Genomic DNA, 144,179 nt, shown 5'->3' with positions numbered 1-144,179 from the left:
TGACAGCTCTGATGGCTACTCCAGAAAAAGAATTCCAAAACTGCTTTGAAGGGTAGACGAGGTGCTTCCCAAGGGGAGTACTTCAAAGGTGACCATAGTGATATTCAGCAATGAGGTATGTAGCACTTTTTCTAGGATGATTCGTGAACTTAATTGTCATAAACACTACTTGTATTTCTTCATAATAATGATGGTTTTGTCAATATCCAGTCTACGAGTATGTATAGTTAACATGTCCAGGAGTTGTTTTGTCAAATAGAGAGCTGCTGTTGTGCTCTGTCCCATTCCCCCTTTCTCTCTCCCCCTCATCCATTCAACAAGTTCTTACCGAGCACCAAACATGTGCCAATCATAGTTCTAGGCACAATTCTAACCAAAAATACCTGCCTTCATAAAACATTCTAATGGGAGAGATAGACAAAGAGACACAGGTAAATACACACACACACACACATCACACACACAATTTATAGTGAAAAGTGGTAAGGAGCAAAAATGTGTGCTGAGGTGAAACATAGGAAGTGTCAAAGTGGGAGTGACACCTTACGATTTTTGATAGTGTATTAGTAATCTATTGCTGAATGTCAAATTACCTCAAACATTAGTGGCTGAAAACAACAAACATTTATTATCTCATTTACCGTGGCTCAGGAATCCAGGCATAACTTAGCTGCATCCTCTGGCTCAGGGTCTTAAGGCTGCAATCAAGGTGTTGGCAGGGGCTGCAATCATCTCAGGGCTCAAATCAGATAGGATACACTTCCAAGATCACTCACATGGTTGTCGGCAAAGTTGTTTTCTCGCAGGTTGTCGAACTAAAGGACTTAGCTTCTTATTGTTTCATGGCCAGAGGCCTCCCTCAGATCTTTGTCACATCAACCTCTCCATGGGGCTGCTTACTACGTGGCAGCTGGTTTCCCTCAGAGTGAGTAAATGAGAGAGCGAGAAAGGGTAAGCAAGGAAGCCACAGACAATTTGTGACCTTATCTCAGAAGTGACATCCCATCCTTTTTCTATTCTGTTTCTCAGAAGTTCACTAGGTCTAGCCTACACTGAAGGGGAGGGGATTATGCCAGCGCATAAAGACCAGGGGATGAACATCATGGGGGACCATCTGGGAAGCTGCCTACCACAGATGGGGTCGGCAGTGGAGGCCTCATTGAGAAAAGTTGACATCTGAATAAAGACATGTAGCAAGTGAGGGAAGAAGCCATATCTGGAGGAAGCTCATTCCAGGCAGAGGGAACAAAACATGCAAAGATCTTTAGTTAGGAGAAAAGCTGGTATATTCTCCATGTAAAAATCATCAATTAGATGATCTCTAAGATTCTTCCATATTTTAATTCCAGATGCACTAATCAATAAGTTCTCCTTATCCAATGAATATACACTGTTTCCCAGATGTCAGGCTCTGTGCAAGACCAAGAGTGTCAGCAACCCTGAGCTCAACAAATCAAAGGAAAGTTTATCATGCCCATACATAGACCCTAAAGCTTTGTTTTTAAGAGGGTGGTCTGTGATTCTGACTATCTCATAGCACTTTCCTTTAAACTCAGAAATTGTGTGAAAATAAAGATGCTTTCAATCTATCAAGGGTTGTTAACCTAGAGTCTGTGCATAGAATTCAGGGTCCAAGAACTTGGATGAGAAATTTTTGTTTCTAGTTTTACTAAGCTTTGACTGAAATTTAACACGTCCTTCACTTATGAGTGTTGTCTGGTAGCCAGCTTCCCAGATGGCCCCAGTGACCCCATTCCAATGTTCATACCCCTGTTCAGCCCCCACCCCCTACATTGTACCAGAGTAGGTCTGTGTGACCAATAGGATGCAGATGTGGTGCTATACCACCTCTGAGATTAGGTTATAAAAGACTATGGTTTCTGTCTCAGGCTTTGCTCTCTTTCTCTATCATTCACTCTGAGGGCCACATCTTGAGGACACCTCACAAGGAATGATGGTATCCAGCCAAGAGCCATCAAAGACCTGTCGCCAGCCAACAGCCACATGAGTGAGCTTGCAAGTGGATTCTCCAGCCTTCCGAGGATACAGCTCCAGCCCACAGCTTGACCTCAGCCTCCTGGGAGACTCTGAGTAGAAACACCCTGCAGGATTCCCGACCCTCAGAAACTGAATACAATGATGTTTGTTACTTTTAAGTTGCTAAATTGTGTTATGCAGCAATAGATAACTAATACAGTAGGTGGCAAACTCAGTACTATTAACAGCACCTAGTAGTTTGTCATCAGAGATCACAGTTACTTTTGTATCATATCATAGTTATTGCAGAGAGAATCAATATATGAGGTGTGATAAAAAAAAAAAGTACGGTGAATATTGCTGCCGAGTGTCATCCAATGGATAGGCAGGGATCTTTAATATGGGAAGCAGAAGTCAAACCTTAGTAACAGTGTGTGACAAGTTTCAACTTGTTCGGTGCAGTCAGTTGGGTGTGAGCTACGGTTGAGAGAAGGTGTGTTTTAAAGTGTGTCGTAAATCATGGATCACGAACAACACATTAACATGAAATGGGTAAACGGATTCATCCTCTGTCATGACAACGCTCCGTGTCACACATTGCTTCTGGTACGGCAGTTTCTGTCAAACAAAAACATTAGGGTGTGTTCTCATCCACCTTATTCACCGGATCTGGCACCATGTGACTTCTGGCTCTTCCCCAAAGTCAAAATGACCATGAAAGATAAACATTTTGAACCGATTCAGGACATCGAGGCAGCCACAACAGTGCAACTAAAGACACTCATGAAAGAGGACTTCCAGAACTGCTTCAGAAAGTGGCAAGAACAATGGGATAAGTGTGTTCCAATCAAGGGGGATTATTTTGATGGGGATTAATGGCCTTGTGTCCTTTACTGTAATAATTTTTATTATTTAAACATTCACTGTATTTGTTGATCACACCTTATATCATCACTGCCCTAAAATTAGAGGAACATGTTTTTATATATTAATAATTATATTAGTAATTAATATTACTTTATCAGAACTTAAAATTTCTGATAATTGAATTTCAATATAATCAGTGTCCTTTATAATCCTATGTAGGTATTTTAATTTTTTGCATTTGAAAACATTCTTCTGAAAAGGGGTCCAATAGGCTTCACCAGACAGCCGAAGGGCACCAGACACCTTGAGGGTCCTAGATTTGGGAGTCCTGCCTACTCCTTGCTGATGCATATGGGGACTAAACACACTTCCCACAGGCACAGCTAAGTTCTGCATGGCCAAGATGGCAGAATCTCCCAGGCCCGGGCCAGCCGTCTGCCAGAAGGACACAGGATGAGCATGGTTGGCCAGGCAGGCCTGCTGAAGCTGGCAGGAAGAAGGAGCAGCTTCTGCAGTAAGCCTGGAGTCCTCCAGCACCAGGAGCTCCCCCTGCCTGTTTTTTGCATCAAACACTGCCTTTCTCTTTTCATCCAGTCTCAGAACTGCTCTTTTAATTGGTTGCCAATGTCGAACTATGCAGAACATTGCAAAATGCAGTCACTGTGCTGACAGTCATGTGAGAGTCAGCACAAAGCACCCATGCGCTGAGAGGCAAGAGGCCCGGACTCATCAGAGGCAGCCCAGAGGAGTGAACTGAACTGGAACCCCTGCCCAAAGACCATTGCCTCTCCCTTTGATCCGCAGGAGTTGTGTCTGGAGGAAACTGGCCCCAGGGACCGTCTCCCACCCCTTTGTGAATGCGTAGTCAGTGCCAGGACCTCCACTTCCATAAGAGTATTATCCCTGCTCTTAGAAATCCTAAGTGATAGAGCCAGAGGAAAGCTAGAGAACACTGGCCACCCTTTCTTTGGTCTCAGTCCCATTTTAGAGATGTTGACATTGAGACCAAGAAGGGTGAAATGTCTTCTCAGGACCACGAGATTAATTTGCCAACAAGCGGGTCAAAATGTTGGTGTCCTAACAAAGGACTGGCTTGGGGCTGGACATATAAAAATATGTTGAAGGAATGCATAAGCGCAATCCAGTCTGAGTGTTCTTTCTATCCATCAAGACTTTATACACTTTCACTCAAGGAAATGGAAAAAACAATGGGCCTGAGTAAACTTTATTTTAATTTTCTCTTTGTCAAAACAAACGCTAAACCATCTCCCATCTCTCCTTCCTCCTTTCTTCACTCCAAAATCTAAAAATCACCCACATTTTGGCAAGCTCCTAGGTCACAAGACTACATTTTGTTGCGAATTTCATAATTCTAGGTCATTATTACTTTAAAATGAAACTGTACTCCAGGTTGATACAATACCACCTGGCCTGGGGTGAGGAGGGAAAGAGGAAGTGAAAGTGCTAAGTACTCTCTGAGACCTGGGATAAGTTGGGAGGGAAGAGAGAGGGGTCACCCCTGCTTGGAGGCCAGGGGTGAGTGTAGAGGTGTCTGAGGAAACCTGGGCTGTCGGGCTGACCCCTGTATCTCCACTGCTATAGCAGCGCCACAAGGCACCACATACAGTGGGTGCTCAATACAGATGTGTTGGTTTGCTGACTGACTGACAGATGAGTAAAAACACCCTACAAGCTGACCGATGGTGGCCTCTACAGCCATCTCTATCTTTTCCCTGCAGATGAGATGGGCCACTGAGAACTAAGGTCCTAACTGATCCAAGCCAGAGGTAGATCTTGAACACAGCTTTTTGGGCTCCAGTAAGAGGAAACACAGAGCCCAGGTAGGGTTCTGGATTGCACATGTGTGCGAGTGTGTCCCTTGCCAAGTGCACCACTCTAGTCAACTAATAGGAGTTGGTGAACATCCATCAAAGGCAGGCAGCCAGACCCAGAGCTGGGCATCATATCCCAAAACTGAAGTTTATCTTCTCCATGTTCATTACAGACAGCAGGAGCTGGGTCTTGGTCTTGAGTCACACTGTGGCTTTCAACAGCTGTCCCCAGCCTAAGGTTTTTCAATGAGGTATACTTCATTAACAACAACAAAAATTTTAATATATAAAGTTCAGATGGTGCCAAAAAAATGTATACACATTTTAAGAAAGGAAAAAACTATATTAAAATTGTAATACTCAATATCTACCAATAACAAAAAATATAAGTCATGTATATACATGTTTTTGGCACCCCCGGTATATATAACACTACATATTATATGTATATATAAAAGGTATACCCTTTTTATCTTGACATATTCTCATGAAAATCAAGTAAGGAAAAAAAAAAATCAAACAGGAAAAGAAAAATTATCCTTTTTCCTTTTTCCAGTCTTCTCCAAATACTTGGATGCATGCTAAGTTGATGAGTTCATGAATTGGACACTGTATGTGTTTTGAATTTCTATAAAATCCTTAGACGATTACACTAGATGAAGGAATTTTTTTCTTTTTTATATATTTGAGAGGGAAGGAAAAAACAGGAGGCAAATGCCTCCACTAGTTAAAGGTAATGTGATTTTAGCAATTCAGATCAACAAATATTTATTGACATCCTACTATACACAAAGTACTGAGCAGTGCCTTGGAGAGTCATAAATGAACACATTAGATCCCCGTAGATAAGGATCTGTGCCTTGGGATATCTACAATCTATTATATACACAATAGGTAAAGTATATGTACAAATAATGATAAAGCATGCAGAAAGTGCAAAGTGTAGTAAAAGACTCCAAGCAAAATGTTTTGGAGTGACAAAGATCAATGTTAGTGGAATGAGGGGGTTCAAGAGTGAATGAGAAGTGAGACAGAGGAGATAGTGAGGGTAGAAATAGAGAGTTAAGAAGGTGAGGCAAGTCAGGAAATGAATGGCAGGGGTAAAGAAAAAGTTAATTTTCTCCAAATGGGGAATATGGAACTCAGATCTACCATTCAATTATTCAATCTCTCTCTCTCTCTCTCTCTCTCTCTCTCCCTTCCTCTCCTGCCCCCCTGCCCCGCCCCATGCTCCAGAGATATAAGAGGTTGTAGAAATTAAGTGCACAAGGTTGAGTAGGGAGTGAGGAGAGGGTTACCATTGCCAAAGATCCCCTTTTCCTCAGAGACCTGAGAAAGGAAGGCTGAGGTATCTTGTGACCTCATTCCTTTCCACCTTAGAATCTCTATCTTTACTCTCCCTGAGTGGTTTTCTTGTTTATACTTCTTAATGATAATGATAGATGTCAAGATGAAATAAAGCCAGAGAGTATATCTGAGTCCTGCGCTCTTGTCTTTCAACCAGGCACTAAGTACATCCACAAGTCAAACTCAGAAAAATGGTGATGTGGAAGGTGTTGTCATTGTCCTTGATCCCTTAACCCTCCTTCTGTAAAGTGACTCTCTGACCTTCTGTGTTTGCACTTTTTCTTGGCAGTTTTTCTTCAATATTATCTTTCCTGTTTTCTTTCTAACCATTATGTTATCTTTTTACTGCTGAATATTATTTCCTCTCTATCCACTCATTAGCTTATTTTAGCTATTTACTCTTTCCTGACTATCGCGTTTTGTACAAACTTCCCACATATGCCCCTTTGGCACTTTTCCAGCCATTTTCCTTCTTATCTCCTGTTTTGTGCAGAGTTAATAAAAATGTATGTTTTATGTATAGAAAACCTATTCCCAAGGGCAAATTTCACTGGAAGCATCTCACAGCCCCATTCATGAAATCCCACACTGTAACCTGGCCCCAAAAGCTTGTTGAAGCATTGCCCTTCTGATAGCACATTCTATCTGAGGCCATTGGAGCAGCATCCTGCAAATGGAACCTAACTCCGAAGGATCCCAAGAGCAAGTCGCACACAACACCCAACAAACTCCCTGCCCCTTTTCCTTCCTCTGTTATGAACTAAAACACAAAACCTCATCCTAAATGCTTTCTAGGACAGAGAGATTGACTGCCTCTGCTAGGGCAAAATCCAAAAAAAGGCCTGTTTACAGATTGTTGCTGGGGGTATAGTGAATCCCAGTACAAACCTGGAAGCTTCTCTTTCTGGATTCCTAAATTCTAAACGGTTATTCTTACATTCTTTTTGGACAATAGAATACAATTACCTTCAGGTGAGCTCTTGCCTACAAATACAATAAATCTGTTTACAACCCCATCTTTGTGGCTATTGATAGAAGAAATACTTGGATCACTCTCTAAGTGCTGCCTGAAGATCCTCTGAGACTCACTTCCTATAGTTCCAAGAAACCCTGTAAGTTTAATGTTCAACAAGGCATCCTGCTATATTATCGATTAAGCTTACACCTGTGGAAAAGGCCTCCAGTTGTCCTCCAAAATCCAGTCTCCCCTCTACCTGGACAAATGACCAAACTAAATTCCCAGCCTTCCTTGTCATCAGGGTGGCCCCTAGGACTACGTTCTCTCCAATGCATGTGAGTCACAGTGATTTGCTTGGCTTCCAAGCCAACTCCATAAAGCCCTCCCACTGTTGGCTGACAATGCAGTTGTTGTTCAAGGTGACCTTGGAATGCACATGATGAAGATGGCAGAGAAGCCATCAGCCTGGATCCCTGAATGATTGTACAGGATAATGGCTCCCCCTATCAGAACGTCCACCATGACTGTTACATGAGAAAGAAATAGGCTTCTTTTTCTTAAACCACTAAACTTCTGCAGTATAACAAGTAAACAGACCATTTTAATAACCTGAGAAAGCTCATCCACTAAACCATGAGCTTCTTAAAGGCAAGGACTATACTGCACCTCATTCCGCATCAAATCTACAGTCCCTAACAGGGTGCTTGGCATACAAGAAGCTTTCAATAGATGTATCTCTATTGAGTGGTATTGCTTAGGAAACATTATGGGATGGGCTTGCACATTTACTCACATAACCACTGAGATGAGCTTCTGAACCTGGTGTTTCTCATCATGCTTTCCTTGTGTGGTGGTCAAGATATATGGAAGGACAGAACGACGTGTCCAATCTAATTAAAGCTTTGTCTACTGCCATATTTAAATAGTCTCACTGGGTAATGTTTAGTCTTTTGGGATAATTGCTCTTAATTATACTCACTTGACTTTTTCCAAGACTGTATCTAGGGTAAGAGCAAAACACGTGAGTAAATGGGTCTCAGACCTACCTGATGTCCTCCCCAAATCCTAGGTGCCTTGACTGTGGAGAATCTGATCTGTGGCAGGCTGCTGCTGAATTCTTTCCCAGCTTAGCCAAGGTCTTGTGGCCACTTCTTTTTGATACAACCCCCTCAGTTGAATCAGTCTGCAGGGTAGACTTCTCTGAGTCTCTGTCATGTCCTTCCAGAGCCCCAGCCCTGATTGTCCTTCTCCAGCCTTTACTATGAGATTTCCTCACCTTGGCCATGGTGGCCCAAGGATCACACTCTGGCTCTCTCTTTGGTATTCATATTGTACAAGAATCAGGGGAGACCAATGAGGCCATCTAAATCCTATCTGAATACTGTTCTCTTAACTCAGCTGCACTGCCCTTTGTTGGCACATGGTCTATTGCACAGAAGCCTCTTACAGATTCATAACAGGAAGGGAAATGAAAGCCCAGAAAGGGAAATTGAGGACTTACATGTCTGACAGTTTTTCTCTCCTCCTTTGTCTCCCTTCTTCCTATAGTCACCGGGGGGCCAAAAAGAATAGACTTTCTTCCTTCCTGTACATCAAATCCTCCTTCCACCCAGCAAACAAGACTCATGGGATGGCTGTCAAGGCAGAAAACTTGTCTGATTCCAGAGTTTATTCCTTAGTGTAGAGAAGTGTGCACAAAGTGTGGTACTTGGTAGGTTAAATGGGAGATGAAGGATTTGAGAAAGGCTTTCTCTGTCATGAATCTGACTTTCAAGTCTTTTTAGAAACCTCTTATTTTCAATATCAGATGCTAACAAATCTGAAAATGTTGATGAAACTCAAGGAAGTAAGTCTTTTAAAAGATGTGATTGCAAGTAATGACCATGCTTCCCACATTCTTTTTATTAACTGGTCCCCCCCAAATAAGCAAATTGATCTCTGGAACCCAGATAACTTAGTTTCCCCCAAGAGTCACACACTAGGAAACACAAAAGAAGGAAACCTCTGTTAGAGTTATATCTTATTCCAACTCTGCTTGAGGCTTAGAACATCCTGAGATGTTGACTTAATAGGATGAGTAGAGGGTGAGAGGTCCATGATAGCCCTCATTTACCATCAAGGTCTTTATCAGCTATGATGTTGACATAAGTGTCTGTTGCTTAATAACTTGCTGTCTCTCTTAAACTATAGGGAATATGATTCTCTTTGCAAAAAAAAATCCCATTGGCTTTGACTTCTCCCCAAGTTTGGGCAGTGGGTGCCCGGGAAATGAATGCAGAGCATAGACAATAAGCTGCTAATTAGTTCCAGTCTTCTCCCACATCAGCTAGGAGCTCATTAAACTAAAGACAACCTGAATAATTGCGTGACTTGTTTACCTTTTCTCCTTTCAAAAAGGAGATTAAGTTAAACATAATTACTCAGGTCAGACAATCTAAAGCAGACATCTTAAAGAGAGACAGGGAAACTAAAGCCTTATAAAAATATTAGTGTCTATTATTCATTCTGACATTACAACAACAAAAGAGCTCCATTTTTCTTTAAAAAAACATTAAAGTTCATAATGTGAAATTTTCCAATAATTCAATGAGGTAGTCTCCATTATTATTTACCTTTTGTAGGTGAAGAAACAGGCTTGGAGAAGTGGCTTAGTGAAGGTTCCCAGGGAGGAAAGCAAGAAGTAAATGGAGCCAGGATTTGAGCCCAACTTCTCTGCCTCTTGTGTCTATTTTCATTTTGTTATACACACCATCTGTCCATGTGTCTAAGAGCCGTAGCTCCTGATTGCCAACATCTGGTGTGGGTTGTTGTTTTTTTTAAGACAATTGTAGCAGGCTTATAGCCCAGAGCCCAGATGAATGGATGGTGATGCTCTGCAGCCTTCCACAACATAGCAATTGACTTATTAGTAATTCAAATCATGCTATAAAATAGCTCCACTCTGACTCTATTACTTTAAGCCACCTTCTTTGCAATGATCAGCGTTTCAGCCTAATGACAGAAAAAATTGAATTAGAGGTCTGTTTGTTTTGTTTTTGATGATAACTTACTACCAGGGGCATTGCTGGGAGGCATTTGCCATAAACTTCTACTGGGTCACCTGCCTCATTTGTGTGCAGAGCAAACACCGGCCAAGGCTCCTCTTTCCAAGATCTTTGTCTATGAGAGAAGAAGGGAATGGGAAAGTGAAGAACTTTTCTTCCCACTGAGCCCATAGGTCTGAGAAGCCAGGAACAATACAGGAGCAGGCAAATAGAGCAGTAATTTATACATTAACCAATCTGTCTGTGTTCTGTTTTTTTGGTTTTTTTCCTGCGTAGCAGTCTGTAACAGTTGTTATAAATGTAAGTTGTCCCAAACTTCATAGTTCTCTAATTCTACCAGAACTCTGAGGTTTTCCACTAGAACTATTGGGGACACTTTTCTCAGGCCTGGGTGAAGTCTAAAGTCTATTCCCTCTACGCCTCTCTGGTGGTTCTTTCCCTGATCTTGGGTAGTTTCCTCACATGCGTGAACTGATTGATACTTAACTGAATACTCATGGGGACACTCTTCAGCAATCTGGAGTTACGTCTCTGTGCAGCTCCCTTCTTTCTGGTACGTGCCGTGTAAACTCCAGTTTTCTTGGTTTCCCTGGATTCTGAGCTCTCTCTCCTCAACTCAGCAAGACAGTTGGACTCTGCCTGGGTTTTCCCTCTCTGTGCTGCAGTCTGAAAACTCTTCCATGCAGTAAAAAAAGTTTCTAGGCAATCATAAAATTCATCTTATATGCTTTCCCTCTCAGTGTTCACTGACCTTCGCTGCCTGATGCCCAATGTCTTAAGCACTATTATTTCACATATTTTGTTCAGATTTTTTTCACCTGTCTCGGGTAGGAGGGTAAATCTAGTTGGTGTTACTCAGTATTGATTAGAAATGTAAGTGCTTGTAGAATGTATTATAATCACTTCAATACAAATAGTCACAGTGCCAAGCCTTGCCATGGAATTAGAAGACAGAAAACACCTGAGGGTAAGGGGGGAGGGGAGATGGTAGAAGAAGGTGAAGGGGGTCAAATATATGGTGATGGAAGGAGAACTGATTCTGAGTGGTAAACATACAACATGATATATAGATGGTGTATTATAGAAATGCACACTTGAAACCTATGTAATTTTACTAACAATTGTCACCCCAATAAATTTAATTACAAGAAAAAGACAGAAAACTTGACTTCATTAAACAGACCAAAGAAAGGACAGTGCCAAAGACAAAGCGAGTTGACCCTGCTTCTCATCCTCTAAGCTTGACATACTGAGCAGCTGAGGGCCATCAAAAAGTCTAAATGTATGGCTAGTATTATAATTTCCTAAGAGCTCCAAATTAAAGTGTTGTGTAATGTTGTTAAGGATTGTCATCCTAGTTCTGAGAGGATACCCAGGGACAATTGGTGTCCCTTTGTGCCCCAAGAGAGACATGTGGAAGAGTCCTAGATGGGAATAGCCTCCGAAGATACTGTCCTCAACAGTACATGGGCAGGCATGAAACCTCACTGGCCAGCTGAATTAGACTAAGCACCTTTTAAAACTCCATCCTGTTTTAATTTTCCTATTTTGAATGCAGGGACAATGTCTACTAACTTTCTTAACTACAAAGACATTTCAGTTTCTAGTTCTTGTTCAGTGAGCACTTTGCAAATTAGAGCTTCATCATGGCAAGTATTTTAAGCATACTAGGTGGAACGAAATCGTTTCAGAATGTTATTAATCATTTAGGAGTGGACTGGGTAGAGCATTAAAATCTCAGCAGTTTGCTTCTAGGAATAGTCCGCAATCACAGTCATCTCCCAGGAGCCTGGTATCTTCCTCCTTTTGTATGTGTTGACACTTGAGATAACCTCTAAAGCCCCTTTAAGCCCCAACATTCTATTTTTCTGACATTTGCTAGTCTAATCAATTTATTAGCAACTGAAATGTAAAGAGAATAAATGTAAGAGAATCTGAGTAGTAGAAAGAACACTGGATTTAAGAATCAGAAAGTCTATTTGAGTCAAGAATCTATACATCTAACTGTGGAACCTTGGAGGGAAAATCACTTAACCTGTCTAGGTTTCATTACTATCTTCATTTTCTGGGAGAGTGAATTACCAATCCAGACTTACATATGATGCGAGAATAAATTAAATTAACATGAAAGCACTTTAAAAAAATATTTTTTTATTGGGGAATGTTAGGGAACAGTGTGTTTCTCCAGGGCCCATCAGCTCCAAGTCGTTGTCCTTCAATGTAGTTGTGGAGGGCGCAGCTCAGCTCCAAGTCCAGTTGCCACTTTCAATCTTTAGTTGCAGGGGGCACAGCCCACCATGCCATGCGGGAATTGAACCAGCAACCTTGTTGTTGAGAGCTCACGCTCTAATCAACTGAGCCATCCAGTCGCCCCTCTGGAAGCCCAGGGGCAGCTCATTGTCTTCAATCTAGTCATAGAGGGCACAGCTCACCGGCCCATGTGGGAATTGAACCAGCAGCCCTGTTGTTCAGAGGTTGTGCTCTAACCATCTGAGCCATCCGGCTGCCCATTGAAAGCACTTTTGAAGCATACATTGTAACTGCCCAAGGCCACAATAGAAATTATAAAAAGAACTCAAGAAATATCGTATTTCAAGGATTCCAAACATCAGAACTATCCAAACAAAATAAACACTCTAACTCAATTGTTTCCATTTTTGCCCATGTAAAAAAATCACAGAAGGTAATAAATTGAGGGATGATGTGCCATATTGTGTATGGTCTGTGATATGATGTTCAGTGATGTCACTGTGGTCAAATATGTACCAAAGAGCAGATAGTCACAGTGACATTATGGCAGTGATATCATGATATGATCATGTTCACAACATGAAAATTCTTCATCATCATTTATATGTTGGGCTGGTTGTAAAGTACTGAATTGCTACTATGCAACTCTGTGTCATGTGATGAAACCTTTTTTTTTGTGTGATCATTATTTAGTTTCTGAACATTCCTGGTGAATTTTCTTCGGGGAATCCTGTCTTCTAAGTGAGGATTTTCTTAAAGCCATCCTCTACCATCACTTTCCCTATGACTAGTAGTGAGTTGAAAGAAGAAACCTCTTAATTTTCCACTGGAAATAGATCATGAAACACATTTTGCTTGTATTTCTTTCCACTCACATCCTCCTGACCAGCGTTAATTGGTTAGAAATAAAGGATGTGCGGAAAAATCTCATGGAGTTGTAATGATTGCTCTAACGAGGAGAAAAGTGAAAACTATCAATGTTTTGATTGCCTGCTCTTCACCTCATTAGTGAGGGAGGGACACTACCCTAGGGTCATGGGGACAGCCAAACATGACACCCAACGCTGGACAGATGAGACTGATGGCAGTCTATTGTCCAGGGAAAGAAGATACTGCACCACCAGAGCTGGACAAGAGTTACACTTGGGAGCAGAATGAATAAGCAGGGGCTGTGGGGGCAGGTTTTGTAATAACAAGAGGGTGGTGTTACTCCTGGTCCCTACTGAAGGATGTGATTGGCTTGTCCGAATAATTCTTCTGGTTGGCAGTGAACTAAAGCCCACTACTCATGGATAAGCAGGCACCATGCCTTGTCCCCATAGTAAGTAAGGAGGATTGTTTGGCTGGGAGATCTTATCTGAGGGAGCAGTGTGGGTAGGGGATGCTCTTAGGCCATTCAAGGGCCTCCCAGTTTGAGATGGCAAGGCAGCACTTAATTTTAGGCCTTATACCACAGTAGAGACTATATAAACACACACCAGTGTGGACAAAGAGCCTCATCTGTAACTTGCAGGCCATTCCTATAATCCATCCATCCCCTCTTACCCCTGCCCTTACATCAAACAGTAAGTCCTTTCAAAACTGGAGATATAATTAGGAATGCTGAAAGCATTGTTGGGGCATTCCCAGCTTACTCCTTTGCTCAGAAAACTGTAGAAAGGCCAGGGGCCCTCTTTGATGGCCTATAGCCTGTATCTGTGCTATTTCCAGACAAGTGACCTTGTGACTGTTCAGACTTATGTCTGATTCCCCAGGAGCTCACCTTGGGCTGGCCATTGACTGAAATAAGGAAACAGAGTCAATTGGCCTTGTCCGTTGCTGTTGCTGTAACTTAGAAAAATAGAAGCCCAGTGATGAAAATACAAAGTCTATAGGTAAATAAAGCATTTGCAGCTGTTTACAGAAAATAATTTTAGGTACTGTATATGAAATGCTATATTATAGTAAAATTATTATAATAGCTGTGGTGTTTACACACGGTGAATAAATTTAACACAATATAATAAATTGATTTTTTTCCTGTGCACAAAAGCAGTGATATTGTCTTATTTTCTTTAAGTTTTAAATGTTAAATGATGACATTTCAAATATATAGTCCGGTACAGAACAGATTATTAGCAGACACTTACGTACCACCAACCTCCCATATTAACAGATGTTAATATTTTGCTTTGTTTGCTTCAGAATCAATGTTTCTCTCTTTTTTTAAAAAGAAAGCATTAGCACAGAGAGAGCACCCCTTCCCATCCATTACCGCTCTCCCCAGAGGTAACCACTACCCTGAAGTTAGTATATTTCTTTTCATATATGTATGTAATAAAAGTTGAAACTTTTATTACATTACATAGATATATCCATAAATGATATATACTATTGTTTGCATGTTTTAAATATTTATATAAATATTAGAAATCATATGATACATTTTCCTTTGTAACTTGCTTTTCTTATCATGTTTTGAGATGTATTCATGTTGATATATGTAGATCTAGTTTGTTCATTTTAACTTTCTATAGGATTTCATTGTATGAATAAACCACAATTTATTTATTCATTAACCTACTGTGATATTGTGATTCATAATAAGAAATATGTATTGGTCTTTGAATCCAGTTCTGGTACAGAGCCCCTAAAAGCTTTGAATTTCCTAAGTGATGTCTTTTGTCGTGTTAATGAGGTGGCTTTTAGATTTCACCTAAGGATTGGATCTGGTTGCTAGGAGAACCAATCTTGTGATTAGAGGGTTGGAATTTGCAGTTCTACCCCTCCAGACCTCTGGGGAGAAGAGGCAGAGGTTGAATCACTCCCCCAACGACCAATGATTTATTTAATCAATCATGCTTCTGTAATGAAGCCTGCATAAAAAATTCAAAAGGATGGGGTTCAGAGAGCTTCTGGGTTGCTGAGCACACATAGGTACTGGGAGAGTGACTCCTGTGGAGAGGGCTTCAAAGCTCTGTGCCCCTTTCCCCAAACTTTGCCCTACACATCTCTTCTATCTGGGTGTTCCTGAGTTATCATCTCTTATATTAAACCAGAGATCTAGTAAGTAAAATGTTTCTCTGAGTTCTGTAAGCCTCTCTAGAAAATTAATCCAACCCAAGGAGTGGGTTGATGGAACTCCCAATTTATTGCTGGTTTGTCAGAAGCACAGGTGACAGCTTGGACTTGTTACTGGTTTCTGAAGTGGGGGAGGAGGACTTTCCATTGCCCCCACTGGGTCTCGTAATTATTTCCATGAGTTCCGGGGTATGTTGCAAGTTCTTCTGCACAGCCTGCTCATGGGTATCTGCACTGTCTCCTCCTAGCGTCTGCTTCCCTCAAAGCATGGAAGCTGTTGTCTCATCCTGTCTCACAGGACCCTGGTCTGGTGGCAGTTCAGAGTTCCCCATCTAGAGTCTTGTTTCCTGGGTCTACTGTTTTCTAAACTGCAATACTAGAAAAGGGCCAAACCCTCAGTTCTCACTGTGAACAAGCTGTGCTGGGTTCCAATGAGAAATGGTAGAACACTTTTCTTCCCAACTCTGTGTCACTTGGGCCTGGATGTTGCACTAGTCATGCCTGAGCCTCACAAAGCATGACAAAGCCTCTCAAAGGCAGTCTGCTTGGCTTATCTTTGTAGCCCCTCTCTCTACAGAGCCAGGCTGGGGAGCAGCCAGAAGCTCCCCAATGTCCTCTTCGTTGTCCTCTCTCCCACTCACTCCCCAGGCGTTGCTACATACAACTCCCTCCAGGCAGCCCCATTCTCCATGCAAATAAACTCATTCAAATAAACTTCTGGGACAGCCAGCCCCATACAACCTGACAGGTCTAGAATTCTCTTTAGATTCAGCCACAATCCCTGCCCACTAATACAACACACACACACACACACACACACACACACCATACCATACCACGCCAAACACACCATATCTTTGGTATTCAACTTTTCCCTTTCTGCTGGCTCCTTCCCACTATACTGCCACATGTTTAAGTCTCTCCCACTCTGAACTAAACAAAGACCTTTATCAGATCTTCACCTCCTACTGCCCCATCTCTCCCATCCTTCACGACCACATTTTTCTTTTAACCTACTGTATTTCCCTGAAAATAAGACCTAGCCAGACAATCAGCTCTAACGCGTCTTTTGGAGCAAAAATTAATATCAGACCCGGTCTTATTTTACTATAATATAAGACCCAGTTTAATATAATATAATATAATATAATATAATATAATATAATATAATATAATATAATATGGGGTCTGATACTAATTTTTGCTCCAAAAGACACATTAGAGCTGATTGTCCGGCTAGGTCTTATTTTTTGGGAAACACGGTATATTGAAATCTTATTATTGTTACTCTAGATATAGCAATGTTATTTAAATTTTTACAGTGAATATATACAACATTTATAACTAAACAAAAAATTACGGTCTCTGTTTTGGATTGAATTGTGTGTCCCCTCCCCTCCCAAAAAAAAACAAAACAAAAAACAATGGTAGTTTGAATCCTAACCATAGTCCCTCAGAATGTGACCTTATTTGGGGGTAGGGTCTTGATAGAAGTAATCAAGTTAAAATGAGGTCATTAGGGTGAGCTCTAAACCAATATGATTGTTGCCATAATGAAAAGGGGACTTTCGGAGACAGACAGATACCCAAGGATAATGCCATGTGAACATGAAGGCAGAGATTAGAGTGATGCAGCAGACGCCAAGGAACGAAGATTGCCAGCAAACCTCTAGAAGCAAGCAGAGAGGGAAAACCCTCCCAGCTCTCAGAAGGAGCCAACCCAGCCAACACCTTGATCTCCCCGACTTTCAGCTTCCAGGACTGTAAGACAATACATTTCTGTTGTTCAGCCACTCAGTTTTTGTGGGATTTGTTGTTGTTGTGATGGCAGCCCTGTGACATTAATGCAGTATCCTTATCTCCCTCACCAAATTTTGATGGCGTCTCGACTGCCTCACCTCCCCCCCATTCGTCAGCTCACTGGTAACTGACTGCTATGTCCTCTGTTCTTCTGTAACTTTCTCATCAAAGCCACCACTGGTCTCCTTGTTGCTAATTCCAGTGGGACATGCTTCACTCTGATCTCTCTCAGCCTCTCTGCAACATTTACATTGTTCATCTCTTTCGTCTTCCTAAAACACTATCTTCTCTTGGCTTCCATGGCACTGCACTCCTGAATCTTTCTCCTACTTCTTTGTTTTTTTCTTAGTACATTTTAGATTTCCCCTTCTTGTACCCATTCTTTCAATGCAAATATTCATCAGGGTTCTCTTATATATTCATCAGAGTCCTCTTATCTTGTCATGTCATAGCCTCTCCCTGAGGCTAGTTAGTGGCTAAGTCCAGAGACTTAGCCAGATTTAGGTTCAAATTTTGGCAACAATGCTTCATAGACATGTGCTGTGCTTCTACCAGGAGACACAGAATGTCTCGTTCTCTCTCTTTTATGGTGTTGGCAGCTACTGAGGACAGTATCTAGATTCGTTATTTAATTAGCAGTTTGCAAATGGTAATATTCTGTAACTCTTTCTTTGTTTATTGGCTGAAATAATTCTATAAAGAGAAATTTTCCTTTATCAACTATTTGTTTAATCTGAGGAACACTTAATACAGGGAAAACAGGTTAAATGCTTGGTTCCTTTATTTTACAGTTTTTAGAGTACTGAGTTTGTTCCCTAGTGTCTGAGATGACAAATGTGGCTTTTTTAAAACTACAAATTCATAGATTTAACCGTATTTGATATCCTTTAGTCCATTTCTGATATTCTTATTGATGCTCAAATTATTCCCTCTCTTGTTAGTGGGAACCCTTCATGGTGGTTCCTGGTTCCTGTTGTCATGGTCCCAGAGGTCTTTGATAACTTCCTTGCATTCTGTATGAAAAGATGTTGCACCTTATAGAGTTTCTGTCCTAGTCTGGGTTTCAGTCATTTATCTGAAGGACCCTCATATTTTCTTTCCTGAGGATATATTACTTTTACTAAATTAAAGAAGTTTCTGAGAAGGACATATTCTTTTTGGCAGGAGTAAAGACCTGGCTAGAAGAAAGGAAACTAGGGTGCTTAACTAATTAACTGTGCTATGTTAAGCACTAACGGAAATGAATATTGGAATGGAGAGAGGAAATAATATTTAAATATAAAAAGTTAGAATAATGTGGTCTTGTATAATTACATACCATTCTTTCAAATTCCCTTGTTTCAAAACTGTCAGTAAGGTGAAATAGAAATGCTAATTGTCCTCTTACATCCGTTTTCTTTTTTCCTTAATAATAGAATCTGACTTTTTTTGCTGGGCTCATACATAGCCTCTTGGAATAAGGTTTTACAGCTCGGTGTGGTGAGGAGACTAACTTTTGACCAAATAAAGCAGAAATGAAAAGTGTGATTCTCAGAAGTTTTCTTAAAAGGAGAAAGTGAACTCTTTGTTCCCTTTTGCACTGGAATACAGACACAGTGGCTGGAGCTTAAGCAGCCATCTCAGCCCATGAGGTGATACCGCACGTTGAAGATGGCAGAGCAACAAAATAGAAGAATCCTGGTTTCCTGATACTATAGACTTATTCCTGATACTAAAGTAAACTTTTTCTGTAGGAGGCCAGATGGTAAATATTTCCAGCTTTGGAATACTGCAGGGTATATGATCTCTGTCAAAATTAGTCAACAATGCCATGTTAGAATGAAAATAGCTTTTGATAATATTTAATGAAAATGTTCCAATATATTCCAATATGTGTTCCAATAAAACTATTTATGGACACTGAAATGGAATCTCTTATAATTTTCATATATCACAAAATAGTATACTTATTTAGGTTTATTTTCAACCATTAAAAAATATCAACACAATTCTTAGCTTGCAGGCTTACAAAATTAGGTAGCAGGTCAACCTTGGTGGGGGGCATGGTTTGCCAACCCCTGCCGTAGCACCATGTAGTTCCAGATTGTTTATCTTTAGGCTTTGTTCAGAGGAGAGAGACACTTCTATATTGTTTCTGCAAGATGGAGTTTGCTGTGACTCAGCAGAGCTAAGTCCTGATAATAAGTAGATGCCTCAGCCCCTCAGGTACTCTACCAGCACGTGACCCGCAGCGGTCAGTCCCGTACCAGCTCTGTGGAGGCTCCCTCCTCAGGATATACACTGACATTGCACCTGTACTTGGCCTGCTTCTCCTTCCTGTCCTGTTTCCCACACATGTTACTGGAATCCCCATGGAAGCACTTCATTTATAATCATTTGTACAGGGACCCGTGTCAGGGTCTACTTCCGGCAACTCCAACGTTAGTCAGTTGTAATTGTTCACTGGCCAAGGAGCCCCTTTTTTAGGCTTTAATAAAACAGAAGCTGTAGGCTGTTCCTTATATAAATAAAATCCCATGTTGTAGACATTGCTCTTTCACAGTGTAACGTAACAGTTGAGAGCAGAGGCCCTGGAGTCAGCCTGCTTGCGCTGAAATCCGGTTTAGCTTTTCTGAGCCTCAAGATACCTCATCTGTAAAATGGAGCTAATAACGCACTGTTCAGCACACAAGAAATACTCTATAAAAGTTAGTTATTATTCATGTCAATATTAATATGTTGTCCAAGGCACTCAGACACAATCACTTCTACTTGCAAATCCCAACGCAGCATTTTCTTTGTAAATACTTAATAGAGGAACAAATGCTAGCTGCTGCTCTGTGGAGGCTGAAGAACTACCCCTGAGCTTTTCTCCATAGGTAATACTTGAAGATCAGTACTGCTAATTACAGTGCATCTATAAAGTAAGGGGCACATGCTACTCTAAAACTTCAGCAATAAGCTAGGCAAATGGCTGTGCTCTAAAAGCAGGCCCACCCAGGCCATAATCCGGACTCAGCCACTCACTGGTTTACTAGACATTATTAGTAATTTACCCAGTAGCGTAGCCAGTACTTATCACCTGAGGTTATTGTGCAGATTAAAGGAAACTGTGCACATAAAGCACTTAGCTACTCCCTATTAATAACTTCATATGTTCCAGGCACTGTGCTATTATTATCCACAACCTGATTTCACTGCCCCAAAGTGGAGACATTCCAAACATCTCTCAGGTACTTTTGGCCTGACGACAAATGTGACAATGGTGTCAATTCCCATAAGACCTTTAAGGGATAATCACCTGGCTTTTTTCTTGGCCACTGAATCGAACCTTCTTGGGTCAGTTTGCTTGGCACCAACCCCCCATCACCACAAAATATGAGGGAAAATGAGTGCCTCCCTTGCTGCTCAAAGGAGGGAAAGCCCCAGTCCTGTGACACCCTCCTTGCTGTGCTTGCTCCCAGCACCTCTCCGTTGTCACTTCAGCACCAGCCACTCAGTGCTTTGTAGATGTCCCTGCATGGCCAGGTTTGAAGCTGCCCATGCTTGTGTGTCTCTCCTGGCGGAGACTGCACTTAGGACAGCACTCGGCTCCTGCATAGAGCAGGCAGGCTGTCCAAACTCAAAGGGAAAAACAAATCCCTTCGGCATGGCCATGAGATCCTCACCAAGGAGTCGTTTTGCTCTGCTTGGGGAGGGGAGAGAAAGAAAAAAAGAAAACACCACACGTTTCCAGGGATTTGATCAATATTTGCAGCCTGCCTAACTCACCAACTTGGCCTGACCAACTAAGAACTTCCCTTATTTAAGTATTTAATAAATGATCAATAGTGGAATTGTATTTCTATGAGCTAGAGAGTTCTAATATCGTGCCACAGAGTTTTTTCTAATTAAAACTTTTTTTTCCCCCTTTTTTTTTGCCACATTCAGCAGTTGTTATCAGATGCTGAATGTCTGTGGTCACACACTCAGCTTCCTGTTTATACACGCGCTCTGTTTTCAGTGAGTCAGCCGTTTCTTGTTCTGCATAGAGGTAGAACTGGCCATGTCAGGCCAAGGAGGTTGAAAGAGCTTTATGAATGGCCCAGCGTGTGGGAGCTTTTGTGCATCAGACCTTGGAGTTTGTGTGACACATACTCACACTGTGTGTGGTGGCACACAAGTTAAAAAATTCTGCCCAGTGAGTTTGGTGGTTTCTCATCTGGTTTTGAGCTGAACTATTGTCAAAGATAAACAAAGTCGGACACTAGTTCAAGTGGTAAGGACAGATTTTAATCAGTAAGAACTATTGTAGTAAGGAATAGAAAGTCCAGTGTGAGTCAGTGAGTCAGAGGTGACTGGACATTTGAATGGGAGAATGAGGGGGCAGGGAGAGGGTGAGCTGGGGGGCTCAGTAGAGTCAGGGAAGCGAAAAATTACAAAGGGTTGGTCAGTGTAAATGTGATTAGGCCAGCTGTGTCTGTTAGCTGGCAGTTATCAAAGATGGGATTCTGTCCTCCCACTGAAACTAGCAGACAGAGGTCCTATGTGTCCTGATGATTACATTTCAGGAAAAGGCTTTCAGGTCCTTGACGAAGACACTCCTGAGTTGTAGGAGATACATGTACACCTCAAAAGGACAGAGGAAGGGTTCGCAGTTGCCGTTCCTTTTTAGTAAATGCTCTAAGAAAGAGTGGTCAGGGACCAATCTTCAGGTACTGGCTGCAACAGTCAATTATTTGGGCAGCCTTGAGTTTTCTCAGGCAGGCACTTTCAGGAGGGCTAGGGTCATCCTGGAGATGTGGTCTTGAACTGGTAGAAATTAGGTTAGTGTGTGTTCAAGTCTTCAGAGGCCAAGGCTGAGGCCTAATTGAGAAGAGGACTCAGAGGAGACTGCCTCGATTTGGTGAAGGAGAGAATCTTCATCACGGTGAAGCAGGCCAAGGTCTGTCTGCAGCACTTCACTCGCTTCCTCTGTGCCACTCCTGCTCCACCCAATCACCAGGCCTCCTGTCATCTTCAGTGGCCTCCGAGCTACTAGCTGAGTTGGAACTGCAAATGCCTAATCGCCTTAAGAAGCATCTGAGCTCTGGACTTTTCCCTCCTCTCTTCCTGCTCCAGCAGCAGCCCTCTCTTCTCTGTCAGCCTGCATGTGGCTTTTATCTCTCTTCCTTATCCCCACCTTGCAAGCCAACTGCCCGTCCCCTTCAGAATTCTGTTTATTCTCCATCCCTTCCCTGGAAAAGCCTTCCAGGGCCTTAAAGAGCTGGGCCTGGCATTCCCACACACCCTGCTCTTCTATGCTGTGACATTTATAACTGTATTTTGGTGCCTGTTTAAGCACCAGTTTCCCTGGCCAAACTGTAAGCCACAGGATGGCACAAAGTAGGTTCAGTTCATCCTTATTCCCCCCAGCACTCAGCTATAGTAGGTGCTTCATAAGTGCTTGCTGAGTCAGTGAATGAATAGTACCTGTCCTTCAATCCCTCCTCCCAGGATTCTATTCTTAACGGGGTTTGGATCCCAGCTTCACCACTTACTTGGTGTGGGACCTTGGGCAAGTTGCTTAACCTCTCTGTGCCTGTCTTCTCATCTGTAAAATGGGTTAATGATGATATTGACCTCACAGGGTTGTTGTGAAGATCAGATGAGTTATATATGTACAGTGCTCAGAACAGAGTCTGGCTCATGGCAACACTCAGTAAGTACTATTATTACAATTGTTTGTTCCAAGGATGCAATAAAACACTCTCTCCTAGGGGTTTGTTGAATGCCTGAATGAATGAATCAATAAATGTCCAGCGTCTCGGCTGACCCCTAGTCCTTGTTTCCTCTCCCAGCTTTTGTTTTCTAACTCAGACGAATGACTTAAGGGACACAGCAACTGGCTGTTGTTCTAAGTTGAAACAGATGCTGTGTGGAGTGATGGAGGTGAAGGGCAGTGCTGGTACCTGGTCGGGCCTCTGCCCTGAGCCCCAGCAGCTCCCTTCCCTACTTCCATATCTCTGTTTCTTCCAGAACTGTCTGCACTGAGGTCTGGTTTTCTTCGCCTACCACGCACTCCTCAACACATTCCAATCTGGAGACACTCATACACACACACACACACACACACACACACACACACACTCACACCCTCACACTCTCGCCAATAAAGCAGCAGTAGCTAAGATAGCCAATGTCTCCATGTCACTCGGGCCCAGGATGTTTTTTTGTTTGTTTGTTTATTTTTATTAGTTTCAGGTGCACAAGACAAAGTAATACTTAGACGTTCATCATTTATATCCCTCAAATTGTGTGAACCCCCCTCCCCCATCCACTATCTCTCTGACATCGCACAGAGCCATTACATTTCCACTGTCTCTATTCCTAATGCTGTATTCTGCTTCTTGTGTGTGTGTGTGTATGTATATATATATATATATATATATATATATATATATATATATGTAAAATTATAGTTGGCATTCATTATTCTTCAGCTTCAGCTTCAGGTGTACAGTGCAGTGATCAGGCATCTACATCATCCCTGAGGTGGTCTCCCAAATGGGACACATGTCCATCGGATACCCTACAAAATCTTTACAACATTATTGATTACATTCCCCAAATTAATTTCCAAAACCCCGTGACCATCTTGTGGTTACTGACTATTTTCTAATCCCCTCACCTTCCCCCTTATCCCCAGCCGCCCACCCATTTAGCAACCCTCAGTTTTTCCTCTATGTCTCCAAAACTGTTTCTGATTAGCTCATTCACTTATTCTTTTCTTTAGATTCTGCATATAAGTGAGATCATATGGCATTTGTCTTTCTCTGTCTGACTTATTTCACTTAACATAATGTTCTCTAGGTCCATCCATGTTGTTGCAAATGGTAAGATTTCTTCCTTCTTTATGGCTGCGTAATACTCCATTGTATAAATGTACCACAGTTTCTTAATCCAGTCATCTACTGACGGGCATTTCAGTTGTTTCCATGTCTTGGCTATTGTGTATAGTGCTGCAATAAACATAGGAGTGCATAAAGATTTTTGAATTAGAGTTTTGGATTTCTCCGGATAGATACCTAGGAGTGGAATTTCTGGATCATAAGGTAGTTCCATTTTCAGATTTTTGAGATACCTCCATACTGTTTTCCATAGTGGCTGCACCAATCTGCAATCCCACCAACAGTGCACAAGCGTTCCCTTTTCTCCACATCCACGCCAGCACTTGTTGTTTGTTGATTTATTGATGATAGCCATTTTGACTGGGGTGAGGTGGTATCTCATTGTGGTTTTTATTTGCATTTCTCTGATGGTTAGTGAGGTTGAGCATTTCTTCATATGTCTGTTTGCCATCTGTATGTCCTTTTTAGAAAAATGTCTCTTCATGTCCTCTGGCCATTTTTTAATTGGGTTGTTTGTTTTTTTGGAGTTGAGTTGAGTGAGTTTTTTATAAATTTGTGATATTAACCCCTTATCAGATATGTCATTGCCAAATATCTTTTCCCATTCAGTAGGATCCCTTTTTGTTTTATTGATGGTTTCCTTTGCTGTGAAAAAGCTTTTTAGTTTGATGTAATCCCACATGTTTATTTTTTCTCTTACTTCCCTCGCGCGAGGGGATATATCAGTAAAAATCTTACTCCGGGTAATGTCTGTGAAGTTTCTTCCTATATTTTCTTCTAGGAATTTTATGGTTTCAGATCTTACATTTAAGTCTTTAAGCCATATTCAGACTCATTAAAAAAAAAAGAGAGAGAGGACCCAGGACATTTTCAGTCCACAGCTTCCCAACCTCCCAGGAGAATCAGAGGTGTTGGCCCCAGCTCTCCTCTCAGGACATTCTCCTTCCGAGGCTTTCATGACCCAGCTGTCTCCTGTTTTTTTTTCCTTTCTCTTCTCTGTCTCCTCTGCAGGTTTGACCTTTTTTACCCAACCAGTAAGCACATGGACTCTTTTCTCCTCTCCCTCCATGCTCGTTCCTAGGACATCTCACTCACGCCCAAGGCTTCAAATACCTTCCATGGGCAGATGAACAGCTAGCATCCATCCTCCTCATGCGTCTTCTTCCTTCTGCCCTGAATGTATCTCATTTCTTCCAGGTGCCCAATCAAATGTTTCTTTATCAGAGAGAACTTTCCTGGCCACCAGAATTAAAATAGCCTTGTACCCCTTCTCACCCTCTATCCCACTTACCCTGCTTTAATTTTATTCTTAGCACATGCTACCACCTGGAATATTCTCTATTTATTTATTGTCTGTTTATCCCTGCTAGACGGTAAGCTCTGTGAGACTTTGTGGCAGATATTATTCTAGGTACCAAAGACAGCAGTGAGTAAAACATATTAAGATCTCACTAAATACTTGATAAAAATGTGTAGATGGAATTTAGGTTTCCAGCTAGAACTCCTCTGAGCTCTAGAGAAATATATTCAGCTGACAGCTCCTCTTAGATGTCTCAAAGGCATCTCAAACTCAATCTGTGTAGACCACTGCTGTCCAATACATGATCTATGATGATGGAAATATCTGCACTGTCCAATATGGGAGCCACTATCCACACGTGTCTATCAAGCACTTGAGATGTGACAAGTGTGATGGAGGAGCTACATTTTTAATTCTATTTAATTTTAACTAAATTTAAATAGCCATATGTGGCGAGGGGCTACCATGTGGGGCATTGTTAGTTCTAGACTAAACTAAAGATCTTCCTCCCCAAACCTGGTCCAGTGGCCTCTGTCTTAACAAATGACACCACCGTCCTCCCACATAAGAAAGCAGAAAGACAGGAGTCATTCTTGACTAGCTCCCTTTCCTGTTCCAACCATAGCCAACCCATCAACTATTGATTTTGCCTCCTAAATATAGATTCTTTTGATTTGTCCATTTTTCCCATCATTACCACCACCCCAAATGAAAAGACATCATATCTCATCTTAAGTATTTCATCTTGAGTAAAACCTGTTAACTGACTTGCCCATTACACTTTCTCCAATCCATTCTCCATAGTCTACCAAAGTGACTCAGAATGCGTGGAATGCAGCCCTGATTATGTTACCACCACCCCCTCATTTCTCCTCCACTCCATATTTCATTGGAAGGTTGTTTTGAGTGGCCTCCCAGTTCCTGTAATGGTCTGAGTCCTGCCCACCTTTCCTGCAGCGTCCTCCCAGCTCTCTGGGCTTCAGCTACGGAGTTCTTACTTTATCTTGCTTTGGGGCCATGCTCCCTCCCACCACAGAGTCAGTCTTCTCTGGTCACTGGACAAGGTCAAATCCCCATCACATGCTCTCATAACACACTCCTCAGTACTTTTATACTTATTTAGTACTTTACTAATGGATGTCTGTTTCCCACTAGATAGGGAAACAGGCTTTGTGGGGCAGGGACCTCTTATGTTTGATGACCACTTAAGCAGTATATGGCTCATGGTAGAAGCTCCATGAATATTGATGGGTGAATGTATAACTAGACATTCTTTTGAGATAATAGATGAGTTTTTCTTTAGCATACATTTCCCTATTGCCCCATTGAGTCAATGAGAGTAGATGCAGCTTAGAATATGGTTCTGGTTATTATTGCTGAGTAACAATTCATCCCAAACTTAATGGCATAGAACAATGACAATTTTGTTATGCTCATGGGTCCTGTTGTGGGCTGAATTGTTTCCTCCTCAAAATTCACATGTTGAAGTCCTTACCCTTAGTATCTCAGAATGTGACCATTTTGGGAGATAGGGTCTTTACAGAGGTAATTACCCTATTTCCCCCAAAATAAGATCTAGCCTGACAATCAGCTCTAATGCGTCTTTTGGAGCAAAAATTAATATAAGACCTGGTCTTATTTTACTATAATATAAGACCGGGTCTTAAATAATTTGTAATATAATATAATATAATATAATATAATATAATATAATATAATATAATACTGGGTCTTACATTAATTTTTGCTCCAAAAGACGCATTAGAGCTGATTGTCCAGCTAGGTCTTATTTTCGGGGAAACATGGTAAGTTGAAGTAAATTCACTAGGGTGGGCCCTAATCTAATAGGACTGGTGTCCTTATAAGAAGATGGAATTTTGAACACAGGCACGTACAGAGTGAAGACTCATGGTGAAGACAGCCATCTATAAGCCAAAGAGAAAGGCCTAGAATAGATCCTTCCCTCGCAACCCTCAGAAGAAACCAACCCTGCCTACAACTTGATCTCAGATTTCTAGCCCTCAGAACTGTGAGAAGATAAATTTCTGTTGCTTAAGCCACATAGTCTGTGTTTTTTTGTTGTTGTTTTTTTTTGTTGTTGTTATGGCAGCCCTAGTAAACTAATACAGTTGGGAAGACTCAAAAATGAGACCACCTACACATTGGGATTCCATGGGTCTTGGCTTCTGGCCTCAGGCTCACTCTGTCTGGGCCTCACTCTGTCTGGATTTCACTTTCCAGTTGTTGCTTCCTGTGTATCCTCACATGACAGCTCAGAACTTCAAGCACATGTGTGCTCCAGTGATCAAGGCAGAGTTTGTATCACCTAGTATGACTTAGTTTAAGAAGTTACCCAGTATCACTCCCACCAGACTCTATTACCAAGGCACATGACGAACTCACCTGGAATCAGAGGGAGGAGAGTTGGGCTCCACCCCTTGATGAGGGCGTGGGAGGATCATGTCGGAGATGAGCACGTGAAATGAGAGGTGTTGTTGTGGCCATTTTGGAAAACACAAGCTGTCATTACCCAGAACCTGAAGAAAAGAGCTTGAAGCATAGAACAATAGATTGAAAGAGACTAGACGAAGAGTCAGATTTCCACCTGTCTGGAAGAGAGGCTTCCCAGTGAGGGGAGGAGAGGTAGAGAGTGGGCTGCAGGTGTGACTCCCTGGAAGAGATGGTGAGAACTCTCCTCTCCCCTGAAGTGAAACCCTGACAGTGAAGGAAGGGAAAGAAACCAGGGCAGGAGGATGCCAGGATGGAGGGTACCTGGGCCTCACCACGCAGATGTAGTTCAGGAGACACTGGTCCCAGAGAAGCTCTAATCGCCATGTGCCTGAGTGGGAGAACAAGAAAGTCAGAATAGCTGTCCAAGGACATGGGCCGAGGGCGCGACGGGAACTCCTGCCCACCCGCATGTCTGTGAGAGCACCCAAAGCATCTTGGGATGTGTCTTCTGGGCTCTACCCCAATAGAGCCAAGAACCTTAGCAAAGGAGGCCTGCTCATTGATAATTCTGAGTTTTTAGTGTCCCTAACTGTGGTTTTGCAGCAATAATACTATTCTGAGGTTTACTTTGTTATTTTTAAATTAGCATCTGATTTTTTAAGGTTATAAAAGTAAAAACCTGGTTCTACCTTTAGCTTTTAAGGCAGCTTGTGAATAAAGTTTGCTAGTCTTGCAAATATTACTCGGGCCCTTGCTTTTTAGTTCTTTGCTTAGTATTTGGTTTCATTTGCAAAGTGAGCCACATTCAAATATTTCCAATGACATTTATATTTTAATATTTTTATTTCCACTTAAGGGGCTCTCCCCTTTGTTTCTATTTCATTTTTCTAACTCCCCAAAAGAAATGTATTACATTTGTAAGAATTATTTAAACTTAAGTATGGTGAATCTAAATTGTCATAGTTATTCTAGTACACAGAGCAGTAAGATTTTTACTTAAAAATAACAAGTTAAAAATCAATTACTCAATTGTACATTTCAAATTAAAGTTATAGGGCTGACCTTTTATTTTAATAGGTCCAGTACTCTTAAACATTATAAGCACATGGAATAAAATATATTTTCCTAAACCTTAATATAAAATATCAATTTCATTGCTAGAAGTCCTTAGACATTTTTATATGTAATTCCAAATCTTCCCAGTACCACTAAGGAAACTGTTGTATCACCCCACACACTATTTAGAGCTAATCTTCTCAGCTTACTTGTGGTTGCATTAGACCAAACCAGCAGCATGAGACCCTGGTGGGATGTATTATATTTAACCCTACTTGTAGTTGCTGCGTAATGGACATTATATATATATAAGGAGATGACTTCTACCCTCTAAGCTCAAATTATAAATTTTCTAATTCTTATGTCTGCTCAAAGAGATTGAGATTTACACTCACGTTTCACTTGATTACGGTCCCTTAAAAAAAACCATCTATGTATCTTAAGAAGCAAAGACATGCAAAATCTAGAGGGGAACCTGCATTCTTTCATATCTGTAAATTCTCCCACCCTAAGATTATAAAAATGCTCTTGGGTTGAATTGGGCACAGCCGTCACGCTTCTCTGATAAGTCAGTGAGTCCTTGCAAGGCCATTCAGCTGACACACAGAGAGATGAGGTCTCTCTCTATTCATCCAGGTCTCTACTGAGGGCCACGAGGGACCAGACAGCCCTGACATAGAGCCTCTGCTTGGCTGCCTGTCCCACAGCCTCTGTGTGAGTTAGTTTTAAGGCGCCTCTTCTTCCATGCCGAAGCCGCCCCACGAAGGGCTCTAACTTGGAGAGGAGCAGAAGGAAGGAATTTCAGCCTCACTTGTTCCTGGATCCTGGAAACTTGGGATGGTTAGATGGCACATTGTGGCAGTAATGCCCTGCTTCTCGGATCCCAGAACTGAACACCAGACACCCAGGGACTTGGCCACCCCTGCATAGAAGGGCAGGAGAAGAGAGTGAGGGACAATCCTGAGTTAATGTTTACCCAAACAAGACTGAGAAAATCCAGAACTGCCAAGTTACCTGGACTGGACAAGAGTAAGATTTCTTCTACCAAGCAGAAGTCTGGGCTTCAAAGCCAGGTTCGTTACAGGGAAATCAAGTCATCTTTGCACACCTACCATAAAGGTAGACATCTAGGTCACATTCCTCACTCTGTCTGGGCCTCACTTTCCACACTTGAAAGGGATGTTCTTTAGATCGGTGCTTCTCAAATGTTGTTGTGCACACGGTCACCTGGGAAGCCTGTTGAAATGCAGGTTCATCTCACTGGGCCTGGGCCAGAATCTGGGATTCTGCCTTTCCGACAAGCTCCCAGTTGTTGCTAAGGCTGCCAGCCCTTGGACTGCACTTTGAGTAGCAAAGGAATGGAGACAATGTTAAGGCCTGTTGTTTTATGGTTACAGATCATCTGGGGAGAACAATCATCTAATTGTCTTATGCTGAGGACCAGCTCTACAAAGCTAAAGATAGCGTTTTAGTTAAGCTCCACCCAAGAGTTGCAAAGCAACAATATCTATATAGTTTTGAAGAATAATTCACCTCTCCCTTCCTTTTTGGCCTGCTGTCCTCCCCAATTCTAATCCCACGTTATTTGCGTGTGTGTGTGTGTGTGTGTGTGTCTTATCATTTCATGATATCTGTGGCAAAGACAAAAAAATGACAATGCTGCCAGAACCAAAGCTGAATGCATGAAAGAACCTTAATAAATATGTTTTGAGTAGGGTAAAAATATGCTTTTTGATAAAGTTGAAATGAGTTATTAGGGAGGATGGAGGTGGAGACTGATGAGTGTTTTAGAGAAAACTGAGTAGATGATGAAACATCTTAAGGACACATGACATTAAACACTGAGACCACATATCCTGTTGACCAATTCAGAAAATATGTTTTGATCCAAAATATTTGAAGTAGAGATTGTCTCACAGAATCCTCAGCAAAAGTTCTCTGCAATGTTAGTTTTATAGAAGTTGTCACTCTGCATCCCCGTGGGGGCTGGGGGACAGGGAGGGGAGGACCATATGTACTGTGCTTTCTACATGCACACATATTCACGCACATACCTATACACACATACATGCACGCACACTATACAACACACACACACACACACACATGTTTTTTAAACTGGCAAGGAACTAAAAAGAATGACCAAGGAATGTCCTTTAATAGAAGCTTTACTTCCTCGCAAAATTAAGCCTCTGGTTCCCAGGCTTCCTTCCCACACTTTGGTTGATGTTCTCTGACAGACCAGAGGTCCAGACCCAGGCCAGCTAGAATGCACAGTCCCATGAGCTTCCCTCTGCAGCAGAGCAGCCAGAACAGTCAAGTGGTGGAGCTGCACTTCTCCCCCAAAGTGTTTTATGGGCCACTGGGCCAGGGGCGGTATTAGGGCTCCCAGGCTAGGAGTACCCTGTGTGCCTTACCTGTACCCAAGATCTGAACTGCCTCCGGTCAATGCCAAGATGAATCAGAGTGTAAGCTACCTGCTCTTTGGTAGTTTGAACTCTTACGTAGAGATACAAACACATTCACCTAGTTTTATCAGCTCCTCAATAGTAAAACCAGGTCTGACCTACAAGATTACATGACCTTGGGCCCACATTGCACAGGGCAGCAGTCCTTAGTCTTTTGATGTGGTTCTTTATTTTTTTCTTTTATTCCTCCTAAAGTAAAAGGGGTGGCTCTTGTGAGCCTGTGATTAATCATAAGAAATGTATATTTGGTCTTAGTTCCCTTTCTGGCACAGAGCTCTTACAACACTTGGAATTTTCTGTGATGAGAGTGATAAACATTCTTTGGTTATGTTAATGAGCTGACATTTGGAGAGCACCCCAGGAGGGGGCTGGTCACCAGAGAATCCATCTAGGTGATTGGAGGGTTGGAACTTTCACTCCCAGACCCCTGACCTCCAGTTTAATGGCCAGTGACCAGTGATTTAATCAATCATGCCTATGTAATGAAGTCTCCACAAACCCCCCCAAAAAAGAGAGCTTCTGGTGGGTGAACACCCAGAGATTTGGGGAGAGTGGCCCTCCGAGAAGGCAGGGAAAGCCACACCCCCCACAGCAGAATTGGGTGCAGAACACTACTTTAGCTCTCTGCTCAGTTTCTGATTTTCCCTTCACAGGTTTGTGATCTGGTCGAACCTCAAGAATTTCCTTGTGGCACCAGTAAGAGGAAACAATATCTATCTGGGATTCTAAAACACCCATCTTTAAGTCAAAGTAGCCTCTTTTAGAAGTTACTTGTGCTTAGAAAATGAGTTCTTCCTTCCTTTCTTCTTTCCTCCTCCCAACCTCCTTCCCTCTCTCCCTTCCTCCCTGTCTCTCTCCCTCCCTCTCTCCCTCTCTTCTTCTCTTCCTCTCTCCTTCCTGCATTTACTCACATCTACCATAGGGACAAAGACCTACATGAGGCCTTATGAGACACACAAAGACACATTTCCTTGACTGGACTGTAAACTACTATATTTAAGATACAATTACAAATGCCTCGAGTTTAAACAGATTAAAGGAAATCTTTAACAAAATGCTAAGAGATTTTAGAGCAGAGAGAGATACCAGCTAGTGGGGGACAATCCAGATTAGGGAGAATCTGGGAAGACTCAAAGTTTACAAAGGGTATTTAAATGCTTGACCCAGGGTCACCAGGCCATCATTTGGCACTCCTGGGAGAAGGGCCTAAATAAGGCAGATAGCCCAAAAATCAGGGAATGCTGTTGCCTGGAGAATACCAAATGCTTCAGTTTGGCGGTATGTGAAGGTGATAAATAGGGGAATGTGTGTAGCATTCAGAGGACCTGGATGTCAGACTAGGACATTGGATATGGTGGCTCTCCATGGCAGTGACCTAACCTATCTGGCTTTGGGAAGACTAATTTGGACACTGTTTCTGGATGAACGTGGTAGGAATGACAGGGCCTGGGTTGAGATGGAAATGGACAGGAGGTAAAGGGTTGGCCGAACTTGGGACTAATCAGATGAGACAAGACAATAAACATCGACTGCAAGGTAGCAAGTCAGCAGGGTTTGTGTACCACCAAGCAGGCCGGGCACTACCCAACTCTGGAAACGTCATTCACACAGCTGCTGTACTAATGACGCCCACCCCAGCCGCTGGACAGCACAGAGACATTGAATCTGGGTACTGAAAGGGTGGCAGTGCCAGAAATGGAGACCAGAGCAGACAGAAAGAGGAACAAGCAGTGGGGAAGTGTGTATGGACAGGAGCAATTATAAATAAAGGAGAAAAAGATAATGAGTTTGGGTTTGACAAATTGGAGAACATTTCCACACTGATGGCCATGAGAAGGAAAAAAGAGCCTGTGTTGAAAGCTGGAAGGGGCTGCCTGATGTGAAAAATTATCCACATCTGGCTCAGACCCCCAGTCCCCTCCCCCTTCCTCTCCCTGCCCACCCCCACACCTGTGGGCACAATATTGAGTCATGAGCACAGCTGACAAAAGCAAGCAAAGCTCAGAAACCCTAGAGGTACTGTGGGAAAGAAAACGAGAGATGAGCGAGTGCCCTGGGAGTGAGTGCCTGGGAAGAGGGAGGCAGCACTGATGGCAGAGTGGGAAGCAAAGAGAAACAGGCCTGTGCACATGTTAGGGAGAAAGAAGCTCCTGGGCTTTGGAAACCCTCTCGTCCCCAAAAGGTGACAACAGGACCATAGCAAAATGTCCAGCTATATCAGGATCCAACCCCCCCCCCATTTTCTTGGAAGTGAGGTGCACAGCAGCTGCTGCAGGGGTGGGGTGGGGAGTGGGTAAATAGGTTTCAACGGGAGACTCTGTTCATCCAGGGATCCAGACGTGACTAGACATATCCGGAGGTCTTGGACAGGATTGCAGAGAATATCTGATGTATTTTCTTTCCTCTTCCCTTTGTATAAGGGGAAAGCACACTTGGGAGTGACTCGTGTCATTTAGCTTAAGGACAGTCTGTCAGGGTCAAGGGTAGGGAAAGAACTATTTTGAGCACAGAAGAGTTGTTGTGATTGAGGCTGTCCCACAAGATGAAAATCCTATGAACTCAGATGTGTGTCTTTTGGGGAAGAGCCCTGGGACCAGGATGCCTGTAGAATCATGTGGGCAACACCTGGCAATCCTGGGCAGCACTGCCTTCACCTCTATAGATGGCACAGTACAGGCAGGAGCCTGGGAGCATTGTGTCAGCATATATTACATGTTTGATACCAATATGCTTACATAGCCCGGCACATGGGAAGTACTGATTAAATATTGTCTTTTTTCCCCATTTTTTAAAGAATGATTGTCTTTTATGATCATTACTTTTTTTCAATCATCACAATGACCCCAGTGGTCAAATAATATTATTCTCACTTTACAGATGGCAGCAAGAGGTTAGGCAGTGCTCCCATGTGATGCAGCTGGTGGGGCAGAGAAAGATATGAACCTCCATACTCTTATCCATCAAACAGAACTCCATAGAGCTGATAGCAGCCTGAACAGTGAATCTTGTTCATCAACGGCATCGAATACTGGTGATGCTATCGTGAGGAAATAACTTGGTAGAGATAGAAGTCCTAACCAGAGGTCTCAATATCTAGAGTGGAAGCATGACATGTGGGAGACAAAAGATGAACTCCAAACACAATTATGACGTCCTCCCCGGAGGCTTTCAGAAATAGTTACAGAGTAAACCAGTGGACCTTGGCCATCATATCTTGTATTAGTTAAGCGTAGGTTTACCTGAGAGTACAAAACTTCCAAAATAGCAATGGCTTAACCCAGTCTAGCTGGTAAGAAATCCAGGTTGACAGGGCAGCTTAATGACCATCAGGGACCCAGGTTCTACCTTGTTGCACCCCCTTCCTTTGTGTAGCTTCTGCCTCATGGCACGAGATGGATGCTTGAGCTGCAGTTGTACATCTTCATTCCAGCCAGTAAGAAGCCAAGAAACAGAGAAGGCCACACCCCCTCCCTTTGATGACACTTCTCAGAACTTGCACACACCACTTCTGCTTACATCACATGGGCTGAAATTTAGTTACATGGTCAAATCTAGATTCAAGCAAGACTGTGAAATGTTGTCTTTATTCTGGGTGGTGGGAGGACCAGGTAAAAATCCAGGGGAAAATGGAAAAGCAGGGAAAATGAATAAGGAGGGAAATAACCATCCTGCTATACACCCTAAACCAGGGTCTTTTCCTCTTTAAGTGCACAGTGGATGCTTCTGTCCTGTGGTTTGCTCTGAGAAAGTGAGTTTGGGCTTCTCTGTCAGAAGCGAAAGCTCAGCAGCTGGAGACCAACAACTGGATAAGTCTTGAAGGGGTAAACAAGCAGAGTTATGTCGGCCTCAAGAAATTTATTTGTATTGCTTAAGTATTCCTCTTATTTTCAATCTTTCCTTTGCAAGAATTTTAAAAATTGATTCTAGAGTTAAAAGACACAATGAAGTGGTAGGCTGTATTTTACAGTAAATTAGATGGAAACTAATCATATCCTTGATCTCACTTTTGCTGTGTATCTTCTCATTTTTCAAAGAAACAGTGAGAACTGGGTAGTGTAATTTTGCAGAACTCATTTATTTGTCAAAAAACTGAATCATCATTGTTAAACCAGGAAAGTCTTACAAAATATAGTGTTTAAAAGACATTGACTATATTCCACAAATGCTCAAAAAAATGAGTATGAAACATTTCTATTGGAAAGGTAAAATTGGGGGTAGAAATTTTGAAGATCTTTAGAGATTTGGGTCAACATTCAAATAAACATTTTATTTTTGCCATGGTCTGTCCTGAAATATTTCACCCAAAATGAGTGTGCCATATGTTCTGTAGTGAGTCAAATACTATAGGAGGTTGTTTGTTGTAACTCTTCCTTAGGGCCTGGAGAAGGAGCTGACCTTCACAAATTGGAATAACTTCCCTTGAGCTATTCCTCCTTTCAGATGTGTGCCTTTTACCTCTCACCTCCTGTTGCTACCCCCCCCCCCCCTTGGTTTACTCCCTGGTTTCACTGACATCTTCAGCACCCAGCTCGTTGTCCTTTCAGTACCAACTTGTGCCTTCATCCTTGGTGATGTCAGTGACCATGTGAGCAACTCATCCTTCACCCCACCTTTCAGTTCCTGGAACTCCTCAAGTACAGTGGCCGTCACTTCTGCTCCACTCAACCCACCTGATCCCACCCACGCACCCTGGTTCTTATCTTCACTTGAAACTTCTCTACCTCTTAAATCTTAATCCACTAGCTCACTCTTGGACTGAACTTCTTATACTTTCAGCTGTCTCCTCTCTTCACTGCCCCCCACACCTGGTCTTCAGCCTCAGACAGATCGCCAGTCCTTTGATCTCTTCGATGTTCTTCCAGTCTGTTAGCACCTTCCTGGCCTCATTCTGAAATTATCTAGCCAAATTCATCGAACATCTTCTTACCCACACTCTAAAGCCCTTGAAACCATGTCATTTCACTGCCATGTCTAGAAAAATCTAAACGAAATTTCAATCCTGTAGCTACCCTTTTCTCCCATGCGAGATGAGATAGGAAGGGAGCAGAAGGGGTAGGGGTATAGATGGGTAAAAGAAATTAATCAGGATGACCAGTATGGAAATTATAGAATTTGTCCCTCAGCAGTAGTGTTTGCTACCAGTATTGGGTATTAGCACAGGAATAGAATAAGTACAAGAGAAGGCACCAACAAAGACTATAGAGGACTTACATGGGCAGTTCAAAGGGACTGCAATCAAGGGACTATTTTCCAAAGTGGGGGCAGAGTACAGGGACACCACAAGTGATCTTGCAGTGCCTAGGGCTACTTACAGAGGGGAGCCTTACCATCCTTAGGCCTGAAGGGCAAAGGGAGGGAGTCCTAAACAAAGCCCCAGAGAGAAAGCTGTGGGAAGAGGGTCACACCAAGGATTGCAGCCAGATGGCCCGCAGAAATCCCACAGGGAAGAAGCTGGGGAACAGATGCCTTGACCACACTCTTCTCCTTCCCTCCCTCTTTGCTCAGGCTCTGCATCAGCAGAGCACAGCGGAAGCCAGAGGGTGAGGGAGCCTCTTGATGTAGTCCCTCCAGGTCAGCCTTCCTGGGCACAAGCAGGGAGAATGGAGAAGTGTGGAGAGTGCATACGAAGGGACAAAATGCAAGCGAACCAACACATCTCCACTTCTATGAAAGCTTCCCATAGTCACCACAACCCCCTCCTGTTCTCCCTCCTCATTCAGATAGTATCATGGAAACTCAGTATTATATTGTTAATTATCACTAGTCAGTATAATGTAATGGATCATAAAGAGACGACAACATTCACTAAGGACTTAATATGGGTCATATACTTGAATAAGCATGTTCATAGATTAACTTATTTAATCTTCACAAAAACTCTATGAGGTAGGCAAAATTATTAATTTCCAGAGGTTTAGTATCAATAAAGTGGGAATAAACAAAGAATAAAGGATAAATAATTCGCCCAAAGCTGCTTCTGAGATAAGTTAGACTAAAAACCTCAGGGTGGTGCCTTAGCACACAGTAAGTGCTAGAAAAGTTTAGCTATTATTATTAATATACATCTGTACTGTTAATAGACCTAGTCACGATACTTCTCTGAGGCAAGCATTGTCATCACCACTTCCATGTGAAGAAAACAAAGCTCTGAGAAGGCACATCACCTGCCCCATGAAGTCTGTGACAGCGGCCAGCTCTGTGTGCTACATCGCAGCTTTTGTTCATTGTTCAAGCTGCCCATCTGTGAGGGAAAACATGGTTATTTTTCCAGGCTGGTCATTTTCCCAGTTAGATATTGACAGACCAACATCCCAATTACATTCCATTTGTTATCCCTGGGGTTATTCCCAAACCCCAAATGATTTGTCAGAGAAAGAAAGACTTGGGTTTTTAGCCACAGAAGGCTGTCAACATTTCCTTGATTTTGATTCTAATAGGGATTTAAATCTGCAATACTTGCAAGATTTTTTTATTGGTTTTAACTTCACTTTTTATTTTATTGGTAAAGCGTAAATATGTCTGCCTAGCTCCAATCATAGCAGAGTTGAAATAACCCTCTGCCTTGGAGCATTTTAACCATGGCCAGCCCTCCACCACCTAGTTTTTACTTTCTCAGGTGAAATAAGATAATGCACAATGAATGCTCACACAGGCTCGGCCCTTCCGGCCATCTGAAACTTTTTCATCTCCTGGGATTCAGGACCTCTTGATTTAAAATGCATAGAATTTCTGCTTATAAAGCAAGTACACCCAGCTGGGATATTTTAAAGTTTAACCCTCTGTGAGCCAGAAGAAAATCAGTCCCAAGTCCCAACTCACACCAGGAGCATTCTGGGAGTTCTGTACTGGTACTGACAACAAGTCTGCTGGACTGTGTGGAAATGAGTCTGTTATATTCTGAGCTCTGTAATCTTGGACAAAAGATTTACCTTCTCTGAATTTCAATTTCATTCATTGATTCATTCATTCACTCACTCAGTCATTTGATCAAGAAGCTGTTCGATGTCTACTTAGATGATAATGATACAAAGCAAAATTAGACCCCAACCTAGCCCTAGAGTACAGCTATAGAATGAGGATGCTGAACTAGATGATGACAGAGGTTGCTTCCAGATCTGTTGACAAGTGGCAATTTTCACGAGTGGGATAGGTTGGTAGGGTTCTTTCTCTTTCTATCATGCAAGCTCCTCTGGAGCATATTCTCGCTCCATCATGGAACTGTGAGTGGGAAGGAAGACAGCACTCATCAGTGCTGGGATGGTCTCATCTGTCCCCAGTAGTCTCTTTGGGCTTTGAACTTTGTCCCTACTCTGACCACCCTCCATCCTCTTCTTTACTGGCCTGCCAAACATCTCCACTGCAGAAGCCCCTCTCCCTGGCAAAGCAAAGGTCAAAACGCAGCTGACCCAAAGCAGTTTGAAGAAACAGGCAAGATCCCAGCTTCTTGTTCTTTAGAGGGCTCATCTCTCTAGACTGATATGCTTCATATCAGATCAGTTTTCATTAAAATGTTAACATACTTCTCAAGGGATGCAGCATGCCGGCAGGACATCTGAAACCGGGTGCAGAATGAAAGAGTGGGGCATACAACTGCATCTGTTTCAAATTATGCTCTGCAAAAGACAAAAATACAGCCCTAGGAGTCTAAAAATACTGCTTAGCTGTTAGCCAAAAATGCATTTATTCTTGGATTCATAAAAATGCAGGCCATGTGAAATATGTGGGGGACATGCACTCACCAAAGAAAGAGGAGAAAAAGTTAAAACCAATTTTAAAAATATTTAATTGAAAGGAGAGGGAAAAGATGGAAATGGCAAGGCCTTGGAGTATGACTGGGAAGCGGAACTGGGAAAGCTTTGCCCTCAGGTAAAAGAATACTTCTGAGGACCAGGCTGCTCCTATCCCCATCCCCTCCCCACACAGGCCCTGAGCTCTGAGCCAGGCTCTTCATGCTCACTGCTTTGGGGGGACTCGTAAAGCCAGAAGCAAGGACCCATGACAACCCCTAATCTCAGCAGTTCTCAAAGCACCTAGGATTTGGAACCAGTTATCTTTTCTCCAATTCTTGGGGAATCTGTATTTTTATAAAATAGAGTAAGAATAAATTACTAAAAATATGAAATTAAAAAACATGTAAAATGAGACCCCATTTTTTATTAGAAGATTCAACAGACATCAAATTGCATTTTAAAATTATTTACTAAAAATAAAAGAATTACTATAAAAAATTTCTAAACACACAGTCTCAATATCTGTACTTAATTTGACGTGAATCAGTAACAATAGCACTGGTACATCAAAGAGTGTGGGTCTGAGAGAGATTTACAGCCCCGCTCCACCATGTGCCAATGGTCTAATCTTCATCATTACTTGATTGTTCTGAGCCTCTGATGTCCCAGCTGCAAAATGGGATAATTCTTCTTTATAAGGACAAAGCAGAATAGAGGTAAAGTGTCTGGAAGGTAGATGTTCAATAAATGCTACCAAGGCCTAACATTTCCATTACCATCTGTTAGTTTCCTGCTGGTGCTATTAATAAATTGCCATAAATTTAGTAGCTCAACATAAATGCATTCTCTTGGAGTTCTAGAGGTCAGAAGTCTTACAAGGGTTTCACTCAGCTAAACTCACGGTGTCTGTAGGGCTGGGTTCTGCCTTGAGGCTCTAGGGGAGAATTCATTTCTTGCCTTTTCTACCTTCTAGAGGCTGCCTGCATGCCTCAGTTCATGGCCCCTTCCTCCATCTCCGGAGTAGCAACTTCCAATCTCTCTGACTCTACCTCTTCTACCTCCCACTTCTACTTTATAGGCCCTTTGTGACGCCATGAGACCCACCTGGATAATCCAGGATTTCCCCCTTATTTTAAGGTTAGTTGATTAGCAAACTTAATTCCATCTTCATCCTTAATTCTCCTTAGTCAAGTAACATAACATATTCATAGTCTAATGAATATATTCAAATTCCTGGGCATTGGAATATGGACATCTTTTTTTTGGGGGGGGGGTCATTATTCTGCTCACCCCACCATAAATGTCATTCATTCAACAGACACTGAGCACTCTCTCCAGGTGAGGTATGGGACTGACTTGAGGAATATAACCAGATAGAAGGCAGAGGTGGGCCCTGAGTTCATGGAGTTGGTGCTTTAGAGAAGAAGACTGACATTACACAATTTATTAATGAGCACTAAAGAGAAGAAGTACATTATGAGTGCATTGCTGAGAATCCTGATGTCCACTGAGGGAGAAGGTCACTTAACATATACCTAAAGATACTACTGTGTGTGTGTGTGTGTGTGTGTGTGTGTGTGTGTGTGTGTACAAACAATTTAATGGAAAGTATAATAACAATTGCTAGAGACCATTTATATCAGAAAAACTTGAGAAGCTTATTAAAACCATCAAAATCTCAGAGTGCAGTTCACAGGCATGGTGACTGAACACATGGTAGGCATCTAATAAGCACCATTAACTGATTAACAACCAAATGGTTCTGCTTTTCCAAGGAAATGAAGGTCAAGGATTTACATTTATTTCCTAAGAACCTTCCAGGGGAATGATTTTGCCTGAAATAGGTTCTTTCTGAAGTTGGATCAAAGTGCTCTTATTTATAATAAGGGTTTAAGATTACTTGATGTATCACCCAGTCTTTAGGAATGGAGTTCTTCCCCAGCCACTGAGAGTGCTGCAATCAGATGCCCTCCATGTCAAGCAGTGAGATGGGATTTTGGAATTGAATCATCCAACACCTACTCGGCAAAGAGTACTCCATTACTGGTGGTAGGTGAGCGACAGATAGTCCCTGGTAGTAGGTAGCAAAGCAGTTGTTAAGACTTTCAACCAGTGATGAACTGGGCTGATATACTGATGGAACAGAATTCATTAGGTTGTGCTATGTGTCAGGCATTTGAGAAATAAAAACTATAAGGACAATGGAACTGGATGGCTATTGGTAAACTCGATGATCTGGAAAAAGATAATGAAAAGCTGCGAGTGATTAACTGACAATTGTACATTAAGAGTGAATGCCAGAGAGACCTTTGTTGATAGCATACAAGTATAAAGAAGTATTATCTCCCACGGTGGGAGGGCTGAGAAAGCTGGGAAGCAGCTCCAGGAATTTGACATAGTAGTTGAGCTCCAAGGAAGGTTAAACTCACAACCAAGACTGTGTACTATGCCAAGGTCAGGGCATTGGTTGGGAAAGAACAGGCCTTGGACAGTATGAGAGAGGGACATCTGTGTTGATTCCCCCCAAAATATTGTCTCCCTAGAGTTCTCTTAACTTTCTGAGCCTGCAAAAGTGGCCCCATTACTCCCTATTAAGGGATAATATGCCTGCCTGACTTGAAAAGATGCAAGTCTTTCTCCCATAAGTCTGCGTGCAACCCCCTTACCCCAGAATTTTCCCCAACCCCCCTCCTGGTCACTAGACCAATAAATATGATTAAGTCATAACATGGGCTTTCCAGCTTTACATCGAGTATCTATTCTAGTGTGCTTTCTTCTCTGAGTCTTTTCATTCACCTTCCCCTGCCCACCACGCAATCTCTGGCCTTTTTACTTCATTCAGTTGGGCCATCTCCTTCACCATCCTTCTGGGAGCCATGCTAGCATCATGTTCAATCCATCTCCTGGGGGTTCCTCCAGGTTATTTAGTCCTGGAAGAGGACTAAATACTCTGGAAGAGAGCTCCCAAATTAATGAACTCTCCCTCATCTGTCTTTCTACTTTGCCTCTTGTAGAGGTGGTAGTCATCATATCTCCATTTAATTCATCAGTCTGCCACCTGAAGAAACCAGACAGATCCTGATGGATGACAGTTGGCTCAACTCAACTCAACTGAGTAATGGCCCCAACTGCAGCTGCTGTGACAGCTAGAGCAGATTAATATTGTCTTCTGCTGGTGGTACGGAGTCATACATTCTTTTACAATCCTATTAGAAAAGAGAATTTGATGCTTCACATTCATGTGGAGCATGCAATGGTATGTGTTCATTGTCTTGCCCCAGGTCTATGTGAACTTTCCCATTCTCTCTTAAAATATAGTCTGAAAAGACCTGGATGTGCCCCAGAACCTCTGTTGATGGCATCATATTAATCAGACCAGATGAGCACAAAGTGGCTAGTTCATTGGAGGTCCTGGTGGGACACATGCATTCCACAAGATGTGAAAAAATTCCTTTGAAGATTCTAGGGAGTGCCATATCAGTAAAATGTTTAGGTGCCCAGCAGCCTGACGCACAATGGGATATAATTTCCAAAGCAAAGGAAATTGTATTGCTTCCTTCACCTCCAACCACCTGATAGGCCACTTACGTTTCCTGAGGCAGAATATTTCCCTTCAGGGAACACTGCTCCAATGAGTAGAGAGGGTAACATGAAAGGCTGCCAGCTCTGAGTAGGGTTCAAAGTAGGAAAGGGCTTTGTAGTCGGCCCAGGCTGCAGTGCTTGGACCACACCATCAGTCCATCAAGTCATAAAGTTGGGTGGGGCCAGCAGCAGTCCATCATAGAATGGAAGTGCTGCATCTAGTATTGACCACAGGTAGGATGCAGAATACCAGCAAGCTATATCGGTGGGTAGCCCAGATCCCTGTGTCATCCATTACTCTTACACCAGCAGCTGTCCTTCAGCTCACACCTGTGGCCACATATGGGATACTTTATGACCAGCTAGTGGAGAAAGAAAAAGGCTGAGCTTGATTCACAATGGGTCCAGTCAGTGTGCGTGCGCACACGGAGAATGAATCACAGCTGCTCTGCATACTCTCCCCTAGAGCCCCGAGAAAAGAATGTGGCCTGCTGACAACATTGATTTTAGTCCAGTGAGACCGATACTGAACTTTTTGATCTACAAAACCATAAGATAATAAATTTGAGTCGTTTTAAGCCAAAGTTAATAGAAATTTGTTATGGCAGCCATAGAAAAATGAATAAATGAATCTTTCTCACTTAGCTAATTTTAAGAAATCTGTGACTAGAATCATCATTTAGCTGTCTACTGTATCATTCCTCTCAGTTAAACTCAAATTTCATCTACTGAGCATTTACTCAGCTTTACTCAGGGCCTCCCATAAGGTAGGACTGGGTTCCTGCTATCAAGAAACTGACAATTTGGTGGGAGAAGTAAGTATTTATATAGTTATGATACAAGCAGTAGGTATCATCTGCTATTACAAATGGAAGAGAGACAGAGAGAGACAAAGAGAGACAGAGAAAGAGACACAGGAAGGGAGGAAGGAAAGAAGGGGGATAGGGAGGAAATGGAAACCGGATTTTATGATAAAACATAGAAGAAAAACGTCATCTTCAAACAAATGTTTAATGTTGAAAAGATAATAGAGGAAAGGCTGTCCCTAGGAAAATCATTGAAGATAATCTACCTCCTTAAAAAACTTGCTAAACGTGGTACATACATACAATAGAATATTATTCATCCCTAAGAAAGAGAACATTCTGACACATGCTTTAACATAGATATGCTAAGTGAAATAAGCCAGTTACAAAAGGACAAATATTGTATGACTCTACTCACGAGTATATGACATATTTAGAGTAGTCAAATTCATAGAGACAGAAAGTAGAATGGTGGTTTCCAGGGGCTGGGGAAAGGGGCAGTTGTTGTTTAATGAGTATGGAGTTTCAGTTTTGGAAGATGAAAAAGTTCTAGAGATGGATGGATTGTGGTGATGGTCACAGTGCAACGTGAATGTTTAGTGTTAATGCCACTGAAATGTGCACTTAAAATGATTAAAATGGTAAATTTCGTTATATAAATGTTACCACAATTTTTAAAAATCTACTATTTAAATAAACAAAATACCCGCCAAGATTCACAAATAGAACACTCTTACTACAAACTCAGAAAGTAGGATCCAATCCTACTGAATTATGAAGTGGGCTGCATTTCTTCCGTCGTCATGTGGATTGAGATGAGGAATTTAACTTCAGGGGGAGACAGGGCATCCATGTTCTCCTTCATTGGCAATGGCTCTGTGTTAGAAAGGAAATGGAGCCAGAGGGTGTTCTCAGCTCTGTGACCACTGTCCAACTAGGGAGCCGGCGGTCAGCAAACTTCATTCACCTTTTCCCTCTTCCCCAGAATCTGCCTTTCTCAGAAACACAGCATTCGAATGTGTACTGTTTTTATTTCTTCCTTATAAATGAGCCTTGAGTCAGGCATTACTATTTCATACCTTAGGCCCTAATCCTGAAGCCCTGTCTCTGGTGGCTGTCATTGAAATTGACTGCAGAATAAACTTTTTTTTTTCCTGTGAGAAAGAGCAGATTTTAGATATTGCTTAATTTATAGTTTCCCTTCCTGTGTTTTGAACTTTCAGAATGGATCTGTATAGGACATTTTTATCAGAAAACACTCTTTGGGTACTTTCAGAGCATCTGCTCTCTTGCTAAGAAGTTAAGGTTTAGTCTGCGGTTATTCATATTTATGCTGACTTCGCAGTACACAAAAAGAACATGGTCCTGGGTTGCTCAGAGCAGAGCAGGCAGCGGGGAAACTGTCCTGGGAAACAAGTCTTGAAAGTGACTGCCACCCCACCTCCACCCTCATGTGTGGTCTCTTCTTAAAGACCAGCAGAATCTTTCTTAAACCAGCTTTCAAGCTCAGCCTCATATGTTATATACTGAAATTCAGCTTGTGCCTAAAACTTTCTTTGTAACACTCCCGTAATTTCATTTTTAGGCCTCGCAGAATTAAGAATCATTGCCTAAACAATAAATCTGAGGAAACAGACATATGTTACCTGGACAATACTAGAGTGCTCATGATGTAGCAAATGAAATTAAACGTGAAATCAGGATCCTGTTCCATTTCCTGTTGATAATAATGACTGGCTTCAACTGTTTATGTATATATATACATACATGTATGTGTGCCTATTTATTATATATTATACATAATATATAAATAGATAACAAAATATAAAATCTCACATCCTCTCTTAATTTCATGGGAAATTAACTTCTCCTAGGATGACTGAAGTGGACTGTGGCATCTATCCATCTTGTCTGCCTTTCACATCTCTCTCTTCAGTAACACATTTGCTCCCATACTCATGGTGCTCCTTGCCAGGCAACAGAGATTGGTCCAAATGGACAATTATTTATGTATTGCTACACAACAAATTACTCAAAACTTGGTGACTTAAAACCTAAATAACTTCCTACTATTGCTCGTGGGTGCTGTGGGTCAGGAATTCAGACAAGGCAGAGCAAGATGGCTTCTCTCTGTAACACAGTGTCTGAGGCCACAGCGGGAGGACTTGATGGCTGAAGGCTAAAATCCTTGGCAGGCTCATCCACTCGCATGTCTGCAGATTGTGCTGGTTGTTGGCCAGAGCACCCACACTTTGTTTCTCCATGTGGGCTGGGCTTCCTTACAACATGGAGGCTGGAATCTAAAGATGACTATCCTGAGAGGGAGACTGTATGCCAGACAGAGACTGTTTCCTTTTAATGTACAGACTTAAGAGTTACATATCACCATTTCTGCAGTACCTGTTGGCCATCATCCCACCAATGAAAATATCCACCATGGTTGGGCATGTGACCCGGAGCAGACCCAAATATTTCCTTCAGAATGATTGATAGACCTGAGAGAAAGAAGCTCCCTCTTTTCTTGGCATTTCTAAGCTGAAGGGTGTAAGTCAGGGGCAGCAGAAGGCAACTTCTTTCTTTATCATGTGGAAGGAGTTTAAATGAAGAACTCACGCCAAGTAAAAATAAGGCAAGAAGAAAAATGATCAAAGAAAAAGAGTTTTGATGGCAGTATCACTGTACCTCCAGAATCTAGCATCTAGTGACTAGCACATAGTAGATAGTCAATAATATTTAGTGGAGGAATAAATGAAAGTTTTGACAATTATAGCGTGTTTAAGGTATCTAATACCACTAAAACTACCAGTGCTTATTTACCCATGTTCCTTCCTTGGGACATGTTGTCCATATACATACCCTACTCCTTGGGTGCAGGTGGGTCTAATATCCATATCTGACCTTGGGGATGCGACTTCTGGTTCCCTCCCATGCCCACAGGCAGGCACTATTTCTGCAGCTAGAGCACAACTAATTTTATTCATTGACTCTTGCTACAGGCTAAGGTAGTTTTCCTAGAAAAATAGCCCTATTTCATTTGTCTATAAGTGAGGCATTTATTCCTGCATACTGTAACTCTTCCTGGTTTCAAATCCTCCAGTCGTCTTGAATTGGCTATCTCCTTACCTTCTACCACAGATTTCCTCTTAAAAGAACAATTTGACCAGTGATTTTAGAATTCTACCCTTAGGGGTGGTTTTGATAGATATCTCAGCTGAGAAAACAGGCAAATACTGAAACTAACTGCAGGAGAATCACTGTAGAACTTTTAAAACTACACAAATGCTAACACTTGGCAGTATCCCTATGGAATGAGAATGTCTGGGTTTGAAGCATGGCAATTATATTTCTGGAAAGCCCCATGGATGACTCCAATACACACTCAAGCACCACTGGGATTTACAGAGTCCTTGGGCTTAGTACTTAGAGGGACTAGGAAGAGCTTCCAATGGAAGGTGCAGATTCTACCACTCATTTCCACCAAGGAAAATGGCCTCCTTCTGTCTTATAGGACTGATGGAGATGGAGCCCTGGGCAGTCTGTGTATTACCTGACCAGCAAGGACAATGAGCTCTCACAAGACCTGAGACAAATATGATTAATTTTCTCCTTCCCCCTCCCTCTACACAGCCAGCCTTTAAAATAGATTCCTAATGTTCCACATTCCACTGGGGAGGATAAGGAGGCACATCTGAAGCCTGAAGCAGATGCATATTAGACAGAAATGCATCCTTATAGCCAACTTTCCAGGATGTTCCTTAGAAGACACTGGGAGAAAAGCCCTCAGTCCGCCAGCTCCACTCTAACCAGGCTGAGGTGGAAGGCACATGGAAATACTAGAGCATTCATATAACCTTCAGGCTCTATTTTAATTTCATCTGACTGAAAAGGGGCCAACTGAGAAATAGACATGTTTTTTTTTTATCTTTCTCTGAACATGGCCAATGAAACTGGCTATGGAATAGCTGTAGGGGGCAGTGGGCGTGTTGCAGTTCAGCAAGCACAGTTTGCACAGCTGCAAAAGGGAGTTTTCTGTGTGTTTGCTCCAGCCTGAGTGGGAAGAAGAGCGCTTGACGTCAGCGGTGCCTCCAAGCATAGAGACCAGGTCCCACACCCTCTCCCCATGCTCACCCCACCCCCCACCCCCATCCCACCCTTCCTTTTCCCTTCCAAAGGTGGAGTTTCTGAAAGGTGCCAGAGTTGTGCCTATGACAGAGAAGCCACTCCTTAGGAAGGGTGGAGCACAGCACTTGGGCAGGCATGACAGACACACTCCGTCACGTGGAGCCAGCTTTGAAGGAACTGAACAGACTTTGTGGTGGCTGGAATTTTGGCATAAGACCTGTGTTTCCATCTTGTACTGCTTTGAGCTGATTTAGAAACTTTCTCTTTCTTAAATAGGAATGTACTTTAGATGTGCAAAGTGTGGTTACCATATTCTCTTGGCCTATTTGCTTCCAACCAACTCTGCAAACCTACTTTTTTTAATTGTGCCAACTCCTAAGCCATCCAAAATGTCCAGTTTTCCCCAAAACCTATATTTTGAGAAGCAGTGATTATTAGTCCAAAATAATTTTCTTTCAGGAGGAGATTTTTCACATCAAGTAGATTGTGAGTTCATGGGATAATGTAGCAGTGGGGACAGTGACAGAGAGGGAACTGTTCCCACAGAATCATATTAGCAATGTGAACATACATTTGTCATCCTGGTCTCTTAGCTCCCAGTTCATTGCGTTTCTGTTATGGTTTGGCCACTAATTTTAGTTATTGCATGTAATCTTAGCAAGTCATTTAACCTGCTAGGCACTCAATTTCCTCGTTTGTAAAATGAAGATAATATCCCCCATTACTGAGCTGTTATACATATAAAATGATATTGTGGCTGTGGAAGTGCTTTTACAAAGTTAAAAATGCTAGATGAATGTTTAAACATGTTCAGGAATAGAGGAATGGAGATTGTGAGGAAAATTCCAAGAGTTCAAAGGCACCCCCTGACAAGTAAGTGCTTACTCAAGGTGATTTCATATGCCCCAATGGAGAAAAGGAAGATTTCAGATTCTCCAGTCCTATGGAGAAATGGAAAACCCACTTAGACATGTCACAGAGAAGCAAGGGAAAGATGCTTGGGTGGACGTTGCCTTTTGATGGCTTTTACTCTATGCACGTTACAGACCAAGTTATAGAACACACTTTTCCTGCCCCTGGTTCTGTCTCCTCCAGTACACTACCTCCCCTGCGGTCAGACCAGAAACAACTCTGATCATAGAAGTCAGGAATGCTAGACTGGAAAAGAACTGTGAAATCATTTTATATACAAGCTGGTTGATAAGTGTGTATATTGATAACGCTCTCACTCTAGACAATTATCACCTCTGTGATCTGGATCCTGTTTTCTTACCATTTTCCTTCAGAAGTCCCATGCTCCAGTCAAACTGGAGTACAGCCTATTACTTGAAAATTCTACACTTTTTCAGGACCAAGAAAGACGGGAAGGGAGGTGGAAGTAGAGGGAACAGTGGGAAGGAGCACAGAAGGATGATACAAATATATTCATGTGAGGCCTGGGATGTGGATTGGAGAAGCTGAGCTTCAAGTGATGGGTATAATTTAGATGGTGGGGAAGAATTGTAAGGCAAGGGCAGGTACAGACACACAGCATTTCAGAGCAGGGAGAGAGCTCAGAGCTTATCCAATGACTTTTCAACTATGTTCTGCAGGTTGTTGGGAATTGTAGGGAGTACCTTCTCCCAAACCAGAGGTTACAGTGGAAGGAAGTGGGGAGCTGGGGTAAGGAGAGCCCTAGTATGTGAGAATCTGGACTCTGTATTAGTTATCAATAAAAAGGACTTATTTTTCTTAGTCTGCTTTACTTGCAAGATTTCACATTAAGAAATGGTTCTGAGCCAAAGACAAAGAAGTAAACAAAGATTCCAGAATCAAAGTATCAAGCTGGAAATGACTGAAGACCTTTTAGTAAAATAGGAAAACTTCACATGCATCTCAGTTCTTACCCAGTAGCTTTTCTTTGGAGCCCCCAATTTTTCATCTTTTCTTCCATTTCTGATATTAAATTAATTAAACAAGGAGTCCATTAGACCATGGCTCTCATGCTGTGGTGGACTACATACACAAAGCAAAATCTAAGCCTGTTAATGCCCCAAGGTTATGAAATCAAAACACTAAGGGCAACCAATCACAGACAGTCAAATAGGCTTTCAGGTTTAGCCAGTCAAATGAATTTCTCTCTGTAAGTCCTTCCTAGCTCTTGTTGGAGGAGCATTCCTAACCACTTCCGGTTTGGCAATGCCCAACAGTAATCAATTTTTGCTCAAATAAACTATTAACATTTTTAATATGCCTTAGTTTATCTTTTAACACTGATTAATGTTCAAATATAGTGTTGGAAAGGTTGAAAACGTGGTATGGAAACAAAGTTGGTAAAGTAAAAAAAATGAGACACCAAGAAAGACAAAAAAGCTTTTGAGATAAAGAAGATAAAATAAGGCACTTTCCACAATAGGAAGAATCTTCCAGAGAAGTATTTCAGAACGTCGAAAAGGAGAAAAAGTCCTGAATTATTGGAATTCAGGATAGGTCATAGGAATGATAAATGTATCTGATCAAAGAATTTGAAGAAGGTAAACTTTCTCTGCACCGTTAAAAATGAATGAAATAAAACTGGTTTATTTAGTTTTTAAAAATATCTTTTAAGTCAGTTCAGGCCAAAAAGCTGATACAAGGACAAATACAGACAGTCTTAGAGAGGTTATTGGCAGCTAGGACAGATATAAGGAAAACAAAATGGAAAGAAAGAGTGACTAACAACTTTTCATTAAAAAAAATTTTTTTAAATGCTGTGATATTCTCAGTGGAGAGAGGAAAGGAGATGGGATTCAATGCCAACTTCAGGTAAAATAACATGCCACTTTTACCTCACCGTGAAATATCTCTCTCTCTCTCTCTCTCTCTCTCTCTCTCTCTCTCTCTCTCTCTCTCTCTCTCTCTCACACACACACACACACACACACACACACACACACACACTTTCTTGCCATCTGTATTCTGAATGAGGATGTCCACAGGGCAATTTTTCTGAAATGGGCAAACATTATACATACCTGATATAGTTAATGCCCTCTCTGAATAAATTGTTGCAACATTTCTGGAAGATAATCTAGTCACAATTTGAAAATATTACTATACCAGCCTTTTGAGCTAATATTTCTAATTCTAGCAGTGTATCCTAAAGAAATTATAGGACAAGTGTGCAAAGATATACTATAAAAAAATGCTTATTATAATATTGGTCTCAATAATAAATGAATGGAAATAACCTAATGTTTATCAAGGAAGAATTAAGTGTATAAATCATGGTCAATCCACATACTAAAGCACTCCATAGATTTTTTTTTTTAAAGGATGAGATACATCCTATCGACATGGAAAATGTCCCAATACCTTAAAATGAAATAAAAATGAAAGTTGCAAAACAATATACATAGTATGATCCCATTTATGTTTTTTTAAAACATGTGGATATATGTAAGCATTAAAATATGAAAGAATGTATGTCAAACTCTTCCTTTATTTGTTAGAGAGACTTAGTATTAGAAAGACTTTCAATAGTATTGCTTTAATTTTTACAAGTAAAACATATTAGATTTTTTCAAAAGAAGAAATGTCAGGAGAAAAGCAAAATGTTTGTGACAATGTCTCCTTGGTATTATATGTAAAAAGCTGGGCATTTGTTGGATTTGCTAATTACACTAATTGTGACATCTACCATAACCCAGTGGAGAATGTGTTATGACTAGTGAAAGTGGAAGAGGTGAGCCCAGTTATTGGAATTCCTCATGCAATCTATATCATCAGCAACCACAGAATTGCCATCTAGCTGTATCACATCCTGTCCTCTGAAGAGTCTGCATGCAGTGAAACCACTAACCATGATCTTAAACAGTCAACCTTATCTTTAGATACATGAGGTGGGGGTATGAAAACCTGGCCTTGGATCCACTGACACTGGGATGTGTGTCTGTGAACATTCATTGGGGAGTCTTTCTGTAATAAGATGCCAGCAGTGGAAGGAGAAAGGCACAGGCAACCCAGCCCTCCATCAATGGACCACTGTGGGCAGGCCAGGCTCAGTAGCAGGAAATGTGAAGACTACAAGGCCAGCTGGACAGAATTCAACACTGGGGCCAGAAACCCACATTTAATTTGAGTTCCTGGAGACAAATTCACCCAGTGATGACCACAAAACCAACAGCCCAGCAGGGAGACCGCCCTGCCTATCCTGTCTCATCTCAGGGTCCTGTTGGGCATCACAGCTGTGCTCATCAGGGGAAAGTGGTATGAAACTCCTGAGAAGTGCAGAGGCAGGTCCTGAGAGGCCCACTGCAGGTGGGCGCATGAAGCGGGGTCTGGAGCAGAGGTTTCATAGAGAAGTAGCATTGACTTGGTTCCTCCTACGAGTTCCTAGTACCCTTGTGAGAGGGGATGCAGCTGGGCGCAGGCTGAAAAGACAATGTGGCCTCAACCCATCCCTGGATGTAGAAAGAGAACCGAGGTAAAATATACCAGAGCTGCCTAACTCAGCCTTCTCTGCATCCACGGAAACCTGACTTCCTGAAGAAGTGTGGGAAGGTGCACTCAACCAGCAACTACGTTTCTTATTACCCTTGAAACTCCTGCCTTCTCTTAGTCCTTCTGCCAGAGTTGAGCAACGAGTGTCCAAGTGATGAGCGTTACCCTCCTGTTGACTTTTTCCAAATGGCAGGTTGCCATTGACAAACCTTGCTCATTATGTCCTCTTCAAGCAAGATGCCCCAGAGATAGAAGCCCACTAACTTGGGTTGTGAATGCTGCCTCAAAGGTCAAAATCCTGAAATTTCAGTGGCTTCGGAGAGAAATGGCTTATTTCATGCTCATATAAAGTCGCATATGAGTTGGAAGGCCTTCCTCCATCTTGTAGCTTTGCCATATGTCCCACCCAGTCTCCAGGTTCTCCTCTGCAAGACACATGAAGGATGGAGGAGGAACACTGATTTGAACTCACTGGCCTGGAACAGGCACATTCTCCACTTGGACTCACAGTCCAGTACTAGATGGTCACCTGATCCCAACCTAAATGCAAAGGAAGCTGGAAAATGTTAGAGGAACACATGGAATACTCACTGTGCATCAGTTGTCTCTGGCATACTCATAATACCGGAAATGTTTCGTGAAATTTCAAAATGGAAGGGCAAAGCCATAGAAAGAGCCCTGCGTAACAGTCCAGGCACAGATTTCCAGAGCCATTTCTGCCACTGGTTAGCTGGGAAGCCCTCTGTTCCTCCATACATCAGTATCCTCATCTGTAGAAGGTGAAGTGGGGTTGCATCACCCCCAATGTTCTTTTCTGGTCAAAAACAACAACAACACACAGTTCCGTGGGAAGGCTTATAAAGACAGCACATGGATGATTTTTCAGCATTTCTACCAAGAATTCCACACCCAGAAAGCCCTAATGGAGGAAGCAGGGGTGGATTCTGCCTTTCTTCTGGTGCCTGCTCCCCATGGTATCGTTTAGGGGGCTGTCAGGTCTCAGGAACCTGACCTTCACCGAGCTCATGCTCTTAGAAGCTCACCAGAAAACCATAGAAGACCTCAATTCTGCTAAGTAAAATCAATAACAAATATCTACTCTTATTATTAAAACATACGTGGAGACAGAGGGATCCCCTAATTTCCTAGTCCATACACAATATATATATTCCCTCTCAATAAACAAACCCTATGGGCAAGACATTGTATTTTCAAATAGAACTTTGAATTTGACCTCTAAGTTTCCTTCCAGATTTAACAATTATACCTCTCTTGAGAATTAGTATAAACATTGGTTAAGAGCATGGGCTGGGGAGCCAAATGGCGCAAGCTCAAATTGTAGCTCTAGTACTGTTGAGACTTGGGTTCCCGAGGAAACAGATTCTGAGTCAGGGTTTAGAGTGCAGGAGATTTATTAGGGAGTGCTCCTGGCATCAACTACCATGGAAGATAAAGGAAATAAGCAGGATTGGGCAGAGGGAGAAGTTGAGCAGCAATGTAGTCTCAACACAGGCTCATTCAATCCCTCAGGATTCTGCAGTTGAAATGGACCGTTAGAATTATCCTGAGAAAGAATGGAGGGCTGAGTCCTTGTAAGCCTGTGTCAATTAGTCATTGGATATGGGCTGCCCTGGGAAGCAATCCCTGGGCTTGATGGCTCTCTTTAGCCACGGTCATTCTTAACAAGGCCTGACAGCTAAGGACTGTCTGCAGCCACACGCTCAGCAGCTGGAGGTGTAAGTTCTTCATTCGTGAAGGGGGATCTGAGCAGCACGTCTCAACATCCCTATAAGAACTTACTGGTTACATGAACTTGACCTAGCTACTTAGCCTCTTTAAATGAGTAAACTGAGCTGCTATAGTAGTACCTGCTTCATAGAGTGTGATAATTAAATGAGTCAATAAATAGAAAACATTTATTGAGTCGTCACGATATTCCTGGCACTGTTCTAAGCATTAGTCATTATGTGCCTGTCACAAGCTCCACAAGAACAGGAGTGTTCACATTTGGGGGTTATTAGGGACTGTGGAGTCTTATGGAAGAACAGAAGAGGCGAAGGTGTGCCCTCAGAAAACCACAGCCCAGCCTTTGTGGATTCCTCAGAGGTCCAGACACCCAGCCAGAATACCTAGCCTGAAGGTTCACATTCATTCCTAATGTTACAACCATATAAAGCTCTAGAAAGAAACTGCTGTAGTTTTCCCTAAATTATCCTTTCTAATGCTTCTGCAGGAAATCAACTCTGACCTCTTTCCAATGTGATGGGGCAAATATTCTATCTTTTATAAGGAAAGGCATTTAAGAGCCTTGTCTTCTGACCTTAGTCCCCCAATTCTCTGTATTTTTTCAAGGCCCTGAAAGAATGTATGTCAGATCTCTTGGAGGAACCCCAGCCTATTCTTGGGGCTGGTTGTGAGGTACACTGCTCAGGGAGGGATTTATTCCAGATGTGGACCTAGATGGATCAGCTGGCATCTGCACTTGGTATGGGCCATTTGCTTAGGAATGAAATTATGATGCATGAAGAAAGTCTAAGGCCAGAGAATATGGGGCCTACAGGAAGCAGAAGGCAAAGGAGCATGCGTGAGTATTCTTGTCATCCTCGTTGAAATGAGACTGATAACTGGAAAGTTAATGGGAACTTCACTTCTGAAGGCTTGGAGCTTAGCCCTTGTTTGTTCTGTGAACTATCCCCTGTGGCTTTGTGAACTGGCCTCCATCTCATCTTTAAACAGGAATGGTAATGCCTGTCTAAATGCCTGTCTAAAACCCTAAAAAGACTAGGGTTCTAGCCTTGCTCTGGACTAGCCTTCTCACTCCCTGCATCTGAGACTGTTGTCACTCTAAAGAATCACCCAGTTTTTCTGCTCTACAACCTATTTTGCTATCAGAGCAGGTCAAACGGAAATTTATTCTACATGGAAACCTCAAATTGTTTTTCCTTTTTTCTCACCAATAGCCTTATATTCCCCCTGCCTTGACCCAACCACTATCTTCCCCTCCCCTCCTCCAAACCACTCCACCCCCTCAATCCCTCCCTGATTAGCTGCCAATGTTGGTTCCAACTTCCAAGAGAAGTACAACAGTTGTTTTCAATTACATCCAAAAGCATAGGCAAGCATTTCTGAAAGCAGCTTCCTAGTTTTCAATTGACCATGGTGATAGCAGCCTCCAAGCAGAAAACTCTTTCCAGGAAGAATGCAAACCTCACTCAGAAAGCAATTTGAGGCTTCTTTTTCCATTGCACGCGCGTGCACACATATACAAGACCCACACACACACACAGACACACACACACACACACACACACACACACACACACACACACACACACATTACTGGGGGTTTTCCTGTGCTTCTAAGGGGGGGTTGCCAAGCAAACAACTCTGTCTAGAAGCAAATCTACCAGAAGTCAGGACAGACAGACCACAGGATACAATTCCAGCTCCAGAGCTGGGAGGAAACCCCGGAAGCAGGGTTAAAGCCCAGGTCTTTCACCACTGTAGAGTGTGTGAAATGCAGGCCAAAATGAGGCCTTCACAGCCTGCAAAACTAAGCCACTCCCTCATCTGTAACAACAAAAGAGCCTTGGAACAACCTGCTTAAAGTGATGATAGAAGAAAATGAGAAGAAGGCAGGGTGATGGGGTGGAAAGGGCAGAATGATACAAGTCAGGAAAGTGGGGTTCTAGGCCAGGCTCAGCCACAAACCAGCTGTCTGTTATGTGCTGGACACCTGCCTGTGTTTCTCCAGATCCGTTTTCCACCGTCTCCCCCCACCCTGCTGTCTGCCTGGGAGGCTGCTCTCTGAGGACGGAATCAAGAGCACCCTGGCCCTCTGGCTTCTGGGTGGGTCTAGTCCATGGCAGCCACTGGCAAGAGATCAGAAGGGAGAAGGGTGGGATGGAGTATTTGTTTCCCCAGCCCTTTCCCCCCCACTCTCGAAGGCTGGCTGCCTCTATCTACTGAAGGCCACAGCCAAACAGCCACTCTCTCTGTTCTAGGAACTACTCCTTCCTTTTGTCCTTTCTGCCTGAGGAGTAGTGATGGCTTCCTGTGGTTGTAAACCCTGGGGGTACTGAGCCAAACTCTGTATCTTTCCTGAACCCTGCCCTCATCTCTTTAGAGTTTCTTATTAAATGCTTCTCAATGACGGTGTTTAAGTGTACCTTCTGGGACCCTGAAGCATATATTATCAGATTCATATTTATGTTTTTAGGGGTAGGGACTCTGAATCTTCCAGGGTCCCTCAGTACAGTTTTATAGGGGAGAATGATATATGAAACCAGTGACTTTTTATTCTGCAGTTTGAAAACTGAGACCCAGAGAAGTAAACCACCTGGTCTACCTCCCTTAAACCACATTCTGAAAAGGATCTTGGCAGCCTCTGGGGAGAGGATGGGGGGCTGAGAGGTTGACGTGATTCACCACCCATGCTTCAACCTCTTTTATCTGCTTAACAAGATTTTAGGCACAAACTCCAAATTATTGGCAAATGGAAATGATCACTGAAGAGCACCATTTGTTGAACAGAAGAGCCCATATTACAGACTTTGAAATGAATTTGACATCTGATGTGATCTTGGTCGTAGAACACTTATTCTCAGAAGAACCCAAGGAAAGTGCACTGGAGGCATTCTGCAGTGCCAGCCCACCACACTCCCTCTTTTTAGAATTGACTCCCCCTTAGAGCGCTGATAAAGAGGTGACAAGGTGATTGCATTTTTTTTAACCAAGTAATTTCACTATAGTGCTGGCCACAGCTAATTGGATTCAAATGGGCATGTGGTCCAGGAAGAACGACTCTATAGGAAGGCTGAGAAAATGAGTTTCTTTCTCTGGAGAATCTGAGCCAGGTGACCCCCAACTGTAGTCATATGATGTTATGCCCTGGAGCCGCATTCATGTGGCGTGGGGACAAAGGGCCTCAGGCCATGGTTAGTTGAAGTCATAAGGAAACTGAAACTAAGCAGCTGTGGCAGAAGCCAGTACACTGTCGAGGGACTAGAGCAAGACTCTTTCTTCTTTTTTCCACATGGTCTCTTATCTCGGTTTCTAATATCTCTGCGGACCCTATCATGCTGGCCATTTTTCCTGCCATTGGGTTTTAAGAGATTTTCCTGAAGTTTAAATGAACAAATGCCCTTTCCTTATACTAGCTTGAGAATTGAGTAAATAAATCCATGGAGGAGAGAGGACAAATCTTTCTTATAGAAAACTCCAAATGTATAATATATGAAGATATGCCCCATCCAGCAGATGGAACTTAACTCTCCCTCCTTGTAAGTGTGGGCTGGACTTAGTGACTTTCTTCTAACAAATAGAGTATGGAAAGGGAAAAATAGTAATTTTACAATGAGAAGCCTGTCAGACACACTTTAACCAGCTGTCATAAGTCACGGGATACCATATACCCCTGATATTGACCCCTTGAAGGGAATAGGTACTTCACCTCTGTTGTATTTTTTCCCCCAAAATCCATAACCCTAGTCAAATCATGAAAAAACATCAGATAAGTCCAACTTGAGGGACATTCTACAAAATAACTGACCAGTTCTCTTAGAAAACAAGGAAAGACTAAGAAACCGTCACAAATGAAAGAAGGCTAAGTAGACAAGGCACCAACAGGAAAGTGGTTTTGGAGTTGGATCTTGGAAGAGAAAAGGGACATTAGTGGAAAAGTTGGTAAAATCTAAATAGAGTATGTAGTTTAGATAATGATATCATACCAATGGTAGTTTCTTACTTTTGATAAATGTACCATGGTTATATAAGATGCTAACATGAGGAAAAGCTGGATGAGGGTACATGAGGACTCTCTGTACTATCTCTGCCAGTTTTTTGTAAACCTAAAATTATTTTTTAAAAAGACCACGGAGAAGCTCATCTCCAGGAGCCCAGAGCACCCGTCCAGGTGACTGCAAGGCCGGGAACTGTTTCCAAACCCACACTGCAGAGCTGGGCCAACAAAGTCTCTGTGGTTCCCTCCCGCCCTGAGCACAGACGCTGCAGGCTTCACAACCAGCACCACAAAATCGGCCCTCTTCTCTGTCATCGCTGCTTCTAGAAACCAGATGTCACTTCTGCTACCACCATCTGTCACCAGAATGGAGTCTGGACAGCCCCTGCTTCCTCCCATTGCTGGCTGTGTTTGCACATTAGCCTCAGGGAGGTTGGACCTGAGTACCTGGCTTTTCAGCTTTTATTCCTGCACAGAAGCTCTATTTTATAAGAGATTTCCCAGACTTGGCTCCAATAGAGTGGCCAGAAAGAAGGACAAAGGTCTGTTATTGGTGATTGAGACCATCTGATTGGAATGGTCAGACAAGGCCCGTTGGAGGAAGTAGAATGTAGATAGGGCATTATCATAGTGAAACCAAATTTGAAATAAAACTCAACAGCATCTAGCACACAACTTTGTAGCAGAGGTGAGATTCTGATAAATCGAAATGCATCATTCTCATGCAAACGCTTTCTTGAACAAGCAAGCAGCACATAGAATATAAGCAAAAAACAAGAAAACAGCTTCATTTTTGTCTTCTGCTGCCCCTTTCAATCAACTCTGGGAGGCCATGTCTGCTGAGTTTTCAGCCAGGGGTAAGGGAAATTCTCAATAATTTTCTGGTCACTTTTGAGTAATACACATACCTCCAGGGTCACTTTAAGTCATAAATCACAATTTCAGATTAGCATTAAAATGTCCACGTATGTAATAGTCAAAATTTCAAATTTGATTTTAAATTGAGGCTTCTCCCCCTTGAACCTGCAATCAAGAAAGGGTCTCCCTTCCCACTTTCTGTCCTTCCTCTGACCGAGCATGGTTTTCACCCCTCCAGGGTTGAAGCAGAGAAACGGTGAGTAGGTCAGGAGAGCAGAAAAGTTTCTGCTTCAGTGACACTGCCCTAAGGTTTAGAATTTGTGATCTCTGTTTTTACAGATATTTAAAGCTGACTTTTCTCATGAGCTCCGACGTTGATTCTTCAGAGATTTTTGGAGATCTCTCATCTGTAATTCCTCGGCAGGGCAAACGCAGCTCTTCTCTGGTTGATCATTTCCTTTTTTCCTCATCCTCTAGAAATCCAGGAGTCCCCCAGCTTTTCTCTGCTTAGGTCTTAGATCTTAGGTCTCTGTGCCTCTCTAGACCACCTTCTTGAACAGGACCTATGATGACCCCACACCAGCTTACTGTCTGGATCCACATCTCCCACAGGAAACACGCACATGTTCACTCACTGGCCTGACAGAGCTGGCCTCCTGTCATGGGCACCTCTCTGTTGTATCATCATTACACCAACTAGTAGCTCTCTCTCTCTCTTTATTCTGTGCTCCTCAGATGCAAGGACATCTATTAAGCTCTCTATGTAGATCCCTGGAAGCCCCTTTTCCTAAGCTTAATTTAAATGTTCAGACACTCCTATACCTTCCCTTGAGGATAAAAGTGGGATAGAATTCATGGCAAAAGAACAGCTCTCTCTATAATTTTTCTTCACTCACTTCTAATTCCTGACTTTTCTACCCAAAATGTAGAGGGGAGTCATCTAGCCAGTTATTTTTATCGTTTCTTTTGAAAAATTTTCATCATGGTGTAGTCCTTTACTTTGCATTGTGATATCTATTGTCTTGGTGTTTCAACTGAATCTTCCATTTACACATATACACTATATCGACTCAAAATGAGACAAAGACCTCATTTTAAGACCTAAAATTATAAAACTCTTAGAAGAAAACATAGGCACACATCTTCATGACTTTGGATTAGGAAATAACTTCTTAGATATGACACCAAAAGTACAAGCAATAAAAGAAAAAAAAAATAGATAACTTGGACACCATCAAAAACTTTTGTGTTTCTTAGGACACCATGAAGAAAGTGGAACGACAACTCACAGAAAGGGAGAAATTTGTTTTATATCACATATCTGATAAGGATTAATACCCAGAATATGTAAATAACTCTTATGACTCAATAATGCAAAGACAAATAGCCCAATTTTTTAAAGGGACAAAGGAGCCAAATAGACATTTTTCCAAAGGAGATATACAAATGGCGATAAATACATGAAAAGATGCTCAGCATCATTTGTCATCAGGGAAATGCAACTGGAAACCACAATGAGATACCACTTCATACCGACTAGGATAGCTAAAAGCAAAAATACAAATAATAACAAGCATTGGTAAAGGTGTGGAGAAATTGGAACCCTCCTCATACACTGTGAGTGGAAATGTAAAATAACATAGAGTTACCATATGACCCAGCAATTCTACTTCTAGGTATAGAGCCAAGAGAAATTAACATATATATCCACACAAAAACAAGTACCTGAATATTCATAGCAGCAGTTTTCTTAATAGCCAAAAAAAAAGAAAAGAAAAGAAAGAAAAAGAAAAAAGGAAACAAACCAAATGTCCATTAACTGATGCATGGATAAATAAAATGTGGTATAGCCATACAATAAAACATTATTCAGCCATAAAATGGAACTGATACATGCTACAACCTTGAAAACATTATGTTAAGTGAAGGAAACCAGTTGCAAGTTGTATGATTCTATCTATATGAAATGTCCAGGATAGGCAAATCCGTAGAGACAGAAAGTAGATTAGTAGTTGCCAGAGGCTGAGGGATTTGGGAGTAAGTGGAGAGTAATTGCTAGTGAGTCAGAGCTTCCACTTGAGGTGATGAAAATGTTCTAAAACTGATTGTGGTGATGGCTGCACAGCTGTGAGTATATGAAAAACTACTGAACTGTATACTTTGAGTGAATTGTATGGTATGTAAACAATATCTCAATAAAGCTGTTATTTAAGAAAGAGTGCTGATGTAGTCTTCTTCACGTAGGCATGATCAGTGCTGAAATAAAATGCAGAGGAGCCTTTCTAAAATATTACAAAATACACTAAATGTTGGTCTTGCTAAAAGTTGTGGCAAACAAGTTATTGATTCTGAGGCCCAAGACAACCAGCAGAAAAACTGTAATGGAGAGTGAGGAGATTTTCAACTAGAACGTGGTTTGGTAAAAGCCTGGGTCCTGGGCATGAGTCCAAAACAGAGCCTTGAGCCAGCATCTCCCACTAGCACTAGGCCTCCTGCCTCCCAACTGCAGGCAGATAGCAGTGTCTCAGCAGACCTGGGCTGTAGCAGTTACGGTGTCCTGCAGGGTTCAGGGCCTGGAGGCAAGTAACCGGAGAATGACTGTGTGCTTAAGGGTCATGCGAGAACCAAGAAGCAATGGACCTTTAGCCATAGGGTTCATAGTCCTAGGACACATGACACAGGAGAATGTGAACTATTGTCTTGGCCTGGGTTTCCTCAAAGGCAAAGGCCCATCTGTGAGTGAGAGCAGGGGTGAGGGACACGGATAATAAACAGGGCAGGAAGAGGGTCCATACACTAATATGTGTGTGATCAATCTTCAGGACCCTCTGAGAAACTGCATAGAATGCATATCTATGTAACTGTTCACCGTGGGATGAGAGGAGGACATATTTATTCATCATTTCCACTTTGCCACTAGACAAGGGCTGTTCCATGGGGAGTTAACTCTCCCTCCTTCTGGGTTGTGCAAGCACAAGTTCCCATAGGCATGCTGTGGAGACAGGAATGCAGGGTAGAGTATGCAAGGCACACTATGCACTCACTTATAGCTGTAAACATACCTGGAACTGGTAGCCACAGCCACAGCTGGAGGAAGAAGCCTAGCTGAGAGAATTTGAAACAGTGGTTTAAGAGGTGTCTGATGCAACTACCACCTAAATTCTGTGAGGTCTCAGAATCAGCTACACAATTTGCAGGGTCCAGTGAAAGAAGAAAATGTGGAGTTCTTGTTCAAAAATTATGGAATATTATTTGGCCATAAGAAAAAATGAAATACTGCCATTTGTGACAACATGGATGGATCTTGAGAATATCATGCTAAGCGAAATAAGTCAGAGGGAAAAAGCTGAGAATTGTATGATTTCACTCATATGTGGGATATAAAACTGAAAGATACAAATGAACAAGACAAACCAACAAACACTCATAGACACAAACAACAGTTTAGTTGTTACCAGAGGGAAAGGAAGGGGAGAGGTGGAAAGGGAGTCAAATATATGGTGATGGAGAGATTAGGCTTTGAGTGGTGAACACACAGTGCAATATACAGATGATGTATTATAGAATTGTACACTTGAAACATATGTCATTTTATTAACCCATGTCACACCAATAAATTTAATTAAGAAATGATTAGAATTTCAAGATGGTGACAGCAGAGCAGAAGCCAAGCCTAGGGTCCTTCTGAGAGTGGACCCTGTGTGACTGCACTGATTGTATATGTCCATGAAGCTGGACTTTTTAAGTAGCAAATTACCCCTCACTCCCACTCCTCCTTAACACACACACACACACACACACACACACACACACACACACACACGCTCCACTACTGAGAAGCACCAGCATTGAGGAGCTGAGTTCTCTCTTCCCTGCCTCCCTTCAGCTCTGTCTGACTACACACCTACAAGCACACCTCCATAGGAGCGTTTCTGACTTTGCTGGTATGTGCTGAGGTTTTTCCAGGTCAAGGTCAAATCTGGGCAAAGCAGAAAATTTTTCATAAACCTGTTTATTTTTTCCATAATATTCTTTATTATAAGATTCTGACCTTACTTTTAAAATGAAATTATGGTGATGGTAAGTAGCACTTTTGATTTTGCGAAGAAAGGATATTAATTTTTTTTTTTAAGTGGCAGTCCTTTGCCAATCCTGACGTAAAGAGAAAATGAGTAGCCTGAATATACTGGGTTGGGAGGAAGAAGAACAGGTAGGTAAGGGTTCAAAATCAAGGGCCTGGTTGACGTAGGGATTTGATCCTGCATGGATAGGAAGGGCCTGGTGCAAGGTATTTATCAGCATCTCAGCACAGAGAACCACAAACACCTCTGAGCTCCACTCTGCCCCTTGCAGGCATCCCTGGAGTGCTTTTTCCTTCATCTGTTTTCTTGCCAAGGCTTTGTCTAATGGCAAAGGGAAAGCCCTGCCTGCCAGGTACAGCATAAGCATCTGGGAAGCTCTCCTTAAAAACACATCATCTAGACCCACATCACCCACCTGAAATTGCACTGCCAGTAATGCACTGCTTCAGGTTGAATATGAGCCTCTAGTTGACTCAAGTGACTTTATGTGTTAGTTCTTTTAAAATGCATTAAAAGCCTAAGTAAGAAAAAAAATTTGTAGTAGTACAGGGCCTGATCCATTGAAAATGCTGCACAAAGATGATGATGACGATAATAACATCAGGTGACGATATCACTAAGTCCTAAGAAAATCCAAAGGGATAGGTGCTAATATTATTCCCATTTTTTGATTGAGGAAACTAAAGTTTAGAGATATTGAATAAGTAACTCAAAGTCACACTGCTTGAAAGTGGAGAGCCAGGATCCAAAACAGACCCAGAGTCTACTATTTAACCCCTCTACCATGTTACTAGGCCTGGGGAGAATATGAGTGGGGCACACCTAGGGACAGGTGATGCAAGGATGAGCTGAGATGTGGAGCTGGGAGACACACCAAGGTGGGCCAGTGAGCTCCCTAATTCTCACTGCACCATTGGGTGGGCAGCACTCATCTATGAGAGCTTCAAGTGAAAACATAAAGCCTTTTCCTAACCTCTATTTTTCTTTGCCCTCCTTTTTCTGTACCCTCCTCTCTCCTGCCACTCCTTGTGTGATTCTGGAAGAGCCTACTAGAAGAAACAGACCATAAAGCTCCTTTCAGGACATCTTGCATCTTCAGTATCTAGGAACAGTATCGTATCATCTCTCACATGCAGTAGGTGCCTAATAAATGCTTGTAGATCACTATGAGAAGGCAGCCTCTTCCAAGTTCCTGTTAAGCAGCCAGTGGTGTTCTTGAGCATCCTAGCCAAAGACTCCGTCATTCATTCTGCCATACAGTGGCTCCTTGCCCAATTTCATCCTCACATCTCTCCTTACATAGGACCAAGCTGAAGTTCATTGTTAATTACAATGCTTCTGAAAGATGCAAAAATCCCATCCCTAAATTCAGGGAATGTCATCTGGTATGTACCGTCACCTTCCATTACCTACCATCCCTCCTTGAAATTTGTCCACTACAGTCCCAGAAATCTGAAGAACCAGAGAGTCAGGATAGCTTCCGTGTCACTCCCACTGCACCTAGTTAATGCAGGACTGTGAGGAAGTGCACCCAGGTGTTTGAGCAGAGGCCCTGAAAGATTCGAATCTGCCAAAACCTCCATATATGTAACAATGTTCTACCCTTTACCCCCAGCCCACCCCAAAGTATACCTTCTCTTAAGCAAAATTCAGCCACTCGTCTGTTATTAACCTTTAGCATCCGCTTATTAAATCACCAGTCATTTGTTAGGAGGCAGTGAATTCATTATGACAAAGAGTTGAGACGAGGCAGTTATAGCCCAGCATATGGGAGAAATTGTTTCAGACTGATTTTTCATTTCCAAAACTTCAATTTTCAGTACTGAACTAGGCTTTGCCAAAACTTTGTATTTCATGTTTTATTTGAGCCAGCACCAAATGGTAGGCATTGTTTCCTTTTAATTAAACCCATCTGCAAATCGGTAGAATATTCCAGACCCTCTGAAAGAAAACTTTCCAAGTTCTATATTAAGTACTTGATTAATCACGGAGTCTAGACATCTGGATCTCACACTGATGTTGTTGCTCTAGCAGATACCCTCACAAACAATGTGAATTGTCATTTTAAAGCGTTGGTGTATGTCTCATTACAATATGGACACCAATTTTATTGTCTGGAGTTGCGGAGTTAACAAGAAAAAGAGGAGTGGAAACCAGACATTTTTGTTTGGCCAGACTGGTAATCCTAACTACAGAAATCTTATGGCTGAAGCAAAAAAGAGGCCAACATGGTCACGGAGCCAAGGATGTCTGGCTTTTCCACAAAGAATAGGCATTCTCCTTGCCCAGTGGAGGGAGAGAAAAACCCACTTACTGGGTGCAAAGATGCTCCTCAGTCTTTCCCTTCTCCATGCAGGCTCAAGTACATACTGCCATTCTTTCCTTCTGAGTGACCAGCTGCTTAGACTAGGCCTAAGAACAATTCTGAGTCACATCGTGATCAAGCCAACCTTGGCTTAAGACTCTCATTCCTCCTCCTTTCTAAAGGGATCAAGTCAGAAACACTTGAAAGGGGCTATATATAATTCAGGAATCCAGAAACACAGGACAGAAGAATCACTTTTGGAAGAAGAGTAGAGAAGTTTTCTTCCACAACAGTTGTCCATGGCCAAGGATGATGGCAACAGTTGTCCATAGCATGAGACCCAAGGATCTAAGCCATGGTTAGTTGTCTCTAGGCCCAAGTATGTTATGCTTCCATTTTTCTGTAGATTGTGAAATCTGTTTTCACAAAGAGCAGTTAAAATTGAGTTGGGAGAGAAAAGCAACCTAGAAGAGCAGAAAAGGGAGAGGGTGAGGGGAAAAAAAAGCCTTTTCCATATGGAACACATCAGAGGCACACTTTGACCTCATCTTTACCTTTGTAAATATCTTCCCTCTTTTTATTCTTCTGATGTGTTCCACCTGTTAATACAAGGCAAAATCGTTTCCTTGGGCTAGGAATATGAAGAAATGAGCTTGAGCTCAAGTTTGGTTTGTTTTATACTACAACCTCTTTAAAAAATGTTCTTGTTTACCATTAGCCATTCAGATTTTCAAACATACTATGGAACTTTCACCCTTCCATTCTGCCTTTAGAACAGTTTTTGTTTTGACTCAGTAATGGGTTTATTGATTCTTCATTGGGTAAACAAGAAAACTCTTCATTATGGCTTAAACCAAGGTTTCTCAACCTTGGCACTACTGACATTTTGGGCCAGATAATTCTTTGTTGTGTCCCAGTCATTGTTGGGTGTTTGGCAGCATCCTTGGCTTGTACTCAGTAGTCGCTAGAAGCACCAGTTGTAAAAATCAAAAGTGTCTCCATACATTGCCAATGCCCCCAAAGGGTCAATTCCTCCCCTCACCCTGGAAACAGGGTCTGCTGGCTTTAAGAAAATCACTTAAAATATGAAAAAGAGATATTAGACACCAGTTTGAAAGATAAAAATCTTTGTTTCCCAATTATCACAAATTGAAGAGTATTTTAAGAGATCCCACTTCATAGCCTGTCTAATTGCCCTCCCCCTATTCTTCCCTGATTACATGGTTGGCCAATCCAATGGTCTCTGACCTGGCAGATCCCACTCCCAGCCCCAGAAGAGATACTCAATCATGAGAATTCCATTTTGCTTTGCCAGTGGTTGACCAAGAGATGGGAATCATGTTGCTCAGTTCTAGATAATGAGACATAAAAAGGGGAAAAAAATGTTTGGCGAGAGACTCCTCTTATAAGATTAAATAATGATAATGATGATGATGATGATGATAATAATAATAATAATAATAATAATATCTTCTCTAAGAAAAAGTCATTTCCCCATATTTCTCTTTCCTCCACTGGGATCTCTGCCTTTAAATGTGACTGTATTGTTGGAGGTTCAGCAACCATCTTAGAATCACAAGGACCTGAGCAAAAGAATGAAAGGCCAATAGCTTAATGAAGGTAGAGCAGAAAGAACCAAAGAGCTTCAGTCCCTGATGACATCTTTGAACTGTTGAATGAGCTTTGGAATGTCCACTTCAGGCTGCTTGTTACTTGAAATAATTCAACACTTTCATTGTTTAGTTAAACCAATGGCTGGCAAACTACGGTCTATGGATCAAATCCAGGAACTAAGAATTGTTATTACATTTTTAAAAGATTGTTAAAAAATAAAAATAAACACCATATATGGCCCAAAAGCCAAAAATGTTTACTCTGTGGCCCTGCATGGGAAATTTTGCCAATCCCCAACCTAAACTGTTCACAGAAGACATCTTGTGATTCACAACCTAAAGCACGCCTAACTAATACGAGTACTGATACCTTCATTTGACGGTTACAGAAACTGAAGCTTGAGTTGGTCCATGGCAGGCTCAAGTAGACAAGTCCAATACAAATCTGCCATTGTTTCAATTTATTGTAAAGTTCAGCCAAATTGAGGCATCACAAAAGTATTTAGCAACCTTTTCTATTCTTTAGAGTTTCAAATAATAGTCTTGATTGTACAAATCAGAATAGACAAAGCCTCTTGATGAAACACAATGTGTTCAGTGAATACCTTCAAAGGGGACCAGACAGTCCCATTATGTGGAGCACCAGGCCATTTCCTGCATTTGGAAGTCAAACCTAGAGACTCCAAGGAGGAAAAGACATTATGGAAACACACTAGAAACAAACTCACTGATGTGATAGACAACCTCTTCTACTTGCTGAAACAGTTCCTGCACTCCCTTACTGACTCACTCAGAGAGACTGAATCCTCAGGGAAGAAGTTTCAAAGCCTTCCTCCATCAACTCCAGCTCCCAAGTTAACACACTGCTGTTCGGGCCAGCATGTTCTGTAGCACCTTGGTAAAGGGTTTAAATATTGACTACATCTTATGCACCGTCAGAGAATCAGTTCCAGAAAAGGGCACATACAGCTCATTGTGGAGAGCCCATAAGATAAGTGTTGTACAAAAGTTATAATAAACACCTACCAACATCTAACCATAGGGCCATAACCAAGCACTGAGGGACTGGCAATGCCAGGCTTTTCTCAGTTGATCCAAGTCGCTTTTCTTTGCTTTTGTATGTGCCTATCCCAGTCTCTGGCATACAATAGATGGTCAATAAGGAACAACAGCGTTCAGTCTACACCCAGTACTGGTTATGCTTCAGTGTCGGGTTGGTTTGTCGGCAGAGTTTGATCATGTCAGGATCCAGATTCACCCATGTCTCCCAAGGAGCACATTTTTCCATTGGCTCAGTGACTGGAGAGGCCATTTGCTTACATGGCCGGGCCCTGAAAAGACTGACAGGGGTACTGCTGGAGATTTTTAGGAGGGGCGTCACTGTGACTGTGGGAATAGTTATGCTCCTTTCTGGCCTTGGATTTTGGGTTGTGGGTTCCAGGTTGGTCTGGAGCTTGACAAGAGGTTTTGCCTTTTCTACTTTCCGGCCCAGCAGCCAGACACACAGGGCCACCACAATTACTATCAGCAGGAATACAACAGCAGCCACGGGTATGACAACTATTAGAGAGTAACTACTCTCCCTGGGCTGGGTGGGTGCCCAAAGGCTGGCTTTGGTGGCAGCTGGTGGCCAAATGACCTTGGTAGGAGAAGTCTTGCCATCCATAGTAGGCCTATCACCACGATGGCGTCCCCAGGGATCTGATTCCTGCCATCTTCTCTGGGGAAGCTTCCCCAGAATTTCTGTCTGTGCCGTGGGTCCTGAGGAAACCACAGGCTTTTCCTGAGAGAGAGCTGAAGCCACAAAGTTATCTGCAGTAACCAATAAAGAAACATCAGGGGTAAAAGTTTGCAAAAGTAAGGCATCAGGTGGCACTATGGTGAAGGGGAGATAGCCTCTCGCTGGTTGTACGTGGTCTGCCCGGAGCAAGAAAGTGAAGGAGTCATTCAGCATATCAGTGCTAGTTAGATTGGCGTGTGGATCAAGCATCAATAGCCCTTGGTCAATGTCCCTCTGAGAGAATAGAGTAGCGTCTTCCATCAGAGTGCCACGGCCTACTCTTCGTACAAGTCTTCCATGGACAGGGGGTTCTGTCACTTCAAATTTGGGATCACTGTTAGTCCTATTAGCGAGCTCAGTAGCATCAAGGTCCTTTCTTCTTAGCTGATACGCCACTCTGTTGGCGATTGTCAGGTTTGAAAGAACACTCAGTAAAGGCTGTACTCTGATGCTCAGTGTTTGTCCTGTCAGATTGCTTTCTGAGGTAAACAGTGAGAACTGTAGCTGGTCCTCTGAGGCAGTCAGATTTGTCATGCAGTAAGAGAGTCTTCCTGAATCCAGATCCTCCTGTCCAAAGCTGATTACTGTCTGGTTTTCGATGAACAGGTGCCCATGTTGGAGAGGCCATGTTACCTGGTAAGTGATTTGGGGGCTCCTCCCATTGGTCATTGCTGACAGGTGGGCATTGGTGATGGGGACGGTTGTTTGGCCTTGTGGGAGAAGTAGGTCAGTGAGGTTCACAAGGGTGATAGAGACTGGGATGACATCCAGGTGGAAGAGCTTGTAGAGTGGGCGATGCTGGCCATCAGTCACACTAAAGTAAAACACTCCAGAGGATGGGCTTCCATCTTGTATGAACCACACCTGAGAGTTATCAATGTTGGCTTGTGTGAAATGGTGAACAGGTGTGTTTGGATGGGGAGCCAGTGACAAAAAGCCATTGTTAGGATTACGGATGATTGTATATCTGATCTCCTCTGGAGGACTGTCTAGATCTTCCACTTTCAGGTTTTCAGGTCCCACAACCAACTTATGGCCCTGTAGAACTTTCAACCAAAGCCCTTTTGTCTTTAATTCTGGCACTTGGTCATTAACAGGAGAGATGATGATGTTAAACATCTCTTCAAGGAAGTCAGCCTCTGGCTTGGTGGCAGGCTTGCTCTTTGGGTTTGGCCAAACAGCAAAGGTAAAATTATCAGCCAGAGATTCAGAGTCATCATGAAGGTATGTGATTCCAAATTTATTAATTATATACTGGGAAAAATTGGGTTTTCCTTTGGTAATATTTCTCTCTCCAATCATAATGGTTCCATGGTGAGGAAGAGATATAACCTGGAACCAAACTTCATAGGAAGAACGCTGAGATTTGGGCAATTTCAGTAGGACATTGGAAGCATCCAACTTAGATTGGTCAATGAGAACTTTGTCTCCCTCCTTGACAGCAGCTCCTGTTAAAACATAAATATAAAGAACAAAGTGGCATTTCATTAGAACTTTCAGACACAGCTGTAAGGCTCTTTCTCCCTCAAATCTGCACATCCCAGGGGACTATTCAAAACACCTTTGTTGCTCAAGGATCTGCTACCCAAGGCATATGAAAGAAAAAAAAAAATGAAAATATACACACCCACATTATTAAGTCAACATTTCAGGCAAGGGAGTTTTAAAACCTTGAGATTTATTATAAAATGTTAATGTCCTAACTTATCTACTACCACACGTTCTCTTGCCATAGAAACAGGTACAGCTTTTAATACCCATTTCCTTTCAAGAACTTATCCTATTTGTCATTTTCATTTCCTATCAACAGTTTTCAGTCATGTCCCCATTTGGAAGTACAAATAAAATTCTGTAAAGCTAATTTGCCATCCTTCTTCCCCTACAACTCTTAAGGCTTACGAGAAGAAGAGTCTCAGAGAAAGAGCACACACAAACAAATAAATTTTTATAACCATGTAAGTTCTATTCAAAGGTTGGTATCGTGGCATTGACAATTAAAAAGGGAACAATTTATTTTCAAATTGTTCCTACTTTAATACTTAGAGATAAAGCACTGGCCATGGCATTGTGGCTTTACCTGTATTTGCAAGCAGACGACTCTGCCGACCAGGTTCATTAATTTCATACGAAATAGTAATACGAAACTTCTCAGGGCCTAGAGCTGCCGGTGGGGAGGATGCCGTGAACGTGAAAGAGTCTTCCACAGTCCAGCCAGTGTTCTCGTGGTCCACATGCTGGTATAATATCAGCTGTTCACTGATCTGGCCAGATAGTAAGAAAAATCAGTCCCTGGCTTCAGGGATAATATGAAGATTAACACATATCCTAACCGTCTTTTCAGGGTTTACTCTACTCATGTTCAAATTATTGCACATATCCATACAAATGCAGGAACATTAAAAATGTGCTAACTTATTTGTCAAACCTAGGTGATTCTATTACAAAGTGGTCTATTTATCAGAGGAAGAAAAGCACATTGATTTTGAGATAACTAATGCCCAAAGTATTTTTCTTACAGAAAGTTTATAATGAACCTCCACTTATGTGTCAGACAGCTCCAACAAATATTAACTCAAAACCAATCTTGTTTCATATATACTCCTACCCATGTTTCTGCCCAATAGATTATTTTGAAGACAATCACAGACATCATAACATTTCACCTGTAAATGTTTTAGTATGTATTGGTAAATAATGACTCTTTTAAAAACATAATACCACCATCACACCTAAATATTATACATATTTAATATCATCAAATATTCAATTAGTGTTCAAATGTCTCTGGTGTGTGTGTGTGTGTGTGTGTGTGTTTACACAATTGCTTCGTTTAAGTCAGGGTCCTAAGAAGCCCACACATCATATTTGTTTGGTACTTCTCATGGGTGTCTTTTAATCTATAGGTTTCCCTTCTCTAATTTTTTTCCCATAATTTATTTGTTGAAGAAACTGGGTTGTTTGTCTTGTAGAGTTTCCTGCATTCTGGATTTTGCTGACTGCATGGTGCTTCACAAATTCTCTCTGTCCCCTGTAGTTCCTATATACTGGTAGTTAACTCTAGAGGCTTAATAAGAAGCCAGTTCAATTTTTTGTTAAGAATGTTTTATAGGTGGTATAGTTTATTTTCTCTTGCATCTCATCGCAAGACAAAATAATGCTGGTTGCTCTTCTTTTGCGTATGTTAAGATTTATAGGTGGATTCAAGTGTTGCCAGGTTGTTCCATCTATTTTAAAGTTCCCCATCAGCCTGTCACCTAGGATTAATAGTTTTACAGAGTCATTGATAGCATTGCCTAAATCTCTTATTTTTGCAGTGGCAAAACAATGATATTGTTTATTTTCTCATTCCTTTTTCACTGTCATTTGGAATTTTTCTATAAAGAAGAAGTATTCCTCATCAGTTATTTGGTTATACTTAGGTACAGTGCATGCAGGAAAGACAGGATAAATGCTTGGTTCCTTCCTTTATATACCAATGTTTAGAAGATTCCCTTGACTCCAATCACCAAACATGACCATTGGTTTTGTTTTATTTATTTCTTTGTTTTGGAATCATTATAAACTTATGAATTTTAATATATGATGTATTTAATTCCATTGTAATTATTCTTCTTCTTGATGTTCAAAATTTCCCACCTTGCTTAAGGTATTTTTCAAGATGTAATGTAAGATCCTAATGCTTATTGCCCATCAATGTCCTTTCTAACTCAACTGATGGAGATGGGTTCCACTCATTGTTTTGTTATCCCAATAGCATGTGGGTAGTCCTTTCTCCAACAAGTGATTGAAAGCTTTAAAATTGTAAACCATGGAAGGGAAGGCTAGAGATAAAATATTCAACCCTTAATTCCTATAGGTCACATCTTTTTCTCACCTGCTATCTATTATAATATCTGAACTTACCAGTGGATTTTGTCAATATTTGAGTGTCCACATCGAAAGTGCCTAAAATAATTATATAATTAACAGAGTCGCTGAGTCTATTTAATCAGTCAGTATTTGGAAATCCTGTATTAATTAATAGAATTTGGTGATGTACAGCTCTGGCTCATTGCTAGCTTTCCGCTCTAGTGAATTTCCACGCAATACAAGCTCTCTATTCCCAGAGTGACCAAAAACTGTTGATGACTTTTTTGTTCCTTATCCTATTCAAGGATGTAGCAAAGAAATGCGGTTATGGGGATTTAAAATGAGAAGAAAATACCATATTGCAACATTTCCTCATTAAGAAGCAAGGTTATGAGAAATTGGAATTTCTCCAAAGACAGTAATTTCTGGTATAAACTAGTAACTTAATTCCCCAGCAGTTCCTGGAGATCAAGTCAGTTTTATTTAGCAGTTCTGCCATTTCTATTTCCAGCTTAAGATTTATGACAAAAGATTAGTTACAAATACATTCTTCCTCCCATAAGTAGGTGACTATGCTATGCAGTTTGGACTGGAGGATGGTTCCTAACAGGTTCCCATTCTTCTCAAGAGAGGCATAATATTATATGGAAAAATAGATCCAGTTTCTTAATATGAAAAGTAACATAGTCTATTAACCAGGAGGAAAGATTTTTCTGGAAGCTGGACAATCTTGTCCATTGCTCTTTTGGAATAAGCAAAAATTAGCTTCCCTGAAAAATATATAACAAGTTATTAGAATAATCTTAGGATCTTCTGATATCCATAGTATGGTGAGTGATTGTCCCAGGGAAACAACTGTTTTCATAGACGGGAACGTTTGAGATGGAGGTCAGAAACCTTCTGAGGGAGGTAACTGAGGAAGAATCCTAAACATGGCTTGGTACTTCAGGAGACTAGTGAAGCAGACGTCTGTGATAAGTTGTTTTTGAAAAAGCATTTCAAGAGTGAGAAATTGTGAATAACCAGTTGTCTTATTTTACACTGGAGAGTGAGAGAATTTGATTAGATTCACCTTGAATGTCTGAGCTTTAAAACTGGAGAGCAGGTAATGGAAAGTTCTGAGCTAGAAGTCAAAGGAAGTAAGGAAGGGTGCCTGTAGAATGTCAACTTGCCAGTCATGCCCTGAAAGAGGTGTGAGGTGAGTAGTCTTTAAAGTTTAGAAGACAGCCTTTGCCTCACCAGCTTTAAGAGTCAGGTTCTAAGGTGTGTGTGTGTGTGTGTGTGTGTGTGTGTGTGTGTGTGTGTGTAGTAGGAAAGGACCAGGAAAGGGAGAATGAAATGAAGAGTTTATGAGAAAAAGCATAGGGTAAACCTGAGGAGGAAAAGATCAAGTGGCCTTAGGAAAACTTCCAACAGGTCTGCATATTTCTACTGTGTTAAATATAGATAGATAAGCCACTTAGCTGAATACCTGGGCTCTGAGATTAAAGAGAGGGGAGGTTTTTGTTTCCTATGGATTTAGATTAGCCCAGAGATTTTCTCTTTTACAGATGGAATCTTTCTGGAATGTCATTAGAAATTCAGTGGTGTAGAATTCCAACTAATAAATGTAGAAGGAAAAACAGAATGAGAAAAATCACCATTTGGCAGCCATCATAGTAATAAATGTTTCAAGCAAGAATCCTAAAATGGTTGCTAAAACTAGCAAGCAAAATTGTGATGAGATACAGGATACTTAAATAGTTCCAAAGTGTCTTCTCACAAGATGCTTATTAATCACAATGGAGCAAATGGTACCTTCACATCACCTGACTGTGAAAAAAGAAAACATCATCAGTGACAGGCAAAGTGAGCATCAATGCCTCCTAATATAAAGCTTTCAGAAGGACCCAGCATCTCTCGGGGCATTCCTGCCAAAAATGCACAACCTGAATCTGATCATGAGGAAACATTAGATAAAACCGAACTACAAATAACTGGCCTGTTCTCTCAAAAAAATGTCAAGGGCACAAAAGTCAGCATGACTACAGGATACTTCCAGATTAAAGACTAAAGACACCTGACAACTAAGTGCTGTTTTACGCTATGGATGTTTGTTTTTTTTCTTGCTATAGAGGACATTATTGAAACAATTTGTGAAATTTGAATAAGGTCTATAGATTGCATAATAGCACTGTATCAATGTTAATTTCATGATTTTGAAAATTATACTGTATATATAAAAGAGAAAGTCCTTGTTTTTAGGATATATACACTGAGGTATTTAGAGATAAGGGAGCATCATGTCTGCAACTCTCAAATTTTCAGAAGTGTGTGTGTGTGTGTGTGTGTGTGTGTGTGTGTTAGGTAGTTTAAATACTAACATTTGGGAAATATGGATGAATAATATATGGGATTTTTTATACTGTTTTGCAATTGTTCTGAAAGTCTGAAATTATTTTGAAATATGAAGTTAAAAAATAATAATATTAAAAAGTCAATCTATGGTGTTTTACCATATCAACTGTAACAATTAAGATTGATACAGTGCTATTGTGTAGTCCCTTTTCTCTGATGACCCATTTCTCTGATGATGCAGAATAGGGGCAGGAACCCACAAATGCCCTGGGCACTCTGAAATCAAGAAGTAGTCATTTCCTATCCCGACATGGTTCTTTCCCCACCACCATCTCCACCTTGGTCCATTTCTCTAGGACTTTAAAAGGTTGTATTCCTACCTGGCCCATGAGTGGGTAGATATATGGTTCCAAATCCTAGACCTTCTCAGAGTAATGCTTTTATTTGAAGGTACTATATGATCCCATCCCTTGGATCTCTGAGATCTAAACCTTCTGGGTCTCATATCCTTAACTCCTATAGAACCACACGGAAGAACATTTGTCAGAGGCTAAAGAGATAAGTTTGGTTTTAAGAAGGCCAGAGGTCTTACTGACTTTTCTGTGATGGGTTAAAGTTTAGAGCTGAGAGACTTCTGAGAAGCTCAGAGAAGTTGGGAAATTAGGGAACTCCTCTCCCTCCCCTCAAATCACTGGGCTCATTGGTAGCAGAGCTGGGACCAGATCTCCAGGCTTATAGATGAGAGTTCTTTCTCCCAAAGCACTTTATTGGGGTCTTCTTGGCTCCAACTGCCTGATTTACTACTCTTCTTCCTCCAAGGAAGAAATGGACAGTTATTAACATGAAAAATGGAAGCAAGAGGAGGGTAGTAGAATTTGAGCCTTTGATTGATCAGACCTAAATTCAAATATGAATACTACCAACTTTCAGCTCTGTGGCTTTTATGCAAGTCATTTAATCTCTCTGAGCCTCCATTTCTACATTAAAATATAGAATAATATCTCACATACAGATATGCATTTGACTTAACCGGTCTATTGCCACATCAGTGTTTAAAATGGCCCTGAGTATTTCTAGGACTTTCAAGAAACCCTCTGAGTCCTCACTGACAAATTCCTTACTGGGACAGCAGGGGATTCTGGTTAAGATGGAAGGCAAAACTCGTTGTTTAAACTGAATCATGGCACAAGAATATTAAGCAATCAGAAAGTTCTAAAACATGCATAATAAAATAAATATTTTCCATTAAAATAAAGGAATTTGTAGATTGGAATCTTGGCACATATTCTAGGAGCTTACTTGTAGCTGCTTTGTAAATAAGTATTGGCTCACCACTCTATACTTGTCATTTCAACAAATATTTGTTTAATTAACAAATAAACTATTTTAAAAGTGCTTTACAAAATTTAATTATAAAGTACATATTTATATCATGAAGCAGTAGAAATAAGACATCCAAGACATTTCTTACCCATTTATTTAACAAGAAAACACATAGAGTATCTAACTTTCATTAAGCCCTAAATATGTGCCAGGCACCCTATTAGGCACATTCTGTAACTCAATTTATTTAATTTTTTAAAAGAGGGACTTGTTATATCCATCTGACAGATTTTAAAAAAGAAACTGAGGCTCAGAAAATTTAAATAATTTATCTATAGCCAACAAGTGGGAGAGCCCAGTTTTTTATCTAGTCCCATGTGATTCCAGAATTCATGCTTTTCCCACAGCACTGAACCTACAGTGTAGAAAACTCAGTGAGACTTTAGGCAACTAAGAAATTCACAAGACATGCTCTTCAACGCCAAGGAGTCTAGTAACATAGAAAGTCAGTTGGCAGGTGTGAATAGGGCAGACAAATGCCATTTTGTGGTCTGACTGTCTTAGAGACAGTCGCTACTGGGCAAAGTTTGTAACAATTCAAAGAAATAGCTCATTCTATATACTTTCTTTAAATGGCAAGTTAAAGAAAGGTTATTTTCTAGTCTTTCTAAACTACTGCCATTGTTGATCAGGCAGAGACTTTCTCATAAGGCATCAGGGGAAAGAGAGTAAGACTGAGGGGAAAGGAGTTTCCAGCTGGCTCCAGGCTGAGGGTAATTTCTTTTTAAGCCCCAAAGTGACTAGCAGAAAACATTTTTTCTTCAGACTAAGCTTTTGTAAAACCTGGAGGCAGAGAGCTAAGGGCCGTTGTGCGTGCTCTTGGATGAGCCCAGGAATGAAGCAGGAGCTCTGATACACCGTGCTTGGTGGTGTCAGCCATGGCATGGAATCTGACGATTTTCTCCCCTAAAACCATGTGGACATTCCGTAGATCCACAAAAGTACATGTGGACAGGACTGAGTGTTATGAGAATAAAACTGTCAAACTTGGCCAAAAGGCAGGGCTACAATGCTCTGAAGTATATACCTGTATCTTCATTCTGAGAGTCCATCTCAATGTAGCTTCCTATGATCCCAATAAGAAAACCAAAGCATGAGTCCTTTACACTGATCTTTCCCACAGTGGAGCCTAAAAGTCAATCATAGCTTTGAAACTCCCACTGGAAAAGAGAATAACCAAATGATCTTAGGGTCAGCTGGGAGAAGGGAGAGGAAGAGAAGACATGTTGCTTGATTCTCCACAACATGATGGCTTTCCCAAAGCTCTGAGTCTCTGGACAGGACAATGGTTGGCCAGAAGGAGCAAAGGAATGATAACTGGCCTAAAAACCTCTACCTTAGGCAGATGTTTATGGGGACAGGAGATTACTGAAAGCCAAATGATTCAAAAAGGTAACGTCTCCAAGATTCCATGTGGGTTTGCCAAAAAATCCTAAAAGCTAAGATTCACAAGACAACAAGATCCTGTGCTCCTGAAGGCTGAGCTCAGAGAGAAGACCCCTCTCTCTGTGCCCTTTCTTATTTCTACCATGACTGGCACCACCATGTTTGCTGAGGGGAGTCAAGCACAGAGTTCAAGGTTCCCAGAAGAGGTCAGAAGTCTGGGGCCACAACTTAAAGTTGCAGGTATCAGACTATATAAAGTGGGGCTCAGTTAAGTCCTAGGTGTGATTCCCCTTAGTAGGAATGCATAGAAGAAGCATTTTAGAAACCTACATTCCTAAATGGTGAAGTCTCCAACTAGAAATAAGCAGCTGAAAACAAGGTCCAAATAATTATCCAAGAAGTTGTGACTCATGTGCCTCCATGACTGGATCAGACTCTGCATAAAAATACTAAAACAAAAAGTTTTTCTATAGCCCTATCTGGCAGAGAGGTCCAAATCCTCATTTATATAGAAGTAATCATAGATACTCAGGGGCCTTATGCCATTACATGTAGACCTTTAATAAAACTACTAAATAAGATCATGTAAAAGGTGATTCATTGGGAAACAGCAGAAGATAGTATATGATATCTTGCTTTTGTTATATATGAGTGTAGCAGGCTAAAGCTGCCCTCCCCAAAAGAAAGATATCAGGTCTTAATCCCTTGAATTTAGGAATGTTATCTTGCATAGCAAAGATTTTATAGATGTGATTAAGTTAAGGATCTTAAGAAGGGAAGCTCATCCTGGATTATCAAGGTGGACCATAACCGCAATCACTGGCACTCTTACAGAGGGGAGGCAGATGGATGTCTGACACAGACAGGAGAGGAGAAAGCAATGGGACCTTGGAGGCAGATATTGGAGTGATGCGGCCACATGCCAAGGAATGCTGGCAGCTACCAGAAACTGGAAGAGGCAAGAAAGGAATTCTTCCCTAGCATCTCCATGGTGACCAGGGCCCTGCTGATACCTTGATTTCAGCCCAGTGAAATGCAGTTCAGACTTCTGGCATCCAGAACTCTGAGAGAATAAATTTTTGCTATTTTAAGCCCCCAAGTTTGTGGTAATTTATTACAGCAGCCATAGAAAATTAATACAAGGAGAAAAGATAAATTCCTCCCACTGAAATGGGAATTGGTTCTATTGCTTTTTCAAAGAAAACAGCCAATAGTTCAAAGAGAAAGATACATTTTTTGGTTATTCCAAGCCATTGGACCAGGACTCATCAGCCAATTGCCAGTTTGAACAATGAATAGGTGACTGAATGACACCTAGAAATTACATACAGTAATTTCTACACATGAAAAACAGGCTTGCACATAATTCAGTGAACTGTACTGGCAAAATCAAAATTGCCAAAACAAAGAACTGGTGGAAAATATCCAAAATGATGACTGAGTCTAGTTGCTATTGAGCTGGCTACTCAAGAGACCCCAGAAAAGCAGGGGTTAGCATGGGCAGGAGTGAGCGCTGCATAAAGACACGCATCCTTCCTTGCTCAGAAAATCAAAGGGACAAAGTTTAATGATCCCACTGTACTCTCCATTAAGTTATAATAAATTAATTCTATTCTATGGGAAGTGTTCCTCATTGCATAAAGTGTAAGTGTTGTCTTGAGCAATAAATCCAGATTCTGGGAAAAGAGGTAATTAGACAAAGTTCATATCCCAGAATTGATTGCATTATTTCTTTTAATGCAATCAATTGCATTTATGTGGCCCTGGAAACCAGTGTTTGTGTTTCAGCAGCAAACAGAGACAAGATGGGTGATATTCCATCCCCAACAGCACAATGGCTACAATGCAATTACTAGCTTTATGGAAAAGAAAAAAGGCTAGGCATCATAAACCCCCAAACCAGAGCACTTTGCTTTTTAATGATTCTAAATGATCTAAACAAGCACTGGAATGCAAGTCACTCAATTAACCTCGTGCTCTACTTGGAAGAGATTAGTGCCTTATAGAACTCAGTTCTTACTTTGTTCATACATTCTTTGAAATAAACAAAAATTTCTCTAGATTTGTAAAAAGCTTTCATTTCATTTTAAAACCTGATGATTCACCTCTTCTGTGTATTCTTATGTTTAATTCTTCAGGATATGAGATTTTCAGCACAAGTTTTTGTGGTTTAGCTTTTCCCATTTAGGCAGATCCAATATTGTGGTAAAAAACAAGAATGCTACTTGTTTATGTTGGTAGGTTGTCATGGTATGGCTTTAAAAAGCAGTGAATTTTCTTATTCTGGAATAAGGAAATATTTTGAGCTATAACATAATAAATGTTTTCCCCACAATTATTTTGCCAAAGTATGATTTTAAGCATAATGGATGCTGTGTAGATTTCCTTCATAAGCTATTTCTCTATAAAAAGCAAAAAAGGGTGTGGGTTTTATGAGCAAATGATACACTGGTTTTTCCTCCCCCATCTGAGAGTGGTAAAGGTCTGGAAACAATTTAGTCCTTTAAGGTAAAGGTGTGAAAGAGGACTCCACAATCAACTGCCTAAAACTCTTTCCCAGTTGGACACTTAGCAGGTTATTGGCTGGAACTGACTTGAAGTTAGAAAAACTGGTCTAGAAAGCCAAAAACCATTTAAAGCCATTTGAGTATGTGAACGTGGCTCAATAGTTCTGAACCTTTTAAAATTGAAACTATTGCCTGAGTAATACGTCTTTTCACCAACCAAACTGAAGAGAACTAATCAAAGCACATAGTATGTGCTCAATAAATGTCTTCATTAAGTAATTTCAGGGAAGAGGTTTTGATCATCTTCACCACCTCCAAAATCTGTCCCACCATTTCTTTGATTTCCCAAATGTTCTGGAGCTGCTGGGAAGTAACCGGAGCCATCATAAAACGGCTGAGAGTTGACGAGGGTTCTATTTGACAGAGGCCACAAAACTGCAAATTTTAGGAAAAGAGTCACATTCCATTTTCATGTGAAAAAGGAGACAGGATCTGGAGAGGGGAAAGTCAGGAAGATAAATAAATTTCTTTCTCTTCCCAGGTCATAAACAAAAACGTACATTTTTGAACAAACAAGCTAAACGCAATTGGAATACCTTCAGGTTAACACCAATTGTACTGAATTTACTGATAATCCCTGCTCTTTCTCAATCCAAATTTAATGCTTTAATGTTTTCTAATTGTATTTTACAGTAAGCATATGTTACTTTCACACTCAGAAAAACATGCACACTGAAAAGAGCCAGGGTTAGCATTTTGGTTTATATCCTTACAGTTTTTTCTGCACACCCCCTTCTCCAAGTACATTACTGATGTTTTTTATGACTCCTGAAGTAGAAGGGGAGACAGGTTATTTCAATGAAATGCATTCATAGAAATTCCACGAAACATATTCTGTAATAACACCTCAAATTTGCTACAGCAGCTCTCACCTGATCTGGGAGGAATCCTGCCAAGTCCTCCTTGCTCTGACTCACTCCCCCAGCCCCAGGCCTCATTCAGCCTCCAGCCTGTGCTGTGCCCAGGGATGAAGTGCCCCATCCAGGCCCAAAGCCCCCTGACATTTCCCTCAGCCCCCTCCGCGCATCATCACTCAGTGAAATGTATTCTAGAACACCAGGGACTCTCCCACAAAGGGCAACAGTAAGTAGGTTACAGGGTGAAGCAAATATCGTTCTCCTCTAATGACCTCATTTCCATTCATTTAATCACTATAGCACTTGAGGGTAAACACAGCAGCTATTCCCGTGTCCCAGAAAATTGCCTGCCCCTGTGAAACTAGTTTTTTGGCTACTGAGAGAGGAAGGGAACCGCTCACATTTCCAAAACCAAAAGATAATAACAGCAGCCTTAACTACCATGTATTTAGTGTCTGCTACATGTGGGGCAGTGAGCTAAGCTTTTTTTGTATTCATTACCTGCATTAATCCATTACAGACTCCAAGAGGAAAGTACAGCATAGCGGATAGAAGCATGACCTAGAGTCAAAGCCCTGGGTTCAAATCCTGGCTCTGCTATTTCTGAGCTGTGTAACTGTGCGCAAGTTGCTTAACTTCCCTGTGGTAAAGGATCCAAGCCTATCGAGTGAGATAATGAGTAACATAGAAGAAAGCTTAGAGCAACGCCGAGGACATGGTAAATGGTTTTAATTATCATTACTGTTATTTCCTCCACTTTACAGATGAGGAAACCAAAGTTTAAAAGATATGTAAGTTGCCCTACCTCACAGAGCTAATCCAGATCTTCTGACTTTGGCCAAGGGAGTGTCCTCAGTCAGGAGTGGTCAGCAGTAGATCAAGGAGCAGGAACAGGGCACCTGCCTCCTAAATTATATGCTCTCTCCACACTCACTCCAAAGAAACAGAGAGTATGGGCTGCTGAGCCGAGTTTCTATAGACTCTGAATATATCTTCGGTCCTGTTTTACGGAGTCAGGAATCATTACATCAGGGGTGTCCTCGCATAGGAAGCCTGATACACAGCCTGAAGCCTTGTATACAATAAAAGGAGCTCTCCTTTGTCCTCTGAGTCAAAGCACAGGGCCAGGCCCCGGGCACAGGGGTGCATGCTTTGGGGAGTAAAGGGCTGTGTGTCATGAGAAGAGGCGTACAGCTGGTCCATTTAAAAAGGAGAAGGAAACTCTTCTCTCACCATGCCTGACTGGTGGCAGTGGCACTGCCCAGGCTGTGCTTTCACACTGGAACCTGCCCCTGTCCCCACAAGGACCAACATTTCAGTCAAGGCCCCTCTTCTGAGACACCCCTATGCAGGCCCCTAACAGTCCTGAGCCCCCGTGTAAAATATTGCTTGCTCCAGTTAACATCTGCCATTGTTAATAAACCATTGTTCATATGTTTTCTTGGTTTTTAAAGTAGAAGGAATAATGAGAAGAAAAATAAAAACTTAAAATAATTGGATTTTAATGAATCAAGACTTTGCCTCCTGCCCTAGGGCCTAATAACTAGCTTGGAGTTTTAATTCCTGTTTACAAATGTGTTATATTCTAAGGTGGTTTGTTTTCATAGGAATGGACTCTAAATGTATTATAAACAGTTTTCAGATCACCAGGCTAGCCCTTTGTGGTAGATTGTTCTATTGTTCCAATTATTAACGGCCTCTTCCTTGTGTCATTCTCCTCCACGCATTGACTTCAGCCTTGCTCATGCGACTTTCTTTAGTCAATGAGATGTGAGCATAAGTGCTACACAGCACTTTTGAGTACAAACTTTAAGAGTCATCACGTGGTTCCACCATCACTGCTTTTCTCTCTGCTACAAATACAGCAATACCCAAGAGAGAGGCTGCTCCTTCAACTTAGATGCTGGAATAAAGGAGAGACCCACCGACAACCCACAGCCTATATACAATCAATACAAGTGAGACATAAATTTGTTATTGTAAGCACTGAGATTTGGGAGCTTGTTACTGCAGCAAAACCTGGTGGATCCTGGCTACCATATCCACTAATGCCTATATAGACCATAATATTTTTAAATATTATATATTTGCAAAGAAAAGTCATGGAAACTAATGCTTTAAGTAATCATCATCAATTTCTTGTTTTAAAACGAGGGCTAGAGCCAACGCATCTTTATGTGACGAATATCATTCTTGTCAGTGTTCAAAATGCAACTGATGTTGGGCGAGTTTTGATGCCATCAGGCACATTAAGCTCCCCTCAGAATGTAGTTTTCACTCTAGTCCTTTTGTTCTTCCTTCAAAGTGCATCTGGGAACTAGAGAGATTTTACTTCCTCTTTTCAGTATCACATCCAGAGCTTTTGCTAGCCTCATGATCTGCTCCTGTAAATGCATGCAGACAAAGGCAATTGCAAAGCAAGAGCCAAATGCAGTCCTGCCACATCACAGTGAAGAGAAATGGCTCAAAGGTTAAAGGCAGACACTCTTGTGATTTCCTCTAAATTTGACTTTGGGTTTTTAAATTCCTTAGTCGTGTAAAAAGCTGCAGCCAAATCAACTGTCAGATCCCTGTCCACACTGTTCAAGATTGAAAGAAGAAGGTTGAATGGAAAATGAGAAATAGGTATATGTAAGAAGACCATTTGAAAATATAGATGTTTAGAAAATGAGATCACATATAAGCAAAGATGTCCAGTCAGACAGATTTCTGGGATGAAAAAGGAAAAAAATATCAAAAGGTTTAAAGGCTTATCTATTTAAATACAAAGGAGTATGGGTAGTGGTGGTGGTAAAGTGCCAGAGAAGTTTAAAACAGATGCTTCGAGATACAGATTAAATACACACCTATGCATACATATTTATACACACATATATAACTATAATATAGGAAATAATGCATATAATATGTCTTAAATATAAATGCACACTGACATGTCTTGTAGATTTACTCTTGCAATTATGCTTTTGATTTTTTCCTGCAGCTATGCTTTTCAATCAGTCTTTAGTGATGAAAGGCTCCCTTTTTATGTATTAGACACACAATTTGAATTTGCTTAATGTTTTCGGACAATGGTTTCTCATCTGTGTGCACTACAGTGTCTGATTTTACAACCAGTACAGTGAAATGAGTAATTTCCAGGGCAAAGGGATACGTCTGCTTAGCTTAACAGGATGAAGATGAATGAGGAGGGCTGCTCTGCAGAGACGCTCAGCCCAGCCCAGCTGCACAGACAGACGTCAGGACTCACCAGCTCCTGCGTAAACATGGACACATCCTCAGTGCTGTTGTCAGGATTTACTCGCACCAGCTTCCCAAGTCTAGGGGAATTTATGACCGTGAAAGTTATAGTTCTGTTTCCTGCACTGCCCATGTCATTGGTCACAGCTCTCAGGTCATGAGAGGAAAGGGGCTTCACGGAACCTAAGTAAAGATTAAAAAAGTATAAAGTATATGAAGGCTGCTGATTAACCAAATGATCTTTATAGACCCCTGGAAACTCTGGAAAGCACACGGTTACGAATGGAGGGAGCAGCTAGCTCTAGCGTATAATTGGGCTGTGAGGGGCTATTTATGGTCATGATTTGCTACTGAAGCTAGAAACAAAGGAGGAAAATCAAATGAGATGGGCTCCTCAACCCCCACCTGGCCTGTGTGTCTAACAGATCCTAGAGAAAGAAGGCAATGCCAGTATGTGTGGCACCCAGCTGGGCTTCCAGCTCAGGAAGGGGAAGCAGACTGTGTGCACTAGTGCAGAAGACACAGTGCCTCTCCTGGGAGACCAGAGGAGTCCTAGGCTGTTGATGGCTTCTGGTATGTTCAATGGACATCCACCTGTAGACACCTTTCAGGGAGAGGATGACTTTTAAACCAACGTGAGAAGCTCCAGAGGACCCCAGACATGGAGCTTGCACAGACACTGTGGAAGGAGACAACCTGTGTGAATGCCAAGGGGGAAGAACCAGTGTCATGTGGTTTTGTGTACTAATGTGACCTCACTGGCAACCAAAGCCAGAGAGGCTCGGAGACATTTGGGTCAGAGCAGTATTTCTCAAATGCTCTGTGGTGAAGAATAAGTGTTTCCCTCCCAATCCACTGTGAACCAATAATTTTATAAAATACAATAAAAGGTCACAGCAATATCAAATTGCTGTAAAATTTTCTAAATACTTCCTCTCATGTATCAGTTCACAGACCAGAAGGCCTGCGGACCACAATTTGTGGAGCACAGGGTTGGCGTACATATCCTTTTACTTTGCCATGATTTAGGGAATATCCCCAACCTTACAGGGTGGCAGGTGAGGAAGAGATTCATATAGTCATCCTGGCCCAGAATCTTCCTGTGTTAACCCTGGCTAAAGGGCTTCAGCATTAGGCCTTGCACAGGGTAGCCCTTAGAATAGGCATTTTATAAACTGTCATGAAGCTGAGTAAACCACCCAATAAGTCTCCTGAATGACATCAATTTTGTTTTCCCTTATTCAGCCATTGTAGCCTTAGCGAGTTAGGGCCACCAATTGCAATGTTTAAACCACACTAGGTGCTTAAAAGCAGGACCTCGACTACAGCTAATGCAGGGGGAAGCCAGTTTTGGGTCTGGAAGATTTCCATCCACACAAGGATTGTTCTGCATCTTCAATTTGGAAACTCTATTTCAAATGCTTAACGACAAAAGAAAAAAATAAACAAGTGGGACTACATCAAACTGAAAAGCTTCTCCTCAGGGAAGGAAACCATCGACAAAATTAAAAGGTAGCCTATGGAATGGGAGAAAATATTTGTAAACCACATACTCAGTATGGGGTTGATATCCAAAGTATACACAGAACTCATATAATTCAATTTAAAAATGGGCAAAGGAACTAAACAGACATTTCTCCAAAGAAAACATGCAAATGACCAACAGGTACCTGAAAAGATTCTCAACATCTCTAATCATCAGGGAAATGCAAATCCAAACCACAATGAGATATCACCTCACACCTGTTAGAATGGCTATGATCAAAAAGACAAGAGATCCCAAATGCTGGCGATGACGTGGAGGAAAGGCAACCCTTGTGCACTGTTGGAAGGAGTGTAAACTGGTACCGCCATTTTGGAAAACAGTGTGAAGCTTGCTCAAGAAAATTTTTGCAATTGCTAAATTACGCCTTCCAGCTTCTGGAGCTAGGGGTCCAGGATCAGAGGTCACCCCAGGGAGGCCAAGGGAAAATATTCTGTACTCTTAGACAGTGTTACATAAAGTCATAACTTAGGCCAAGGTAGGGCCCCACTTCCTGGCAAGTGAATTATGTCTCTTATGTGTACAGTCTCTGGGCACCCCAACATCCAACTTCTCCATCTTCAGGTTTCTTTGGAACTTTTCCTCACTGTGCCTTCTTAACTATTTCCTTCTTATAAAGGACCCTAGCTTTATACGTATTCCTTCATCTCTAGAGTTACCTTTGGCAGGTAGTGGGAAAGGGGGACTCTTTAAAAAAAAAACAAAAAACTAAATTTATCTTAACTTCTTGGAATAGAGGACCCACTAGAGATGTTCCTGGCCAGGAGTTCTTTTCTCTCAGCCAGAACACATCAACCCTTGATTTTCTCATCGAGCTACCTAACCCAGGACGGTACTTAGGGTTTATTTCCTATTCAGTAGTCACTCTGGGCATGGTCAGTCAGGAAGATAAGTTTGTTCCATGTTACAACTGCCTGACAAGCATCTTTTATCACTCAGCCCAATTCACCAAAAGCCAAACATCCTTTACCCCCACTCACCTCATTTCATCCAAGCCATTGCAATTTTCATCTATGAGCTCCAGGCACTTAAGTTGGGAAGGATTTCTCTAAGGTCCCACCTAAATCATTTTCCACAGACTCACTATCCTACAAGAGGTACAGTAGTAATAAATGGACTCTATCACTTTATCTGTAATCTTACCTGTTTGGCAAGCCCTCACTCCATATGCACCTCTTGGAGATTCGAAAAGTAAATCAGCCTGTTAAAGAATCTAAGTCTTGGAATAAAGAAATCTGTTTTATCCTCCTTTTAAATACAGCATTTTTCAAACATACTTGTATCCTATTGTGTTTGTTTTGCAAAAAACGACAACCACCTTAACAGCAAGCGTTTCATGGTCATCAGGCTAGAAAACCTTACATATTTCTGTAACAGATATTATCAAGTGCCTCAGACGTGACAAGCCCTACAATAAGGGGTGGAGATACACCAGGAAATAGCACAGACACTGTCCCTGCCCTTCTTTTATGTATCATGATAATCCTAAGAAGTATGTTTCAACACCACTAAGAAGGGGTTATAAGGTTTGGAGAGCTTAAGCTACTTGTCTAATGGTCAAAAGCACAGTTCACTGACTCTGAGGTAAGTATTTTCAAAGTTGACACTATATTGCCTGTCAGTGTTCCATACTTCTTGGAGCTCAGTACTGAAATGACATTTGAGTTAGGAAATAATGTGATGACTCATTCAACAAACCCAACAGAGTCTCCTCTCTGCCTTCCAAACACACTCCTCCTCTTCCCTGGTCTTCACTTCTGCAGTCATACTGCCCTCTCTGTATGCTCACCCCTCTTCATTGCCATCCATCGAAATCCTACTCATTCTGGGGAGCTCAAGATCTGTCTGTCCCATAAGCTCTCCCTGACCACTGCAGTCTATGGGAAAATTCCATTCCCTGAATTCATGTAACGCACCTAACCTGTACCCACTCACCAGAAACTTAGCACAGTACGTTTTGCATGATTACTGTGCTCTTAAGTATAATTCTCTTAATTCCCTAATTAGTAAGTCTTTAATTATTTCCTTGAGGATTGACGATCTTTTCTTATAGTTCTTGGTTATCTCCCACTAAGTCTTACAATATTTAATTCAGTGTTCCAAGACAAGCTGACTGAAAGTTTTTACAAATCTCTGCTCCAAACCTTTCAGCAACACACTGTGATTTCTTTCTGCTGTTTTCTCTCCTTCGATCCCCACCATGGAGGACAGATGGCCCATTGGTGAGACAGGATTCCCTTCATATTATGACCAAACCCCAAGGGTAGTGAAGTCACAGTTTGCTATGAATACCGTTCACTAATGGGATACTTAACTCTAGGTCTGTGTAAGCTTATATTCTAGACCAATTTGACAAAACTCTCAAGGTCAGCTCCTCAACACTCTCTGTAAAACGAGCCAAGTACAATTTGGATATGCAGAAAAACTAGGTCCTGAGGCCACTATGTTCCAACATGCCACTACTAAAGATAAACAAATACATTCAATAGTAGCATTCAAGGTGAAAAACTGTTTACAAAATTCCTTTCTGGGGAATAAATTATGCAGAAAGAAATAGAACATATGTATGTATGTGTGTGTATGTATATATATAGATATAGATCTATAGATCTATGCGTGTGTATGTGTATTTATGTATATGTAAATACAAAATAACAAAATGAAAATATACATTATATAGATTTTTTTTCTTTGTTCACACACAAAAAGTTCCTTTACAACTGTAGTCCTTCCTACTTTAAAATAACTGAGTTAAAGAATAACTTTCAAATTTGGCAGAGTATGGAAGCTATGGTTAACCTTAAAACATTCACCCACTAAGTATTCTTATAATTATTTTGGCTCAGCATACAAATTCTTACAAGTCTCAAGCCAGGGCCATATTTTAAGACTGAGTATGCAAAGGAGGCAAAACAGCATGGCCAAAGTCAGCCAGGCTGGCGGAAAAAGTCCAACCGGTATGGGATGAATGTGAGTAAAAATAAAATGTTGACTAATGCTGGCTTGCAATATTTCTCTAACCCAAGGGGGTAGAACACACAAAATTTCTACATAATCACTGCTGTTTGTTAAATTGCAATGCATATTTCCCTGGTTGAGTACATGAATCCATCATTAACATCAAGGAGACAAAGTAAGCAGCCGCCATGATGGCCCCATTCTCAGGAAACTGATATTCTAAAATAGAGACAGCCCTGGAACACAGACACACGGAAAGGAGAGGAGGCTGGGATTCAAGCACAGGATTTGAGGTTGAAGTTGGCACTACTCGTTTTTGGGGCTTTTGATTCCTAGTAGTTACATGACTTCAAGCCTTCCCAAGCGTCAGTGTTTTTTATCTGCCAGCTGGGGATGATCAAAACTTGTTCTTATATACATTATTTCATTTACATCCTTATAACATCCCAGTACAGTAGATAAAAAATATAAAGCACTATAAAAACACAGGTATCAATTGTATATTAATGTCCATTCTATAATTGGAATAGATTTTATCCTACTATAGTTCTGTAAAAATCTATAGTTCTATAAAAAGGAATCGATTTTCCCTGATATTTCAGAACCTATAGGTCAACTTGAGTCTGACTAGAGCAGCAGTAGCTGATAGTGGACACAGCATCATGCCCAGAGGCGGTACACAGCACACCTGCCTTCTCCCCCAGCCACAGGGCTGGCTGACCGACGAGGGAGGCAGAGGTCACTCAGGGCCTCCTTCCAGCAAGACCAGAATGGGGGGAGGTCCTGAGGGGAGAAGTAGAGTGGGGCATCTGTCATCATCATCCCCCACAGCTTTACACAGTTCCAGCACCAACATCCTCAAGTGGCTGGAGAAGAACAGGTGGAGGCAGGAAAGAGGACAAGGAAATGTGGTCATCAGAATCGCACCTCCACCAGGGACTTCTAATATGTAACAGAGAGGGCCTCTGCTTCTTGGGAATGTTAGGGTAGGAAAAACACCAAGAACAACTAGGCAACCCACACAGGCCATCCTGAACTCAAAAATCCCTGACTCCACAGTTCTCATTTCCACACCCACCCAAGTTGAGATTTTATCACATGCAGGAGCCACCTAATGGAAATGGATGTGAAAATCTAGCTTCCTTCCGACTGGCCAGGAGCTGAAGCTGAAACAAGTCACAGTCTGGGGATCGAGGGCAACACAGTAACCAAGAGTAATAGTTAACGTGGTAGGAGCAGCTCACTTTGACATCTGAGGACAATGCGCCGATTCCTGTGGAGAGTTCTCAGACTCAGGGAGGCCGGGGCACGACAGATTGGAAAGGGACACATTGGAAAGGGAAAGGAGTTGGTTACTCGGGACTGTGTCCAAAGGTTAAACAAAGGGCTATGAAAACTATATGCTTGGTACAGTTCCACAGAGGCGACAAGGGAATTTGGGCCCCTTTAATATATTCTTCTTGCTAAACTAATATTCTGCAAAACAGGCACCAGAAACTCCAAACTTTCTAAGCCGTAGTGGCTATAACATCCCTGTAATCCAATTCAAGTGTGTTCATTTACTAATCCAGAGTTTAGCCAGAATAGAGGAAAGGTATTTAATCTTTTGCAGCAATCAGATTTATTCTGATTTTAGAACACTATTTTATAGATATATTTGTCAGATGACTAAGGTGCAGTAGTTGGTTTGCTTATTTTTTAAAACAATAAATGGTATCCTAATCACCTTGAAAAATCAATAGAAGCAGCACACTTATTCTTATAGACAAATTATGGAACATAAAAAAGTTTTAGAATAGAAGAATCTGGGTTAACATACCCTTAATTAGATTTTGATAAGGTTTTTTTTCATGATCCCAAATGCTTAAGGCAACTCAAAATTTGAAAACTCATCCTAAACTTTGTTCTGTTGTGTTTGTTTGTTTTAAGTTATAAAGAGTTATTTTCCTCTAGGTCTACTAGAGAAGCACGTGAGCTTCCTCTGCCATTTACTGGTTGCCCAGCTAAGTTACATCATCTCTCGAAGCCACAAGTCCTGCCAGCTTCCTGTGGATTTATTACCTGCTTCACATGTATGTGAGGATTCAAAGACTAGTCCAGAGCCTAGCCCCATGGATCTCAATCCTGGCTGCACTTCAGAACTACTTGGGACTAAAAAAATTAATGATGGCCAAGCCCACTCCCAGAGACTCTCATTCAACTGGTATAAGGCACTGGTATTTCTAAAAGCTGTCCAGAGGTGGAGAACAACTGGCTAGAGTAACCATAATTAATAAAATGATTAGTGTCTTTCTCTATCTGTGTTTTACTGGTAATGCACGTCAATTAAACAAGTTACAATGCACAGACAGGACTTTTCTTTTTTTTAACTGAAATATAAATGTTATTGTTTCCTGTGCTGTATACCTGTGCACGTTTAAGTTCTTTTCTCTCCTTTTTTATTACATCCCCTGACATTGGGTAAATCTTTCCCTAGCCCTGTAATGAGGGTATTGAGTCAGAGATGCTGACTTAGATCTTTCCACCTCAGCCAGGCGGAGATTCTTGGCAAACAGCAGTCAGGAGTCTGCAGGCCCCTGAAGCAAGCACTTAATGAAATTCCCCCCAGTCCCCTGATGCACAGGGTTTTTATATTCAGAAAAAGAAAACCCCTAGATCTAGAAGGTCACCGCAGAGCCTGGTTCTCCTTGCTTCTTTAAGGACCCCAAGGAGAGAGTAAGAAAAACGTACACAGGGACTATAAAGATGTCGGCTGCAGTGGTTCCTTCTGCCATCACCCTTTACCGACATGCCCTGTTCTGAGGAATAGGAGAGGGGACATAGAGGAGGCAGAAAGACCCAGACTTGCTTTTGCTAAGTCCCTGCAAAGAGAGAATTTTTCTGGGACTTTATAACTGTTGGTATCACTCTATGGTTAAAGATGATGCTACCTGGGGTGTCAAAAAAATGTATGCATATGACTTGTATTCACCTTTTGTCAGTATATATCGAGTATTACAATTTTAACGCAGCTTTTTCCTTCCTTAAAATGTGTATACGATTTTTGGCACCCTCTGTATATACCATGCAGGAAGAACTTTCTAAATAAATTGAAAAACACTTAAGCCCAAACACTTACTCAAGTTAAAATCTTACCAGGAAAGATGCTCAGTCTTCTGTTCACTTCTAAGCTAATGATCAGTGCTCGAGCTGTGATGCTAAAAATTTGTCGCGGTGCAAAGTTCAAACCATCAGTAACTTGAAAATTAAAGCCTCCTGACATTGCTCCTTCAAAAGAAGAAATTACACTCTAGTCAATGGGTTGTTCTGCAAAAGTTACCCACTTTCACTCTCCCACCTGATCCCTCTGCAAAGCAACCCCTATCAATTGGAGAGTGTGTTAACAGTCACTGAGCTCACCAAATCAAATATTAGCAAAACATGAAGCTACAAAAACATCAATAAAGTTCTAAAATGCATATCCCTTCCCCATGCTATAATAAAAGAAAGCAAAGAAATTGCTCCAAGAAATTTCTTTAAAAGTTTAAAAAATATTCATTACTTGCATTTTTATTATTTGGAATCAATTTTTACCAGTAAAAGTAATGCATGCAAGTAACACACACACACACACACACACACACACTAGTGATTTCTGAAATATTGATAACACTGGATCATACTGAAAATCAAAACTAGCGGGAAGCAAATAACACCTAGCCCCACGCCCAAAAATAATTTCTAATTATTCATCTATTTCAAGCTGGCTGCTTGCTGCTAAGAGGGAAAAGGGCAAAGTGGGAAAAGATCCAGGCCCACTTTTTTCAAATTCCTGCAAGAGAATTCTACTCCCACACTTTAAGGCATTAGCAATATCAGTAAAGGTGTAAATCAACTTATGTGCAAAACAGACATTGAGACGGGCCCCCTATGGATCCATTTCCCGGGAGTGTTTTACCAATCTGTCTCACAAAGCACCAGGCAAGATCACAATGCAAAGAGCCTGACGTTCACATTCCCATCACCCTTTGAAAATGTTCATCCATCAGTAAATCTGGAGGCCCACAGGTCTTTGCATCATGTAATGGGTAAAAACGTCCTCTTTGTTGCCCTCAGGGACATGTGGCAAGGAACAAAGAAGGCATGGTCTGACTCCGCAATTACATACAAGTACTCCCTTAATAACATGATTTAATAAAGGGGTTGGCCCATGGCTTAACAGTCTCTCAAATCCCTGGTATGGAAGCATACCCTGAGAGTTCTGATTCCTCACAAAAAGGTTACAGACTTTAAAAAAAAGTTCCCAATACATTCAAGAGTCATCATTCAAAAAGAGAGAGAATTCTGAGTCTACCTAATTTTGCACAAGGGGCCACAACAAATTTGTTTGCTTGCTTGTTTTTATTAGAAATAGCACTTGGAAAGTTGTATTTAATTAAACATGAAATTAGGGAGAATATGCTTTCTGCCACTAGGCACTTTGAACATTTCATGAATTTGGAAATAAAATGGAAATGGAATCAAAAGGAATTATATCAAAACAAATATTAAAATAATATACTGGGTAGACCCTAACTATGATACTAATTATGACCAAAGAGAGGAAAGGAGGAAAACATAAAAGTAGGCGATTTTCTATTGTTCAATCTCAGATTTTCCTGACAGTACTTTCAGAAGAGCAACCTTAAATCACTTAGCCTCTCACATCTTGGCTTTATCAACTTACTTAGGTCGTTATGTGGAATATAATTAGATTAATGGCAGAGCACTTTGCAAATATAAAATGCTAAGAGACTCTAATTAAACCTAAGCCTTTGTTTGGGGCTGCTGATGGACAGACGTAGCAGGCAGAACCAGCTGGTTTCAGTAACAGACTCATCTGTAGCTGAGATCCAGCCACTTTGAGAGCTGTTATGGCCTCCACATCCATTTAGAAAATGTGATGGATTGGCTCTCAGAGACCTTGTCTTTAACTTTCCTTCCTGCTTTTGGGGGAGAAATTATTTCCTCTGCTCGCAAAGAGCAAATATGGACCTGGTAGTTGACAAATAAATTAATCCAGAGAGCTAATTTTTATTTGACTTCTTCATTGCAAATAGTAACCAGTTCTTCTCTTCATTGGATGGCAGCTAGTAGACAAAGCCCACCTTCTGGGTCAGACCACCTCACATCTTTCTGAGCCTCAGTTTCTTCATCTCTAAAATGGGGTCATTACTCCCAATGGTTCAGAGGACTTCTGCAGATTAAATGAAATGGATCATGTGAACTATACTTCTGCGGTGCCCTGCACGTGCCAGACTCATTCATCCTTTCCATTGCAAACTGTAGAGTTTTAGAAATTCGAAACTTCCCTTGCGCAAGTCTCTAGAGCAGTTCTCTTCATTTTGAAACTATGATCCTTTTATAAAAATAAAAATATTTCTAGGTCCTCAACTACTACTTGGATTTTTGCTATCTACTAATCAAAACCAAACATAATTGGTGGAAACCTCTTTTCAATTCAGTGCTTCTTTAAATGAATTGTATTTTATTAGTCAGCACATCTGCTCACATTTAAAAAACAGGAACACACATATGTGGAAAATATCATTCAGTCTAGAAACAATGCTTTGACACATATGCGTGTAGATTTAGGATCTTATTGCAATAACACTAACTCCACAGGCCCCCAAGCTACAGATCTGGAACCACTAGATGAGAGCATTCATGTAGTAAATTATTTTCAGATTATTTGGGGATTCTTTGCATTAACTGCAAAGATAGTCAGGAAACTACTACATTTGGAGATAGATGTTTAATCTTTACTTACTATGTTTTCAAAGAAGATCATTTAAAATGGCTGAAAAGATATGATTTTAGCTTTCGCGTCATGTACCCTGACCCACGTTCCCTCCCATTTCCTACTGCAAGCTGGGAATGGGCTGTTGCCCCTCTCAGGTCACTGACAAGGGCAGCCTGGAAACAAAGCCAAGCTGGGTCACTCTTTGTGCAGATTTACAGTGGCTGTTTGGCTTATTGATTTATTGACCGAAGGGAGAAAAAAGGCCTTTTAATGTCAGGGTCTCCTAGAATTACACTTACAGTCATTCATTCATTCATGTGTTCACTCATTTAACCAAGATGTTTGTTTTGGTCACTGATGTGTCCCTAGCATCTGGAATATTACCTGATATATAATAGGTATTCAATATTATTTCATTCTTTCAACACTTTTTTATTAAGCACCTACTAGGTCCCAGGCAGTGTTCTAGGTGCTGAGGATACAAGAGTGAACAAAACAAAGATCCTGCTCTTGTAGCACTTCTACTATAGTAGAGAAGACAAACAACAACCAAATAAACAAATCAATCTATACTAAAATATCAGGTCAGAGTAAGAGATGAAGGTTGACAGAGAAGAGACACTATTTTAGTAGGTGGTCAGGAAAGGACTGAGGAGCTTATATTTGAGCTCAGACCTTACATGATAATGTGAGTTAAGGTGTTTTAATGTTAGCTATTATTAGCCTTACCAAAATGTGTCACTTTTTAAAAAATTATAGTCTGAAGAGTTTTTAGATGACTTTCGATTTTCAGTCGGCAATGATTAGGTTTGCCTATCATGTTAACCTCTGATTGAAACACATTTTAGTTTCATATTGCTTTTCTCTATGACATACCATTGTGTACAAACACTAGCTGACCGTTGTTGATTTGAACCTGGGTGAAGTTCTGGATGCTTCGGCCAGGAAAGGACTTGAGCGCCAAATGTCCGTTGCTGGGTGGAGTGACCCAGTAGGCAAGGTCCTGTGGGGACGTGTCCCCATCTTCCGCACAGAGGTCATTGCTGGTAATCTCCGTGACAGAATTCACCCACACCTTAACAAGAAGAGAACCACAGATCTTGCAAAAGACCAATTCCAACCACATCACATCACATTAGTAAAGTGGATAGCTATGATATCTTGACCCTTGTCCAAAGATTTAAAAACTAAAGCAATGCACCAGAGTTTTTGAAGCATGAGGTTTCTTAATCCAAAACAGACATACAATTAAATGCCAGATGAAATGTAGGGCATGTTGTAGTGTTTATTTAATTTATGAGGTTTATGAGGTTTCAATAAAAAATAGAATTCATAGTTATTTATTCAAAATTAATTAAATTGCACATGCACTTATATAAAGCATAATAGCAATAAAAGCTGATAGTTACTAAGTACCTTCTGTGTGGCTGGCATATGTTACGTCCTATACATGGAATCCCAGCTAATCACAGAACCTACCTCAGAGGGTTGATTTAGGGATTTCTATTCATTACTTTAAGAAGTGAATGATTTCATCAGCTTTGAAATATTGGAGGAAAATACACACACTGCACATTTTTAATTCTCCTTTATCCCACCTGTGTTGCAGAAAGCAAATACCTGACTCTTAGGACCTTGCAGTGTTTGCTGTGCTGATAGTCCATCTGCAGTGGTTTCTGAGTAACAACCTCTGTTTTTCAATTACATCTAAAATCTATTTACATTGTCGGAGTATCTTATTTAAATATTCATTTTTTAAACTAAGCATCTACTATGTTCCCAGCAACATTCTGGAGGCTTGCAATACATCAGTAAACAAAACAGAATCCTGTCCTCACGCAGTGTACATTCCAGCAGGAGAGGATGAAGGAATATGGGGAAGAAACAATAGGCATAATAAAGAAATGAATTATATAATCTGATAGAAGACCACAGGCACTATGCAAAAAAAAATTAAATGAAGCAAAATGAGGGGTTTGAAAGTGGGAGAATGTTACGTAGGGGCTTATTTGGTGAAAATCAAAGGCAGTGGCGATCTCTAGGGGAACAGCATCCAGAAAGAGGGAAAGGCACTAAGTGGGAGCGAGCCTCCTCTGCATGAGGAGCAGCAGTCAGTGTGGTGGGAGCAGAACAAGCAAGGCGAGGAGTAAAAGGGGATGCGTCCAACAAGGAATGGAAGGGCCAATCCTGCAGGTCAGGAAGGCCACTGTGAGACCCTCAGCTTTTCTTCACTGTAGCGGGGAATCATCGCAGGGCTTTAGGTGAGGACTAACCTGGTTTGACTTAGGTCTTAACAGAATCCTCTGGCTTCTGTGTCAGGCATAGACTGTGGCAAGGTGAGGGTGGAATCAAGGAGACCAGATAGGAGGTGACCTCAACAATCCCAGAGATGAGAGAAGGGATTGGCCACAAGGTATAGAGGTGGTAAGCAGTGGTCAGATTCTGGGTGTATGTGGAAGGTGATGCCAACAGAGTGTCTGACAAATTAGCTGTGGTGAAGTGTGGAAGAAGGAAAGGTGGCAAGAGTGACTCCATGGTTTGGGCTCAGCAACTAGAAAGATAGTTACCGTCAACTGAAATGAGGGGAGCTGCAGGTAGAGTGGATATGGGGAGCAAGATCAGGAGTTCAGTTTTCAACATGTTGAGTTTAAAATGCTTATTGAGACATCAAATCATATTTTATGGAACTAAGTTGTTTTGAGTTTCTATAATCATGCAGTCACATGATATTTCACTAATACTAAAATATCTTGGTGGCTTTATCACTAACTAAATTTTCACATTTCTATCTATGTTTGTAAATGTCTTCCCCACAGAAACACAATGCACATTCCCAAGCTTATGTCATTCTTTGCTCTCTGACTAGAACCTTATCATCTTCTACACTTGTTACCAACTTTTTAAAAAATTCAATCCTAAGCATTTAATAGATTATCTCTCTGGTCTAAGGGGCTGTTTTCCTCAGCAGCACAGGCAACTTATGAAATAATTTAATTCATGCCCATTCATCAGCCAATAACCATTTAAACACAATTTGAGAAAGGGAGACAAGAAAGCATATAGGATTCAATATTTTCATATGAGGCACGATATGCCACTTTAGCTGTGTAACCTTGGGCTCATTTCTGTTCTCTGTACCTTAATTTTCTCATCAGTAAACTAGGAATGATAGAATTATTATGCATAATAAGTGAGTTAGGATATGTAAAGTACTTAGGACATGCTTCACCGGGCACACAGTAAGCATTCAATAACCATTAGCTTTATGTTACCCATCTTCATCAGCTGTGGTTCTGAGGATGAATGTGATTTTTAAAACTACTACTTAAAAGTCATTTGTAGCATGATGCTAACCACTATTACGGCCATTCCATAACATGTACTGCAGATTTTCTTTAATCCCACAGCATTCCTTCAGAATTTGGGGTGAGTAGTTTATCTGTTTAATGATCTTGTTGTCAAGGAAGCTCCTGTATCTTGGCCTTTGGAACATGTCCACTGAGGATTTTCCAGCTTTAAACTCTAAGGACATCAATTTTTTAATAGCTACCAGAAATTCCAATCAACCTAGTGTTCAAATTATAAGGTTTGGGCCTTTAGTTAACCCACGAAGTTCTACAGTTTCTATAAAATACACAAGATGGATTGTTTAACAAAATCCCAATCCCACTCATTCTATTTTTTCACTTTTTATATTTTTAAATCCATCCATGTACCTTATTCTCATTTCTTCAGGAACTCAAACTGATTTGGAAATGTACTGCCATTTCTCTTCCCATGACTCTAGATACTCATTTTTTCCAACACCATGTATCCAAAGGCTGGACGGGGCATGTTTTCCACTGTATTACTCTTTTGTGAAACACTGATTTTGCCCCCTCTTGCCTCTGGAATATACCATCTTCCAAAACAAATGGAAAACCTGACACTCGAGACAAGAGCTAGTAACTTCAGGTCTTTATTTCCACTCAACCAAATTTAGTTCTGTTAACAGCCCCATTGCGTTGGGTGAGACCTGATTTAGTGCCCAGTCTTTGGTGATAAAATTTCAAATAGGTGGGAAGAAGGAAAACAAAGGCCCCGAACTTGAATTCAGGTTTAAAAGTGACCCAAAGCCCCAGAAATCATGGTTTAAGGAATAAATATCTGAAATAAATTGATACTTATTCATTGAAATAATGTATTTTTAAATTCACCTTTGACTGAGGCTGGTGAGATTTAGAAACCTAATTATAATTCAATGTAACCCTGATTGTGACCCTAATATTTAAAAAACCCAGACGTTTGGTTTAAGTTTCATCTGAGGGTTGTGAAATGTTCATGAATTCATTCTCCTACTATTTGATCCTTCCAGGTCTTCAGTCATCCTTTCAGATTTTGCTGCCCGAAATTCTTCTGCTGTCTCTAGCTCTCAAAGCTCTTTTTAGTGATGACAAACGCTTATCAGAAATAAGCACGTGATTCTATTTTCAGTGCAATAAAACAACGAAACAAAATGTACAGTATTCTAGAAAGCGAAAGTTAGAAAATAGGAAAATGAAGCCCCCTTGTGGACACAAACATCCCTTATACGGTGTGCACAGAAATCACTGTTCACACTTGAATACAAAAGTACGCAGTAGAACATATTTCAGAGTAAAAGGCAAAGGATTCTCCCTAGGCAGTCTAACTCCAATTCCTAATTCCAATTTGTCATACCACTGAATGGCCTTGGAGATCAGCCTGCTAAAGACCTGTGGCTTAAGGAAATCTTGTTTAAAGTACTTCAGGAGAAAGTAATGTACCTGAATTGCTAGAACAGAGTGACTCGTATTCATATTTCTGCCTGTGAACGCCCTTCCACAGTCTGAGATGCAGCTCCATCCACCCTCAACACTCGCATTTCCTACTCTCAAGTAGACTGAGGATTACTCTTTTTTCCACCTCCTTCAGGCTCTGATGGCAAGTTAGGAGAGTGGGGGTCATGCGGGATAAACTGAAGGCCTTGAGAAAAATGCTGTTTGAAAAGTCAGAGATTAATAATAATAATAATAATAATAATAATAATAATAATAATACAAAGGCCTTATAAATTCATATTTTGCCACAGACTCTGCCACTATCTAACTTTGTCATTTTGGGCAAGTTACTGAATTTCTGGAGCTTATATTCTCTCTTCTTTAAAATGGGAATAAGAGCAATACTTGCTTTATCTACTACACTAGGTCCTTGGACTTCTTAACTGTTACTGTGAAGGAAGAGGCAGTAGAGTGTCATGATTATGGGCAAAAACTTGCATCCTAGCTCTGCTACTTACGGTCTACCAGTGGCTCTTCCGCGTTTGACCTTAGGCAAGTGTCTAAGCTTCTCTGTGCTTCAGATTCCTCATCCTTAAATTAAAAGTGGTGTCTCAAAGCAGCTGAAGGTTAAGTGAGTAAATAAATGTACAGTGTTTAGAACAATGTCAGGCACAGAGTAAGTACTATGTAAGCATTAGCTAATAGTATTAAAAATTATCAGTTTGTGAGGACGCCTTGCAATACATCCAACACACACAGTCTTGCCAGGAAGTTTTCAATTCTCATTTGCCAGTGTTGTTATATATTCTCATGGATATGACAGAAGTATCACATACCAACAACAACAAAAATTAGGGTTAGAAAGTAAAGAATGTCTTAGACACTGTAAAGTGCCTACACAGGCTCTCAAAACTAGCAAGACCAATTCCTGGCTGCCTCTTGACTTTTTCTCATCAAGTCTAAATTATGCTGAAATTGATAACAGACGTGATTATATCATAAATTTCACTGCACTAGACTTCATTATTCTACATGCCTTACCACAATTTCATTCACATTATACTATATACGTGTAATAGGAAAGCAATATTATAATTTTGTGCCCTGGTCTACATCCCTTTATCTTCAAATGTTTACAATTTTTATAATTTATTATGTTCTTCCTTTTTTGCTATTTCCTCTCCTCACCATGACTTTGGGCCATAATAGCAGTACCGAAAGTGAATTAGCCAGTTTTGCAGACAATGTACCTGTACCCAATGTACCCTCCATCCCCACTTCCTCTCCTTCAGGAAAAAACAGGGCAGATAGGCAGCATGTGGGCAGGAAGGGTTGACCTGGGGGAGGGCAGGGAGAGCTATGGAGATGGGCAGTTGCAGAGAGACTTAAAAGCTGAGGGCAACAATCTGACCCCACCCCCAAGCCCAAACACAGAGACCTCCTCCACGTTGTAAAGTATCCTGATGAAGGGGTAGCTGATGAATGAGTCCACAGGGGGATTATTTGTGTGAGGGGCCGAGGATTCTCTCAGAAATGCAGCCATACTAAAGGAAGAAAGCCAAGACAAAAGCCTGGTCTCTGAAACATGGGCCAATGTTGGGGGAATTGACAGTTTATATTTTCATTGACTCATTCCTTCAACAAATATTTCTTTCTCACTGTGTCAGACATTGCTGGAGACCATGAAAAGAGGCATGAACAAGCCATTAGGCTCCCATACTGTCACTCTGTCCTGAGCCTGTCATTCAGCCATCTCACAATTCCCTCATCTATCCAATGAGGGAAATGATAGAACATATCTCAGTGAGCTATAAGTTCTTAGAGCAGTAGCCGGCACATAACGATAGCTAACACTTATTTTTTGAACACTTAATATTATAACAGCTATAATTATTCTCCAAGCCAGAACAGTGGGTTCAATCCTTAGAAGATAGGACAGTAAGAAGGGGTGAGTTCAAACCAAGAAAATCTATTAAATGCAAGCTTTGGGATACTTGAATATAAACCAGCACCGATGGGATCACCAGCACGGACACGGGTAGTGCTGGTGTGGCAGGAAATGGTGTCGTCAGAGACAGAGGCTTCCTGTGCATCAGCCCCTTTGTGTGGGCAATAGAAGCCACACCAGCAGATATTACTGCAGGGCTCCACATCAGGAGAGGAGCAAAATGATGGATACCATGTGGCAGCTAAGACATTTATCTGTGAGTGCTTAAGAACACCCCTAGAGGATTTCTCAGAAAGAGTGGAGGGTGAGAGAAGCTCCCAGAACCAGCAAAACACATGACTGCATGGCAGCCTTATTTTACTCTAAAACTGGTATGGCCTTGGAGTTTTTTAGTAATAATAGCTACCACTTATTGAGCCTTAACCACATGGGAGAGCTTTACTATCATTTTATCATTCAATCTTCATAACTCCGCCTCCATTTTCCATTACCTAGATGAGAGCAAATTAAAAGGCTAAATAACTTGCCCAAGGTCACACAGCCAATAGTGGGGAGCTGCTTCTTACCCAATCTGTCTACAGCAGAGCCCACTCTGTTAACCACTACGTTTCCAACCTTGCAGGAGGCTGTATTTTGCAAGTGCATACACCTTCCTAACCAAACCAGAAAAGGTCATGCCTCAGGAAATACAAAGTGAGTGCTGCCCATTCAGGAAATAAAATATGACAGTAACTCATTGTGATTCATCATCTCTCGATAGTACCCAGCAGAATATCATAGCAATAACTGTCATTCATTTTAAACCAGTAGGAATCTGTCAACTGGACATACATAGTCATGTGTCTTAACTATTTAGCATTAGGAATAACACAAAAGAAAATCAAAGTAGTAGCCCTACCATTATTTTCATAAATCAAAGAGCACGGAGCACTTACCTGGAGGATTTTATTGGCTGTTATTACGGGAGCCTCATCATTTATTGATTCCACAGTCACAAAAAGAGTTTGGGGAAAACTCTGTTTTCCAAGCTCTGAGCTATTTGCAAAGATGGTGAAATTGTCAAGAAGTTCCTCGCTATCATCATGAACATAGTAAATCAATTCATTTTCCACCTATTACCAACAACAAAAAATCACCGACTTACTAAAATGTGATGTGAAAATATGAATAAATTGCTACAAGAGAAATCCTAGTTTTTTATATCTCTCTAAAACCAGATGTGTTCGTCTCATGAAATTTGATCCTGACGATCAGAGTGCAAATTATGATGGATTGTATAGTTTTTATGAAGAGATGCTGCATTCTAGAAATAAGTTTAGGGAGGAACAGAGTGATCAAGCAATATGAGGCAGTAAAGAGAATGCTGGACTGGTCATCAGAAGGCCTGAGTTCAAAGGCTATGTCTAACACTAAAATATGTTGTAGGTAAGTGATATAATCTAACCTTTCTTCCAATGGAACAACATCCACTAAAATTCAGACTCTACTTGTTTATTCAGAGTGACTAATTTTTGAAGTTGTGAATTACTTGGTTGGACAAGTCAGAATGTTATATTTGGAAGGCTCTGAAGCTTCCAAACAATGGTTGGATATCTGTTCTTTGGAGACATATGGGCCAGGGCAACTCTTAAGTTTCCCCAGACTTCTCTTTTCTGAGTTAAGCGAGAATTATTTCCTTAACTGTTCTTTGTATGAGAGGTGACACCTGCTCCTTCCCAATCCTGTTTCTCCTCCTTCGGAATAAAATCAATTTTTGGCCCCTCTCTTAATAGATGTTACCCAATATTAGCTACCATATATCTCCTGTGGACAGAATATAATGAAATATATTGGAAACAAATTATCATGTCAAGGTACATCTACCTCACTGTAATAAGCCAAATGCAAATATTTACTTTTATCCCTATTAGATTTCATTCTTCTAATTTTCATTCTGAAATGATCATCCAATGAATTTAATTGTTCCTCCTGGATTTGTAATAACCGCAAATTTGATCAGCATGCCTTCCATGTCTTTAAGGTTCTGATGGAAATACACAAGAGCACAGGATCAAAATCAGAGCCCAAGAGAATTTTAAAGCTAGAAGGGAACTTGGCTTCAGTGAGTCTGTGACCCTAAACATACAACAGCAGAGAACTTTCAAAGCCCAACAGGCGTAGTTGAACTTCTGAAAAAGTCCCTGGGGTTGTTTGTTTTGATAAAATACAGCCAAAAATTTTAACAGTTCAACTTCACCCACTCGTATAGTACACTTCCTTTGAGCAAAGACTTTTGATCTCTCAGAGGTGTTTCTGAGAAGAGTTGAAAAGTTCATGGGGAATCTCAAGGGAAAGTTGTGGCTACTCATATACAGGTGTGCTGAGAATTTCTCTGGAGTTCCGTGGGCAGAGGAATTCCAGATCACAGGCTGACCACATGATCTTGGATCATGCTCTTTTAAGCTACTTGAAAACAAACATGAAAGATGGCATGGATCAGAGGGCAAGATAACTTTTAATCTAACATGTTTTAGGAACACAGCATTTAAACAGAAGTCACTTCCTTAGTATTTTTCCTGAGAAAATTCATCATTTCCTCAATGGAGTGTCACTCCCCCAAATTACACACCGTTTAATAGGTATTAATCTAGAGGCCAAGGAGAGAGTCTGGTGGGACTTGATCTAGTCCTAGACTTCTAACACTAGAAAAACATCTGCTGACCTGAAATTAAAGGATATAACAAATTTACAGAAAATCTTACAAGATTAAAAAGTATTCAGTCCCCTGTCACCAGTCATGTTCAGGGGCATGTTGTGTCACTCCTCTGCTTACATACCCCCTCCCTTATTGCTCCCCACCTCACTCAGGGTCAAAGGTGAAGTCGAAGGCCCTCCCATAACCTCATCTACTGCTCTCCCCACATGCATGCAACTCCAGCCACACTACACTCCTTGCATGCTCCCCACACAGAGCTTTTCACTTGCTCTTTTTCCGTATTCACCTAGTTCACCTAGGAGCTTATAAAGGAAATGATGGAGATCTGCCAGCTACTTTTCAATATTTAAAAAGAGTAATGGAAATCATTCTTTTACTTACAATAAGAAAGCAGTCTCACAATAATACCATTCTAGCCCAAAGCAAAGAAACCTGATAGCAGCCCAGGGTTGACTCTGGTTATTTTATGCTGATTGGACACCAGATTGGCAATTGTGTCCAGCTGCTTTATTGCAGGGGTTGAGCCATTGTAGCCATTGATAGCGCTGTGCTTGGCATAGAGCATGGCACAGAGTATGCACTCTATCTGCGTCTGTTGATTAAATAAGGGAATGAATGAATGCAAAAATCCACTAATGATTAAAGCATGCCTGTGTTAAATATCTGGATGTTATACTTTGAGAAGGATGTTGCCAGTGTGGAGTTCCTCCAGAATTGGGCAGACAGGATGCAGCAGGGGCTAGAAACCCAGGGCATATGAGCAAAAGCTAGAGAAACTAGAGATGTTTCACCTAACAAAGATAAAACCCCAGGGAATTTGATAACTTTTTCTTTCATAGATTTAAAGAGCTTTCATGAAAGGAGTTATAATTTGTTCTGCAAGCTACCAGAGCCAGGACCTAGGTGAAGTTTTTAAGTGGCAGATTTCAGCTCAGCATAAAGAACTTTCTAACAAATGGAGTGTTTTTAAACTGGAAGGGCCCATCTCAGGAAGTAATTTCTCCATCACTTAAAATATTTTAGCAATGGCTAGATATGGGGTTACTGTGAAAAGGCTTGTAGGATCTGTTAGGAGGTTGAACTAGATACCCTCTGAGGTCCCATCATTTCTAAGCGTTGATGAATCTAAATAACAATTAATTTTTTTCTCTTATCCAACATACCCAAAATATTAACTAAGAGTCATTACCTGTTTCCTGGTAAATTTCATTAGCTTTACTCTTGGAAAATGAGAATTTTCAATATAACCATGTTTTGGTGGTTTCAGTAAAACAAATTCACAGTCAAATCTCTCAAAATATTTGCTTGGAATTTTGAGGTGGTCTTCCAGAAGTGCTTTGTGACCACCTTCTTGGATTGTGAAATTTTGTACCTCCAGAGGAATCCGCTTAGGGATGATATCCACCAATATTTCAACTCCCCTCACAGCTTGGAAACCATTCAACACATCCAGTAAAAAACGGTCCTGTTGTTGGTCCGGAGCTGTCTGCACATAATGGATATTACCATCATCAATGTCTTGTTGTGTAAAAACCAAAGGGGACTTTGCATCTGCACCTAAGCTGCTTTCTTCTGGTAAAGATTTTTGGAGGTAGCCATGCATTGGTGGAGTTCTGACAATGAAGGATGTCTCAGGAGGAATATTACCTTCATGCACAGCCTTGAGTTCATACATACAACACAGACACAAAAAGAAAAACACATTAATGCATGTAAGAATCAAGACCCTGGAACCACATTTTTTTCTATTAATGCCCACAAATGGCTTATTATAATCAGGGTTGATACACGTAGTTTAAGCCTGGGTCTGTTCCGGTGACTGTGCCAATATTTTGAATTTTAGCCCTACTGGAAAAGAAAAGCAATGGTCAACAGCACTTGAAGAGCTACTAATGTATTAACACGGCATCACCCACAGTGGCAAGAAACCCAAGATTCAGATAGTCAAGGTGAAAGAAATAAACTGGTGTAAGGAGGAGAAATAAAAGATAGTGAAAGAAGCAGCACGTGAATGATTAAAATTGTAAGACTTTACAGGAAAGTTTATTTTTCTCTCCCATTTTAACTGGCTCAGCATTTTCAATATATATTTAATCTACCGATTCAGCAAAATCTATCTCAAAACTGTCATTGTAACCGATTTACAGTCACTGAACTGCACATGCCCCCTTGTGGTGAAACTTAAACATAAACTCCCCAGATCCTGAAAAAGAATGGAGAAAAGCTGGTGAGCCCACATTCCCTTAGTCAAAATTCATTATTTGGTTAATAACATTACATAAGTTTCAAGTGTACAGTTCTATAATATGTCATCTGTATATTGCATCCCCCCAATAAATTTAATTAAAAAAAACATATTGTATATCTCCTCTATGGACATTAAGCAGCCTTTAAACCGATGATTATAAATCTATGTAAAAATATGGAGGATTATGTTCTAAGACTAATATTTCAAAATACAGAATATAAGATACAAAAAAAACCCTCATTACTTAGTAAACTATTTCTGATTTGAATTCTACTTGATGTTGTTGGCTGCATTTAGCAAGCAAGTAAACTTGTTTGCAATCTTGAGGGTAGATTCAGACAGAACACCCAGCATTTGTGGCAATTGTCATAAATCACTTTACACACCCTGTATGAGATTACCCGACAAAGAACACTTTCTCTTAACTCTGATCAGCAGGGCTGTGCCTGCTGGAAGTTTCCAAGTAGCAGTCCCAGGGAACCAGGTAGCTTCTGGTGTGAGGTCTCATGCCTGGAATTCTACTGTCTAGGCAAATTTTATCCATCAATTTCAAGAAACTAAATACAGCTACATTCAGAGCTAAGGAAATAAACTGTGTAATATGGTATCCTCTGCTGGTTTAAGAATCCTTTTTATGATTGCTAGGTTACTCAAAGTTTTTATACCCTGCTTCATCACATTACAAATATAACTCATACCAAATAAAATATTGGCAGTTTCGCTATGAAAAACTTTAAAAATAAAGCTCTTTTATTTACATGCCCTGCTCGTTCCCAGTTCATCCTACACTAAACACTCACACATACTTGTGTGCCTGTGTACACACAGCTTTAAAATGAGGCTTAGTATTGCTTACATTCCATTTCCAACTATAGCAAAATTAGCAGTATCAAAATAGTGAAAGCTTCCAGCGTTTCTTCTCAGTGGCATCTACATTTTATAAAAGCAATTCCAAATACCAGAAAAGAAATCAACACGAAAATCGCTTTCAGAAGCAAACAGATTATTTGCCCCTATGATTCTGGGAGCAGGAGACCGCATGGTGCCAGGACAACTACCTACCGGGAGTTTACCTCTACTCAGCTTTACTGGTTTTCCTTCTTCAACGACAAGGGTCTTGCTGTGTAGAACCTGGGTGTGATGTTGGTAGCTGTCCCAGGACACTTGCACGTAGACGCCCACTTCCAAATATGTATCTTTAACTTTCACTGTCAAGTTGAACACATCAAAGTTGCCACTGCCGTCATGCCTATAAATCACACGTCCTTGCTTCAAGTCATGCTGGGTAAACGAGTGGGACACGGAGTTGTTGAGCAGCACTCCACCATGCTTTGGGGGCCGCACGATGTGGAATGCGATCTCACTGTCCGTTCTAACATCTTGGTTTGTGGTCACACTGAGGTTGGCTGCTGTGAGGGTGCTGTGATTTCCTCTCTGTACAAGCAGCCCAGTGTTGTTGGCTATCTGGATGTAGGGGTCTGACACACTGACCTCAAGAAGGGACGACGTGTAGTGGACACCATCTGTCACAAACAGCACAAAGCGGGCCGAGTCTGCACCCCGATGCCTGAAGAGCACACGCCCTTCTTGGAGGTCGTCTTGCCTGAACTGGTAGAGTTTCTGAGTGGGGTCACTGGCTCGTACCAAGTCCCCATTTGGAATGCCCCGCCGGATGTACAGCAACTGCCTGTCATCGAAATCTGAGTCCGGGTCGTGGTAACAGAGATCTGCCAGGGTCAACAAGCGCTGGCCATTCCGCACAACATGGAAGACCTTATCTATCATGCGCACTGGTCTCTCATCATTCTTTAGCCCAACGGAAATGGTGACTTTGATTTCTGGAGACAAATCTTCCATGTCAAGATCCCTGACAGCTCTCTCTTGGCCTGTGGTGGAAGCCACAAGGAAGAATTCATCCCACTGGGTCTCAGAGTCGTCGTGGACATACATCAGCCGTTCCCCCACTATGTCTTGATTAGTGAATGTGGTAACGTTGTCACAACTTCCCAGAGAATCGGAAAAGTTAATCAGTTTCAGCGTCCCATGTTGAGGACTCTTGGTGATTTTATATTGGAAGGTCTGATTCTCCAGGGTTTGAGCGAATAATTCTGATTTTGTAATTAATTTCCCTTCTCCTTCTTTTACAAATAATCCTCTGTTGGTTAAAATAATGCGTGTCTTAGCGGTTTTAAAGCTTATTGTAAAAGTATAATCTTTTGATTCTATGTGTTTTGCAACAATCAAGAACCTAAAAGTATCTTGTGTGTCTTCCCTGAGCCTCTCCTGTGGTTCATAAGTTATCTTTGAGTCTGTAATGTTTTCTTGGCTGAAGATTGAGTTTGTTTTTAGAACTTTATTGCCAAGTAGCAATTTTCCTTTCTTCGGTGGGGTCTGCAATTTAAAATGTAGTTCCCTCTCAGCAACTTCCACACCCTCTGTCACAGCCTGTAAATGATCAGAATTCAATACTTGTCTGTTTATTTTATCGATCTCAAGAGGAACATTTTTCAGAAGAGTAAACTTTAGCCAGTGTATAGTAACAGGAAACATCAGCTCTCCACTGGTTTTTCCTTCTATGTTAACTTTAAATTTAAAGTGATCTGTAACATTTTCTAGCTGCAATTCTCTGAATGTACTACAGTACCGGACCCGACCCTGATCAATGGAACGCTGAGAAAAGGTACTAACTGGTTTCCATTCACCACTTGATCCCTGCCGCTGAATCTGGCCAAACTGGGGTAGACAAGTAATAACATAGTGGATCTTCATCTCATGGCGTTCACCATTAACCTCCACTGACAAGTTACTCTGTGTAATCAGAACTGTGCCACCCTGCTGTACAACCACCCCAGTTCTATTGGCAACTTCAAAGTCCCAAGGAACAGCCATGATCCGTAACACCACTGTATTGCTAACCAGCTCTCCGTCACTTGCTCTGAGAAGGATCCGGGAGTTCCGATGGCCCCTGTGCACATAGAAAACGTTGCCATCTCTTAAATCTTCATGTGTAAAACCATTAATGGCTCTCCCAGGATCATTGGCATTTTCTAAAAACCCAGAATCTGAATTGAAGTTGCCAAGAATTGAAAAACTAAGACTCAAGGAATCCGTGTCAGGGTCTGACACATGTATTATATTTGGAGTCAGTCGTTTCTTAGAGTTCTCAAACAGAAGAAGCAAGTTTCCTTCAGGGAGCTTAAGGTGCGGGGGGTCATTTACTGGAATGACAATAATGTTAAACACATAGGGAACATGTCCTTGCAGATATAATGGCATTTTCTTCTTGCTGTTGGAAGAGACTGAAAATGTGAAATAATCCCTAGGTTCTTCTGAACCATCATGGACATACCAAACTTTTCCTTGCCCCAAATCTAACATAGTAAAAGCCTTCTCCATTTCCTGCTCAGGGGGAACATCTAATCGAAGGAAGCCATGAATAGGCATTTCCTTTATTTTAAATAGTACTTGAGAATGATGGAGATTCAAATCCTTAAATTCCATATCCACTTTCACATGCCTTTGTTCCAGTAAGGCTTGCCCACCTTCTTGGACCTCCAAGTTATTTAGAACCAAGAAATAGCTACTCGCATCTTGAAGAAAAGGTTCACCCACCTCACGAACAGCAGTAGAAAGGGGAATTTCTGACTGAAGCAGATTTTCTATGGTTGTTATAGAAGGATGTTCGGTATCACTATTCTTCATTTTACACCCAGCAGATATGTCTTTGGAAACAAGGGCATCCTTTAATGCTCTGTTTTCTGAGTTGGCTACCAAACCTTTTAAGCACCCTTTGAAAGAGATTCCTCGAGCAGATTTCCTATGCACAGAGGGAAGTTCTAACCTCTTAATTTCTTCTCTCTTATGGTTATCAAGACCTCCCACAAAGAGGGGGCCTTCAGATACAAATGGTTTGATTTGCAAAGGCAGCAACATCCTGACCCCTTGTTCATCCACCATCAGGTCCAGATAACTTTCAGTGAATCTGAGTTGAATAGCATGCCACTTGTTGTCACTAACTAAGCTAGAAGAAGAGAGCTGAGTATTACTCTTATTCCTTCCTACATGAGCCCTCAATACACCTTTAACTATTTCCAAAGCAACAAAATCTCCTTCTCTACCTGACTGAAATACAAGCAAGGCTTGTTCAGTTCCGGTGTGCAAAGCAAATTCCAGTAGCCCTTTTCCTTGCACCCTCCATTGTGGGAAGGTGACATAGGATCTGGAGCTGAAGAAATTGATGGCTTCACCCTCTCCTGCAAAAAATTCATCATTGCATCCTAGTGACACCTCATAAACCTTCTTAAAACCAGGGTAAGATCTAAGGGATGCAAGGATCTCCCTCTGGTTAAATACTACATCCTCCATACATCCACGGAAATTGGGGAGCTCTTCATCTAGGTAAGGGACATCAAGTCCACCGTGGCCTCCTATGTAGATTCCATGTTGAAAGTGCAAATTGCGCATCCCACCAGTGATTTGGCCAGTTGTCTCATAACGTTTGTCAACAACCAGAGAGATAGTATCCTTAACACAGTCCAGTTCCACTAAATGCCAAGCCAAATCATCCATACGAAGCCTTTGCTCAGAAAGTACTTGTTCACCTGCACCCAAATTCACTCTCACCTGAAAGAGAAAGAATCATAAATTAATCAGTCTCATCTCATAGTGTCTTATGGAGAGAGAGAGAGAGAGAGAGAGAGAGAGAGAGAGAGAAACTTGGACATGAAAACTCTTCCTACATTTATGGACTACATATTGAGATTAGAAATTTTCAGAGTCAGAATATTTAAGACATGCTGGTAAAATTGGAGAAGATCCCACCCTTACAAATGGCACATGATTTCATTCTAGTGAAATAATACTAATCAAAGGGACAATAATTTTGTTCTTTTTCTCTCTGTTTTTCTTTCCAGTAATTGAATGCTTCCATGTTTTTAAGAATTTTTTTAAATCTTACCCATACGTTTCCTGAGAGAAGTTCTATTATAGAGTAGTCATTTTTCCCAACTGCAAGAAAAAGTAATCCCTGTGGTTTACTTGTTTGAAATTTTAATCGAAGAGATAACTCAGAGGAAACTTCTCTGATGTTGAGCTCTACATAGCTTTCACCATAAAAAGATGCTAGGGAGAAATTTGAAAAAAAAAAGAAGTATAAGTTAGTAACTTTATCACACAATGATGATTCCACTTTATATTGTCACCTCCCTTCTGACCCTTCTAAAGACAGCTGCTTTACCCAATGCCACACCTGCTTCCTGGGGAGGCCCATGGATCCGACATGGGGGTATAAAAGCTCAATGTTCTCTCGCCCCAACTCAAGACAGCTCTGATGGGTCAGCCCTTCTTTAGAACTCTCAAGAAGCATGGCTGAGGCTTCCACTAAAACTGAATTGCCACTCAATTCTCCATGTACTCAATACTGCTTCCTTGCCTTCCACAGAGTTAATCCTGAGTCACTTGTGGGTGAACTGATGTAATAGCAGAAGGGAATGCATTAGTAGGCTACAAAATAGCAATCTATGAAAAATGTAGGGCCAATAGTAATCATGAGGTCAATGGAATTGGGTGTCTATTGCTAAGTTTGAATTAAGTTTAAGAAAAAGATAAGGAAAAGCTAGGAGAGATTTGTTGACAATTACAAGCTAAGTGTGAAGGCTGGAGGGCTTCCCTGGTAGCATACAAATTTTTTCTCATATCCTACAGCAGGAGGCCAGAGGAAGTTGAGACTCCCACCCAGGAATTAATCATCGGAGTAGTGGAACTCCAAATAAAGTCCCAACCAAGACAGGTTTGCTCTGACAAGGCTAAGGCCCGGGTTGGGGAAGAATGGAACCCTGACATATGGAATGGGGACATTTGGATTAATGCATTCAAATATCTTGGGTCCCCAGATCCCTCTGAATACTCTTAGCCTGCAGAGGTGGCCTATTCCCCCATGAATGCTGGCACTCCCCTTGCTTAAAAAAGATGCAGAGGCTTCTCTCCACTAGCAACATGTGACCCCTGATATGTGCCCATCTCTCGTCCTGGCCCCTAGACCAAAAACAAAGGTTAAGTTACAACATAACCTTTGTGGGGACATGCTGTGTTCAATATGGGAAGAAAGGGACTAGACCATAAAGGAGCTGCAGGACCAATCTAGAATGTATTGCCAGTAGCTGGAAGAATACACATGGGACTGAGGGTATCTGATCAAGGGGGCAGAAACATAAGGTTGAATAAGGAAGAATTCACAGATTTGGGAGCACTCTCCAGGGACATAGGATGTAACACGCTGGCAAAGACTGCCGGAAGTGGTGTAAACTCACTGCTAAGGTGGTTCCTAGAAACAGAGAACGTGCAATGACCCAGTCTGAGACAGACATGACAGAATTGCCAGATGACAATTGGTGGAATGGGGAGATTAAAGGGATGGAAATGGTACATCTGGCATGGAGCATGAATAAGACCAAAGGCACATGAGATGGTAATGTCATCTGCACACTTGTGCCAGCACCTTTTCCTCAACTCACACATATGACTGCATTGGGGCCCCTTATTACCAGCCGTTGGAGAAGCAAAACACCTAAGCTTGGTTCATGGAGCAGTTGGCTTCATCACATGAATGTAAGCTGAAAATGGCCTCCAACTGCACTACAGCTCTTCTTAAGGGTGGCTATGGAAAACACTGAGGGCAAATCCTCCAAATGGATAGATTTGCATGGCATACCTCATCATCCTCCTTATATGAGAGAGAAGTGGCCTGAGGTTAAAATATATAAAGACTGATAGGTAGTTGGTAAATAGTCCAGCCAGATGGTCAGGAGCCTAGAATGAGACAGATTGAAAGAGCAGGTACAAGGAGATGTGGGAGAGATGCATGAATGTCAGTACGAAGTGGGAAGATCTTTATATTGCATGTTAATGTCCACCAGAAATCATCCACCGCAGAACAGGCATTAAACAACCAGGCAGACAAAATGACTTGGCCAGTGGCATCAGCCAGCTCCTCTCATCTGCCACCATGGGTGCAGATGGCACAATGGGTACATGATGAAGTACATATTCTATTAAAATTCCTTGTTTATTCATCCATCTCCTGCACTATTCCATTAGTTTTCTATGATCAGGGACCTTATCTTTTATATCTTTCTCTCTCTAATACCTAGCACAGTACCTGGCACACAGGTGGTACAATAGATTCTGTTGGTGCCCCATTTAGATCCTTTTTAATGGGTTGGTGCACACATCTTCCAGCTGATTAACTTTGTTATACAGAAATTTCCATAAAATTATAATCCCTGCCTTGGAGGGCAACCAATAGCCAATAACTGATTGAAACAGATGTATAAAGTATGTAGAACTCCGTGTTGCCACTCATATTCCAGTGTTCTCCATGGGATCAGGCTGAGATTACATCAGCTGAAATCACATCTTTGCTTGGTTGCTTCCGGGGCCCTATCTTGCTTCCCTCACCTCCTTACAGTTCTCTCCTTGTAGTACTCACTCAATAATTCACTTAACACAGGAATCCCTGCTTAATCCTCTTTCTCTAGGGAAGCACACCTAAGATAGGCAGGGAGCAAGTAAGCATTTACTGAATCAAACTAAACTAACCCAATAGACCCTTATTTTATAATTGAGTAAATTCAGACCTAGAGAAGCTTAGGGATTTACCTAAAGTCAACAATTAGTTAGAAATAGAGCTAAGACAAAAACCAGGCATTCCCAACCACCAATCCAGTGTTTTCACCAAGATATGAAGTTGATACAGAGATGATTATGATCTCTACAGATTTTCTCAAATATGTACAAGCACCCTTTTCCCTAGTTGAAAACAGCCATTAATAATTAAACTCAATAAAACTAGAACGTAGAGTTAAGGTCATAAAGTTGACATAAGCAATTACAACCCCACTAGCTATCCTAGTTTATCCTCCTGGCCTTCCCATTACTGAATCCCCACACTCCAATTTTTGAAAGACTTAGGCTGTATTGTTAAGTTTTCAAAACCAGGAAATGTTTTCTAAATCACAAAATCTACCCCTGAGAATGACTAAGTAATGTTATGTTAATAAACAACATCCCTATATTTTCCCATGGTTCACCTCTCTGGCACTAAATCAATTCTAGTCCTGGCTGGTGGCTAGAAATTTCCATTGCCTCAGGGGAAAAACAAGGAAACAGGTTTAAAACTTCTGGTTTTAAAACTTCCTCATATTGCTCCAAATTGACCCGAACTTTTGTGGCCCCCAGTAAGTGCCTCAAAACAACAATGAAAAACAAAGAGAAGCACAGGTAAAACCAACTCCTAGAAAAAGAAAGGTGATCTCTATCTGCAGTGAAGGAAAAGGTATGATTTCAGTATTATATGTGTGTAGCAAATCGAGTTCAACAAAAATCAAAGCAACGTCCCAGTTTTGTGTGCTTAAATAAAAGGTGAAATGGTTGAGTGGAAGCCAAAGTTTGGCAGTAAGGTGGGTAAAATAATTTTCATGGAAAGTAAGCATTTCTATTTCTTTCTAATTTCTCCCAAGTGGGTGATTATTTATTTTCTCTACCTTAGAATTGGTTCCCATTCATTCTTCCAAGCTACATCTTTCTGTTTTTTTGTTTGATTCGTGTTTTGTGTTTGTTTTGGGGTTTGTTTTTTGGGGAGGAGGGTCTTACTATTTATTGAGCACCTACTATGTGCCAGTACTATCAGGAGTTGGAGGTAGGGAATTAACAAGACAAAGGGGCTAGCAATCAGAGGAGAAAGCTGCTCAGAAAGAAGAGCTCATCCAAGTGACATAGCAGAAGCTTGTTGGGGACCCAGCTGGGATATGAGGGAAGGAGCAATCTAATTATTAGTCATCTCTCCCTGGAAGATTTAAGTGTGCCATTCTACACACACTTATTCTGTCCACAAATATATCAAGTGTTTGTTTGGTACTGGGGATTCAATGGTGAACAAGATAGACTGCTAATTAAGCAATTACGGTTGCTAGATTATTAACTGTGAAATGCAGACCAAAACAGAAGCACTTGGCCTAGTCAGGGAGGGTGAAGTAAGGTCTCCTAGGCAAGGCAATGGATTCTAAGAAGAGCTGGTGAGGGGTGAAGGAGAAGAAGAGAAAAAAGAGAGGAGAAATAGGAAGGAAGGAAAGAGATGACGGCAAGGAACTGTAGGTCCAGTCTGACTGAGCACAGTGTGAGGGAGGTAAGGAAGCCAGGGTAGAAGTTGCAGAGTCATGAGAGTTCAGAGTCAAACAGTCAGAGGGCAAATGCCACTGCATCCACCTGAAAGGCCTTCCCAATTCAAAATGTGCAACTGCACGCAAGTGCACACACACACACACACACACACACACACACACACACACGCTTGCAAATGCACACACCCAATGGGTAGCTACGCGTTCAAGGTCCTTATCATGATCTCTAATTACTTTCTTTGTTTTTGTGGTTATTACTCAGCCCCAATACCAAACCACCATAAATAGAATGTAAGATTTTGAAGTCAGGAGCCTTTATTAGTTGTGATTTCTGCTCAATATTCAGCATCTACGACAGCATGCAACACATAGTAGGCACTCAATAAATGATAGCTTTGAATCAAAGGGTTCAGATTCAATCCAAAAGGGGCCATGAAGGGATCAAATAGGGAAATGACACAATCAGATTGCAATTTAGAAGTTGACTCTGGATGAAATGCAGAGAAAGAATTCAAAGGAATAGCGCATGAAGGGAAGCAGACGGGGAGAAGTGGGTGGGTTCAAGAGATATTTAAAGTTGGACTCTCAGGGAAGGGAAAGAGAGACGACAAGGGGGCAAATCCAGATTAACTTCTAGATTTCTGGCTGGGTATCTCCTTACTGAGGAGACCGTGAGAGGGAGGCTTTGGTTTCCTTTTGCTCTGTTATGGTGGTGTGTGTAGGACAAGAAATTTTCAATGAACAGGGGAGCAAATGGCTGACTGACCAACTGGATCCCCAAGGGTAGTGGCCCACTCACCAGAGGGCCTTACAAATCATATTAAGAAGGTTGAACCTTATTCTGCAGACAGTGGAGAAGCATTAGTGGTTTTCAGTTGGGAAGAGACATATCAGTTGTATGTTTTAGAAACATCAGTCTGGTGACTCTGAGGGAGAACCAAGAAGAGGATGAAAACTTACTGAGAAAGTATTTCAAAAAAAGATTTCAGAACACTTTGCTTTCACTGAAAATTTGAATTGCTTTTTCATAATATAATATTTGGGGTAATTTTATATTGGACCTTTTTACATATCGCCCCTCTTCCAAATATGTTCTACAGATGACATATCATAAGTGTAGAAGCTTATTTTAAAAATTAAAATAAAAAACAACAGAAACAAAACTTCTCTGCTAAAGTATTTGTATTATACTAAGTCCTAAGGAGAAGCCCTCAGAGGCGTTTTATAACATTATACAACAGCTCTTTGTCATGCTGTGTCATTGGAATGGAACAACTTTACTGGGAAAGAAAAGCTACATTTTGCCCCACAAACCTACTCTTAAGGATCTCTACAGTGTTTTACTAAGGCATCATGTTGCATGCTGTACCAAACTGAAGTTGAATATTTATTCAAGAGATAACTAACTTTATCCAGAGCACTCTGAGAAAGAAGAAAACTTACAAGTAAGAAATAACAGCACACACAGCTAACATGCCCTGGGAGGCCCAACCTCCATATTCATTGAAAGCAAACCCCAGCAGGGACCGTTCTAAAAGTCTCTCCAACAAAACTCGGGTTCCCTAATATTTAAATTGGAACAAAATGAATGAGCAGAAGAGATATTTGCTCCCTGGCTGCAGAGCAGGCAGTTGAGGGGATGGTGAGCTAGGGGATTGGGGGGTAGAGGGGTGGCGGTGTGGGAGGGAGTCTCTGGCACCACATCTCTATGCTAAATGTGTTGCGGACACTGTTGGGAGGGTGGGATGGGGAGGGTAGTAGGCCCAGAGGGTGCAAATCTTGGGTTTCCAGGTAGAGTCCAAGCAATTCACAGCCCTGGAATTCTTGCTGTTTCAGAACAGGGCTCACCAGGCTCTCATGTTTCATTCATTCCCCAAACATTAGCCTCCATGCCAACTGCTTAGGCTGCAAAGAGAAAACCAACACTTACCCTCGCCCTTATTGCCTCGCAGTGGCCGCTCTCCAGTCCCTGCGAATGGACCTGCAGACTGTGCCCCGCACAGCGCCAAGGGGAGCTATTCACATAGGCTGCAGATTCCGGTCGCACCCCTTGGAATGGAGCAGTGAGGCAGACCTGACAGCTCCCTCCTTAGTGACTATAGAGCCTGGGGCCTCTCCTGGGTGTTCCACTATGTGACCCTTATGCTACCCCACTGGCAGAGAGCTTTCCAGGTCCCGGCCACAGTCTTTGGAGTAAGTGCTAGACCCAGCTTCGCTCCCCACAGGGCAGAACCTTCCCTAAAGCTCCCAGCCTCTTCATTCCTCTCTGATGGCATGCTTGATCTCTGTCAGAAGTATCTATATGGCTCTTGTATTATCATTTTAATCGGACAGAAATTCCCTGTATAAGTTTCCTATTGTTGCTATAACAAATTACGATAAATTTAATGGCTTAAAATGACGCAGATTTATTGTTTTACAGTTCTGGAAGTTAGAAATCCAAAATAGGCCTCACGGAGCTAAAATTAAGGTATCTGCAAGGATGCATTCCTTCTGGAGGCTCTAGGGGGAAATCTGTTTCCTTGCCTTTCATCTTCTAGAGACTACCACATTTCCTGGCTTGTGACAGCAGCCAGCAATCACATCACTCTGCGTTCTGCTTCCATCATCACATCTCTTTCTCTGACTCTGACTCCTCTGCCTCCTTCTTATAATAACCTTGTGACTGCATTTAGGGCCCAACTGGATAATTCAGGAGAATTTCCCCATCTCAAAACCCTTAATTGATCACATCTGCAGAGTCCCTTTTGCCACTGAAAGTAACATATTCCATGTTCTGAGAATTAGTATGTGAACTTTTTTTTTGGGGGGCTGACACATTATTCAGCCCACCACCGTCCCCAGGGGGAATTCAGTCACTCCTATTTTTATTGAATACCTATCATTTGTAGGTACTGCACTAAGTGCTGGGAATACAGAGGTGAATGAAGCAGTAGCATTGGAAAAGGCCCCAGAAGCAGAGGGTATGAGTTTTGTTTGTGCTTTGTATAACCTATACAGCTATATTTTTGGTTAAGTTAATTTTGTTTCAAATAAGAGATTTGAAATAAAAACCTGGGCTTTTTGGTTTCCCTACATCAGTCAGCCACTCAGTCTACTGTGGGACCCATTTATTCCCACAGAGCAGCACCCATGAGTGGAGTGTGGATGCTCCAGCACCACAGGCCCCCACGCCACACCACCCCCTGCCACTCCAGCTGCTGCTTGCCCCACCATGACTCACTGGCCACTGTAACCATTTGGGTTTGGGCACCACGGCTTCAGGCAGAAATGGCAAGTGAGGTGCCAAGATTCTTCACTGCAGAGCCAGAAGAAAATATTTGAACTTCTGGCGATGGGCAGGGGGTGGGGGTGGGGTGGTTATCTAAAAAAGAAAGAACTGAAGCTTTATTCATCTCTATGTTACAGACGGATTGGCATCCTGTTGGCATGTGGGTCTCACCTACTGGGTACACAAGTCTCCCTAAGGGAAAAGAATTTCTACAAGGGGGAAGGGTTGACAGGGTTCCCTCTCTCTCCCTCTCTTTCCCCATTCAGTCACACACCACATGCGGGTTTGCCTGATTAACTGGGTTGACAATGATATTACCTCTCCATAACTAAACAAATCCTCACAAAAAGGATCATTTTCTTAAAATAAAAAATAAAAAAACTCCAGCAAATGCAACAATTTTAAAAAATGTTCTTAAGGAGAGAATTTCCCTGGTAGTTCAACAGGAACAACTTCAATCATTCTTTCACCCATAAGCCAGCTGAATTGCGGTTAACTGTGAACATACCCATTTTTAAACAGTTTTGGGTTCAAGCCAGTTTGGAGACCCAAACATTCAGCTCACTGCTTAATTCAACATTAAATTTTATGATTCTATTTTTCCTTATATGTTCACCATTGTATTTCAGAATCTTTTATTTTTTAATTTCAACCTTTTAAAAGGGTCTGGATGACTGAAAAATTCCTGCAAATAAGTCATAGATTAAATATATAAATAATGCAAAGGAACTGACAAGAAGGTATGAGAAAAATGAGGAATTATTGAACAATTGACAACATGTCTAGTATTAAGTGTATACTGTACCTTGAGAAAGTGGTTAGTGACAGTACTGATATTTGATTTGCAAATAGAGATATCCTGGGGATGTATGCTGAAGATATTCTTACTGAGACAATCTGTTTACCAGACAAAGGTGGCTTTCTGCTGTGGTGAGACTCGCCAAGTGAGGACACATCACCCTATGTCCTCTAAGAAACCAAGTTTGACAATTAGATTCTTCAAAGCAACAGACTGAATCGCACAAAGAGATAAGGAAGAAACGTAAATTTAGATCACATATCTGGCTGATCACACACTCAAGAAAATATTCTCCAAAATGCTCCAAAGTAGCTTTTGTTATGACCTCACTGTCAATATTTGTCATGCAATTGGAGCCATGGGTGAAGAACAGTATATGTGTTAAAGTATATGTTATGGAATTTTTATTCAATAAATCTCCTGTCATCATTTGGAACCCCCTAAGTGGATATCTTACCCATTGGCTCTTGGCCTCATACCCAAGTTAATTGCACAGAAGAAGAGGAAAGAGGGTAATGAGTGGGAAAGGAGGGAACATTTATTGAGTAGTCCTCATGCTGCTAGGAAGTCTTACACAGTATTTTATTCAAGCTTCTCTGAAGAAGCTAGTATCTCAATTTTACAGATGCAAACTCAAGACCTAGAGAAGTGAAGTAACTTTCCCAAAGTCAATCTGAGAATATATGATAGCACCAGATTGAAGCCCAAGTCCATCTGACTCCAAAGCCATGGGCTTTTCATCACCATACACTGACCATCAGGATCAGGGGCTCATTGTCCATCACACCCAATCTGTTCCCAATGTCCTCTCAGATCTCTGGCCTGCAGCTCACTTTCCCCCTCAAAGCCACACCAAAGCCTCACATTACAGAAAATTCAGACTTCCAGTTCCCTGATTGGCCCAATCCATCCTGCCTGCCAGGCAGAAAGTGGAGGGGGAAGGGGTAGAGGAAGAACCCGGAATGGAGGAGGAAGATGAGGAGGGAGGAGCTCTGGAAGGGCCCTGGAAAGGGCAGGACTGGGGCACACCTGGAGGAACTACATTGAGACCCGGGGCCACAGGGAAGAGCGAGGCCCCTGTTACAGGTTAGTCACCACTGGAACGTTACTCCACAGCTCCTAGTGAAACCTTCAGGCGTCGTCGGCAGCAGTGACCCTGTCTGCGCGTAAACAAGCGTCCAGAATTTAATGTGACTACTACAAAGAGATACAGGCCTTTGATCTAGAATGTGTTCTAAAACTGGCTCGAAGGAAGTCTTTTGTTGAACTGAATTAAATTTCAAAGAGCCATGGAAGGCGGGAAGGCCCAAGTGCTGGGTTCAATTATATGAAAGTCTCAATAACTTGATTTCATTAGTAATCTTTGACTTCTAAAGAGCACTATGGAAATGTAAAGCACTAACAGCGAATTGGGCACAGAAAATTTAAGCGAACATATAGAGGGATTAATGGAACAATAGGCCAGCAATCAGAGGCTTTCGGGGTTGAGATTAAGGTCCCCAAACCTGTGATGGTCACGTGAGTCCCAGTAACTCACACAGGGCCTGAGTCAGGGGCGAAGCTAAAAAGGATCAGAAGGGAGGACAGCAGGAATCCTTCATGCTGCTACGCGGAGTACAACCAGGAGACCGGCTTTGAAACCCCAACCCCGCGGCGAGGATCGCGCGGAGGTCAGGTACAGGGCCCTCCCCTGGGGCTCCACGCCTGGCCGGAATCGGAGGGGCCAGGCCGCACGGAGCCGGGAGTTGGAAGTTTTCCGCGACGGCGCCGAAGCCACTGTGCAGGACCGAGGAGTCTCCTCCCCAGGCCGCCCAGCTCAGGAAAGAACGCCCGGCCCGAGAGTTAAAGTCGGAATCGCGGCAGCACCGGCCCGGCCGCAGCGTTTCTGCGGCTCCGGGAGCACAGGGGGTCTCCCTGCCCGCGCCCTACCTTCTGCTCGCCACCCACCCTCTCCTAGCGGGCTCCGCGCGCGGCCAGCCGGGGAAGGGACGGGGAGGGGAAGTTCGGGCGCGTACCTCCGAGCGCCCCGCGCGCCCCGCAGAGCCCCAGGCAGGCGGCGAGCAGGACAAGGCGGCGAGCCCCGAGCCGCCCCATCCCGCCGCGGCGGCCCCGCGCCCAGCGCTCGCTCCCGGCGGCCGCCGAGCTACCTGCACGGCCCCTCTCCGCCCGCGGCCCTGACCGGTAGTCTGGCAAGGGGGCGCCGCCCCCAACCAGCTCGGGGGCTGGACTGGGGCGGGGAGAGCCCTTTGCAACCTGCAGCTGTTGCACCTCATCAGCGCTCGTCTTCACTCTAGGATCCGCGGCCTTCCGGTCCACGGTGAAATCAGACGGCGCTGGTGCGAGGGTCCCAGCACCCAGACAGGCGCCAGAGGACACTGCGTACGTGGCCCTCGCCCTGCGGCGCAAGATCTGCCGTGCAGTTAAGTGTGCGATCAGGTGATGCTGACAAATGGAGCCTGAAGGAGTTGGGAGGAGGGAGGATTCCTAGAGGGGGTAGGACCCTAACACAGCTTTGAGGCCGCCAGTGGCCCTGGCCAGAGTGAGCTCCAGGAGGGCAGGCGGTTATTTTTTGATTGCTGTATCCCTAGTGTGGTCCTGGTGCATGGACACCAGCAAATATGTGTTGGATGAATGAGTAAGAATGAGAGAGGAGAAAACGACATAATCAATCCTCAAATGTGAGCTTTATTTTTATAATAAAGGACAGTCCCTGTCATGAAGGGACTCTGGTCCAGCTCCCCGCACAAGAATGCAGGACATGGTGAGGCCAAAAAGGAACACCAGTGGAGCCATGGATAGGGGAGTCATACCACTATATTCTCCCTGGCGGCTCGGTTGGAGACTCAGGAGGCAGGAGCTGCAATCTGCCATCTGCTCTGCCAACCAACTTGCTAGCTGCAATCCACCATCCTCCAACCCCCTAGAGTAGCGATGGCAATTATATTAGTGGCCAATGGCTAACTGGTAACAGCTGATGGCCATCTGATTACAGCTGATGGCCCTCTAATAACCAAGCCAACACCTTTCCACGTGAGGCCGAGAGCCTGGAAACTGTCCCCACAGTCCCTCAAAGTAGTTCATTGAATTTGGGGAGCAACTATCTATCAGATGAATCATTCAAGGCCAAGAGTCATGTGCAGAAACTCTCACAGCCTGATTTGGGACACATAATCCTAGAAGGCAGAAGCCTCACCCAGGTCTGAGGCTTCTGATAAAACTGGATTTGACTGATAAAGAGTCCAGGGCCTTCTAGATCAGCTTCTTTGGGCCACGTTTCCCCCTCTGTGTGTTCTCTGCAACATTAGTGTTTGACAAAATGCCAATGCATGTGCTAAAAATGCAATCAATGCTAGTGACATTTTTTATTCCTAATAAAATTAAAGATTAGCTCATTTGCCCTTCCTTAGTTGAGTTCTGTAATAAAGAGCTTTCTAAGCATAGAATCCAGTTTGACCTTTTCTTCAGCAGATAATCTATGATTTGTTTCACTCCTCAGCAGACATGTTTCCTCCGCCCAGCAGCCCTCCGTTCTCCTGGGAGCCTCACACTCCTTCTCTAGGTGAACTGTTTCTTACTTCCTCCACTCATCCTGCCCCCCACCATGTGCCCCCCACCAGAAAATGGGAGCTGCCCGTCAACTCTCATGACCTTTCCAGGCTACAGTGATTGGTCAGGGGATGGCACTTGATGCAGAGCCCTGCCAGTCAGTTCCAATTTGAAACTTTCAGGGAGGCTTCTAAGGGAAGAGGGTCTGCTCCTTTCTGGAAGGGAAGAAGGGAAGCTATAGGTAGCCAAGTCTCCTGCTGTTTCAAAGAAGCTAGACCATAATAAGAAAAGAGAGCAGACAGAGCGAAGATGTACAGCATGGGCTGGGGTGCTAGCTCTTCCCTTATCTTTTCTGGAATTTGGTTCCATGAGTCAGTGAAGTCCCCTTTAACCTAAGCTGGCGCAGATTGGGTTCCATTACTTGGGACCAAAAGAGCTTTGTAATTATCTTTAATCCAACCATGCTTTATATCACACTAATTCCCATGTATGTTCTGCAGGCCATAAATTTGCAAGCTCTGAGATAAGGAGCAGACGTCTAGCTGACTGATACTGGACTTGTAGCATGAATGCCAAGGATACTGTCTGTCCCCAGTTCAGATTGCCTTCGCACTCATACTGTTGACTTGCTTCTGCGAGTTCCTGCAGCTATCTGCATGGGGGCTTACTCTAGGTCTAGGAACATGCTTGGCCCATGTATGGTTGCCCATATAATCCCAAGGCAGGCAAAAGTGAATTCTCACAGGAGCAGTTCTCAACCAGTGACAGAAGGAACTTGGTGGAAAAATATCCACGCTTCCTACCTCTAGAGTGGGACACCTCTGAAGGGGGTTCTGAACAGTCTCCTGCAGGACTGAGCTCTTCTTGCCCACAATAGTAACCTGCTCCTTAATGTGGATAGTTGGGGGACCCTCTTCCCCATACTTAGATATCACAAAACTAAAAAGTGTTGGAGTTGGAAGGAGCTTCTTGAGACTTTCTGATCTAGAAGCAGCCATGTCATAGTTAAGCATATGGCCACTGGCTTTGTATCCATCTTACCTGAGTGTCCCAGGACAAGTCCCTTAGGCTCCCAGGGCCTTGATACCATGACTGCCACATTGTTTCTTATCTGCAAATGGGCATAACAATAGTTCCTACCTCCTAGAGTTGGTGTGAGGATTAATTAAGGTTTTTTTGAGGTCCTAGCATAGAGCCAAGGGCCAAAGAAGCAGACAGATCCCACTGAGATCTGAAATGGTTTTGTGCCTACTGTGGATGAGTCAAGTGCCTCATGTCATACAATTCCTTTCTCCTCTGTGGGTTCTTTAGCTTCAAACTAAATTAGGACAGGATTTCAGAGTAGCTTGAAGAGTCTGGCTAGGGATCCCCAAGCCCCTTGCAAGAATCCTTAAAGCTGCCTGGTTTGGTGGAATTTCTACCCCTGCCTCACTCATCTATGTTTTCTAGTTCCTTTGTGTCCTTTCCCCTCCCCCCAAAAATACCATGCACTTTATCAGTGTTGTCTGACTGGCAAGCAAGAAACGAGCACTCCGTTGGGCTGACAAGCAGCTAAAAAGGGAGCCACACAAAAAAGGATCAATTTTCCAGACTGTGCACAAACCTGTTACTCTTAGCCACTATGGCTCGCTCACCATTTACAGCTCCACATAAACTGAACTAAATATATGTCTCATTATAAATCTCAGTATCACACCATGTTAGTAATCTCCAGCATCTCCCCACTGCCCACAGTAGTGCTGACTTTCTTGAGGCTGAAGAACCCTGGATCAGGTGGGTGGGAGTTGTAGCTCTGCCTCTAGATGGGTGACAAGTCATAGACACTATATTAGCATCAATTTCCTCTTCTGTAAAATGAAAGGGATGGATTAAATGATCTGTAAACTCTCTTCAGGCTCACAATGTTATGATTCTAATTTGTCGTCATTGGCATCAGGACAGCTGTGCCATTTAAATAGAACTCTTTTAATTATCACACAGAGATACTTGGAATTTTGGGATTTTACTCAGACCAAGGCAGTGATTGCTAATAAACTTGGGGCTTTTAATTCAGAAAAATCATTTAAAATGTCAAAAAAAGACTAGGAATTATCTCCCTGCAGAGTATTACTTGCTTCTCTTCTGTAAATTATTACTTAAATTACTTAAATACTCAAAGATTGAATGCCATCTCCAGCCAATTTCCATAGCAGTTAAGATGGTTTTAAAATAATGAGAAATTAATATACGCAGTTGTTAGGGAAAGCCCAGTTATGGGTACGGTGACTCTAAGGATGTTTCTTTGTAGTGTCTGGCCAGAAAAGTCCATCTACGTAGGGGTCACAATCAAATTCAGTCATTTTGCTGACACTCACCTGCCATATCCCAGCAATAAGGATTATTTTATTCATATTTTAACCTGAATTCTGTTCACTCAGAAATGAAAATATAGATAGCAAAGAATGAATATGGAGAACTAAAGGTACGCAGAAATGAAAGTATAAGAATAAAGATATGAATGAATTTAATAAATATTTATTGAACTCTCCCAAATGCAAAAGGCACACAAAAGACGTCATGGTGCATAGAGAGATGAATTAGATCCCGTGCTTTCAAGGAAGTAACAACATAGAGGAAGGGTATGAGACATGTACAGCAGTGATTTTAACAAAGGTGAATTTGAAACTGGGCCCAAGACTCTTATCTGGAACTGTCAAACCCATATACCTTTGATGATGAGACCGACTTGAGCAGCTATGTCTGATTTACATGACCCCTCACCTTCTAACCCCATGTGATTGAACCAGGATGGGTTTTTGGTCTAAGGGACATGACCTTGGGGAACAAGAATGTCAAAGCTGATTGCTTCTCAAAACTTTCAACCAAGAGGCATTACGAATGCAATGGTCTCACATATATGTGGAATCTAAAGAACAAAATAAGTGAACAACCAAAACAGAAACAAACTCAGATACAGCGAACAAACTGATGGTTCTGGATGGGAGGAGGGTTGGGGAGATGAGTGGAAAAAGTGAAGGGAGTAAGAAGTACAAATTGGTTGTTATGAAATAGTCAAGGGAATGTAAACTACAACGTAGGGGAATATAGTCCATAATATGGCAATAACTGTGTATAGTGCCAGGTGGATACTAGATTAATTGGGGGGGAGGGGATCACTTCACAAATTATATAAATGTCTAACCAGTAGGCTGTACACCTGAAACTAATATAAAACAATATTGAATGTCAACTATAATTGAAAACAAAAAGTTTTTTTAAAAGAATGCAATGATTTTGTGGCAGTCACAGGACTGGTAAGTCGTGTGGAGATGACTCCTTACTCACTAAGCCAAACTTACTCACCAACCAAAGACCCATGTCCAGCTGAAGCAATTACCTCCAGTGACCAGGAGATCCTTCACTACCCTGCAAAGCCCACACAGCTTAGGCCACACTGACGGGAGCACAACGGCTTGGAGCACATACAGACTCTCCCATCCTGGCCAGGGGGCTCTGCCTACCCCTAAGGGAACTATTTCAAGAGAGTTGCTCTAAGCAAAAAATGGGAAATGTTATCCAAGTGGGGAAGAGTGCATGTTTTCTGCTCTTCCTCAACTTGTAGGAAGATTGAAAAAAAAAACTTTCTAGGAGATTCCACCTCAAAAGAGAACCAACAGCTAATAACGTGAAGCTGTGGCATATTTGGGGGCTAAGGACTTGGAAACCAGAGGACTTGAATGGGGCCAGTCTGACCCTGCAGGAACCTAGGCTCCTTCACCTCCCTTGTCTCCTCGAGGTCAGATAACACCCAAGGCCCAAGTTTAAATAGTAACAGCCTCATCATTTAGGGAGGCAGCTTTTCATGTAGACGCTACAACCCCTGACTGGATGAATGGTGAGAGTTTCAAATCCCAGCTCTGCAACTCAACAAGGTAGGTTACTTAGCCTTTCTGCCTCAATTTCATCATCTGGAAAATGGACATGGTATAGTCCATAGGAATGTTTTAAATGAGATCATCCATGTAATGTGATCAGCACGTGATGGTAGGCAACATTGTGGATTACTAATTATTCCCTGTTGCTTTTAAGCAAAGTGAGATATCCCTTCCTTGAAGAATATTGTTCAGACATGCGAAGACCAAGGGGAAAAGGAAACAGCTGGGTGGGGAGGGATGCTGAGATTTATTTCACTTAAAAAAAAAGTTACTCAGCCACACTAGTTTGCTTGCCAGGGACAGAATCCCACCAAAAGGGCCCTAACAAAAACAAAGGCCATATATGATGAACATGAGGGGAACAAAAGCCCTTTCTGGTGTCTAGTGAGACCTTGAAGAATGGGTCAATGTAAGAGCCCAGGAGGAAGGAGGACTTGAGGTCTTAAGAAGCGTTTCTGTAGAGGTGAGGGCAGAAGTCAGTTGGCAATGGGTTAATGAAGAAATGGGGGATGTCCTGGAAGCTGATGGTGTGAAGAATTTAGCTTCAAAACACCTTCATGTTTCACCTGGTTATCATTTCTCGTTTAGCTGTCAGCAGTGAATAGCTTAATATTGAAAGAATGTCAAAAATTTTGGAATCACATAACTTGATGCAATTACGGGGGTCAAAACCACCATCTGCCTTTCGAAACCTGTATTAAAAAGAATGAGAAGGCTGGGCTCGCTGGTTTCTGGGGTTACTGCCAACTCCGACATTCCACGATGCCTTGCACAAATGAACTTTTACAAAGGCTTTTCAGTAACACAGAACACAGAAAGATGGCTCTTGTCTGTAGTCACAACGGGAATTCTTGTAACCTTCCCACAACTGGTGCATCCTCTGTTCCTCACAGCCTCGTCTCCTGCGTAGCATCACTCAGAATCAAGCCTCCATCAGGCCACAGTCTTCGATGTAAAGCCACCCACCAAGTGACTAGGGGTCCACATGGCCAGCTGTGGGGGGTAAGCTGCTCCACACAAGCCCACGCGAAGCCCTGTGCTGAGTCCCAAAGGTCCAGGGTAGTTTATGGCCATTTATATGTCCACAGGACATCTGTGGACGTCTCAGCAACCAGGAAAGAAGAGATTGTCCCCCCGCCCCCCTGAACAGCCCCGGGGGCTCAGACACAATGCCAACAGGCAGCAGGCCTCATGAAAGGAAGACACATTTCTGCTTCACTTGCATTTCTAACACAAAGCCTCATTCTGGTAACCCTAGTTAAAGAAATATAAGAAGCCACAGGAAACTGTTTTGGGGAATCTTTGAACTAGAACCTTGATTTTAGATTGTTGAACTCTGCTTTCCAAAGAACCATTTACCGCTGCATTTGGCCTCCCCCTTTTGCAAGTTACACATGTGACTCAGTCCTACCTTTGCCCCACAGCTGGGTGAGACTTGAAAAAAATGCACACTAAAAAGACTCCTCTGTCACGTGGCTTTTCCAGATCCAGAGCACTGAAGATTTTCAAGTCAGAAATAGCAAGCACCGCCAGCTTTTCCACAGCCCCTTCCCGGCCCTCCTACTCACGATCCTGTGTCTCTGGTGCCATCTGCAGGAAGGAAAAACAGCCAGCTATTAATATTTTATATCTTCATATGGTGGTTCACATATTGTACCGGTGGCAACTGACCACAGAGGAGAGACAAATGAGCATCCTAAGAGGCACCAAGAGAACCAGAAAGTCCAGTTCCATGGAAATGGAAGGAGTCAAAAGAATTCATTAGGAACACTCAACAAAGCTGAAGTCATCAAGAGGAGTCGAGTAAATTAAAGAGGAAAATTGTCCCATGGTTTTGGCCACTTAGATAAAGCTAACCTTGATGACAGTCGCTTCAATAACCCAGCAGGAGACAGAAATTATACTGCCCTGAATGGATGGGGTGCAAAGAGGAAATATCATGTGCAGATGGTGCTTCAAAGAGTTTGAGTTGAAGAGTAGGAAAACTGCAGGGGGAGAGGAATCTTATATCAGGAAAGGGATTTTTAGGATTAAAGCTTGTTTTTAAGTGGGAAAACAAAGAGAAGGAGGGATGGAACATTATAGGAGAGAGAGGGGATGCGAGAGGTGGGTCCTGGAAGAGGCAAGAGGTGATGGGTCCAGATACAGTGGAAGTTTGTCCTGAACAAGAGGAGAGGAGGTGAAGACGGACTTAGGCATATGGCAAGTTTATAGCTCAGAGCGCAGGGAACTGAGCTTGTTAGCGTAAATTTTCTCTATGAAATAGATGAAAGGTGCCTGCAAAGGATAAGTGGGTTCAACAGGGGCCTGGAAGGTTTGGAATTATCCTGGGTTCTATCTTCCTTCCTTTCCCTCCTGTTATGTAAAATTGTTCATAAATAGGTTGACCATTACTCCCGGTGTGTACAAAAGAGTCCTGGTTTTTTACTATCGTCCTGATGTAATTATTCATCATATCTATTCACTCTCACCAGTGTCCCAGTTGGAATAATAGATTATATTGTGACTGGATGTACATATGTAGAGTCACAATATAATTGAGACACAGAGAGAGATGGGGAGAGAGAGAGAGAGAGAGAGAGAGAGAGAGAGAGAGAGAGAGTAGCATTTTGTCAACCTGCACAACTGTGTCATTTTCTCCTGTAGACCCTGCAATAGACACAGAAAAGGCAAAGTATAATATTGACCCAAGGTTGGAAATTTTCTAGGTAAGTGAAGTGAAAGGCTAGGAATTCAAGAGACTTGAAAGTTCTGATGACTGGATAGTATGCGGATAAGTGATATCCATCAGTGCTGCTTGTGGGACACGTAGGTAAAAAGACAAGCAAAGTGTGTGATTTTAGGCATCTCTCAAGAGGGAAAGCTAGCATCCTCCCAATGCCCTGTTAGGCCCATGTAACCTGTCCTCACCTCCAACATTCTGCCACCTCCCTCTCATTTACTCCTCTGTGGAAAAGAAGACCACAGCCTGAGAATTTACAGCGAGGATTGCTCTGCCGGAAGGAGGGGTGGAAGTGCTTAGAAGTTGGGTGAGCACAACAGCTCAGATCCTTAACACATCAAAATGACAGACTTTCCTTCACATACTGATACAACCTAAGACACACACCCCTCCCCCCAGCTGAGAATTGCCTTGTGAGAAGGGCTGTGGTGGGACTTTTGTGACATACAGGTGGGGATGAGGGCCCTTATGGTAGGCGGGGGAGGAGAAATCTAGGGTTCACCAGAGGATAGGAAATACTGTAGTCATAAATTAGCAAACTTCAAAAGGCCATATGGAAAGAATGGTGATTACATACTTTTTAAAGAGATTGCAGCACTTCCTAAGCAAACATCAGCAACCCATCATTTTACTAGAGTTTATTTCCTTTCTCTAAATAGCAGTTTGTGAAGCTCTGAGGAACAGCAAGATACCAGATATGTGTGGAGTGGAGTAATAAGGAAAAGTCAACCCCACACTAGACAGCCACCCTAAGTACATTGCTCCTCAAGGTCCCCTACAGAAACACCGATCAGTGAGAGCCACTGCAAGGACTGGCCTCCCACAGCACCTGGGAGCAAGGCCTTAAAGTGAAGGAAGAAAGTTAGAGCAGAGAGGAGCCAGAAGGACTTTCCTTTTGTTTCCTATGAGAGATGGCTCTGGAGACTCAGGGCAGTGGGAGACACTTCCTTGAGCCAAGATGAGATTCAGGATGAGTCCATCAACATGGGCCATACAGGAGTCCCCTGTAGGCCACAGAGTTACAGGAACAGTTGTCAAAACTGTGGGAGGCTGTATTTCAAGTGACACCATTAAAATATACCTGCAATTCTCTCATTCCTCTAGCCCCGTAACCCCATCATCTCTCCTTCCGATTCAGCAATTGGGTGACAGCTTCTGTTCTATGTCATGAGAAAGAAGAACACTTACCTAGAGGGAGATCTGACTCAAGAACCTATAGGATGAGGAGTGAATCTCCTTCCTGTTTCTCTTCCACTGCTACTCGTAAGAACTTCAGGACTAAAAGCCAAGTCCCACTGAAACCAAAGCCTTAGGCATGATGCCCTGCTGCCTCCCATACCCACAGCCCTGTGCCAAACACTCTGCCAGAGCATCTGCTAGGCATCTACCATCTTCAGCTGCTTGGAAAATGTCATCTGATGAAGGAGTAGCCCAGAAACTACTGACAAACTCACAGCATCTGTCCAGAGAGACCGTTGCTCTGTGGCTCTTCATTGAATTCAAGGGACCCTCCTGATGATGGCTCACTCACCATTGACTTCACAGAGTGGGGAGCCTAGTGTCCTCCCTCCTCGGGAAGCCTGTATTCCCAAATGAGACTTTTGAACAAAAATGTCTTGACCAGAATCCCCACCCCAGAGCTGCCCTAGGAGGGCTGCTTACACTGTTGCAAACTGGCCAAAGTCCATTTGGCCATTCAGTAAATGTCCAGTTCTGTTTGGGTAAATATCAGAGGCTGATCCTCTGTTGGTTCTAAGTGGGTTGGGTTAGACATTCCCTTCACCATGAGCTCTCTACCTGGTTGCAGAATAAAGAAAGGGACAAATTCTACCCAAAGTCACAATTCAGTCCCACAGCCTGTGTGTGGCAGAAGAGGTCCCACTCTCTGCCCTGTTCACATGATCACCTTTACATGAAAGGCCCATCCCAAGGTGAGTGAATGCCCATCTCTGTGGTCAAGTTCAATGACAAAGTCCCATCGTGGCCAGTAGAAGCAGGGTAAGTGATTTTAGATCTGGAAAGCAGTTATTGAAGTCTTGGGCTTGGCAAGATTCTTCAACGTTGTTCATTCAAGGACAAGGCGTCCTGTACAATACTCCCCATCAAATGCTATCTCACACCGTGAATTTCACCACTTAAAATTATCCCACATTCTCTTATGATAATTAACATACCCTCTTGGGTTTTCTTGCAATAAGAATACGTATGTTAAGTGTCAAGAAATCTACTCTTGAGTTTTAGATTTCTGTTTAGGATTCTGTATAACTAGTTAATAGCCCTGTGAGTTTCAAAGGTTATTAAAGGATGAAGATTGGGGTTAACTTGTACACAAAAATCACAGCTTATACAAATTGTTTTAAAGTAAATTAAATTAATCCAAAGACAATATAATCAACTGTCTGCTGCTAAAATAGAAGTAAACCCTAGCGCTCGTCACTCATGGGTAGTCCTCATCTTCCTTCCAATATAAAGCAATTGGCAATCAATTTTTGTATCTCTCTCTCTCTCTCTCTCTCTCTCTCTGTCACACACACACACACACACACACACACACACACACACACACACACACACGCAACACTCATCCCTTTGCTTAAATCAGAAGGGACTAAGAAAATTAGGCAACAGCTATGTACTTTTATGATGGCTCTGATTTCTCCAGCTCAGCAAAATTTGTGATTTAGTTCATTTACTTTCCATGGAGCACTTTGCAGAGCCCATCAAGAAAGTGAATGCATGACTGGAAGGTTCAGAAAAGGCTGCTTGGTCTTTGCATGAGTTTGAGGTTTCAGACTCTACAGATGTTGCTCTGAGAATGGCACATGTGAAACTTCCACTGCACAGAGTCTGGGACTCTGACTGAGGGGCAGCTGCTTCCTGGTTACACAATAACATCCCAGCACCCAAAATAAAGGCTCAGGATACTCAACCCACCAGTCCCCAAGTACCCTCCCCGGTAAACTGCTATGTGGGACTGCTACGTCTCCTTCCTCGTCACTCCCACATACCTTATACTCCCCTCTACTTTCATTACACCCTCCTGGGCCCACATGTTTATTAATTATACAATTATGTCTGATATTCTAGATAGTGTCATGGTACCTTGCATGTATGTATAGGTGCTTCACACACACAAAAACTGGAAACTTGTTTCCATTTTCTTTATAGTTCATGCATTCGCTTATTCACTGATTTTTGATGGAACATCCAAAAGTCACTTCAAAGGGGAAGATTTCAAAGTGGATCCATTTTCAACATTGAACTCTACTCTATGGGTGGGTCTATCCCAGGTATTTGGACACGGCATGGAGGATAAATGTTACAGACAAGAATACTTTTACAGGAAGTTGATAGGCTAGCTTACCTCTTCCCAAACACGTCTATTAGATAGATAATAATAATAATAACAACAACAACTAGTATTTTTAACAGTGTTTACTTTTTTGCCAGGCACTAAGTGCTTTACTCATTTAACCCTCATTATAACTTTATGAGATAAATAGTATTAATATCCCCATTTTGCAGATTCCACTATCGTGCCTGGAATTCTGCTGTTAGAGATGCATTTACTAGATTTAAACTACACCTACTAGATTTCAACTACTAGATTTAAAATGAGGCAATTCTCTCAATTTAAATGTGTTATCCCTCAGTGTGGTGACGCAGAAGTATTCCAGATGAAAAACAAAGCTTAGTATAAATTAGCTAACAAAATGCCTCACCTCCTACATAATAGTCTGCACTTGTCATCAGAGCTGGAGGACAAGGCTTTGAGGAGAGGGGGACAGACAGGGCAGAGAGAAGGCCGGATGTACACCTATATCACATCAAACTGGGAGCCCTGTATCTGGGGCTTCACTGGGAAATGATGGCAGATGGTGGCCAGAGCAACTTTTGTGTTTTTTAACGCATTTGTCCACTGACCCAGGATAAACAAGATTTTGGGGAAAGGAGATTTGAGGCTTAGGACAATGGACTGACTGATGCCTAGACCCAATATTCAATATACCGTTGCTTGTCAATCAAGTGTGATTTTGCCCCCAGGGGACATTTGGCAATGTCTGGGGATAGTTTTTGTCATGACTGGGGGCAAGGGGCCCAGGCTAACGACATTTAGTGGTTAGAGGCCAGGTATGCTGCTACACATGCTACAATGCACAGGGCAGCCCTCTCACCACAGGAATTATTTGGTCCAAAATATCAATAGTGCTGAGGTTGAGAAATCCTGCAATACATCTGGAGCTGCATCTGTACGACCTGAAGTCAGCTGGCCTTGCGGGCCATGATAATTGCACAGGGGTGCCCTCCAGTGACCAAGGTGAATCATGAGCTTACATTCCAATGAGTGTCTCTTGGTCTCAATCCTTTGCCCCCTGTCTGCTCAGCTTTCTAAGGAAAAGCTAGAAGGGATGTGCTGTCCTTTATGTGTGCTGTCCCCTCGCCCCACACACATGAATTTATGTGAAAGTATAAAGAGCCTGAGGCTTCTCCCTTCATGATCAAACCCCTACAACTGTTCAGTCTCTTAACTCTGTGAAAACAGTGTTGTGTGGCAAGAGTGCACTTCAGGGAAGAGCGAGCATGAGAACCAGAGAACTCTCTCTGTAGTGCCAACTAAATATTTCCTAAATTCATACTTTCTTTTTCTTGGCTCGTCCAGCTTCTTTTCATCTACAAAGTCAGTGTGGCAACTTGCACTCCCGTAACTGGCAGAGTGGCATCATCTCTGCTGTCCAGGGAACATCAATGAGCTTAGCAAAAACAAAATCCTTCTGGTATCTATGAAACCAATGGCCTTCCTTACCTGTGCGTAAATCTCATGACACCCTATTGGCACTGACCCTTTATTCTCAAAGCAATGAAGGGACATTATTAAAACTCTTCTTATTCCTTAAGCTCTCAGATAATTGCTGTGGCCTTTCCGTGGGGTCTTTATAAAATGCCAATATTATTGGGAGAGTGTAAGCCTGAGACTCATTCTGGGTCCTTCCCCTGACTGATGTTGTGTGAAGCAATTTACCCTCCCAGACCATCACATGTGCCAGGCTAGGCCTGTGCTGAGTGTGATCAAATCACTCAGCCTATTAGAGTGAGGGAAGGTTCAGTGCTTCCCAGCCTCGAGGGAGCTGATTCCTTGGGTATTAAAATACACATGAAACAGATATTGGGCTGCCCAGCCACAGGCCTTGGCCTTCCTCTGTCTTCTACCAGCCTCCTGACTCCGATTGCACTGGAGCATGTGAGGTTTGGTGAATGGTTTGCCAGCCTGTGGGAAGCTCTGAATCCATCTACTTAGAATGCTTCAAAGATTTTATGTTCAAAGTCAGCCTTCAAAAATAATGACCAAAGTGGCTCATTCATCCCACCAGTAACTTGACCACTGACATTTCAGAGAAAACCAAAGAATTCAGTGCTATTTATTATCTTGTGAAGCATAAATTATTGTACCTTCTTGAAATTGAAATTGCATGTGTAGGAGGAAGAACACACTACACTTAGGTTCAAAGCATTTACTTGTTTTTTCAAGTACCCCATCCCCACCTTGCTTAAAATTCAACTCAGCATGAATCACTAATTCTGACAGCCAACTCACCCTTCCCATGAGAATGTTCTTAGAAACTATTAACTGTCCTCTACAGCACTGATATGTGCATCTAAGTTTTATTCTCATGTAGCAGGTAGCAAAGAAATATCTCCAGTGCTCCAGGGATCAAGGCTAATAAGGGAAAATTTGAATAGTCATCTAAAAGATAATAAAACTAACTGATAGCTTTGATTATTGAAAAAATACGTTCTCCAATTTCTAAGAAACAAAGCTTCTGAAAGGGTTGCCATTAGATTCAAGAACTTGAAATGGAATATGCCACTTGAGGGCGCCATTAGGTTTTAAGAAAAGAGCTTTCTGCTAACTTTCAAAGTGCCATCTTTGGACCCAGACTGTGTCCAACAAGTGTGAAATAAGACTGGATTTAGGACTCACTTCTAGGAAAAGGAAGGGAAACAGTAATCTGGTCTCTTTAAGCTCAAGTGAGATTAACCAAGATTCAGTTGACAAGTTCTAAATTCCCTTTTACAAAGCTACTCAGCCAAATGAAACAAAAAGGAATATTGTGTGAAAAGATGCCCTGTGTATTTCTGTGGAAGAAACAGTTGCTTAAGATCAACATTCCAATGTGAAGTGAGAAAAACAGTGGGAACAAATTGCATAATAGGAATCTTCTGACTTCAAACTCTCAACTAAAGCTGTTTGGCTTCCATGGTGAAAATTGCTTTACTTGGGTGTTTAAAAACTCCCAGAGGAAAGAAAAGCTGATATGTGACCCCAGCTTCTTTATCAGGCTTTGTTTGCCTAATGCAGGTCCTACTTTCGGGGGTGGAGGGATAGCAGTAAATGACAGGGAGAGCAGAAATTCCCTAGCTAGCTGTTGCAGAGGGCTTCTGCAGGAGGGGGTGCATGAAGGCACCAAAATGAATTTCTGAATTCGATAGAGTGTGTCAGTGTCCATGCAGAATTTTCAGAATAAGACATTCAGTAGGCAAATAGACAGAGAGTTAAAGATAACAGAACAGAGCATTATTGATCCAAATTGGAATTTCCTCTCCCCACCTTCCACATAGCCTAATCTACTCCATCTTTGGTACTCTGTGACTTCTGTGGTTTTCATAGAGCCTTCTTTAATTTTTCCAAATGATCATCTCATTGCAGTTATATTACTCTAATGGTTTCGTATATAAATATAGTCTTTCCCATTGGACTATAAGACCCTTGAAAGCAAGAGATAAATGTTACATCTTTGTAACACTCCTATTTCCCACCCAAGGACATTTCAGGCATATAATCAATACTTTCAAATTTACTGAATTATCTAAACAGAAGGTAAAAAACACTTTTCTTCCAGTTGCTTGTTTTTAAAGGAAGAAAGGGTGATTTCTATTAGTGAAAAGCCTCAAGGATGTCAAAGACTTAAAGAGAAATATATATTAAAGTTTAAAAATATACATACATTACATTTACTACCCTGAGACTTATTTAAAAGGTAAATTACCATGCAGGCAATGTAACAATCCAAGAGCTATGTTTTAGGAAAATGAATCTAGTGGTACTATAAAAAGTGAATCAAAAGGGGGAAGAATTGGCATATGATATTCATTACTGTTTATCAAATGCTGACTCTGCACAAGCCATTTTATATTTATTATCTTTAAACTCCAGGAATCCTGCTTGGAGAGAATTAAGCAACTCATCAAAGGCCTGGAGAAAATAGGTGAGACTCAAGCTCTGGGTTCTGTACGTCCCCAAATTACAGACTTTCCACTAGAGCAAGTCCTGTTTCTCTGGGATAGTGACTGTGGGTCTTTTAAGCTGCAGGTCAAGGAAGCATTCAGCAAGAGCTAGGATCTAATAGAGATGTGATACTGCTCAAGCCTTCCTGTGCCAACTTAGCATTTGTGGGTGCTGTAAGTGCCATCTCTCTCCCCAGTGTGATCAGTGGATGGGGGTCCAAGCCTTGTGAGTCTGCTGTGTGACCAGCTGGAGGCTTCCTATCTCACTATGGCCTCATCACATTATTAACTAGCCACCTTGAGGGCTGGGAATACATTCAACACCTCCTTACATCTCCAGCAGCGCCTTGCCCAGGATAAGCCCTCCAGGGGGAGATAGGGCAGTCTGACTACAGCGATGGTACTAGGGCTAGAAAGGAAGTATGGATTCAAATGGCAGTGCAGAATCTTTAGAATTAACAACTATTACATGTGAGAGTGAGGAAGACTTTCATGTGGTTCTAAGGTTCTATGTGCAGGAGGAAAGCTATTAAGAGGAGAGGTGGTTAGAGTGGCAGGAGGTTAGGGGCATTATAGAGCATTAAAAAGATATCCAGATGGGGTTGCCCAGGCACAGTTTAAAATTATGGGACTGGCACTTGGGAGAGAAACCAACTGGAAACGTGTATTTGGGAGTCTTCCTGCCCATCCTGTTGGTAGTGCCTTAAAAATCAACCAAAATTTGATTATTTGGTCCAAACAACGATCACTTTTTGTCCTGATTATGGTAGATGCCTCTTAACAGGTTTGGCTATTTCTGTTTTTGCAAACCTCCCTCCTCCCCGGCCATCTATTCTCAACACAGCAGGCAATGTAATCCTTCTAAAACATAACTCAGATCGCTCTTCAGCTAAAACGCTGCAATGGCGCCCCACCCTTCTTTCTCAGAGTAAAAGCCCAAGTCCTCACAAAGGCCTGCCCAGGCTCACTCCGTCTACACCCCAGCCTTTGCCCTGGCTCTTACCTCTGCTTGGAGCGTTTTCTTTCCAATGATATTCATGGCTCACTCCTTTCTCTCCTTTATGACTTTCCTCAAACATCGTTTTCTCATCAAGGCCTCCTCCAACCCCTCTCTTGCAAACAACAGTGATGTCACCTTTCACTGATTCTCCTTTCCCTGCTATGTTTTTCTTCCCAGCAATTATCACCCTCTGGCATTCTACGTATTTTCTTTGTTTATCGAATTATTGTTAACTGTTTATTGTCCATCTTCTGCTGTGTGTGTGTGTGTGTGTGTGTGTGTGTGTGTGTTTCCGCAAGTAGCAAGAACAGTGCCTGGCATATAGCGAGCAGTCAGTAAACATTTATTGAATGAAGTTGAATTATTGAACCTATGCAGACTAATGGCTGTAGCTGTGAGATTGCCAAGGGCAAAACTGTAAAGAGAACAGAAGAGACTGTGAACCAATCTTGAGCACAGAGGATCTAGGTGGGTGGTCACCCAGGGCCCCACAGCTGAGCTGGGACATAAACCCACCCTTTGACTCCTAGACCAGCTTTTGGCCAAGACACCAAACAGCCTCATCTCCCAGACACCAGGAGCCCCAATAAGGGTGATAGAAATAGAGGGAGGGAGCAATATCAACAACTAGTGAGTACAGGTCGTATCCCAGATGCCCTTGAAAAAAAATTATGTTTCAGTCTGAGATAATGGGCACCACTAAAGTTCTAGTGATTTTGTTTATGGAGGCTAAACCAGGGGTTATTATTTTATTAGCATTGCAGCTCTGTTATACAGCCCAGAGAAATGAAGATTACTTTAAAATAAAGCAGGATGTGAATTGTCACCAGAACACTAGTTAATTTATTGAAGCATATTACTAACTATGTGGGGACAGAGCCAGGAGAGCAGTTTCCAGGCTCTCGGCCTCACATGGAACGGGGCCGGCTCGGGTAGTAGATGGCCATCAGCTGTGACTAGTTGGCCATCAGCTGTTCTGGGTCAGCCATTAGCCACTGATATAACTGCCATGGCTGAGCTAGTAAGGGCAGATTGCAGTTAGCAAGTGGGGTCAGTTGGCAGAGAAGCGGACGACAGGTTGTGGATCGAGCAGCTCCTGCTTCCTGTGTCTCCAACCCAGCCGCCAGTGAGAATATAGTGGTATGACTCCCCTACCCACGGATCCGTGGGTGTTCCTTTTTGGCCTAGCCATATCCTGTGTTCTTGTGCGGGTAGTGGGACCAGAGACCCCACATGACACCCTGCCTGACACTAAATTGCACCGTAGCAGTATAAAAAGCTCAGTATACTTTCTCCAGGAGCTTTAACTGCCACTAGAGATGTCTGAAAGACTGAGGGTGAATGTTATTAGATGAAGCAGTCATTATCCTGTTTCACCTGGTTTTTCCTTAAGACTCTTCTCGTTATTTGCCTGGAAATGTAACTGTACAGTTAAGGTAGTCATGTGTCTTGAATCATGAGGCTCATTGTCCTCTGTCCAAACCCACAAGATTATTTCATAAGACATCAGCCCATCACTGAGTCCCTGGAAAACTGATTCATTGAAAGAGAGCCGTGTGTTTAATTGCCTGTGGCCCTCCAGACACAGCTGCCAGGCTCAGCGTTCAGCCAACAAGCAAGATTCCACTGTAAATATCTGCTGATTAGCTCTGCAGTCAGGAAGTAAATTGGAAACCCAAGAGTAGAAGCAGATCAGTGGAAAATAATTGCCCACTCATCAGTGCATCTAGCTATGAGATGACCTCAGAGAGCATCATTAGAAAAATGGCTAAATCTCTGCAATCATCACCAGCACTTACATGCATCTGCAATCACATGTGCAATGACTTTTGATACGATCATCATCACCACCATGACATCCACAGAAGGAGGATGTATTCGCTAACTTCCTGCCATCTGTATAGTGCCACTGTGACCACACAACAAGCGTATTGTCCAATGTCCCCAGCCTTTAAATGTTCACCAAATAATCTATAATCATTGTCTGAGGCTGAAGCTGCCTTTCATATCAACCAGCTTCCACCTTGCTGATGTGTTTTGTTGCAGTTGTCGTTCTAACCTTTTCAATATCATGAATCATGCTTTATCAGACATAGGCTACTTAGGATTCCCTGACCAGGAAGAGTAATAAGAAAACTATTTGAATAGCATTTTCATGAGTATCAGAACATTTATTCCTTATAATAACTCTTTGGGGGGGGGGGCAGGTATTATTTTTACCAGTTTATAAATGATGAAACTGAATCTCAGATAAGAAAGGTGACTTATTGATTCATAATCTTGAGTAAGTAATAGAGCCCTTGTTTGATAACTTGGGGGGAGGAGGTTGCGGGGGGGTGGGGGCAGAATCCCAGAAAACTATAACCTTTCAAAAGGTGAACCCTAGTGGTTTGAAAAGAAAAAGAGAGAGCACGAACTCTTGACTTGAAAAGATATTGTTGATACCAGTGTGAGTGAGTGTGTGTGTGTGTGTTAAAGAGAATGAGAGAGACAGACAGACAGAAAGAGAGAATAAGAATGAGTCTACATGTGCTCATTCGAAAAGGAGACAGAGGTCAGGGAAACAATAAAAGTTTAAGTACTCAAGACCAAAGGAAAAGCTGGTCATGCGATCACTGTAAGCAGAGCCCATGAGACCCTGGCTAAATGGGCAAATCAAGCGACCTGAGTTGCCGAGAGAGTCAGAGCAGAACCTATATCAAGAAGGGAAAGAAGTTTGGACTAGAAAGAAACAACCACACCATCATTCAAGTTTCTGAATGGGTCTTGATTATAGAAGGAGAGTGAAAACAAAGGGGAGCCTGGAAATGACCGCATAGTACAGCAAACCCATGCAGACTGTGTGACAACAGCCCCCTTAGCTATGGAGAGTTGGGCCCAGTCCTTCTCACTCCGGTGACTATCTTTGTTGATCTTCCTGATGCCTCTCCTTGTCTGGCTCCCCACTCCTCCCTTCACCTTCCTTAACCTTTCCACCTGGCTAATTCTACTCATCCAGTCTCAACCTAAAGTTTACTTCCTCCCAGAAACTTGCCCACTTTCTGCTCCTTGTGCATCCCATTTCAGTTATATTTATAATGTTTTCTTTGGCTCCTCTACTGGAATCTAAGTTTCATTAGAGCAGAGGCCCTCTCTCATGTCCAGTGCTGTGCCTCCAATTCTGAGGAGAGAACCTGGTACAAACAAGGGGCTCAGTAAGTACTTTCTAAATGGAATCTAATGACGATTTGGGATTCACTTGTATGGATTCAGCAAATGCCATTATCCAGTGATCCAAGGATGTTATTTCCAAAGAGGAAAATGGAAAGGGGCTGTAAGCTTAAGGGTTCCCTCTTGGAAAATACTACTACCCTTCTACAACATTCACTTGCTTTGGTTGACTTTCCACTGTCATCATTCTGGGATTAAGGTCAAGAATATAAGCCAGGCTAGTCAAGGGCTACTTCAGGGGTTACTGAGGGATACCCCATGTTACAGGAAGATCTATTGCCCTGCAACAAACCACCCCTACATTTACTGACTAAAGCAACAATGATTTACTCTGTCTCACCAGTCTGTGGGTCAGACACTTTATTGAGTTGGGACTTGGTAGGACACTTCTGCTCCACATGGCGTAGGTTGGGTTCACTAACTCAGTTGCCTTCAGCTACCAGCCAGGCTGGGCTAGAAGGGCCAAGATGACTTCACACACATGTCTTCTATTTCAGTGCTCTTCTGTGTTGTTTCTTTCCATGCAGTCACTCCTCCTACGGTAGTCTACACTCCGCTTCTTTATAGTATGTCATCTGGCGTTCCTGAGGGAAAGGAAAAGCTGCCGAGCTTCTTAAAAGATATGCCTAGAATTGGCTTACTGTCATTTAGCCCAATCTACTAGCCAAAGTAAGTCACAAGGCCAGCTCAGATTCAAGGAGAAAGGAAATCGTCTCCATCTCTTGATTAGTGGAGCAGCATGTGATATGGGGGAAGAAGGAAGGGAAGGCCTCCCTATAGTCTAACACACTCCACATTGTCACACAGCTCTAAGGCATTCTCTACAAGTAACTTTCACCTTTCCTTATCCCCTAATTTAAGGCCGACTCCGAGCATATTAACTTTTTTTGTGTTTTATGTCTACCTGCCTTCGTGAGTCCTGAGGGAAAAATCAACCTAATATTCACACAAAAACCACAAAACCAAAATAGATCTCTTTGGATGTCTATGTTCCTGCCACTAACTTCTAGTTACACTGGCCTCGTCTAAAGATTCTCTATGCTCTGTATAAATTAATTGACGTGAGTTAGCCGCATTCAGACTCTTAAAAAAGGAGGGAGACGACAAAGTCACATTTGAGTTAGAGATTGTCTTTTGTGTCCAGACTCTTTTGTATTTCCAATCTGTTTGTGTTACTTAGTTAATGAGATTCTATATAGACTTCCAAACAGCAGGGAGTATCCCCAGAGATCAAGCACCATGGCCACCCCAAATATCAAGCCTCTGAGCACCTAAACAGATGGGAGCAGAACACAATCCTGTGTGCCTCTAGATGCCAGATCCCTAAAGTACAGAGAATGGTGCCTCCCAGCGCCCACTAAATAATTTCCTGAGGATTACTTCAAATCACAGATTGCAAAGGGTTGCATTATCCAGTGGCATTATCAAGCTGCTCAGGCCAGCCTGTGTCTGCAATTACCACCTCTTCAGGGATATCCATACCACTCAGGGTATCTTGGAATGTTCCCATGTGCCGGGTTCAAGATTCATCGCTGTTGTTTACTAATTATGTGGTCAAGGGCTAGCTGAGCCTCTGTGTCCTCTCTAACCTCCTTGTAGGACTGAGGAAAGAGTAAAATGAGAAAATAGTTATAAAAAGCACTTGATACACTGCAAAACATTTCTACTCCTGGTATTTCTTTCAATGACAACATCTGCCAGCAGGTACACACCGTTAGCCACAGTAGTGGACAGATGACCCGGCTGGACTAATGTGTAGAAGTGATTATACTCCTGTGCACCAGTCACTGTTCTAAATTCTTTAGATATTAACTGAATTTCTCCTCACAATAATGCCAGGGTGTATTATTATTTCCATTCTACATATGGGGAAATTGAGGCATGGGGAAGTTAAGTAGCCAGCCCAACATACTCCAGGAAGAAAGTGACAGAGCCTGGATGCTAATCCAAGCAGTCTGGCTTCAGAGTTCATGCTCAGAACCACTAAGTCACAGGGTTTCATCACCTAAGACACCATAATCGGTCCATAGGTCAGTGATAATCAGAGCTGTTTGGGCATTGATATGTGGGCAGAGAGAGATAGAAGCTTTCTTTCTGTTGGAACCAGGTCAGCCTGGAGCTAGTGGCAACCATTTTCGCTGACTACACAGAGAAAGCTTTCTAGAGAAAGACAATCTCACACAGCATTTATTGATCAGGAAGGCTACTTACTGTAATAAACAACCAAAATAAGTTTATTTTGGGATCTCACAATAGTCCAATACCAGTAATCTTAATAGAGCAGCTCACCTCCAAACAGCAAACCTGTGACCCATTTTCCATCTTTTTGATATTGATAAAACTGGATGGTTTCCTGCTACATCATGCCACCTGGTCCTTCTAGACTTAGTTCGCATGTGTGGTTGAATGAAAGAAAAGGAGGTGTGGGTAGAGAATCCAAAAATAGGATTCAGAGTCCTCCATTACCCTATTATCACACAAAGGGTATCTAAAGAACTATCTAACATCAAAGAGAAGTTGACAGGTAGGCGTTCCTCTTTTTTTTTTTTTTTTTTTTACAACCCTTCTCCAGCTCTCTCCTTTCTCCCAAGTTCATGTCGCCATCCTCCAGCAGCATATTGCTAATGGAGGCAGGTGATGGGACAGTCATTTCTAAATTAAAAACCTAGATAGATGATTCTGGCTCTCTGGAAACAAAGGCACACAAATTATTTTACTACTTTCATTTCTTTTTATCACATTGTTCAGGAAGTACTCGTACCATGTGACCACGTCCCAAGGTACTTGTTACCATGGTCAATAAGACCCAACTCCTGTCCTGAAAGAACATAAGGTAGATGCTGTATGTAAACAACCAAATGTGATAAATCTACAACAGATGACAGGGTGAAATGCTTGAGAAACCAAGAGACAGATGAGATTAATGAGAGCCTCACAGAGATGTTGCCACCGATAAGTCTTCCATGGATCTGTGAAGGAAATCCGTGGGCAAGAAAGCTTTGGGATAAGCTCCTCTACATCTCACCATTCCACTGCTGAATAGCAAAAGGCTTACCCTTTCGGAATCAACAACACCAGAGCTTAGCTCAGATAATACAAAAAATCTAATATCCTTCAGACGAATCATTAATATCAAAGTGTTTCCTGAGGGAAAATACAGATCAGAGTCAATACTCACTGACTTTTGTGCTTTCCTGAAAGCCAAACCCCTCTGAGACTGTTTCCTTCTTATTTTTCCCTCTGTCTCACATCTCTGACATGAACCAAGGGCAATTTTTTTCTTCTTTTTTATCTGTGATTCAGTGCTGATTTTTTTTTTTCATTCTATTTCTTTGGTTATTCTTTTTGCTTGAAGCTTATCTACCTCTAT

At 41.9% G+C, this 144,179-nt stretch overlaps 1 protein-coding gene across 1 annotated transcript; it reads right to left on the bottom strand.

Annotated features, from left to right (window-relative positions):
• Positions 1-67,003: 67,003 nt before the first annotated feature.
• Positions 67,004-123,677, bottom strand: LOC109453391 (chondroitin sulfate proteoglycan 4). Its single transcript, XM_074329209.1, has 11 exons — positions 123,483-123,677; positions 121,149-121,617; positions 110,845-111,008; positions 106,950-110,510; positions 104,829-105,299; positions 101,880-102,056; positions 95,095-95,293; positions 91,593-91,724; positions 83,967-84,139; positions 70,415-70,598; positions 67,004-69,785 (listed from the first exon to the last, which is right to left on the bottom strand). Exons 1-11 carry the CDS (start codon positions 123,675-123,677, stop codon positions 67,738-67,740), a joined length of 7,773 nt encoding a protein of 2,590 aa, XP_074185310.1. The 3' UTR covers positions 67,004-67,737.
• Positions 123,678-144,179: the final 20,502 nt, after the last annotated feature.

This window comes from Rhinolophus sinicus, linkage group LG03 (genome assembly GCF_036562045.2).
Source record: "Rhinolophus sinicus isolate RSC01 linkage group LG03, ASM3656204v1, whole genome shotgun sequence".
In the NCBI taxonomy this organism is placed as follows: Eukaryota; Metazoa; Chordata; class Mammalia; order Chiroptera; family Rhinolophidae; genus Rhinolophus; species Rhinolophus sinicus.
Note: the sequence above shows the minus strand (reverse complement) of the source record. Positions and strands in the feature narration are given on the sequence as shown.

Excerpts from the sequence above, each read along its gene's own strand:
- LOC109453391 (XM_074329209.1), bottom strand. The coding sequence starts at position 123,677 with ATGGCTGCTTCTAGATCAGAAAGTCTCAAGAAGCTCCTTCCAACTCCA. Across the intron at positions 110,511-110,844 it reads TTCTCTCAGGAAACGTATGG|GTGAGAGTGAATTTGGGTGC; the intron begins GTAAGATTTAAA and ends TTTCTCTTTCAG. Across the intron at positions 102,057-104,828 it reads TGAAATTTACCAGGAAACAG|GTGGAAAATGAATTGATTTA; the intron begins GTAATGACTCTT and ends TGTTGGTAATAG.